Source organism: Zootoca vivipara, chromosome 6 (assembly GCF_963506605.1).
Source record: "Zootoca vivipara chromosome 6, rZooViv1.1, whole genome shotgun sequence".
In the NCBI taxonomy this organism is placed as follows: Eukaryota; Metazoa; Chordata; class Lepidosauria; order Squamata; family Lacertidae; genus Zootoca; species Zootoca vivipara.
This window is the reverse complement of record NC_083281.1, coordinates 10,507,195-10,629,090: the sequence shown is the minus strand read 5'-3', so window position 1 is coordinate 10,629,090 and position 121,896 is coordinate 10,507,195. Positions and strand designations below refer to the sequence as shown.

Sequence of the window (121,896 nt, the reverse complement as noted above, 5' to 3'; positions counted from 1 at the left end):
CAAAGCCTTTTGCTCCTCTGTGTGTTTGTCCGATCCGTTTTTGAAGCTATCCAAGTTGGTGGCCGTCCCTGCCTCCAGTGGGAGGGAGTTCCGCAGAATCTATCAATGTTCAGCTTCACTGCATGGTCTAGTGTTATGAGAGAGAGTGGGTGGGAATCATTTAGGAATGCTGTAATAATTAATAATTATTTGGTTCGCACAGAGAAAGAGAGAGAGAGGAGAGGAGAGGAGAGGAGAGGAGAGAGAGAGAGAGAGAGAGAGAGAGAGAGAGAGAGAGAGAGAGAGAGAGAGAGAGAGAGAGAAACGTGGTCTGCAACACATATTTGTTTACCCTGAGAGGCCAGTACAGCTGCAGATAAGCAGGGTGGAGCCAGTGTGGGTATATGTAGATAAACCAGCCTTGCGATTTGCCCGCTCGCCTCAGGTGAACCGAGGATTCTGCAGGCGAGGGCTGGAGTTCCAAAAACTTTCCTCCAGGGTTTTCCTGCTTGGAGACGCTGGGACCTTTTTGCATGCCAAACAGACACACTCCAGCACTGACCTGCGACTGTCCTCCCCTTAAAGCCAGGTTCTAGTCCTCAACAGTTCAAAATCAAAAGTGGTTTAATAAGAGCAAAGGAAGGGTTGCGGATTCGAGCCCCACGTTGGGCAAAAGAGTGCTGCCTTGCAGGGGGTGGTGGATGAGATGACCCTTGGGGTCCCTTCCAGCTCTACAATTCTAGGATCCTAGGATGCTAGAGAGACACAGACGGCAGATTTCTTTTGCATTCTCTCAAAGGCCAGCCTGGGAACTGCCTGCCTTGCCAGATAGCAAGCGAGGGTCTCTTTCTTTCAGGAGATCTTCCCGCGGTTTTTAAGAAGGTCAGACCCATTCCAGGCCTCCAGAGCTTTCTCGGAAACCTGGGTTGGTCTCCCGGCCTGCGGAGCAGACAGATTCCGGAGGAAAACATGTTTTGCTGGGGCTGGAAAGGGATCGTCCAGTGGGCTGGGAGGGGAGGAAACCAATGAGGGAGAGAGGGAGGGAACCACCGTCAGCTCTTTGCTTGGGCTCATAAACGCTTGGGGTCCCTCCCTTGGAAACTCTCCCCTGGGAGAGGACTTTTGGAGGAGAAACACTGGCCGGGGTGGGGGAGGGGGGAAGGGCAGGTCTCCTCTCCAGTTTTGCATCCTGGTCCGTTTCTGGATATTGCACAACCAGCGCCTTGTGCAACCAGGCCTGCAAGTGTGCGTGGTTGCCAACTGCTTCTCCCTGGCAGGGCTCCTCTGCCTTTAATAGCCCCAGGTGAGACTTTCCCCCAGGCGCCGTTTGCTGCCTCTGGTCCATTCCGTGACCGGCTAGATCCTGAAGCTGTTATGGGTGCAGCAACCATTACATTGGGTGGGTGCAGAATCTGTGCATTCTATTTGCAGGCTCTGCCACCAACCCTTTTTTCCTGGGACAGTCCTGGATTGACAGAAGCCCGGTCCCGGTTTCTGATTTGATCCCAGAATGTTGCACATTTCGTTAGGTAAAGGTAAAGGGACCCCTGACCATTAGGTCCAGTCATGACCGACTCTGGGGTTGCGGCGCTCATCTCACATTATTGGCCGAGGGAGCCGGCGTATAGCTTCCGGTCATGTGGCCAGCATGACAAAGCCGCTTCTGGCAAACCAGAGCAGCACATGGAAACACCGTTTACCTTCCCGCTGTAGCGGTTCCTATTTATCTACTTGCATTTTTGACGTGCTTTCGAACTGCTAGGTTGGCAGGAGCTGGGAGCGAGCAACGGGAGCTCACCCCGTCGCAGGGATTCGAACCGCCGACCTTCTGATCAGCAAGCCCTAGGCTCAGTGGTTTAACCAACAGTGCCACCTGCGTCCATTTCGCCATTTCGTTAGGACGTCCCTATTTCCATCGGAGAAATGTTGGAGGGCATGTGTTTGGAGGCTGAGGCACTCTGCACCTGCGTTGTGATGGGTTTTTGAGCTGGTTCTTTTTAATAATAATAATAATAATAATAATAATAATAATAATAATAATTGATAAGGTCTCACAAGAAGCAGAAAATCTGCAAGTGAAACGGCCTCTCCCCTCTCCCGGGGGTGGAGGCAGAACGCAGGAACGAAGGAGGTTTGCAAGGCAGACCTGGACTGCAGGAAAACAACAGCTGACTGGCCCTTGGGGAGTGACAGAGCCCATTGCAACCAAGAGTGCACCTGCCCATGTGCAGAAAGCTGAGGGCTACACATAGGGGATTCTCTTGGCCCTAACTGGAGATCCTGGGGATTGGCCCTGGAGCCTCCTGCCTCCAAAGCAGCTGCTCTACTGTTGAGTTATATTATCATTTCCCTAAAGGTGACGCAAGGTTGTAGTCCTCACAATTGCGAACAAAGCTCTGATTTCCATAGGAACCTACGAAGCGGAGACCTTTTGTCCATGTGGCTTGGGATTATATGCACCGTCCAGGGCCTTTTGGGAGATGATATATGATGAGATAAAAAAGACGTTTAAGATTACTATACCAAAAAACAACAACCCCTGGAGCTTTTATTTTAGGGGTTATAGGGACAGAAGTTCCCCCAAAAAGTTTACAACTGCAGCTAAGATTCTCACACATAAAAATGGGAAGACGCAGAAAATGCTCACCAAAGAAGAATGGATAAGGAAGGTGATAGATTATGCCAAATGGGCAAAGTTAATAGCTAAAATAAGGTTTTTGTGGAAGAAGGGAAACCCTTTTTGAATTATTTAAAGGAATATTATTACACGACAAACACGGGAGCAGGATTTGAACCAGCAGGAGGGTTTAAAGATTACAGTAGTTTTGTCAAGGTTTGAGAGATAGAAAATAGGGAGCAGCAGAAGGATAGAAACGGGAACATCATGGAAAAGGAGGTGGGAAGTTGGACAAAAGGAGTTTTTATTGTGTATTGAAATGTATTTGTGAAGTTTTGGAAAACTTAATTATTTTATTAAGTTTTATTAAATTTATTTAACTTGGGGTGGGGGGAGGGGAAGGGTTGTCTGCACTGACTGACAAGAGGCTCTCCGGGGATTCCCAACCCTTTCTGGAAATGCCACGAAGGGTGGAAGCTGTCTCCTTCTGCATGCCAAGCACCTGCTCTGCTTATCGGGGTTATTAGGGACTCAGGCGCACCTCGTGTCTGGTAACCTTGCAGTTAGGTAATCCTTGGCAAGAGCTCTGCAATGTTTTTCTGTGCTGATAACGCCCTTCCCCTTCCCTCCGCAGAGTCCAAGGACCTGCCTTACCCTTCGGAGAGCTGGCCCAGGAGGAGGAGCACCCTGCCCTGGCCACAGCAAAGGGGGACTCCTGTTTCTAGTCCTCTCCGTTTCCCGCTTTCTCGCTCGGCTGTCTCTTTAAACTGCAGCTTAATGCGGGAAAGCAGGGTCCCTAATGCACTAGGGAGGGGCTGTGGGGTTAGGGTCCAAGGTTTGGCACCCGGGAAAAGACTCGCTGTCCGAAACCCCACAAAGCTGCTGCCAGTCTGTGCAGGCAAAACTATTACTACTCATATTAGTAGTATGAATGGTCTCCCTCGGGAGGTGGTGTGTTCTCCTTCCTTGGAGGTTTTGAAGCAGAGGTCTGTCACGGATGCTTTAGTTGAAATTCCTGAATTGCAGGGGGTTGGGCTAGATGACCCTCGAGGGTCCCTTCCAACTCTACGATTCTATTATTCCATGAAAAATTATATCTATCTATACGTAATAAAGATAAGGCCTGCAAGAACACCTGGGAATGTTATTTAGGTCACTCTGCCAAGCAGAGGGCAATTTAGGCAGCAATAAAACTCAAGAGAGCTACACGAAGCTCTGCCGCACCTCAGCATGGGCACACCTCCGATCTGGAACCGCACTCCACATTAACAATCACCAAACCTTGGAGCATGAGAAGGAGGCAGGGAGCAGGGAAGCTGATTAAAGAGGAGCTGGGACTGGGATGGCGAAAGAAGCCTCCCGTCGCCGCTTCCCTGCACGATACTCCGTTCTGGGCGCTCAGCGAAATTTTGCTGAAGGAGAGCTTTGCAGGCTCATCTTCTTACTTAAGTTGGCAGCCTCGTCATGGAATGATGCCTGACTCTTTTTATAATTTAAAAATATGGCAAAAATTGGAATGAGTTTCTACAGAATTTAGTAGGTTATCCATAATTACATACATATTAGGGTAATACTGTAATATCAAACTTTTAACACGAATGTAGGGGTTAGGCCTAATGGTGTCTACTGAGTCTTCTACTGTATATGTTTTATGTGTTGGATACATCTCGAGTACCAATGTATTATGGATTATTATTTTTCCCATTTATGATTTCTGTTGTCTAAATAATGCCAATAAAGGCTGAATGAATGAGAGAGAGAGAAAGAAAGAGAGAGAAGGGAAAGAAGGAGGGTGTCGGGAGCGAATCACACTGTGCAATTTGGAGATTGTGTGTGTGTGTGTGTGTGTGTGTGTTTGTGCTTTGTCTCTTTTTTCACGTCTTGTCTTGTGCATGCACACGAAAGCTCATACCAAAATAAAAACTTAGTTGGTCTTTAAGGTGCTACTGAAAGAAATTTTTTATTTTACTTCGACCCAGACCAACACGGCTACCTACCTGTAACCTGTCTACAAATCAGTTAGACCTGATTGTGATACAAGTTGGAGCGAACTATTTATTAGCGAGAACGCGACCTGAAGAGGTTTGGTGGAGCGGCAGGCCTAGTGAGCGGAGCAGCTTGCCTCCGGTAGGTCTTGCCCTGTGGATCAGATGCCGAAATGCGTAGGCAAGGTGAGAACATCGGAAACACCCCCTGCATGGGACATGCCTCTCTCCTCTCCTCCTGCCTCTGTGTTGGGGTTTCAAAATAGTTCAGGGAAGGCCTGGCGTCAAGAGGCAGGGAGTTCCAAAGTACAGATGCTGCTACACTAAAAAGATTTGCCATGCAGAAGAGGCATTGAGCATGACCTGCAACAACAGGTCAAAGAGGCTGAGAAGGCCTAGTAGCGTACGGCAGCCTCACAGGTAAACTTCTTAAGGGCTTCATATACTAATAGGAACACCTCAAACTTGACCCGGTAGCAAATCGGCAACTGGTTACAGCTCCTCAAGGAACAGCACACACAAGGCCAGGGCGCCAGGAATCACCACAACGATAAATTTCCTTACCAAAACCCCACTTTTAACAAAGCTCCCTATCTGCGGAATTAAACAACGATGGTGCCATTCAGAGTCCGTGCTTCTCAACTTTGTGTCGAATTGCAGAGTTGGAATGGACCCCCAGGGGTCATCTAGTCCAACCCCCTGCAAGGCAGGAATCTCAACTAAAGCATCTTGCGACAGATAGCCATCCAACTTCTGCTTAAAAACCTCCCGGGAAGGAGAGTCCACCACCTTCCATCCCACGGTCAAACACTGTCAGAAAGTTTTTCTTGATGTTGAGTCAGAATCTCCTTTCTCGTCATTTTAAGCTGTGGGTTCGAGTCCTACTCTCCAGAGCAGGAGAAAACAAGCTTCTCTTCTCTCTTTACTTTCTTTATCTTTCTCTATCCCTCCCTTTTGTTCTTTTAAAGTCTTTGTTTGATTAAAAACGGGGGAGAAAGATATAAAACTTTGTATTTTTCTCTATAAACCTCAATGAAATTTTTTTTTTTAAAAAAATCAAGCATGTCTCTTTAAGAATCTCTTTGGGGTGAGTAGCGGGGGGGGGGGGTTTAAAAACAGAAACCTCTCTGGTCTTACAAAAACAAGCCCTGCTCTCCCCAGGAAAGGATTTGGAGAGTCACCTGATGGCAGAAGGGAAAGAATGCTGTGGTATATGAGACACGCACGTCCCTGAGTCTGTACGTGATTGAAGAAGCGAATAGGGAGGGAAATTTTACTGGAGGGGAGACAAATTGCTTGCACAATCTTACCAGGCCTTGCAGCAGGTCAGAGCTGCTTGGAACCGCTTCGGATGTCCATGACGTGCTATTTGTCGTTTCCCAAGCTTTTGCTTGTGTGTTGAAACTGGAAGGAGGCGCACAATGAACAGGGACTCGGGCAGGGGGGCAACAGGGAGGCATCTCCCTGGGAATATGGCTAAGCTCGATCTCCCTGTTGGGACTGGCTGACCCAATCCAAGTATGTAGTCTGGTGGTCAAACTAGTGTGTGTGTGTGTGTGTGCGCGCGCTGAACCAAATAATGGTAGAGTTGGAAGGAACCCCCAGGGTCATCCAGTCCAACCCCTTGCAATGCAGGAAGTTGGGGAGGAGTTTAATGAATTTATAAGCCCCACCTCCCAATCCCAGTTACCCCACTCCACCTAGCCTCCGAAAGATGCTTGCTAAAAGAGTTACCCCCAAAATAAGCAAGCCAAGCCCCCTACAGTTTTGGCAAGACCAGAGCAGTGACTCGCGCAGAGAGAGAACGGACCGCCTCATCCGTCCTGCACGTCTCTGCATTTAGAGCAGTTTGGAGCATTCAGTGGTGCCCGGTGCAAAAGCCTGGCAAAACCGGTTCTCCCGCTCCGAGGAATGATTCCAAGGATGCACACAAGTGCATCGTGCAGAAATGCAACAGGCAAACTGACTTCCAGAGACAAATGGGTGCATGTGAAGACGCTTTGCATGTCCCTATAGGGAGAAGAATCAGGCTATGGTTGCACAAGTAGCTTTTGAACTCAGCCCCTCATTATTGACCCTTGGACTGCTAACTTTCATTTCGTCGCCAGCAGTGGGCTTAACCTCTGAGAATACACAAAGCTCAATAACCTCCAACATTTCTCTTAGGATAATAGGGATGTTCTATTCAACAACAACAACAACAACAACAACAACAACAACAATATAGCTCCAGCCACTCTGACAATAAAGATATAACATTATAAAACTTCCCTATGCAGGGCTGCCTTCAGATGTCTTCTAAAGGGTGTACGGTATATTCCTCCAATGAAAATAGGGACATCCTAAGGAAAAGTGGGAAAATCATAAATGGACAGCTTTTGAAAGCCCTGGACTGTCCCTGGAAAACAGGGACACTTGGAGGGTCTGTCAACCCCTTCTTGATAGGTATGGGCCTTTTAAAATGACAGCAACATGAAATTTAAGGAGAAATAGTCTCTGAGCATGCACAAAGTGATGCCCGTTTGCAAAAAGACACTGGTTTTTAGAAGCTGTATTAACCAATCACGTAGGAACAGCTGGTGGGGCTTGACAGAGCCTTTTCTGTGGTGGCTCCCAGATTGCGGATTAACTGGTTCCTCTTCGTTCTCCTTCCAGTGACAGGCTAAGACCTTGCTTGGAGGGGCCTTTGGACAATGGCGATTACTGGGCTGCTTGGCAGGGCAAACGGGATTTTAATTACTGGTTCCAAATGCGCTCCGATGCGCTTTAATTACTGTTTTTCGTTAACTTGCCCTTGTTACTTTGCATTTTCAAACGTTGCTTTTCAAATGCTGCAAGCCTCCTCGAATCCCAACCTGGGAGAGAGAGGGAGGGATTACAGATCCCGGGAAGGGATCCCAAGGGTCATCTAGCCCAACCCCCTGCAATCCAGGAATGCCGATTGTGGTTGCATCTGTCTTTGGCGAATGTGGTAGACGAATTGTGGCGTATTTTGCACCCTCTACACTCCTGGGGTGTTTTAGAGGCTGGATTGCGTAGTCTAGTCCAGCAATAAATTATTGTTATTGTTATTATTATTATTATTATTAACAATGGGCATGTGAAATTGCACATGCAGTATGCATTTGTCTGCATGCACCCCCACTGCCACGCCTGGCAGGGTGGAAAAGTGCAGGAAGCCGGATGGGGTTGGGCAGGGGGACGTATCCTGCAATGTGTCTCCAGGAGGACATCTGCACAGAGGGGAAAAAGCGGGTAGGCTTTGCAGATGTCACCCATAAAAGGAGGAGGTTTGCAGGTTGTGGATTTGTGCATGTTTAGAAATACCACTGAGAAGATGGTAAAAGTTGGGGGAGAAACGCAGTGGGAAGTCGCAGGACTTTCCGAGAGGAGACAGCAGGAGCAGAAAACACTCTGCACATGTGTAGAGGCCCTCTCTGCTTTCTCTTTCCTGCCGCAGAGACACTGCACATACCCAGAGGCACTCCCTTCCTAGAGGATGTGGCTGGAGCAGAAAACACTCTGCACATGCTTTCAGGTACTATTCACTCTCTCCTGCCGCAGAGGAACTCTGCCCATGCCTAGAGGCACCCCTTTCCTAGAGGAGACAGCAGGAGCAGAAAACACTCTACACATGTGTAGAGGCACTCGCTGTCTTCCTGCTCCCCGCTCGTCTCTGCTCGCTGCCCTTCCCTTCCCGACCAGCCGAGGCGGAGGTGGAGCCAGGGGCGGGCCGGTCGGGCTCAGCTGATGCAAGCGGGGGCCGCCGCCTATATAAGGCTCCGCGCGCAGCCTCGTCGGAACCTCCCTTCCCGTGCAGAGCCCGGCTGTGCCTTTTCCATCTACAGTGGCGCCAGCACTGCGGAGCCCGAGCCCGGTAAGGGAGACCGCGGGCCGGGTGGGAGGGCTGCCGAGGGCCGGGGAGCAGCCAGGTCAGACCCCCGCTTCCTGGTCTGGGGCAGATCCCCCGGCCGCTTTTGCAAAGCCGCGTCCATTGCATTCGCTATTGCGTTTGCAAAGCGATTTGCAAAACCAGAGGCAACTGGATCTCCGTAGTTCTGAAATGGAAATGGGGGGGGGGGAGAGAGAGAATGGTTGGGAAGACGACTTAAGATGACGGTGGGGGTGTGTGTGAATGCCCCGCCAGTAAATAAAGGCCCGAAGTATTGCACCCCCCCCTTGTTTGCAAACTCATTGCATGGCGCGCGCAGCTGAATCTCTTATGTGTGTGTTTTTTTAAGGGGGGAGGGGTTTTGCAGTGGGAAAGGAAGGGGGAGGGGCCGGATAGGCAGCCCTTCCTTCACCCCCCAGACCCCGCTATTTCCCCTTTCTCTTTTTTACCTTGTTGTGGTGCCTCCGCTTATTTTTGCAAATAGGGTGTGTGTGAAAATTTATGTTTTTTTTTCCTTTTGCAAACCTGATAGCATTGAAAGGGCTGGATTTTGTTGTTGTAATGCAAGCCTGGGGAGGTGTGTTTGCGGGGGGGGGAAGCTTTGCGGGGGCGTATCCGTTTCACGCCCCCCCCAATGGTGCGTGATTCTTTTCCTCCCCCCCCTTTACCTTCTTCCTGAATGCAATAATAGAAAATGAACTCACGCTAATGATCACGCCCCCTCCCTTCCTGTCCAGGATGTAGGGTTTTTTCCCCCCTGGGGGGCGGCTTAGGAAATAGTCCACCCCTCCTGGAAAAAGGCCTGTGTATTTTTGTTGTGTTATTCTCCCCCCCCACCCCATTGCTGATTTTCAGAATAAAGTCCAGAGACCGTTGGGTTTATTCTTACTTTTACTGCAAATCTGCGAGTTTCCTTCTCTAAAAGTCTCTTCCATCTGCCCACAAGATCAGCTGCAAAATAATTATATTTGGTTTTTGTGGGTCCACTGGGTGGGGTGGGGGGTGGAAATATAAAATTTTGTGTTGTTGATGGGGGGGGAATAGAACATTCCTCTCTTGCCAGTTCTCAGCTGCATCTAACTGCAACCGCTGTTTAAATCTATGGGCACGACCATTGATTTCAGTGGGTCTACTTGTGAGTAGGGCTTGAGTTGGCTGCATCATCCCTCCTTTCCAAAAGGCCTGTGTGTGTGTTGCCCCACCCCCTTCGTACACACCCCCTTCCCCTTCTTTCCCCGGGGCCTGTACAGTACTTCCAACATCTGCCTTTGCTCCAAGAATCTTGTTTTCCCCTTCCTTTGAAAAAAAAACCTCAAGCAAAATCTCTTTGAAATAATAAACAAGGAGTGTTCTTCCTAAGCTTTTCATTGCATCACAAAGGGACCGAAAATCTGGTGCAACACAGAGAGAGGGAGATATTTTTGTAATAAAGGCCTTGTGTTGGAGCTGAATCTTAAATGCACAAAGTATTATTACTGTGATTATGATGATGATGATGATTAAATAAGAGGATTTCTGTGCCTCTGTTGTCAGAGAAAAATACTTGCTCTCTCCCCCCTCCCGAAGCCCCCACTTCTTTGTGTGTGTTTGCAAAAATCCCTGCTTGCCATTTCGGGGTTCACACTGTTCCTGTGTTGTGTGTCATTTGCAAACCGTCCTTCTCATTTCTCTATCCTTTTTCCAGGAGTTGGGTGCTTTGCTTTTAAATTTCCTTTGTCAAAAATTAGATCCCCTCCCCCCCCCAAGAGAAACCCAACAGCAATTTTATGGTTATGCACCCAGTGGTTGAGTCTTGAACTTTTTTAAAAAATAATAAAAAAAATCTTTCTCCTCTTTTCTCCCCTTTTACAGGGCCTCCATCGCCAGACCCGGACTAGCTTCACCCCAATTTTTTTCCTTCGCCTCCCCCCTTTTCTTTTCTTTACTGCCCCTTCTTCATTTGCATCTTCTCCTGCATTTTTTAAACCTCCAAGATGGTGCAAAAGAAAACAGAACTCAAAGGTTTCCACCGTTCCTTTAAGGTAAGATAGGATAAAACTATCATAATTAAGCGGAAGTCGGATTGCGGAGTTAATGCGTCTGGTTTTTTTAATGCCTTTTGAAACTTGCTTCTGTTTCCCCCTTTTTTTAAAAAAAAAGTTGTGTTTTTGCAATGCAACCACAAGCATAAAGAAGCCCCACTGAATTCAATAGGGCTTACTCCCAGGTAAGTGGGCCTAGGCTTGCAATGCCTTTGTTGCTCATTGGTTAAAAAAAAACAAATTGCAGAGAGACTTATGTTGGGAATCAAAATATGTGCTGTGAAACCGTTTCAGTGCTAATATATAAGCACTGAAACTTTTGCAGCACGTATATCCATTATAAAAAGGCTTATTTATTTTTTAAAAAAAGTTGCATGCAAGCTTCTGAGCTACACAGGACTCCTAGTCGGTTAGGGGAGCTGACTAGGGATCCTGTGTGGTATAGGTGGTCTTCCTCAGATTGGTGGAAAATGCTTCCTTAGTAGGTCTAACCCCGAAACTTTTGCTGCTGCAGATACAGTATAATAGTAGCATATAATATATCCCCCCCCTACTTAGAGATGCTGAGGAATAGACCTTCTTCTCACTGCCATCTGCCCCACCAAAAAGCAAGTTTTTGACCTTGTCCATCAAATTATAGAGGAGCATCTGGACTTGAGGGTCTCAGCCCCGAGGAGATTACAATCAAAAGGCAGAAATCGGCATGGGGACGTAGCAGGTGGTTGGGGGCAGAGAGGAACCCGACATAATGATTTAAAAATAAAAGTAATAATAATGATTTGCGACTTCTTGTCTTGGTGGGTGTGCATTGTCAGAAGCAATGCTTTAGCGACAAGTTGTGTTGCAGTTTCAGGCATCTGCATGGAGCGCTGTTGTGCATTTTTACTTTTCTGCGTTGTGTGTGCGAGATTAATTTCTGCTTCCTAAGAGGGACAGGAATTAATTTGCTGCTGGGTCGGCCTCCTAGAGGAGAAGCCTTTGGCGCTTGCAAGCTCTTTTTAAAAAGAGAGAGCTGGGTGCTTGCATTTAATGAAGGCTTGCTTTTAGTTTCGCTGGCGTTCTTGTGTCTCTGTGTGTGTGTGTTTTGCTCAGTGAGCAAAAAGACGGTTGTGTCTGTTCCTTTGGCCGGAACGTGTGTTTAGGGAGACGGCTAGGGCCCATTTCTGTGTTGTGCAAGTGCGTCAGGGGATCCTGTCCTTCCAAACTGGTTGCCTGAAACGTCATCCAAGCCAGTCTGTGGGTAGGCGCTTGTTTGGGGAGTGATGCAAGTCATGTGTCAGGCGCCGCTTCAATTTCTGTGATTTATGAGCCGATGGCAGCTCCCCAGCACCCTTTGACAGGCTGGCTCGGTGGGGAGCTTGTGGCAGCGTGACCTCGCTGCGGCTCTCTGCTCTCCATAGGCAGGTTTCTAGTCCTCATGGAGGAAGAGATATTGTTGCTACACTCGGCAGTGGTTCCCGTTGATCTTCAGGCATGTGTGTTTTTGTGTAGCAATGGTTGCTTGTGTCCACTCTCCCGTCTCCCAGGATGTGTTGCTGAATAAATGAGGCCAAATTGGATAATGCCATACAGTACAAGTGTTTTGTTTTTATAATTTGCACGAAATAAGATTATGGCTGGTGTGAGTCAGGATCCCGCAATGTGGCTGCAATTGTTTGAACTGCTGTGTGGCAGCAGGTGACCTTTAGCTCGTGAGATGACGGATTCCTGCCACTCAAAAGGTTCAACATGGGAGCCTGCGTCGCTCCGTTGGTTAGAGCCTGGCCTTGCCAAGGTTGTGGGTTCAATCCTTATCAGGGACAGCTGCATTGCAGGGGGTTGAGCTAGATGACCCTTTAGGTCCCGTCCAAATTGACAATTCTGATTCTATGGCTTCCCTTTGAGGCGGCGGGGGGGGGCACACACACACATCTGGTTGGCCACTGTGAGGACAGGCTGCTGCAATAGTTGTGCACCCCCCCCCCACCCGGGTTTGACTTTATTCTGCTGCAGAATTTCAAGCAAAACGCCCAGAAAACGCTCCCAATATTTTTGCCTTTCTTGAATGGACAAAAGAAAGGAGGCCAGGCAGGCTTCCACTTCTGTCACTGCTGTCTTGTACCCATTTTACAGGCGGGATAGCAGAGTCCCGGTTGGTCGTCTGGCCCCTGCAGATTTAATTCCTCCCTGCAGGGCTGCCAACCCTGCGCTCAGAGTCATGGGGTTTGTCCCGTGACGCGCAGCCTCCCTCCCTCCCTGTCTGGCTGCATCTTGTTGCCGAGGGCTCTCCCTAATTATGGGATGCCGGCGTCCCGGTTGGCAGAGGCTGGGAGCCACGCACGCGGGAGGGGCTGGTCCTCTGCGGCTCGGAGCCAGACCGGTTGGGCAAGTCAGAACAGAAGCTGGGACTCCCTCCGGGGAATAGAATCATAGAAAGGGGTCCCCGAGGGTCATCCAGTCCAACCCCCTACAATGCAGGAATCTTTTGCCCAACGTGGAGCTCGAACCCACGACCCTGGGGTTTCTTTGCTGAATTTGCCAGAAGAACATTGGAAGAAGACTGCAGGATGAGACGGGTGATGACTCACCTGGCTTGGCAGCATCTGTTCTCACAGTGGCCAAATACCCCCCCCCCAATGAACCGAGGGATCCAGATAGACTGCCTCTGGACTAGGAGGTTCCATAGCTTCTGGTTCCCCATGGGAAACCTAAAAGCAGGATTTGAGCAAAAGAGCAACTCTCTCCTCCTGCAGAACGGTCTCCCTTGGGAGGTTTTAAAGCAGAGGTTGGATGGCCACCTGTCATGGATGCTTCAGCTGAGATTCCTGTATTGCAGGGGGTTGGGCTGGATGACCCCCCGGGGTCCCTTCCAGCTCTACGATTTCATGGTTTCTAGCAACTGGTCTTCAGGAGCATTTTCTAGCCTTCCTGGCTAGTAGCTTTGTCTGTTATGAAGTTGCCTAATCCTGTTTTTAAACATTCTGGGTTGGCGGGCATGAGGGCCTCCTGCAAGAAGGAGTTCCATAGTTTTAACGGTGCACAAGATCCCTCCCGATGGTTCAGCTTTGTTGGGACGTCCACAGGCGTTCGTGAGAGAGGGAGAAAAACTTTTCACTCTTTTCCCATGGCGGACGTAATCTTACAAGGCTCAAAGTTTGCACAATTTTGTGCAGCTGGAATCCTACTAGTCTAACCTGCAACGTTGCAGACAAGGAGCTGTGTGGGTCAAGACAACCCAGCCATGGGGGTTCTCTGGTCATCATTGCTGGGCACCAGCTCCCAGTCGCCACCATAGCCCAATGGTCAGGGTCAGGGATGATGGGATTTGTAGTTCTGCAAAACCCAGCAGTGTTCTTGGCCTAGAGCTGTTTATGCCTTGGGGTGGCGAGGCTCCCTCTTACTTACTGCGTTTGTAGCCCGTCTTCTTTGTCCACGGAGCTCAAGGTGGCGGCGTTCCTGGTTCTGTTCAATTCATCACCCCAACAACCCTGCGAGGTAGGCCAGCCTAGCCAGAGTGGCGATTCTGAGAAGAAAGGTGACCTTCCCAAAGGGTTTTGCTCTGTCCCCTCTCCCGCAAGAGGCCTGCTTCTTCGTAACAAACTTTTGCAGGTAGCAGAGTCGGGAGAGTTGAGCTTGTGGCTCGATGGGGATTCGAACCCAAGTCTCGCCTGCTCCAGCTGTGAGATGCTGGTTTTGAAACGGTGCCCAGACTTCCCGAGTGAATCTGTGTGGCATCAAGGTCGGGCACCGAGGAGCCTGTGACTCCAAACCCTCACTGGACTTGCTGGCTGATATCTGGAATATTTCTCGCTCAGCTTCAGCCTCCCTCGCAAGGTTGTTGTGAAGCTTCCTTGCTGGTCCATGCAACTCAGTATTAACGACAACCAACTGGCAGCGCCTATCCGGGATTTCCTAGTCAGAGATGCTGAGGATTGAACCTAGGCTTTCTGCGTGCAGGGGGTAGGAATAGATGACCCCCTGGTGTCCCTCAAAAATCTACGGTTCTATGATAACTATGGGGTGAGAGAGGGAACCTTTTTGTAGGGTCCATCGGCCTCCTCCATCCATGCCTCCAAATCTCAGATGTTCTTAACTCCATTCCCTGCCCTACAACCAACCTCGTAAGGTTTTCCGTCTGCAGATAACAGCTGCTCTTAGAAATAATCTTATTTTCGTTTCCCTCTCCAGCACATGCTGAGATCCCGTACTCCATTCCTCCTTATGTAATGCAAAATCTTTTCTTTCTTTTTTTGCAACTTAGAATCTGGGTGTTGTGCCTCCTTTCAAATTTTGCACGGGGCTGGACATGACCCCCCCCTTCCCCTGTTGCGTTTCCTGCCAGTATTTTTCCGAGAGATTTCTTTCAAGATGCCTTTCGGGTTGGCAATGGTAGAAGCCTCGTGGCCACCCTGTGACTTTGCTGCCTAATCTCAAATTAATGTCCTTGCGCTTATTTTTAAACATGCCGGCACTAAAAAAAAACACACACACACACAAAAAACGCCTGCACAATAAATTCCCTTGCATTTTTTTGCTTGTCGTGAAAAGGGTGCCTGGGTCCTTAAGTAGACAAGTTTTAAAAGAGAGCAATGAAGGGACTTTGCAGCCTCCGGATCTGGGTTTCTGTGTGCGCACAAGTGTGTTTCAGGGGGTGGAGGAAGGAGGCCACTGAATGGAGGCGCTTGTTGTCATCTTGCGGTGTCGCGACAGGAGGGTTGCCGGCAGTTTCCCCCCTTTTGTGTTTTGCAAAACTCGCTTGCGGCCGGGTGATGTAACTTCGCCGCGGCTGGGAGAGGCCCCATGGAGGGATATTTGGCGCAGCGCGGGATGGGTTATGTAAGCACATCTTGGGCTCTGCAGTCGGTGTGTCGATGTGCAAAGGCGCAAGGGAGTTTGCATACGGGGAATTTCCAGACCCGGGTTTTGCAAAATCCAAAGTGGCAGGAGCAGAGAGGTTGAAGGAGAAAGCAGGAAATGGGGTCTGCTGTGTGTTTTGTTTTGTTTTTTGTTTTTGCATTTTTTGAGGGATGGGGGCTGGGTGGAAATTAAACAGCCGCAAAGGGGATTGGGGGGTTGGCGTAAGTGGAGCGGGAAATAATAAGTAATAATAATAATAATTTATAGCCCGCCCCCCCCTCCAGTCTGGCAAGGTTTCCCCAGACACACTGGGCGGCTCCCAACACATAGAAAAACACAATAAAACGTCAAAACATTAATAGCCGCAATCTGATGTCACAATGTGCCCAGCCTCGTGCATTGAGAATGGATTAAAGGGGTGTGGGAGAAGATTGGCTTTCAAAAGAGGGTCTGGAGGTTGAGGGTGCGGATAGAATCCCAGAATCGTAGAGCTGGAAGGGATCCCCAAGGGTCATCCAGTCCAACCCGCGTGCAATGCAGGGATCTCAAGCCAAGCATCCATGACAGAGGGCCATCCAACCTTTGCTTCAAAAACCTCCAGGAAGGAGAGTCTGCAGCCTGTCGAACGGCTCTTACTGTCAGAAAGTTCTTCCTGAGGTTGAGTTGGAATTTCGTTTCTGGTCACTTGAAGCCATGGGTTCGAGTGTTACCCTCCGGAGCATCATGCTTGTTCTGAGCCCCTGCGAGGGACCAGGGCAACAGAGGGGTGTGTTTGTGTTCAGAGAGCTTTAACAAAATATTTCTCTCTCTCTCTACGTTACTGTGGGAGGCGTCTCCCTCCTCCACCTGAGTAGATTTCATAACAATCGGGAGGACAGCCTGTCTATCCAGGCTGCGGGTTCAGAAGGCGCTGCTTGTTGCAAGGCCAGAGCTCCCTCCCTTTTTTGTCCTGGAATGAGATGGGGATGGATTTGGTTTGCGGTCAGGGGGTGCTAATAAATGGGGTTTACGATGGGAACGGAGGGGCTTAATCCTCAGAGGCTTGTTTCCCCCAGGGGAATACTGTAATAATAATAATAATAATAATAATAATAATAATAATAATAATAATAATAAATATTTATACCCCGCCCATCTGGCTGAGTTTCCCCAACCACTCTGGGCCGTTCCCAACAGAATATTAAAAACATGATAAACACCAGACATTAAAAACTTCCCTAAACAGGATTGCCTTCAGATGTCTTCTGAAAGTCAGATAGTTGTTTATTTCCTTGGCATCTGATGGGAGGGTGTTCCACAGGGTGGGCGCCACCACCGAGAAGGCCCTCTGCCTGGTTCCCTGTAGCTTTGCTTCTCGCAGTGAGGGAAGGCTCTCAGCGCTGGACCTCAGTGTCTGGGCTGAACGATGGGGGTGGAGACGCTCCTTCAGGTATACTGGGCCAAGGAAGAGTTGCTTGAGCATGTGTAGAGAACAACAACAACAACAATTTTATTCTTTATACCCCGCCCACCCGGCAAGGTTCCCCAGCCATTCTGGGCGGCTTACAGAATATATAAAACATACCGGTAATAAAGCATTGAGCATTAAAAACAGAACACTCAAGGAGCAATGCTGGAAGCTCAGATATGGAAGTCAGTCGCTAAATCGCTCCTTAAATCAGGGTTTCCTTTTGGGTAAAAGGAATTCCAGGTTGCCTTGTTGGGGCCAGATGACTTGGCAAATGAGCCTGACTCAGGATTTCAAATGCTGATTTTGCTACTGGCATGGGTCCGGCTGGGCCGACATGGAGATATCTGGGCTCCATTTGAAAACCTCTGCTTTGGTCCAGAGTCAAGGCCGTTTCCATTTCCGCTGTGTGTGTTTCTCCGCCTTGCATATGGGGACGAGTGAATTGTTGTTAAGAGCAAACTACAGTCAAGCAATGTAGCTGAGATCATTGAAATTGTAGCGTTGGAAGGGACCCCGGCGGTCATCTAGTCCAACCCCCCGGCAAATAGACATTCTGTTGCAGTGAAGGTGCCCAGCTTAGATAGCTGAGTTTCTAAGAACCGGGGGGGGGCTCCTACAAAGAGATGCTAAGGATTGAGGGGTGCGTGGACTAGATGACTCTTGGGGTCCCTTCCAGCAGTTCCCCGATTCTGCGAAAGGCCCTGTTCCCTGAGGTGCTCCTCTTCTACATTCAAGGTACTGAATATAGAATGTGGAATTGAGGAGCATGGATGAGAGCTCTGTTGGTTAGAGCGTGGTGCTGATAATAATGCCAAGGTTGCAGGTTTGATCCCCGTATGGGACACCGTTGCATTGCAGGGGGTTGGACTAGATGATCCTCGGGGTGCCTTCCAACACTTAATATTCCCACGATTCTCCTCCTTAATATAAATGCTGGGGGATGTATTCAAAGTCCATTTGCCACCCCCACCCCATCCCTGTGGTGTAGCCCAGAAAGGAATCTGCCACATGCGCAGCTCAGGTTTAGGAGAGGCTTGGTGCGCAACTGAGGTCTAGCAGGCGCCGTTCCCAAGCAAGCAGTCTCCTCCCTGCTCATTATGGGCAGCGTTCCAGCCGGTGGGGCAGCGTTCCGGCCGGGTCTGGTTAGGCTACCCTATCGTTCTCCTCCCTCCTCCCCGTTGGCCTCCTTTTGCTGCCTCCGCTTGGGTCGCACCTGTCCACGGAGACGGCGGCTGTGTACTGGGGAAGAGTCAGCTACAGTAACTGGTTCCGTTCCCTCTGGCTGGGGTGTCGCACGGCAGGGAAGAAACCGGTTTGAGCGCTTTCAAGGGAGCCGTGCCGCTCGGAGTTTGCTCCTGCCAAGCTGCAATTGCAGGTTGCTAGGTTTCTAGTCCACAAGAAAAGTTCAAATTACTTTTTTGTTTGTTTTTTAATCAACCGATTCCATCCGGGTTGAGCTGCCTCTGGAAAAGCAAAGCCCAGCCCCTAAGTGTTTTTAAAAATGTACAAAATGGCCAGCTTGGGTGGCTGGCCAAATTTAATGGGCCTGCCTGCTGCGCCCATTAAATATTGTTCACCTAAAGGGAGCAGGCAGGTGAACATCTTCGAAAGTTTTCTGCGCTTGGGTGGCTGGCCAGAAAACTTTTGGTGGCGATGTGTTTTAAGAAGCTGGTAGCTCAGGTCTAGCAGAGGCCAAATGTGCCACTCGTGTCTAGCAGTGCCTTTTGATGAATGTGTAGCTCTGATCTAGGAGAAATTGAATGTGCAGCTCAGGTCTAGCAAATGCTTTTTACCGAATATGCAGCTCAGGTCTAGGAGAGGCTAAGTATGTTGCTCAGGTCTAGCAGACCCCTAGTATCTCCCCAGAAGCTTCTTACCAGGATTTCCCCACTTTAATTCTGGCTTGGATGTGACCCTTTCTCTCCCTCGCCCCTTTCCTTCTCTTCTCCCAGGGCCAGAACCCGTTTGACATCGAATTCTCCCAGTCCACTCACCTGGAATCTGTCTTCAACTTCGAATGCCCCTCTCGGCCCGGTGAGCATCTCTCTTTTATTCTGTTTTGCTTTCCGAAAGGGGTCAGGCGGAAGAAAAAGACTAGGGGAGAGAGACTAGGGTAGGTCTTGTGTTCCTAGGTTTACGCCTCTTGAGATTCAGAGAATTCGATAGAGGGTATCTGTTCCAGGGATTGTGAACTGCAGGGGAGAGGAATGTGGCCCCCGAGACATCTCCATCTGGCCCTCATAACTCTCCCATTTATTTATTGTATTCAGAGTGCCACCTCGTTCCTCTAAGCTGGCATTCATGGTTCCCCCTGCCCAGGTCACATAGTGAGCTTTGTGAGCAAGTGTGGGGATTTGAACCCTGGTCTTGACCCAGGGTTTCTCAAACTCTGGTCTCCAGCTGTTTTTGGACTACAGCTCCCATCATGCCCAGCTAGCAGGACCCCAGTGGACAGGGGTGATAGGAGTTGTAGTCTCAAAACAGCTGGGGACCCAAGTTTGGGAAACTGCTCTAACCACTGCACTGCACTGCCCTACTGTACAAAAGTGGAGCTTTTATTAATGGCCCCACCCACATTTGCCTGTAGCCCCACCCACAGCTGTCATGTGGAACAGCTTCCCAACACTGGTCTTAATTGCTGTAATGGAGCCTCCGTTTTCAAAGAGAGTCTACCTTGAAATATAAGCCGTTGGCTGTTTCATGCAAAAGGCAAAGTTTTGGGGCGACCTTAGAACCCAGCACACCTCTGGCTTTAGGGATTGTTGTTGCGTGCCTGGTCCTGGGTTCAAATGCTACTTTAACTGTGATTCTCCCCCCCACCCTCAAATCTTGTGGAACAGACATGCCTTCAAGTCAGCCCATTGACATCCCCAACGCGAAGAAACGAAACAAAAAGAAAAAACGCTGTCGGGCCACAGATAGCTTTTCCGGAAGGTTTGAAGGTGAGCCGCTCAAGTTGCTAGTCCTCAGCGTTTATTCTCGAAATCTTCACCTCCCGCCTTCCCTTTGCAGCAAAACGTTTTCCGCTCAGTCCTTGCGGCCTCATGAGAGGGGCTGTGTCCGCAGAAGCCTGCAGCAAGAGGATGCTGTTGCAGGAGAGATGTGTGTTTGTTTGTCCAAATTTGCAAACTTTGAAAAAGAAAATAAATCCCACCCTGCAATCTAAACAGACCAGGAAACGATACAAATGCACAAAATCTGCTCCAAAGGCTAGGAAAGGAATTGGTGCTTATTTAAAGGCTTATTGGAGATGGATTAGACCAGGTTTTCCCAAACTTGGTTCTCAAGCAGTTGTTGGACTACAACTCCCATCTCAAACTAGCAGGACTGGTAGTCAGAGATGATGGGAATTGTAGTCGAAAAACACCTGGAGACCATGTTTGGGAAACCCTGGATTGAACTCTTGCATTTAGGGAAAGGTTGGTGTAGGCTGCACTGAGCTGGATGAGGCCCAAAGGTGTGGCGCTGTTTGAAGGAGAGCTTCCTTTTTTAAACCAGCCTGGTCGCTCAGAATCATGAGGACTAGCACCTTGTTTTATTTTTGGCAGGAATGGTGAGAGGCAATGACGCAATGAGGACTAGAACTTTAAACCGGCAGGGAGTGCAGCTACTGGCTATTTTACTATTAGGCGGTCTGTCAGTATGCTTTGTTTTTTTTGGGGGGGCATTGATGTTGCGGTTCGAATCCCCGCGACGAGGTGAGCTCCTGTTGTTCTGTCCCTGCTCCTGCCAACCTTGCAGTTCGAAAACACAAAGTGCAAGTAGATAAATAGGTACCGCTCCGGCGCGAAGGTAAACAGCATTTCCGTGTGCTGGATCATTTGGAGAAATACGACAGCACGAAGAATCCGTGATCAGGATTCAAACTATGAGCAGCAGAAAGAATGAAAGATTATTGTCTTACGACTGTGTTAAAAAAGAGGGAAGACAGGCAAAGGGAGGGGGAGAAAAGAAAAGGAAAATGAGATGGGAAGCTGACGATATAACAAGAACATTTAAAAAATATATATTGGACTTTTATGTGGAATCTTTGGAATATAAACACAGTTTTTGGAATAAACACACAAAGTTCAGGCAATGACGCAGGGAGTAGCACTTTGATTCCCCCCACTGAATAATTCTCTTTTCCTTGTCTTTCTCTCTCTTCCTGTCCCCCTCAAACCTTCAGACGTTTACCAACTCCAAGAAGAGGTCCTCGGAGAAGGCGCTCATGCAAAAGTCCAGGCCTGTGTTAACCTCATTACCAATAAAGAGTATGCAGTGAAGGTAAGGCAGCTTGGGGACTTTGGAGTTTGAGCCCCGTTTCAGGCAAAAGATTCCTGCATGGCAGGGGGTTGGGCTGGATGACCCTCGGGGGTCCCTCCCAGCTCTACAAATCTGTGATTCTCACGGAGGCCGGCCGGATGCCCCAGTGGGAAGCCTGCAAGCGGGTTTCTCTCCCCTCCCGCAACTGCCATTCAGATGCATTGCGTTCTGGGTGCGACGTGGTTGTGTTGTCCTTTTACTGTAGCCTATTATGGTTGCCCTCTGACCATGGAGGCAGGGCAGAGCCATTGTGGCTGCCGGCCATGGATGGACCCTCTCCTCCAAACCCTCTTTCAAAACTGTCCACGACGGTGGCCCTGGCCGCCTCCTGTGGCAGGGAGTTCCACAGTTCAATCAGGCGCTGTGTGAAGGTCTTCTCTGGGCCAAAATTGGGTGTGTGTGTATGTCAGGAATTTCCAGCATGAAACATCTGTGGTAGTGTTTTCCCAGTTGGTGTGGTTAGCCGGGATTTGGAGGAGAGAGAGAATGAAAGAAACACTTCACAGGTAGGTCTTTGTGCTGGTGGAATAGGAGCAAGGACAACTCTTTGCATTTGGCTTTAAGGAACGTCCACAGATTTGAGTTTCGTGAGAGAGGAAAGAAAGCTTTTCTCTGGCCGCTTGCTCCGTGTTCTGCCACCCTGTGCAACCGCTTCCTTCTTTTCCTCTGCGGACCCCTGCCTCTTTTTTCACCCCCAAGGAGGAAATTCCTCTCTGCAGGCTCCCGAGCAGTCTTGCAGGAGGGGCGAGAGGCTGCTTTTTTCAGCGCATGGGAGATGCAGGGGGAGGGAGGGAGGGAGGGAGGGAGGGCGGTGGCCGCAAAACTGGCGTTTTTTTGTGGAGGCAGAAGCCGGGGAGGGCTAAGGTTGTGACCTCCCAGGGCTGGAGGGGAGGAGAACAGCTGCTGGCATGGCGCTGCCGCCCCCCCTCGCCCCCTTCCCTTTCATGCACAGGAGGGAGAGGAACAAGCGGGCCTTTTCATCGAGGTTTGGCTGCAAAGCGGCATTTTGGGGCGAGGAGAAAAGTTCAGAGCTCCGTAAATAATCCGATTCACGCTCCTTATGGCTCTGGATTTTGGGCTGCAGCAGTGAAGGCACCTCCCGACAGGAACCCCCTCGCCCCTTCCCAGAGCTGGATTTTGGATGTAGATGGTGATAATAGTAATAGTAATAGTAATAATTTTATTACAGTAGTACCTCGTTGTGAGTCCGCCCCGTTTAGCATCCATTTCGTGGAATGTCCGCAGCAAACCCAGAAGTACCGGAATGGATTAATTCTGGGTTTGCCGCACGGGCAGAAGCACTGAATTGCGCTTTGCGCATGCGCAGAAGCACAAAACTGCGCATGCGCGGAGCAGCACTTTGTTGAATGTCCCTTTCGTTGAGTGTCTGGGGCTCCAGAACGGATCCCGGACTCAAAACAAGGCGCCACTGTGTTTATACCCTGCCCATCTGGCTGGGTTTCCCCAGCCACTCTGGGCAGCTTCCAACAAAATATTAAAATACAATAGCCCTTCAGATATCTAAAGGTTCCCTAAACAGGGCTGCCTACAGATGTCTTCTAAAAGTCAGGTAGATGTTTATTGCCTTGACATCTGATGGGAGGGCGTTCCATAGAGAGGGCGCCACCACCGAGAAGGCCCTCTGCCTGGTTCCCCGTAACTTCACTTCTCGCAGGGAGGGAACCGCCAGAAGGCCCTCGGCGCTGGACCTCAGTGTCTGGGCTGAACGATGGGAGTGGAGACGCTCCTTCAGGTATACTGGGCCGAGGCCATTTAAGGCTTTAAAGGTCAGCACCAACACCAATATAAAATGCACATATTCCCTTTCTCATCTTAAGAACTTTGGGTTGAGTGAAAAGTAACATGGGTGTTTTTTATTTTACAATTTTTATTATTATTTTGCGTTGAGGACAGTTGGCCAGCGTTTCCCAAACTTGGCCCTCCAGCTATTTTGGGACTACGATTCCCATCGTCCCTGACTGCTGGTCCTGCTAGCTAGGGCGGGGGGGGGGTGCAGACATGATCTTCAGAAACATTGCACTAGGTTACTTTTTGGGTCCCTTCGAACTCTGATTTTAGAAGGGGAGAGAGAAGCAAATATTTTTTTGGTATGTGCATGGGGGGGGGGAATGCTCCTCTCACAAAAGCAGCCACCCCCCCCAAGCGCATTCATAGAATTGTAGAGTTGGAAGGAACCCTGAGGGTCATCTAGTCCAACCCCTTGCAATGCAGGGATCTCAGTTCAAGAGCTCCTTTCAGATGGCCATCCAACCTCTGCTTAAAAACTTCCAAGAAAGGAGATTACACCTCCTTCCATCCCACGGTCAAGCAGCTCTTACTGTCAGAAAGCTTTCCCGATGTTGAGTCGGAATCTCCTTTCTTGTAGCTTGAAGCCATGGGTTCGAGTCCCACCCTCCGGAGCAGGAGAAAACCAATTGCGTATGTGTGTACGCACACAGATATAGCAATAGACAATACATTTATTTCCTCGCCTTAGGAACATTATCTTTCGTAACAATAGATAAAAATTAAAAGACGGGAAACTAAATGCCCCCCCCCAAAGTCATGTTGAACACGCCCAGAAAGAAAGAAAAAGAAAGAAAGAAAGAAAGAAAGAAAGAAGAATAAAAGTATTTGCATTAAGAGAGAATATTGGTGCTACTGGATTTTCAAGTGCCAGGCTTGTCTCAAAAATGATGGCTTCACTGTACATATGTAATGAAGGAATTTCAAATTATATGTAAAGTGTCTGGAAGTTCTAGTCCTCATTAAAATCTCAAAAGATGCTCAATTTTCTCCATTATCACTGTACTCGGGTTATAGGCGCTTCAGGTTGCATCTTTTCAGCTTGCGTCCCACGCTGAACCCGGAAGTACCCGAATGGGTTACTTCCGGGTTTCGGCGCATGCACAGAAGTGCTTAATCGCACTTTACACATGTGCAGAAGCGCCAAATTGTGACCCACACGTGTGCAGACGCGGGTTGCGAACGTGCCTCCCACACGGATCACGTTTGCAACCCGAGCGTCCACTGTACTCCAGAGTGGTGGGACCAAGTAAGATTTTGGGCTGTTCCCCATTGAGTTGCAATTCCTATTTGAGCTGCTAGGATTTTAAGGGCATTTTCTTGATCTGCGATTGTAGGTGTGAAAAGCAAAATAGGCTTTTGTGAGCCCAATAATGTCTTTGTAAAATGCTTTTTTGAAAAGGAAACAGCTGCAAAGGGAACAGTTGTGTTTTGCAAAATAAAAATAAAAATGAAGGAGGCGGTGATTGGAGGCTGGTGTGTTTATGGTACCTTGTTGTTGTTGTTTAGTCGTTTAGTCGTGTCCGACTCTTCGTGACCCCATGGACCAGAGCACGCCAGGCACTCCTGTCTTGCACTGCCTCCCGCAGTTTGGTCAAACTCATGTTCGTAGCTTCGAGAACACTGTCCAACCATCTTGTCCTCTGTCGTCCCCTTCTCCTAGTGCCCTCAATCTTTCCCAACATCAGGGTCTTTTCCAAGGATTCTTCTCTTCTCATGAGGTGGCCAAAGTATTGGAGCCTCAGCTTCACGATCTGTCCTTCCAGGGAGCACTCAGGGCTGATTTCCTTAAGAATTGATAGGTTTGATCTTCTAGCAGTCCATGGGACTCTCAAGAGTCTCCTCCAGCACCATAATTCAAAAGCATCAATTCTTCGGCGATCAGCCTTCTTTATGGTCCAACTCTCACTTCCATACATCACTACTGGGAAAACCATAGCTTTAACTATACGGACCTTTGTCGGCAAGGTGATGTCTCTGCTTTTTAAGATGCTGTCTAGGTTTGTCATTGCTTTTCTCCCAAGAAGCAGGCGTCTTTTAATTTCGTGACTGCTGTCACCATCTGCAGTGATTATGGTACCTAACAAGGAGCAATTCCTTTGCTCAAGAAAATCTTTTTGTTGCTTCGTGGTATGACCTTAGCTTGAGAGAGGCTGAAGAGACAACTTGCACAGAAATCCCTGCACTTAAAAACAAAGCCTCTCAGGGTCTACATTTCTTCTTGATGTGCTTGCTTTCTAGTTGCGGAGAAACTTGTTTTTTGGGTGGGTGGGGGAGCATTTGTGCGCAAGCAGATGAATCGTGATGCTGTTTTAAAAAAAAGCTGTTCTCCAGCAAGATGCTTAGGGGGAACTTGCGCACAAGAACGGTCTTCTGTGCAAAACGGCACCCTTGCAGCTAGAGAGCTAGCCTTTCAAGGTGGGCGGAGAGTTGCGGCAGGACAAGGGTGGCCATGAATGGTGCTTGCTATGCACACACACCCGCGGAGACAAGAGAACGGCTTGAACTCATGTTAAAAGGGCGCAAAAGTCTTGATTGCACCCAACCCGCCGCTTTCAAATCCCTGGCGCGACGCTGCGCTGATGTTCGCTCCTTTGTGTGTGTTTCTCTTTAAAGATTATTGAGAAGCGTCTCGGACACATCCGGAGCAGGGTCTTCCGGGAAGTAGAGATGCTGTATCAGTGCCAAGGACATAGGTATTTAAAATTTTATTTTTTGGTGGCTAAAGCTGTAGGGTTTTTTTAAGGGGTAACCTGGACTAGCAGTGCCTAAGTTAGTGGCTCAGATAAACCTCAGTTTCCACCAGTACCTGGTTGGCCCCCGTGAAACCTCCATGTTCAAGAGCAGTTTATCTCACAGCCTAGCTTTTGCAGGCTTCCTGGAGGCGCATCCCGTTTGGGGGAAGAAAACGTGGGGAGGGGGGCCTGACCTGGCAAGGCTGTGCAGTTGGGGGGGGGGGGGGAAGACGTCCTCATTCTAGGTGAAAACCATGCAAAGTGGAGATCTCATCTTTCCCCCCGTTTTCCAATGTCCCCCCTGTCTTCTTGCTCACGGCAGGAACATCCTGGAGCTGATTGAGTTCTTTGAGGAGGAAGACCGGTTCTATCTCGTGTTTGAGAAGATGCGAGGAGGCAAGTAGCGACGCTCGTGTCTGGCACGTTGCCGTTCGGGAAGGTTTGGCCTGCCGGCCTCATCTGGCCAACTTGTTTTGGCCCTCCTGGTAGTTTTGGCTGAGCCGCGCCCGCCTGTCCTGGGTGTTGGTCACCCAGGTGGTCAGCTGCAACTGCCTGTCCAAGTCTTTGCCTGCAAGTGGGTGAGGAAAGGGATCTAATTCACAGGCTGGATTAAATTATTGAATTGGACCTGTGAAAAGATTTTATTCTCGGGTAAAGGATGGCTGCTTGTCCTCTGAAAAAGCCTGGTGCCTGCGTTTCTGCAGGAGGTGTCGTTATCATCATCATCATTTGGGGGGGGGGGCTGTAATTGTGTTTTTGTTTTGTTATTATGGGATGGCATTAAATTTCGTTGTACTATGTACAATGACAATTAAGTATCTATCTATCTATCTATCTATCTATCTATCTATCTATCTATCTATCTAATTAAATTGGTATACTGCCCTTCATCCGGAAAATTACGAGATCAAAAATGCAAAACGCAAAACAAAAATAAGAACAAAGGCAAACCCCTCCTGCAAAGGGCATCAGATGTGGAATTAAGAGAGCGAGGGAGAGGGAGAAACACATCCAGTGCCTCTTTTAAAAGGGCATCAAGGCCTGGTTGAAGAGGAATGTTTTTGCCAGGCACCTAAAGGTGTATAATGAAGGAACCAGGCAGGCCTCCCTGGGGAGAGCATTCCACAAACGGGGAGCCACCACAGAAAAGGCCCTGTTCTCGTGTTGCCACCCTCTGGATCTCTTGAGGAGGAGGCACACAAAGAAGGGCCTCAGAGGATGATCTCAGGGTCCGGGCAGGTTCATACGGGGAGAGGAAGTCCTTAAGGCAGGCATCCCCAAACTTCGGCCCTCCAGATGTTTTGGACTTGCAATTCCCATCATCCCTGACCACTGGTCCTGTTAGCTAGGGATCATGGGAGTTGTAGGCCAAAACATCTGGAGGGCCGCAGTTTGGGGATGCCTGCCTTAAGGGATTGCGGTTCTGAGCCGTTTCAAAGGCTTATTGGTCAAGACCAGCAATATCTGCCTCTGGATATTCCCCCTCCCCAGATTGGAAGGGAGAGCTTCTCCAGGACAGCGACTTTTGCGACTTCTTCCCGGAGTTAGCAGCCCTGCGTGGGGAGTGAACTTCCTGCAGATTTACCTGCCGTAATTGTAAAGAATGGAGCTGCTTTTCAGATACTACTCAGCTAAATTAACAGATGGTTAATGCAGCCATTCTACTGCAGACCAACAGCCTTCCTCCTAAAACGCTATGTTTCTAGTCCTCTTGGTTCCAAATTGAGAACTGATTCGAGTCAGACCATCAACTTCGGCATGGTCTGCTCCGCTGATTGTTCCCCAGACCTGCAAACGTTTATTTTTTGCTGCCTGAGATCGCTAACATTGCTCTGTGCCCTCTTTTCTCTCTCTGCTCCGATCTTTTCCAGGTTCCATCCTGACCCACATCCATCGCCGCCGCCATTTCAACGAGCTGGAGGCCAGTATGGTTGTGAACGACATCGCCAGCGCCCTAAATTTCTTGCACAACAAAGGTCAGCAAATCCTTTGCTAGTCTGCAAATACCACGGGGTTGTTGGGTCTTATTACTGTTATTTTGTCTGGCAACCCGGGATGCAAATGAGAGGAGGGAAAGTTCGGAAGAGGGCAATCTGAACTCTCAAGGGGATTCCCCCTAGGAGGGAAGTTTGCAGCGTTTAGAGCAGGCACCCCCAAACTGCGGCCCTCCAGATGTTTTGGCCTACAACTCCCATGATCCCTAGCTAACAGAACCCAGTGGTCGGGGAAGATGGGAATTGTAGTCCCAAATATCTGGAGGGCCAAAGTTTGGGGTGCCTGGTTTAGAGCCCTTCAGTTTTGAGAAAAGGCGAGTGAGCAAAGAGTCGACACGGTAGAAGTTTATGGAGGAAATCATGGAGGAAGTAGAAAGAGGAGTTTTTCCTTCCTCCAGCAACTGGAAATTGTGGAAGTGTGGTGAAGGTAGAAAGGCAGGGCTTCTTCAGTGTTGAAAAGCATGGAACTCCCTCCTGCAGGAGGCCCAGGGATCTTAGAATGTTAGAGTTGGAAGGGACCCTGAGGGTCATCTAGTCCAACCCTCCCCTGCCATGCAACCCGGTGTTAGGAGAGATATAGGCCAGGCACCAGGTGGCTCCTTAAGTCAGGGTTGCAGCTGCCCAAACGGAATGCCTCGTGGCGACACTTCGGTTCTTGAAATTCCTCTGATTGTGCAGATAAAATATAACGAATAGAATTTTGCAGGACTGGGGGATTGCATAGCTGCCAAGTTCCGGCCCTAGAAATAAGGGACTGGATCGGAAGTAGCTGCCGCCATTTTGGAACTGGGCGGAGCATGCTCAGAAGCTACTTTTGATGCTGCTCTGCCCTGTTCCAAAATGGCCGCCGCACCAGAAGTCGCGCTGCAGCCATTTTGGAACTGGGCAAAGCAGCATCAAAAGTCACTTCTGAGCATGCTCCGCCCAGTTCCAAAATGGCTGCCGCGCCAGAATAAAACCGGGGAAAAACAAAAAAATCCATTTTTTCGGCTGGGAACAGCTGGAAAAATGGGGGTTTCCCGGGGAATACGGGAGACTTGGCAGCTATGGGATTGGTGTGTGAAAAAGTCCAGATCTGAGGATCCCCAGGCACGCACCTCCAGATGGTGGGGATGTCAGGCACCATTCTGGCTCCCGGGCATCTTCACTTGGTCGCAAGTAGCCGATAGCCAATTGCAAAATGCCCCTGGCGCATTTTGAACTCTGCATCTGATGGGAGGGTGTTCCACAGGGTGGGAGCTCGTTTTCTTAGGGACTAGTGCCTTTGCTTTCTCCTTCCGTAACATATATTTATACTCCAGCCCAGTTGCTGTTTCTTTGATCTTGCAAGAAGTTTAGACTCTCTGCTTTTGTTTGCTGATGCTCTCTTTACTTTTCCTTTTCAGGAATAGCACATAGAGATTTAAAACCAGAAAATATCCTTTGTGAAAGCTCCAATCAGGTAAGGAGTGGCTTCAAACACATTAACAGGATGTTCCCTCTTGTCTTGTCTAAAGAGACAGTTGCCATTTCGTGTGCGATCTGTGGAACTGCCTTCTGCAGGATGTTGCAATAAAGGGGTTACTAGGAAAAAGAATAACCTGGGATAGCGGTCAGATATTGTAATGAGGAACGTAGGTGTTCTGTTGGTAATGATGGGTGTGTGTGTGTGTGTGTGTGATTCATAGCTTGTTTGCACATCTTGGACCAACAACACAGATAGCTGTCCTTTGCAATAATAATACAGCTGTCCTTTGCAATTTGCTCTTCTCCAGATTTTGCGATGTGTTTCTCCAACGAAACAAAAGACTCTTAATCTCAGGGTTCTGGGTTCGAGCTACACATTGGGCAAAAGATTCCTGCATTGCAGGGGGTTGGACTAGATGACCCCCTGTGGTCCCTTCCAACTCTACCATTCTAGGATATTAGATGCAAAAATGGTTCTGTGAATAATAATTCCAATAATAATGCCTAATACCACATTTTTCTGTGTATTAGACGAGGTTTTTTGACTCAAAAATCATGTCAAAAAACTGGGGTCATCCTATACACGGATAGTGGTGTGGGGGGGAAGCTGCGCACCGCCAGCCAGCTGGTTGGCAGGCGCGCAACTCCCCCCCCAATGCCTCTGCGGGAGGCGTGCGCTCTAGGGAGGTCTTATACATGGAAAAATACAGTAATACTTTGAATTGGAGAAAACCCCTTGCAGAATTGTGCATATTAGTTAAAAGGATGAGTTAAGATAAATGCATGTGAAAACGTGCAGGGATTTTTTATGTGGACTTATTTTCACAGTGATGTGGAAAGCGGAGGTTGGGGTGGGGGTAAATGAACTGAATTTGAGCTGCTTGGGGGGGGATGAAAAACTGAAATTCACAGATTTGTTTAGTTTCTGGAGCTATGGATTTTTAAAATTTTTAAAAAATCAACTGGCAACTTCCTTTTCTCTCCTTCCTGCAACACAGGTTTCTCCCGTGAAAATCTGCGATTTCGATCTAGGAAGCGGGATCAAGCTGAACGGCGATTGCTCACCCATCTCAACTCCAGAGTTGCTCACCCCGGTAAGTCCCCCAAGCGTGGAAAAACCCAATTTATATAAAAAGCTTTAAAAGTGGTGCTTGGAAGAAGAATAGGAACTTGGGCTCAACCAAGAAAAGTGGCAGCTAGACGGCTTTGAATAAGGAGGAAGGCTCTCTCTCTCTCTCTCTTTTTTTTTTTAATCGATGGAATTCAAAGGCAGGAGATGTGCTGAGGTTTAGCAGACTTTAAACATGGGAAATCCTCCAGGAATTTCAGCGACCGTTCACTGTGATGGCTCAGATGGAAGCCTGCATGGTTGGGTGCAGTCTACCTGTCTGCGGACAAACGCCAGCTCCCTCGGCCCGAAAGCGAGATGAGCGGCGCAACCCCATAGTCGCCTTTGACTGGACTTAACCGCCCAGAGAAGCAGACACGGAGCAATGGATTCAAACTACAAGAAAGAAGATTCCACCTAAACGTTAGAAAGAACTTCCTGACAGCAAGAGCTGTTCGGCAGTGGAATTTGCTGCCAAGGAGTGTGGTGGAGTCTCCTTCTTTGGAGGTCTTTAAGCAGAGGCTTGACAGGCATATGTCAAGAATGCTTTGGTGGTGTTTCCTGCTTGGCAGGGGGTTGGACTGGATGGCCCTTGTGGTCTCTTCCAACTCTGATTCTATGATTCTAGGGGTCCTTTACCTAAACCCAGGCATCCCCAAACTGCGGCCCTCCAGATGTTTTGGCCTACAACTCCCATGATCCCTAGCTAACAGGACCAGTGGTCAGGGATGATGGGAATTGTAGTCTAAAACATCTGGAGGGCCGAAGTTTGGGGGTGCCTGACCTAAACCTTTACCTTTTCCTCTGCATAATAGGATTTCAGCAGTGGGGGGACATGGGGAGGGGATGTGCCTTCCTGCATCTCCATCTGGGATTGCCAGAGGGTTCTGGCTATCCACTGTTGGAATCAGAATACTGGGGATTGATGGATATTCCCCCCCCCCCCCCGGATCCATATAGCCTTCTCTGTGTGTTTTGCTGATCTTTTGGCATTGGTGGAAAGAGGTGTTTGGGTTTGTGTGGCTTGTCCGTGTGTATGTTTGGTCATAATTTGCTGCAAGCTGGCCTTCCAAAATCCCTCTCTGCAATTTCTATAATTTTTTTCTTTCAAGCCAGCCTGTAATGTGAGGTTCCTTACCCACATTCAGCCCGGACGAAACGGTGCTTTGGGGTGTTCCTTTAACAGGCTTGTTGTCAAAAACGTGGTGGCTTATGGCGAGTGAAGGTTCCCCCTAGGAGACCAGGAAGGGAGATGTTTGCAAAATGGAAGTGGGGTCTTTCCAACCGGTCCCTGGCCATTGCAGACTGGTCTTGTGTGGTCATGTTTCTCCAAGCTTATGGTGTGCCTTCTTTATTTAGGGTGTTGCCGTAGTCAGATTTCAAAAGACACTTGATTTCTGGCTCAATTTTTATTTATTGTGTTCATTTCCCCCAAGGTTGGCCTACGTCAGGCATCACCAAACTGCGGCCCTCCAGATGTTTTGGCCTACAACTCCCATGATCCCTAGCTAAACAGGACCAGTGGTCAGGGATGATGGGAATTATAGTCCAGAACATCTGGAGGGCCGAGATTTGGGGATGCCTGGCCTATGTGCTTATCCCCTGTGACGTAGATTAGGCTGGCCACCGACATCACCCCCAGTGAGCTTCATGTCCAGGTGGGGCAATTCGAACCTTGGATAGCTTAGTCGGTAGAGCACGAGACTCTTAATCCCAGAGCTGTGGGTTCAAGCAAAAGATTCCTGCATTGCAGGGGCTTAAGACTAGATTGCGTGGCCGACTTTCAAATTTCATGGTCCGTTCCTGGGGCGCCGAGGAGATAATTAACATGTGGCATAGAATTGTGTCATGAATGTGAACCCCGCATCCTGCATCTCGTCTACGCGGGGGCCTCGTGTCACCCGGCTGGTTTGCCTTTCCCGAGAGGCTGTGCAGAATCGAGAAAGGTTGCATTGCGTTGGCTGTGGCTCAGTCTTTTGAATGAAAGAAACAGGCTTGGGGTGTGTTTGGGGGAGGGCACAGCCCTGCTAAATGATAATCTGCGTGTGCCAGTAGAAGGCAGTGGAGGGGCTCCCATTTGCAGTCTGCAAAGTTTTGAAAAAAAATTAAGTATTTTATTATTATTAATAATAATAATATTTTTACTGCAGCTTTACAAAAGTATTTTACAAAATTTTACAAGATTATTAAAACTGCAATAAAATATTATTATTAATAATAACTTTAAGTATTTTGGGGGGAGGAAGTGGACGAAATTGGGGCACATTGCAATGACGCTGTTCCCCCCACCCCAGGTTCCAGGTTCCACAATGCTCTTAATTTATTCCCCTTCCTTTCTAAAGCTTTTTAAAGCTGTGCTGTTTTCCCACCCTACGCAGAGAGGAGCCACCTGCCTCCTCCCAGTCTCTCTTGCTCCCCCCCCCCCAACAAACCGCTGCTGAGATGCTGTAAAATTTGCCCCTAGCAACAGCTTGGCTGATTGGCTGTCAGGTCTGAGGTTTGGGGATTTCCTCTCCTCCCCTCCTTCCATCTGTTTCTCTCTCTCTCTCTCCTCCCCTCCGCTTCTCCCCTCCTTGCTTTGCAGACTCTGCTCTGACCCATTTCTGCACAGGGGGGGTAGGGCAAGGAGAAGGCTGGCTATGGACGGATTTTTATTTTTATTTAAAAAACAAAACAAAACTCCTGGACATAGAATTTTAGGTAAGAGCAAATCCCAGCCATGTGTGTCGAAAGGGTTATAAATACTGCTACAATTAAAAACCGAAAACAAAACGCCCTTTGTTTTTTTTGCAACTTAAAAAAAACCCTTTGCCTTTTTTGCAATTTTTTTAAAAAAAAACCCATTAAAAAGAAATCCGCAACCTTTGCTATTTTTGCAGCAGCAGCAACAAAAAAAAAACCCTAATCTTTGCTCTGCAGCCTGGGGGTGTATTCAGTGTTACTCAAGAGTTAAGACTCATTGGAATTGATGGAAGTGATTCACATTAATGGGCTCTGCTCATTTGATTATTATTATTATTCATTGAATTTGTATGCTGGCCTCCATCTGTAGATCTTGGGGCGCGTCCGCTCTCAGATCATATTCACACCCTAAATTTAAAGCTCTGTGACGCCGCTTTGAACGGTCATGGCTTTGTCCCTTACAAAGGACCCAGGGAAGTGCGGTTTGATCAGGGTGCTGGACGTTGTTTGGAGAATCCCTGCGCTACAGTTCCCAGAGTGGTTTATCGCTCCGTCCCTCTTCCCAGGGAATTATAGCTCTGGGAAAAAGGGGGAACAGAACTCTCAGCACCTTTAGAGCTCCCAGAATTCTCTGGAGGGAGCGCTGACTGTTTTAGTGTGTATAATCCTAGTGCTTTGAACTCGGAACCGGTTCTCGTTCTCTGTGCTTTCAGACAAGCAGTCTTTTCCCCACCCTTACCTGGAGATGCACCCGAGGCCTTCTGAATGCCAAGCAGGTGCCCTGCCAATGAACTCTCCCGAAAGCCATTGAAACCTGTTCCTGCATTAGTTGGGGTTCTTGTGTCGCAGGGGGTTGGCCTGGATGACCTTGTGGGTTCCCTCAGCGTCATACATCCTTCCGCCGCCCTCTTTATGTGCCCCCCGAGGCAGATCGGCTCCAGAGCAGCTCTTCCCTCCTCCCTTTTTGTAAGCCAGCCGGTTGGGCGAGTTACCCGGACTCTGTGCCCTGCCCCTGTTCTGGAGGATTTGCCCGAGTCCGGATAATGTGGATTTGCGTATGTATTAATTCGAGGAAGGGCAGAGTTAGGGCAGCTGACGCGGCGCCAGGTGGATTGTGCCTCGGCTGGTTTGATCTGGTCTCGTTCGGGGAAGGGAGGATGCGGTGAAAAAAAGAGTGAACTCGGTTGCCTCGGTTGGCTGGCGTCAGGGAAGGGTCTTGGTGCTGTGCAAGTTTGCAGCTGCAAAGTCAAGGGTTCCTCTGAGCTTGTGCAGAGTGCCCTTTCCATCACAGAACCCTTTCCTCCTCTTCCTTCCTTTGCTACGTATTTGGGATTAAGGGACAGGGTTTAGGAGGCCGGTGAGCAGGGGTTCTCTGCTCCTCTCATTGTTTTTTTTAATATTTCTGTATGGATACAGAAGGGTTTAGGCAGGTACATTCTGTTTAAACCAGTTTCACTTTCCACTTCTGTCCCCCCCCCCTTCTTTTTAAATCTGCAAACGACAGATTGGTAATCCCGAAGCGTATAAACTGATCATCGTTTTGGAACTAAAATTAATTCAGCGTGGAATAACTTCAAGATCGAGTTTTTGCCTCTCTTGATAATGTACCTGGTTTGTTTTTTTTAAGAGCCAGGAGAAGGGTGTCTTAAGTTTGCTGAGGATACTAAAATAGAAACACAAAAAACGGGTGCAGTTGATGTCGCCAACTGGCCTGCTGTCAGAGCCACCGGTATTTTTAATCTGTCCCTCCCCATGTGTTTTATTGTATTTTGACTTATTACTTTTAGCTGATTTGTTTCAATTAATTGGCATTTTAAAATGGATGTTTTTTTAAAAAAAGCTGCAAGCTGCCAACTTGGGAGAAGTGGCTGGGGCAATGCAGTCAGGTGGGTGGGGGTACAAATAATAAATATTGACGATTACTATAAATACATCAAATGAATGTCAGCCTGGATAGCTCTATTGGTTAGATCAGGCATGGCCAAACTTGGCCCTCCAGCTGTTTTGGGACGACAGTTTCCATCATCCCTGACCACTGGTCCTGTTAGCTAGGGATGATGGGATTTGTAGTCCCGAAACAGCTGGAGGGCCAAGTTTGGCCATGCCTGGGTTAGATCATGGTGCTGATAATGCCAAGGTTGCAAGTTCAGGACAGCCTCATATTCCTGCATTGCAGGGGGGTTGGACTGGATGACCCTCATGGTCTGTTCCAACTCTACGGTTCTGTGGTGTTTTTTTATGAATGAACTTCGAGGTTCCGATTTCCAAACCTGCCCCCAGTATTTTTGTTTTCTCCAGGCACTACTAACTAGATGGATTTATTTTCTTCTTCCATGCAAGAACTGTGCCAGTGGATTGTTTCAAAGGTCTGGTGGGGGGGGAGGGTTGCCCCCAAATTACAGCCCTCTTCCCAAGCCCTTAACTGAAACCGCAATCTTATTCCAGGAAAACACAGGCTCAACTCTTGTGGGGGATAAATTCTGGGGATAGAGCATAAAGCCAAAATTGTGTAGAGTCAAAACACGTTGGGTAAGATTCCCACTGGATGTCTTCCCCCATTTTTGGCACGCTTCTTAATTATTATTACTTACTTGCCAAGTATATATTAAGCTGAAATGTGCACAAGTTAAATGCACAAAAGTTCCTCTTTAACCAGGCTTTGGGCTGATTGACACCCGCCACCCTTTTAAAATGTGTGTCGTGTGTGTTGTTGGGTTGTTTTTGTTTTTATTGTGTGTTTTGAGGAGTTTTAAATTGTAATTTTATCTTACGAAGCGCCCTGAGACCTGTGGGCATAGGGCAGTGTACAAATACAATAAATAAAAAATAATACTGTAATGATATCTGTACCGGTATCCAAAGTCTGGGAAACACCAGCTTTGGGGCAATGTGTTCTCCCCAACAACCTGAGGTCTAGCAGCTTGGTTTGCACTTTTCAAAACAATGAATTCATTTTTTTCAAACCCTTGAGCCTTTTTGTCGTGAGTTATTTCTGTGCTCCAGTACAGTTTTTTTGTTTTGCTTTATATTTTAGCTAGTGTGAGAAAATGCATTTGCTCACAAAGGACTTTGGATCAAATATTTGCAAATATCTTAAGCCCTTGCACCAAGTTCCTTTGCAAGTGCAATTGGACTTTCTTTCTTTTTTTCTTTTTTAAGGGGTGGGGAGCAGAACATAATTCCAGGCAGTATTTGTGTTCAGGGATATCCCAACTCTTGCATGTGCAAACCCCTTCCCTTCTTCATTTGACAGGTTTATCCTGGCAGGTTTATAGCGGAGCTCTGAACATTGCAAGTCCTTTTTCCAGGAAACGCTGCCTGGCTTTTTATAGACCTTGGATGGTCTCCCTTCTCCTGGCCGTGAGGGCTTCTAGGAAAGAATGTCCCGGGTGGGGGGGGGGCTTTATTTATGACGGGTGAAATGTGGGACGGGGGCATGTTGATCATGCGCCCCCCAGCTGAAGCAAAACTCGGCTGGTGCTGTCCACAGAGCATGGCTACTTGGTGAAAGAGAAAATGCTTCCCGGTCTGGATTATGGAATTGGACCCCCAGGGGCCATCTAGCCCAATCCCCTGCAATGCAGGCGTCTCAACTGAAGCATCCAGGACAGATCACATTCCAACCTACTGTACTGTCGCGGTACTGAGTTTCTCAAGTAAACTGCACATCATGTGAATGTCTCCTTGCCAGTGCGCTCTCTCTCTCTCTATATATATATATCTATACAGTGGCACCTTGGTTTACGAATTTAAACCGTTCCGGAAGTCTGTTCTTAAACCAAAGCGTTCTTAAACCAAGACGTGCTTTCCCATAGCAGCAGGGGAATCAATTTACAAATGGCACACACTCAACATGTTCTGCTTCCAAGGCAAAGTTCACAAACCAAAACACCTATTTCCAGGTTTGCAGCGTTCCTAATCCAAGTTTTTCATAATCTAAACTGGTCTTAAACCAAGGTACCACTGTATCTATCTATAACATTTTATCCTTTATTCCATATAGAATGTTACATTTGTTACTCAACAATCATATTCCAATTTGACCAAGCTACGATTGCGTTTTAAGGTTCCAGTCCTCAGTGTCTTATCTAATTTCATCCTTTCTAACATGTTTCGTAATATGTTCTGCTGTTTTTATTACACTTCAAACCCCACTGGGGTCTTCGCGTATGGGAAAAAAAAAACTTTTTATAGACAGACTAAGAATGGGTCCCAGCCTTCTTTAAAAGACTCTGAATTTGTCTCTCTTATCAGTGCTATCAGTTTTACCACCTCTGAATATTCAAGGATTTCCATCTGCCATTCTTCCTTGGAGGCTGTTCTCTCCTCCTTCCATTTCTGAGCATAAAGAACCCTTGCCGCTGGAGTCACATCCGTAGAGACGGTTGAGGCTTTCCCCCTGCCTTGCCAATCCAGATCTCTTGCTAAATAATTTCATTGTGGGAGCCAGAGATCTGAGACAGTAAAACAACTTTCCATTCGTGTAAAATGTGCGTGTTTCTGAAAGAGCAAACTGGAGTTTCTTTCCTGCCTGTTAGCAAAGTTAGTGGTTTCGAATCACATGCATTTCTTCTGCATGTGAAATCCGGAACCTTTTTGTTTGTGGTGGTGGGGGAATTTTGAAAAGCAAAAGTGTGACTCTGCGGCTTTTAACCCTTTCTCCGCCTGATTCCAGTGCGGCTCGGCTGAATACATGGCCCCGGAGGTTGTGGAAGCGTTCAACGAGGAAGCCTCGATCTACGACAAGCGATGCGACTTGTGGAGTTTGGGGGTCATCCTCTACATCATGCTGAGCGGCTACCCGCCTTTTGTGGGCCACTGCGGGACCGACTGCGGCTGGGACCGCGGCGAAGCCTGTCCCGCTTGCCAGGTGAGCAGGCCTCTGTTGCCTTCCTCTTTTTTTCGTTCCTTGCAATGGGGACAAATGTCAGGTTCTGCACTTGGGCAAGGAGAACCAGCTGCACCAATTTAAGATTTTTTTGGGGGGGCGGCACAAACAGAACATGTGGAAAGGATTTAGGGGTCTTAGCACATGAGTGAACACTGTAATGCAGCAGTAAAACAGAAAAGGTGATTTTGTATGATTCTGTGACCCTTCCTTCCTTCCTTCCTTCCAGAACATGTTATTTGAAAGCATCCAGGAGGGGAAGTACGAATTCCCCGACAAGGATTGGGCTCACATCTCTTTCGGAGCCAAAGACCTCATTTCCAAGCTGCTCGTCAGGGATGCCAAGAAGCGCCTCAGCGCAGGCGAAGTTCTCAAGCACTCGTGGGTGCAAGGGGTGAGCACAGTGGGAAGAAAAAGGCGGGGGGGGTCATTGGTTTGGGCTTAGGGTGTTTTTCTGTTTTTTTGCAGCCCCCAATAAACCTGTCTCGTTTTCTCTCTGCATGAAATGAGACAAGCCTTTGGTTCATCTAGTTCAGTATTGTGTACACTGACTGGCAGCATCTCTACAGAGATTCAGGCAGGCCCCCTCTGGAGAGGGACTTAACCCAGGATTTTCCCTTGTAAAGATTCCCTTGGCTACTACTAAGCAAGCCTGCCCTTAACCAAGATTGCAGTTGGGGCAGAGGTCCTTTGACTTCTCTGTGGGCAATTGGGAACTATACTTATTCTTAACAGTTCTGCGTTTAACAAGTTAGCCTCTGTGAGAAAGCCATCACAATGAGAATGTGTATTCAGAAGCAAAACAGAGGATACCTGTCTGATCAGGATTCACAGTGTGGGTCTGGAATCCCTGGTGCTCTAGGTGGCGCTGCAGAGCTATCCTCTGAAGGTTCCTCAAACCCTGCCTTTCGTTTTTTTGTTTAAATAAATAATTATTAATTTTCCATTTACCGTAAACATATATAATCACATCATTTTTATCCACTTTACCTCTTTGGCTCTTTAGAGCCTATCGACTTCCTTCCCTCCCACATCTTGGCTTTCAAAGTTAAACCTTTATATCAGAGCATTTTATATATTTTCCGATTCTAATAAGACTAATCACAAAACACCTCAAAGTTTAAATAAATATAGAAAGGTAAAAAAAAATTCTCAGTACAAATCTTCAGATAACCCCGACTAGTGTTGTTAATTGCTTACAATGATCTTTCAAATGTTGTATACCAGTAAATTGACTCCAGTCTTCTTGGAATACTTGATTGTGCTGGTTTCGGATTTCCCCCGTCAGTTTTGCCAGTTCTGCAAAATCCATCATTTTCATCTGCCATTCTTCGTTAGTTGGTACTTCCTGTCTCCATTTTTGGCCTAAAAGGGTTCTTGCCGCTGTTGTTGCATACATGAACAGTCTCTTATCTTTTCTTGGTATCTCTTCACTTACTATAACCGGTAAAAAGGCTTCTGCAAAAGACTACAAAAGACTTTGGATATAATATTCTGTTAGAGTCTTGGGACAGGCTGTGGAATGAAGGTATTAACTTTACTGCATGTAGTGCACTTAAAGAAAATGTGATAACAATGATGTGTAGATAGTATTTAACACAATCAAAACTTGCTAAAATGTATAGGACAAGATCTAACGAGTAATGTAAAGAGAAGGAAGGTATCTTTCACCATATGTGGTGGACTTGTAAAGAGGTAAAGGCTTTCTGGGAAATGATATATAATGAGTTAAATAAAATGTTTAAAAACCCTGCCTTTCAGATAAAATTTAGGAGTGTGAGAAAGTTGTGCCTTAGTAAATTTGTGTTTTTCCCCTCCCTGCTTTTGGGTGTGGGAAGTCGTAGACCAGAGTTCCCCAAACTTGGGTCTCTAGCTGCTATTGCACTACAACTCCCATGATCCCTAGCTACCAGGAAGAGCGGTCAGGGATGATGGGAATTGTAGTCTGAAAACAGCTGGAGACCCAAGTGTGCGAAACCCTGTTGTAGGACAGAAAATCTTGCCTTGGTATAATATTAGCTCTCACTCTCTCTCTCATTCCTTTTTTTTTCTTTTCAGTGTGCTCCAGATAACACTCTCCCAACCCCAATCATTCTTCAAAGGTAAGAGAAAACCCCTGAACCTCCACCCCATAATTTTGAGCCACTGTGGGGAAAATTAAGGGATCCTCGGGGCCCCTTCCAACTCTATAATACCATGACTGTTCTGCCTCCACAATAGGGATGGGCAACACCTGGTTTTCAACGTCGCGATATATCGCCAGCTAAATGTCACGATATACCAATATATCACAATGTCTGAAATCTGAAATTAGGATGGAGCTATGTAGAAGCCTTGGCTGGTTTCAGTTTCCCCCATGTTGTGATTTTTGCATAGCACACACACATGTCCCCCATAATACAGTAATACATTGCCAGGTCAAAAATTATGAAACCAATATCACGATATGTGCTTGAAACTGGTTTTGGATGATTATATTGCCCAACCCTACTCCACAGTTGGAGGCAGAATTGCTTCTGAAACCCAGTTGCCGGAAGCCACGGGAGGGGGGAGAGAGCTGCTCTGGCGTTCAAATTCTGCTTGCGGGCTTTGCATCTGGCCGGGCCCATGAGAAGATGATGCTAGGCTTTGCGGGGGCTGCTGGCCCGATCCGGCAAGGCCCTTCTTCTTCTTTCCTAAACACGCCACCCCCACCCCCTGCTCTCTGCAGGAACAGCTGTGCCAAAGAGCTGACGTCCTTTGCGGCCGAAGCCATCGCCGTCAACCGCCAGCTGATGCGGGACGAGGAGGACGAGGCTGCCGTGGAGTCGCACTCCCCCATCATCATTAAAGCTACCTCACGCTCCATGCAGCTCTCCCCGCCATCCGAGTCAAAGCTGGCCAAGCGGCGGCAGAAGACGAGCATGGCAAAATTGGACGCCAACCAGCATCTGGTTACGCCGTTGGTCCTGGTGGGAGACCACATGTGAACGCACCTCCCTCCTCCCGGCTGCGTGTACATCCCCGTCCCCCCCCCTCCCATTTTCGGACAATATATCTCTATATATGTATACTGTTTTTGATAGGGGGGTGGGAAGAAAAACAAGATCAGGCCCCCTCTTTCAAGTTGGCTGGATTCCAAGGATCTATTCTCTTCTTTTTTCTTTTTGTTTTGTATTGTTTCCTGGTCTTGTTTGAACACTGGCTCCTCTCGACTCCCCCCCCCAACTCCCCTCCTTTTCCCTTTATAAATCTCTCTTAAAGGAAAAAGAAAAACCAACCTCCGTATTAACCCACAGGTTTTTTTTTATTAATTCCGCCCCAAAAGGTTGCATTTTGACACACATGTAATATAATTTTGTTTTGTTTTTTTAAAAAATTAATTGCTTTCTCTGCCCCCACTTCCCTCCTGCTTCTTTGGAAACACCAGGTTGACACCCCCCCCCCGGGGAAAAGCTTAAAAAAAACTGGCTACTGTTACTCTATTTTCTGTTGCCTCTTTTTATACTGTGAAAATATTGGGGGGGGGGCACACCCTTAAAAGTCCTCAACTTTTTAAAGGTAGCATTTTAAGTATTTGGGTGTATTATTCCTTTTTTTCATTTCCTTTTTTATGTGGCTTTGCTGTTTCTCTTCCTATTTCTAAAAAATGTTTTGTTTCGTTTTCAACCTAACGGAATTCTAGAACTGAAAAGAACGCTGCGGTTTGAGGGGGGGGTGCGGTGTGTGGATTTAGGTTTTGCCCCAGAAGGCATTGTGGGCGTTTATGGGTGGGTGGGTGGGTGGGTGTCGGGTTTGTAAAGATCCATTTGATTGGGGTGGTGATAGTGGGCAGAGTCCCCCCCCCATACACACACCCGAGAGCTGCCGATTCTGTAAGCTTTGGGGTGGGAGTGTTTGGGGCTTTCTGGTGGTGGTTCTGAGAGCGCCGGCCCAGAGTATCAATGGGGTCGTTCTTGTCCACCCCCCACCCCTGCCCCCCAAAATAACGCATGCGATGTGCACTGCCCATTTTGATTCAAACCCAGCTTTCCCCCTATTTCTGCGGGGGGGAAAGATTGGCCCAATCAAGATGGGTTTGTCGCTGCCACACCCCCCACCCCAAAATGGGATTGTTTTGTTTAATGCAAAAGTCACTGCAAGGCAATCTTTGTTTGCTGCTTTAAAAAAAAAGACGCCCAGAAATTTACACAAGTGCTTGCACCCACCCCAGGCATTGCTTGGGTCTAGCTCCTGTCTGTGCTATGCCAGCTCAGCTGACGGTCAGGAGGAGGATGGGGGGTTGTGTGTCTGGAGCAACAACTTCTAGAGCGGGCATCCCCAAACTGCCGCCCTCCAGATGTTTTGGCCTACAACTCCCATGATCCCTAGCTAACAGGACCAGTGGTCGAGGAAGATGGGAATTGTAGTCCAAAACATCTGGGGATGCCTGTTCTAGAGCCTTGTTTCCCAAACCCCAGCAGTTCTTGGACCACAACTCCCATGATCCCTATCTAGCAGGACCAGTGGTCATGGATGATGGGAACTGCTGTAGTCCCCAAAACAGCCAGAGACCCAGGTTTGGGACACGCTGTTCTAGAGGGTCTCCCAGTCCTCTTTCGGGAGGTTCTGGTTGGCTGTTGTCTCTCTCGCTGCAGCTGTTTCCCATCCATTTTGCGGCTGTCCCTCTCCGAGCGAAAAGCTCGGTCTGGTTCAGAGGGAGTCTCTGCTGGGACAGCGTTGTTTGCAAGGTCATGGCATAACTGTGCCCAAACTCCAGGCCCTTTAAATGGGGCTGGGGGGGGGTGCTACCCTCTTCCCTCCTTGCTGGGTGGGTGAGAGGTGATGGGACTCTCTGCGTTGCCCTCTTTGCATTGTGCAAAGCAACGTACCTCTGCTGCGATGGGATAAGGCAAAGCTCCATCTCGAGGACCCTTTTCGCTAGTTTTCAAACCATTTCTAGAACCCTTTGGAGGTTGTAGCCACGGACAAGCGGTTTCAAATAAAATTTAAAGAATTGCCCAGTGTGCCCAGTAATGACAAACCAGCACTGGCGGATTCTCCCTAGTTTTGTTGTTGTTTTAAGTTCACTTTATTTCAGTGTGGCAGCTTTCCCCCTGGCTGTTAAACTTGCTTAAAACTCCTGTCCGGATGTGCATATCTGGAATTTTGATAGGATTGTTTTTTCAGAGTGATAACTTCTTCTCTTAATTTCCCCCCCCCTCTCTCTCCCCCCCCCGCCCAAAACTTAAGAAATACTATGCAATAGTTGTCTAGGTAGAGATAGATGATAGAATTTTTTTTTTATTCTTCAGGTTACCCTAACTCCCAGCTGTGGGTGAGAGGCATAATTGGGTTGTGGAACAGTTTGGCTTGATTTGTCTACTCCTTCCCTCCCACTTTGGATCCCCACCCCAAAGAAAACCATAATCAGTGAATATGGTATCTAGGATTGGGTCCAGAGTCATTCATACTTACAGTTAGACCAATTGGCATTGATTGACCTATGTAAGTCCTGTCCATCAATTTCAGTGGTTCAGCTCAGAGTATGATTCCATTACACACACACCCCGGGCTGTGAAATTTATTGTCGCTTTCTTTTCACGAACATTCAGCATCTAGCAAATGTCCTTTCAAGGGGGTGGGGTGGGGGTCAGATTGGGCTGTGAGGTTCACCGTCTTCTCACTGTAAAGTTAGTGAGAGTTTTTCTTTTTTAAGGGGTGGGGAATCCCTTTATCTTTCTTTTTAAACTTTGTTTTACAACGCATTTTGTTATTTGGTTGTAGAGCTTCATCTAAGGGTAAGAAATACTTGAACAATGGACGGCTGTGCACCCAATGCCTTCTTTTTGGGTCAGAAAAGCTGTCTCAAGGCTGCGGGTGATGGCTGTGAACTTGTCTTGGGATGGTGTGTTCCACCCATCCAGGGCAAGAAGTGAAGGCAACTCTTTGTATCTGGGACCGAGAGTGGCGGTTTCTACGCTGCTTTTGCTTGCAAGTGCATTTGCAAAAGATGTTGCAAGGTTATCTTCAGTTCCTTTGGTGGAAAGATGGGAGATTCTCTCCCCCTTTCTCGGCTGTTATCTAAGCAGCAGATTTTCAGATCTGTTTGGGAACCCTTTCCTCTTTGGGTTTATTTTGCCTACCCTAAAGAATTCTGGGAATTGCCGACTTCTGAGGGCATAGAGTTCTCTTGAATGTCCCCAAGTTCCTGTACAGTTACCAGCACTGGGAGCCACAGTAGATGTACAGTTCCCAGGATGCCCAGCATTGGGACCCTTGGTAGATGCACAGTTCCCAGTGTCCGCAGTACTGGGAGCTACAGTGGTTTAAACAGGTTCAGAAACAGGTTTTAACGTTTGCAGGGGCAACGTTAAAATGATAGCCGATTTCTCCCTGAGGTGGGTTGTTGTTTTTTTGCAGCGGGAGCAGGGTGCCGGGCGTACCTTTGAAAAAACAGCATACCCTTGTTTTTAAAAGCAGATCTTTTGAGCACAGGAACACTACCTGTGACGTTTTTTGGGTTTTGTCTAAGCCCACTTATTCAGTACTACACCAGTACTACGCATGTAATATCTCAGAAACACATAGTGGTTTCTACAGTAGAAGTTGCAGATAGGCAAGTTGGTCTGCAGCCACGTCGGCTCCTCCAGAAACAATGTGGTCCTCGTATTCCGCTCACCCTGTTCAGGCGGTGGCGACTGTAAGGTCCACGAGTGATCCTATTTGCCTCTGAGAGGGCCAGATAAATTTGTATGGGATCATGTTCTTCTTCTGCATTAGTTGATCCTGTTTTGGGGAAGGTGGGGGGGACGAGTGCCCCCCCACCCCACCCGGTTCATTACTGAAGGGCCAAAATTCAGGAGTGCTGGAAACTCCCCCAACAACAAGCCCATGTTGAGTTGTTGACTCGCAGGGTTGTGGTTAAGCTTGTGTGGTTTGGCTTTTGAACCAAAGTTCTTTGGCAAGAACCACTCCCTTCTCTTCCTCTCTTCAAATAAAGGGGACTTCTCAGGATAATTTCAGCGTGTGAAGGACTGCTCAAAGGTTTCCTTTCCCAACTTCGGTCTTTTTGACTTTTGCCCGACGTTTAATGAAAACGAAATGCCATACACTGCATGGAGTGTGCATCATTGCGCACTGTTGCAAAATATGATGATTTGGAGCGCTTTAATATGGCTGTTGCAGTTCTTCTCCCCCCCCCCCCCAATGTGCTTATATATCTTCATATGCATACTCTCTCTGGGCAAGGCCGTGCATTATTTTGTGTGTGCAAGCGGGCAATGTGCTAGGATCACACCACGACGAAGTACCTGGATTTGGTAGCAAACCAGCATTAGAAATCATTCAGCGTAATGGAAGCAAATCCCATAATGGAAGTTTAATCAAGTCCACCTCTTCTCTCCTGAGTGGTGAATGACTTGCATCTTTGTGCGTGGAATTGGGTTTGAGCGTCACTGAAAGTCTGCTCTTCCCACTCCAATTTCTGATCGGATGATTGTTTTGTGGCTTGAAAATGCCAGGCGATGGTGATGTTCGGCATGTGGTCGTTTTTGTTGCTTTAAAGAACTGCTGTTGCGAAGACACAATCCTGCCTTCCCATTCTTGCGTTGCCAAGTCAGATCACCCCTTGCTTGGTTGGGGTTGGCTTTTGCCAACATAGTGATCCCCCCCCCCCGGCTTGCTTAAACTGGGGAGGAAAGAAGTCCGCTTGAGTTCTAGGGGGGGGGGAGACACAACACTGGCTCATAAATTGCATTGAAAACAACAGTTACGGCTAACTTGTCTAGTTTCCATTTCAATGGGGGATAAGTCATGATTAGCCAATGAGCTGGATTTTCTCCCCATGCACCCCCCCCCAAATATATTTAGGCTTTTTGGGTGTGTGGTGAAATTTTGTTTCTGCTTAATGTTTATTCTCAGGACGTGAGCAAAATTCTGATCCTTCTCCGTACTCCCGCGATCGTGCACCTTTTCGTGTGTGTGACCAAAACTGGTGGTGCTTTGATTTCTTTTTTCCACCGCTCAATTCAAAGATAAAACATGTGTTTTCTTCCTCCTCTTTTTAAGGCTCCCCTCCCTTAACTACTTTACTGGGAAATAAGTCTTCCTACCACGTCTAACACTGCAATACAAACCAAAGCTCGATCTTTTAGCATGCAAGGGATTCTGGGCTTTGGAAACGGGGTCAGGTGAACCTGTATCCTTCCACTTGCTGGGACTCCCAATCGGTCCTGAGTCTCGCCAGCAGCTGGATGACCACAGGTTCCCTTCATCCTTGGCTTTAAGAATACCCTTTATTGGATCGCCATGAAGTAGTCGGCCACAATTCCCCTAGTTTGGAAGCTGGAAGTTTAAACTGAGTTCAAAGTTACTTGTCCCCCCATAGAGATATGGGAAACCTCTTGTCTCCATGATGGGGACTTAATCCAGTGTACCCTTTTGACATCCTCTTAACCAGCCTTCTCAAGGTAGCTTTCCAGGTATATTATCTTTGGTTTGTGTCCCCCCCCCAAAGTCTTTAAACTGTGCATGGATTATTAACCCTTATATTGCCAAAGTTCTTAGTTTAAACATCTCTTTCTTCCACCAACCCAACAAATGTTTTTCCTTTGTGAAATTCTTTTATTGGAAAGCATCTTTTTTTCCTGTACCTCTTATTATGAGTTGTATTAACTGCAAATTTGAGGTGGTGGTGGGAATGTCATCGCTTTAAACGACGTCTCCTTCCTCTAGATTTTTCATTTCCTTAGATGTTGGTTAGCAACATTTTACTGTGAAAATCTGTTTCTTTTCACATGCTGCTTTTTTTTTGCGGGGGTGAGATTCAGTCCTGGAGAAATATTTTCCTCTGGTTATCAGAAAGACTGCCAAAGGTTTTGTGGAGCTTTTAAATTTAAGTTTATTTCATTTTTTTGGGACATGCAGTCACCTTAATCTACCGTTGGAGACTCTATGAGCAGCAAGTCCTTCAGAAAGGGACTGGTTCAAAAAAAAAAAATTTAAAAAAGAATAAAAAAGAGGAAAAAAAACATAAAAATATATAAAAAACAAAAACTTATAAGACAACAGCAACCAAGCACTTTATTAACTGATACAGCTTGATGGAATTTTTTCCTTCGTAACACCTTGTTGATGCCAGAATTTTTTGTATTCTGTTTTGTAAGAATTTAATAAATGCATTGAAACACATAAACGAATTGAATGTTTTTGGAGTTGGGGTGTGTTTGTTTTTCAAAATAAATTTTTTTAAAATGCTACTTAAGGTCCCCCACACTTCCCAAGGTCCTCTTAGAAATGGCGGAACAACAAGTGGCATATCACAATGTCTGAAATAAGGATGGAGCTATACAAAGGCATTGGCTGGCTTCACGGTCTTCCCCACATCATGATTTTTGCAAAGCACACACAGACACATCATGATTAGCAATATATTGCCAGGTGAAAAAAATTATGAAACCGATACCACAATATAGATTGGGATGCAGGTGGCGCTGTGGTCTAAACCACAGAGCCCAGGCTTGCCGATCAGAAGGTCGGTGGTTCGAATCCCCGTGATGGGGTAAGCTCCTGTTGCTTGGTCCCAGCTCCTGCCAACCTAGCAGTTTGAAAGCATGTCAAAGTGCAAGTAGATAAATAGGTACTGCTCCGTCGGGAAGGTAAACGCCGTTTCCGTGTGCTGCTCTGGTTCGCCAGAGCAGCTTAGTCATGCTGGTCACATGACCCGGAAGCTGTACGCCAGCTCCCTTAGCCAGTAAAGTGAAATGAGCGCCGCAACCCCAGAGTTGTTCGCGACTGGACGGTCAGGGGTCCCTTTACCTTTTATCACAATATAGACTTCAAACAGGTTTTGGACGGTATATCACCCACCCACTGGGCAACCAGTGTAGCTTTAAAATGAAAATTGGAGCTGATATAGAAATGGAACCCCAGCCAGTAATCTGGCTGTTGCATTTTGGACCAAAGTGAAGTTTCTGAGTTGCCTCCAAGGGCACCTCCATGGACAGTGTGTTGCAGTAGTCCAAAGGAAGTTGTCATGGAGTGCCGTCACCAAGTCATCTTTCTAGCAACCAGTTCACCATCATTAAAGAGAAGGGTCAGCCTGGGACTGGAAGCCCTGTTCAGAGAAGTTTTTAACGTCTGACCTGACATTATTTTTAATAGTTTGCTGAGAGCCACCCAGAGTGGCTGGGGAAACCCAGCCAGATGGGCGGGGTATAAACCATAAAATGATGGTGGTGATGACCATATGAGTCGAGAGTGGATGCAACTGCGCACCACGGGTGTGGTGGCGTGGTCATTACACAGATCCTGCCCTATGTGGTGATAGGCTAAATCATTGCTTTGCCTCAGGTAGCGTGGCAAAAGCAGGGCCAGAGAGAGGAGCAGTGTGGCTGCAGTCTTTTCCCCAAGGGCTATCTGTAGTTCTTGCAAAGCCCAGTGGGTGGGGAACTTCAAGCCTTGGGGTGGGATGCAGCTCTGGGGGTGAAAAACCGCTGCGTTCGCCAGCACTGAATTTTATATGCCGCCCATCTTCGCTGGGTTGCCCCTGCCACTCTGGGCGGCCTCATTCCCGGGATTGTGGCCACTGTCGCCTGCTGGCAGCTTCTAGGAGTCACAGGTGAGAGCTGAATGCTGGTGGGGACCAAAGGTGGACAAACTGCCCCAGAAGGAGAAGGACGTATCTTCCCCCACCAGAGGTACTTGCATTCCATGTTGTTTAGTTGTGTACGCCACTTTGTGACCCCATGGACCAGAGCACGCCAGGCACTCCTGTCTTCCACTGCCTCCCACAACTTGGTCAAACTCATGTTGGTAGCTTCGAGAACACTGTCCAGCCATCTTGCCCTCTGTCGTCCCCTTCTCCTTGTGCCCTCAATCTTTCCCAACATCAGGGTCTTTCCCAGGGAGTCTTCTCATGAGGTAGCCAAAGTATTGGAGGCTCAGCTTCAGGATCTGTCCTTCCAGTGAGCACTCAGGGCTGATATCCTTCAGAATGGATAGGTTTGATCTTCTTGCAGTCCATGGGACTCTCAAGAGTCTCCTCCAGCACCATAATTCAAAAGCATCAATTTTTCGGCAATCAGGCTTCTTTATGGTCCAGCTCTCACTTCCATACATCACTCCATACACTCTGGTTAAATCATCTCAGGGCCATGAATGAATGTCAAGGTAACCTTAGGACAGTTGCTACTTCCTGGTGCAATCTACCCCATAGGGTTGTTGTAGGGGGTAAAATGAATTGTGTTGGTGGTGGCAGGTACACAGCTTTGTAGAGCTCGCTGGATAAAGGGTGGTGCATGTAAAAATGTCAGACGAACCCTGTAGCGGGATCAGACCAGAGACTCATTTGCTCCAACATCTTGGATACAGCAGTTGTCTAGATGCTTCTGGGAAACTCACCAGCGGAGCATGATCACCTTGGCAATCTCCCTGTTCCTCCTCCCCAGCGACTGTGATTCTCAAGAGTAGCAGCCTTGGATGTCAAAGCTTCCATACAGGTGAGCAAGAGGCCCAGGTTATAAATAAGGCGAACACAGCTATTTCAAGCACATTTCGAAAAGAGTTTTTGCTTTCTGGTTTTTTCTCTGTGACTCACCTCTTTAAGTCTGATCTTTTGATGCTTGAGCTATAAGTATCTTTTAGGACCCACCCTATTCTTGTGACTAGTATTTTTTTATACATGTATTTAATTGTTGAATATATGCAGGCAACCCTGGGATGTTAAGAGTGAACGGTGGGTAAGAAACCAAATAAAACAATTCTGTGCAATATTAACTCCCCCAATGTTTTCACAATGACCTTCAAATCAGATAATTACATTGGTTCACGAGTTGACATTCCACCCTCATCTGTAGAGTGTTTTTACTCAAACCTACTGCATTATATCTTTATCTATTGCAAAGAAATCCTCCATTTTGCCATTTTTCTTCCATTGCTTTTCTCGAATCCTGCCCACAGTTTCATTGTGTCTGTAATGCTTTTCCAAACAGTCCATGAAAGGCCTGTATTCTTCTATGAAAAGTTCATCGTTTTGATATCGTAATTTCGCTGTCAGCTTTCTGCTTAGTAATAAAACCTTATTTTTCTCTCTGCCTTCAAGAGAGACGGGTGTGTGTGTCTTTAGTACATTTGGAGAGTTTTTTGTTTGTTTGTTACCAGCAAACTTGTGCTTACCAGAGGGTTCACCCGTGAATCACAAAGTTTAAAAAGAAACTGTCCAAAGGCAGGCTGAGTTGGGCAGAAAGATTAGATGTCACGATGGGTGTCTTGCACCTCTCCAAACGGCAAGGAGAGCCTCTGGGCACATGGAAGGACTGTTGACAAGTCCGCTGAAAATAACCCTCTGTAATCACATAGAAATCTGCATCTTTGTAGGGTTGGCTGCCTTCCTTAACCCTTAAGTCTGATCTATTCATTCGGGTGCTGGCTTGTTCTATCCCTGGGATCAGGAGAGGAACACTGCAGAACTTGGAGAAGATTCCCAGCGTTATATTGGAATGATTCACTGTTCCTAAGTCTTGCCACTTCTTCCACTGTGCCTCCAATGGAAGGGGGCACTTCTTTAAAATGCCCCTTTGCTCCTAGGGTGGCAACAACTCTGGAGGTGGTAGTTCCAGAGCCGACACAGGAGGACAGGTAATCTTGCGGTATTTATTTCATACTGCTTGGAAAGCGCTCTCGGTGATGCACACAAACAAAACCGGGGACAAAGCACCTCCCTTTCGGAGGAGGAAGAAAAATGGATGTCAAAATAAGGGGGAGCAGCTACGCAAAAACACTGCACGCTGGTCTAAAATGGCATGAGAAGGTTTGCTGAATTGTAGCTGTGAGATTTTGTACATCAAGTGATAGGGAAGTTAACAAGGTTTGCTTCCAAGTGAAATGTATGCATAGGGATTGCAACGTAATAGTCCCTGTGTGTGTGTTTGTGTGTGTACCACCTGGCAGCTCCAGATTTATTTTTACGATGTTTTTAATCTGCAGGCAGAAGCTAGCTCTCCTTTACCACGTCTGTTCATCCTGCGGTCTGCAGCAACCTCTAGTGTTCAGTTGGTGTGTTTCTTTAATGAAGGAAGGATGGTGCTCCCATTACATTTCCTTTCCACTGTGGCTTCATATGCACTATGCATTGAAAGGTGTATCAAACTATTTAAAGCAGTTATGGCTTTCAAGAATTCTGGTAACTGTAGTTTTGATGGTGGAACTGCCTCCCTTGCATGGTGGAGGACTCTCCTTTAATGGAAGTTATTAAGCAGAGGTTGGACGGCCACCAGTCAGCATAGGAGCCAACTCCTAGGGATTGGGGTCCCTTTGCGCGCCCCCCAAATAAAATATTTGAGGGATCTGCTCCCCAAAAAAAGTTGAGCTGAGTTTCCATTCAAGTGTGTGTGTGTGTGTGTGTGTGTGTGATGTTATGTTATGTAATTATGCAGGGTGGAGCTCATCTCAACCCCCCCCCCCGACAATATTTTATTCAAGTTGGTACCCCTGCCTACCGGTATCAGAGACTCTTTAGCTGAGATCCCAGCTTTGCAAGGGGTTGGACTAGATGATGCTTGGGTGTCCCTTCCAACTCTAAAGATCAGGAAGAGCTGTTCAACAGTGGATTGTTCCCCCTTGGGAGGTGGTGGACTCTCCTTCCTTTAAGCTAACAGATTGAGGTTGAATCCTGACAAGTGCTGTTTTGGGCGAACAAGGGGTTTACTTCCTGGTCCTTCATGGGGTACCTGTGACCCTAAAGGACCAGGTATGCAGCCTGGGGGTCATTTTGGACTCACAGTTGTCCATGGAGGCCCAGGTCAGTTCTGCATCCAGGGCGGCTGTCTGCCAGCTCCATCTGAAACCCTCCTGGCCTGCTCTGTGTCTCACCAGAGTGGTCCATGCTCTGTTTTTCTCCCACTTAGACTACTGCCATGCGCTCTCTGTGGGGCTACCCTTGAAGGTGGCTCAGAAATGACAACCAATCCAGAATGCAGCAGCTAGACTGGTGACTACGAGAGGCCGGGACCATATACCGTATTGGCCTGAGTATAAGCCTCACTTTTTTCACAAATTCTGACTGTGAAAAGTTAAAGTGTGGCTTATATTCACGAGTCATGAGCAGCGAGGAAAGGAGCGGCTTATATTTAGGTTCCCCCCCTTTTCTCCTCCCCCACTCCTATTTTATAGGTGCGCCTTATATTCGGGGCAATATGGTACCACGGGTCCTAAATGATCTTCATTGGCTCCCAGTACGTTCCATATGTGACCTTTAGAGCCCTAAATAGCCTCGGTCCTCTATGCCCAAAGGAGCAGCTCCAGCTCCAGCTCCAAGGGCCTTCTGGTGGTTCCCTTCCTGCAAGAAGTGAGGTTACAGGGAACCAGGCAGAGGGCCTTCTCGGTGGTGGCACCTGCCCTGCGGAACGCCCTATATGTCAAGGAGATAAATAACTATCTCAGAAGATATCTGAAGACAGCCCTGTATAGGGAAGCTTTTTAATGTTTGACGTTTTACTGTGTTGGAAGCAGCCCAGAATGGCTGAAACAACCTAGCCAGATGGGCGAGGTATAAAGAATAAAGTTGTGATCGTTATCACCATCACCATCCTCCTTCCCTGGCGGTTTGTAAGCAGAGGTCGGATGGCCATCTGTCAGGGATGCTTCAGCTGCATTGCGGGGAGGGTGGGTCAGACTGGATGACCCTGGGAGTTCCCCTCATTCGACGATTCAACTCATTCGACGATTCATGGGTAGGGAGGTGGCCTTTACTCCGTGTGCATTTCGCCGGCGGGGTCAGACTGGATGGCCTTCGGGGGGTAACCCCCTCCCCGCGCGCGCGTGTCTTTGGCGACCCTCCCGGCGTCGCGTCTGAACGTTCCCCGAGGCGCCCGTGAACTTCCCCGCCTCCCTCCTCCTCTTTCCCCGCCTCCCTCCTCCTCCGCCGGCCCCTTCGCCCTTCTTCCCTCCTCCTCCTCAGCCGGCCGCCGCCCCTCGCAAAATGGCGGCCGGCGCCGGGCCCGTGGCGGGCGGAGGCCTCCCGCCGTCTTTTACCTCAGCCGCGGCGTCGCCTCAGCAGCAGCAGCAGCAGCAGCAACAGCACCAACCGCCGCCTCCTCCGCCTCAGGGCGGCCCGCCGGCGGCCTCTTCTCCCCTCACGCACAACCACCGCGGAGGAGGCGTCGGGAACCCTCTGCCGGCCTCGTCGTCGTCGTGTCCGGCGGCCCCGGCGGCTGCTTCCCCTCCTTCGCCGTCTTCTCCTCCTTCCCCTTCCCCTCCTCCTCCTCCTCCTCCGCCGTCTTCTTCGCTGGGCCCCCGCGAGCCGGCCTACAACTGGCAGGCGACGAAGCCGACGGTGCAGGAGCGCTTCGCCTTCCTCTTCAACAACGAGGTGCTCAGCGACGTCCACTTCTTGGTGGGGAAAGGCCGAGCGGGGGCCCAGCGCCTCCCCGCCCACAGGTAAGAAGGGGGCGCGGAAACCCCAGCAATAGCCTTGACCCCCCCCACCCCCCAAGTCGATGGGGGGGGGAATCGCCCTTCAAACGCTGTTAGGGGGAGGGAAGAAAGGGGGCTCTCTACCCCCCCTCCACTTAAAATGTTTGAGGGCCGCCGCCCCCCCCCCCACCTCAAAACAAAAAGGTAACGGGCCATTCGAATGCACGGCGTCTGGGGAGGGTCGGTCCCCCTGGATTTTATTCACGTCGATCATGCAGGCGAGCCCCCCCCCCATAGATTTTATTTACGTCGGAGCCCCCCCCCAATTGGGGGCGGAGGAGCATGGGCGTAGCCAAGTTTCCCCCCCCCCCCCGCAAAATCAATAGAAATCGATAGAAATGCATAGCAGGGGGAGGTGGGTTGTCGGGTGGTTGTTGTTGTTGTTTATGTATTTGGGGGCAACCCTGTCAGATGGGTGGGGCACAAATAAATTACGTATTACAGTATTAGCGTTTTTATATTGTGTTTTTGTGTTGCAACCGCCCTGAGAGCTGCGGGAGTAGGTGGTCCGCAAATTTAATGAATGAATGAATGAATGAATAATATATTTGAGGGGGGGGGTCACCCACCCACCCACACCCAAGTCAATGATAGTGTGAGTGCACTATGTCTTGTGACCAATTATACAGGGCAGGGCTTATCTTCCTCCCCCCCCCCCATTTTTATTCAAGATGGCACCCCTGGTTGGGGGGCAAGAGGGGAGGGACACCCCCCCCCCCGCTGACCTACTTAAAGGGGCGGGAAAGGGGGAATGGCCATGGGGAGTAGTGGCCTGTTACAGAGTCATGGGTCTTTTTCAAGGGGGAGGCCGAGAACAGTTAAATTAGGAGGGCTCTTAAGGGCAAGTTTTTATTGGGGGGGGGGAGATTCAGTGGGGTTTTGAGTATGGCTGTGGGGTGGAGAGAACTGTGCTGTGCACACACACACACCCCTCCCGTAGGCCGTCATGCTTTGGATGTGATGTGATGGACTTGGCTGTTCTTTATACTGGTAGTTGTTGTTTGTTATGAAAATATGGATAAAGTTATGGGACAGAAAGCTAGGGAGAGGGGGCAGTTGTGGGTCAGAGAGAGAGAGGGTGTGGGGGGGGGGGCGGCTGCTGCAGGCTTTTTCTGCTGAGAAGGGCTGTGGGGTGGAAGAGGGCTCCATAGGGACAAATGGCTGTGAAACCCACAAGGGAGCATCTGTGGGGTGGGGTTTGAAGGGGGATGCTGAAGGTCCCGAGTTCAATCCCTGGCATCTCCAGGTAGGGCTGTGAATGGTCCCTGCTTGGAATCCTAGAGAGCCGCTGCAAGCCAGTGTAGGCCCTACATAAGGCTGAGTCTTAGGTTCCCAAGAGTTCGCAAATGCATCCTCGCTGGACTGTGTTGTTGTCTTATGCTATTGGTTTTTTAAAATGAATTATGGATCTCACTAGGATTTATCCGATTGCACTGTGCTGTGGGATTGTATTGAATGGGAAGCAGACTAGAAATGAAATGAGTGAGCCCACACAGTTTGCTTATTTGCAGCTGGCTTTCCTGTTGCACCTGCAGGCAGAGCTGTAAGCTAGCAAGGAGTGAGCCCCAATTCTGGCATGTTAGAGGTTCCGAGTTGTGGCTGGTTACCCACTTATTACCCAAAACTAGGGGGAAACGCCCTAGAAATATGCCACCATAATTCTAAATTACCTAGGTCCACTGATAGCTTTATAGGAGGGGCACCATAGTGTTCACTTCACATACAGAAAGGCCCCAGGAAGGATGCAGCCAGTCTGTGTTCGGCTTGCTTGCTTTTGTTACAGAACTCTTTGCTATTGGCAGATAAATTTGTCGATTTTGAACCACAAGGATGTTCATTCTGAGTGTCTGGTTGTTCCTTGCTTTCTGGCAAGAAAAATGATCCAGTCTTCGGCTGGAATGGATTAATTTCTACAAGTGTTTTACGCCATGCGTTTTCTGAGCAACCTTGTCTGCTAATTGGTTGCTGTGGCAGTTAAAAGCGTATCTGTTTGCAGATAAATAGAGCTTTTGTAGTTCCCAGGAGCGCAATCAAAAAACCCATCTGATCGTGCAAGCTCCTGTGCCCTTTTACACTATGGAACTGATATCTGCTTAGTGTCAGGGCAGAAATTGTGGTCTGAAAGTTTCTGCGTGGTTCTCTCTCCCTCGCCCTCCACGTGTTAAGGACACTAAGCAAGATCATTGCTTTGAAGGTGGAGGGTCCAGAACTTTACAGAAGCAAAGGCTGGTAGTTGCACATGGCAGGTGGATGTTTCTCCGTGGTTTAGATGAAGTAAAAGCCTGTTGGGTTTTACTTAAGTTCTTAATGTAGTCTAAATATTCATAACTTGCACTGTAAAAACAAACATGCAATTTTTTACAATGCCTGAATTTGGAAGTCATGTTTTTATTCATGCTTCGTTCTTTTATGTTGAAAAACACCTTTGGGCAGCCTGTTTGAAGGGCTGAAGAGGGTAGTTTTCAATACATTTGTGTAACATCCAGGTATCATTTTATACCACATGGTTGATAGGGTGCCTGATATGTTGATAGCAACCACAATGTAAAGAAACCTGATCTAAGTCTGTTCCCTTTTTTTAAACATTGTTTTTATTGCTCTGTTGTGTGAGCTGTGCCCCAGAGGTTCTGAGGAGGAAGAGCACACTGTGCAATACGGTTATAGCAAAATCTTAATTTGTGGTTCTTCTTGTGGGGAATGGACAAGGTTCAGAGTACAATCCAGTCAACGCCGGAACCTTCTTGTTTGTTCTTTCCAAATGTCAGGTTTGTGCTGGCTGTGGGCAGCGCGGTCTTTGATGCCATGTTCAATGGCGGGATGGCTACAACGTCCTCCGAGATAGAACTACCCGACGTGGAACCGGCTGCTTTCCTTGCTTTGCTGAAGTAAGCCCCCGCTTCCTCAGAAGGAACACAATTCTCCAAAGAAACACCAGCCAATCGCTCTCCAGGGGCTGGATTCTAACAGCGGAGCGCTTGCTTCCCTTCTGCTTTTTAAAATTTTATTTTTTAAAAGGCATTAGCTTTCATGGTTATATAGAAATTTTGGGGGAGGATTCTCAAGACGCCAAACCTTCAGATTCTGTGCAACACCTTAAACTGGCCTCCTGTCCCACAGCCGGCCTTTGCTTTTCTGTTGAAGTTCTCTTTTCCATCTCCCTCCTTCCTGTAAGTCCTTGAGCAGTCCTTTTCTCTTACGAGGTAGCAGGGCTGTTCTTCTGAGACCTGGGCAGCCTTAAGAGACTGAGAGATTTGTCTTTAAGGTTGTCCCTTTACCACTGGGCCTGCCTTCGCCAACATGGTGCCATTCCAGGCATTGGTGGGGCTGATGGGAGTTGTAGGGATCCCCAAGGGCCTTCCAGTCTGACCCCCTGCAGTGCAGGAATTTCAACTAAAGCATCCAGGACAGATGACCATCCAGCCTCTGCTTAAAAATCTCCCAAGGAAGGAGAGTGGGAATGTGGGAGACCATTTCACTGTGGAGCAGCTCTTAACATCAGAAAGTTTCTCCTGATTTTGAGTCTGAATCTCCTTTCTTGCTTCTTTGGTTTGGAGAAAACAAACTTGCTCCCTCCTTCATGTGACAGCCCTGAGATATTGGAAGATGGCTCTCGTGTCTCCTCTTTTCCCAACTCCCTCAACCATTCCTCATAAGAGAAGCTCCCTGATTCATCCCATGGCATCTGCAGCAAGGGGGTGAGGAAAAGACCCTGAGTCTGAAACCCTGGAGAGCTGCTGCCAGTCAGTGTGTACAGTACTAAGTTAGACAGAACCAGTCTCCTGACTTGGTATGAGGCAGCTTCCTGCTTTACTAGAACCGGGATTTTGGTGTGTGAGACGAGTTTCAATGAACATTTCAGCTCCAATGTTTTTTGGCTGCAATCCACAAGGAGTTTGTTTTATTTCATTTATTGTTTATTTATGCAGTTTGTCGATCCTCCTTTGTCATGTCGACCTGACCCCCTAGGGCAGTTTCCAACAGTTCACTGAGTACAATAAACACCTAAAAATGTAACAGTTGTTAAAAGCAATCCAACTAATAAAACAACTAATAAAACAAGCATAGCCATACAGCATAAAAGCAAATAAGAGTAAGTTACTCCCAGGTACCTGGGGTGGATGGTGGATTTGTGTGTGTGTGTGTGTGTGTGTGTGTGTGTGTGTGTGTGTGTGTAGCTCGTGGAAACCGAGCTTTTAAATAACCCATGGAAAGCCAGACTGAATCAAGTGAATATTCTTTTTAAAAACAAACAAAAATTGAAGATCCAGGTTTGTTTGAGAGGCAGTGTGGTGTAGTGGTTAGAGTGCCAGACTAGGACTGAAGAGAGCCAGCTTCAAATTGCATCCCACCCTCAGTCACAAAGCTTGCCAGGTGCAGTTTGAGCAAGTCACTACCTCTCAGGCTAACATTATCCTCACACTCAACCTTGAGAGTTGAAATGGAGGAGTATTGTGCTCTTAGGAAGCAGCTATTATTATTATTATTATTATTATTATTATTATTATTATTATTATTTTATTATTATTACCCCGCCCCTATGGCTGGGTCTCCCCAACCACTCTAGGCAGCTTCTAGCACATACAAAAACAAGCTATAAATGTTATTTAGCAAGTACAGTGGTACCTCTGGTTAAGAACTTAATTCGTTCTGGAGGTCTGTTCTTCACCTGAAACTGTTCTTAACCTGAAGCACCACTTTAGCTAATGGGGCCTCCTGCTGCCGCCGGGCTGCCAGAGTAACCTGAGGTACTATTTCTGGGTTAGCGGAGTCTGTAACCTGAAGCGTTTGTAACCCGAGGTACCACTGTACGCATCCCAGCATACCTGCTCTGCTCAGCCTAGCATGCTCTCCACTCAAAGATGTCCATCTTTAATTTTTTAAAAAGAGCTTTCTAGTCCTCCTTGTGCCTGAAAATTATAAGAAAGAGGAGGCAGACACCTTCAGGCTTCTGATGGTGTGCTGTGACTGGGCTGCTGCTGAGTCAGGTGCAAAATGGAGACCCCCCCCCACCTCCCATTTATGGGCACGGAGAACCCTTCATACATAACAGCTAACCTATTCCATGCTAGTGCTGTATCTTAAGTCAGAATCCTTGTTTTTAATTGCAGCAGTGCTTTCTTCCTGCCCTCCCTGCTCTCGCTCCCAGGTTCCTCTATTCTGATGAGGTTCAGATAGGGCCAGAGACCGTGATGACGACCCTTTACACCGCTAAGAAATACGCCGTCCCCGCGCTCGAAGCCCACTGTGTGGAGTTCCTCAAGAAGAACCTCAGGGCAGATAACGCCTTCATGCTCTTAACGCAGGTATGCTTGCACAGGAGGTTCTGTGCCAGCGGAGGCTGTCGCGAGTGGTAGTCCCAACTGATCTGGAGGGCGGCAGGTTGGGAAAGGTGCTGTAGGCCGTGCTGGCCGACCTCAGCTGCCCCCCAGTTCTTTGCTGAGACAGTGCCTTTCAAACTCTATGGGGAAAGGTTGCATCATCGAGAACTTCTTAGTTCAGAGACGATAATATCTATTATTATTATTATTATTATTATTATTATTATTATTATTATTATTATTATTTATACCCTGCTCATCCGGCTGGGTTACCCCAGCCACTCTGGGCGGCTTCAAACACATATGAAAACATAGTAAAACGTCACACATTAAAAACTTCCCAATACAGTTGTCTTTTAAAAGTTGTGTAGTTCTTTATCTCCTTGACATCTGATGGGAGGGGCCGTTCCACAGGGTGGGTGCCACCACTGAGAAGACCCTCTGCCTGGGTTTCCTGTAACTTCACTTCTCGCAGTGAGAGAACCCCCAGAAGACCCTCAGAGGAGGACCTCAGTGTCTGGGCTGAGTGATGGGGGTGGAAACTCTCCTTCAGGTATACTGGGCCGAGGCTGTTTTGGGCTTTAAAGGTCAGCACCAACACTTTTAATTGTGCTTGGAAACGGACTAGGAGGCATTGAAGATCCTTTAGGACCAGAGTTATATGGTCCCGGTGGCCGCTCCCAGTCTCCAGTCTAGCTGCCGCATTCTGGCTGCTGCCCTCCATAGAGTTACCTTCTCCCTCCCCCTCCCCAATTTTAATTAACCTTGTATATTTTTATTTCACTTGCTGGCTGATGGCTGTCTTTCAGGCCAGACTCTTTGATGAGCCCCAGCTGGCAAGCCTTTGCCTGGAAAACATAGATAAGAACACATCTGACGCCATCAACGCAGAAGGCTTCACAGATATTGACCTTGGTGAGTTGTCCATGTTGCAGGCTCAGTGGGGATCGTAGCATCGGTCGGTCGCTTGGATAATTCTCTGTACTGCTTGGGTTCTGGCTTCCTAAAGGGCTGGAATTGAGCCTGTGTGAATAAAGGAAAAGGCAGAGGACACTGTCCTATTCACAGAATCCTCCCTGAGCATTTTCAAATTCATGATGTGCATATATACCACACCAACCTCCAAGTTGCTAGTCCCCATGGCTGCAAAGTATGCTGCCAAACAGTTCATGCAACAGCCAGCAGGGAGAAGTAGCAGAATAAGACTTCCAGCAAAGGGGAGGGAGTTCCTGCTGTGCCCCTGGGCAGATGTGCATAATTGCAAATCTGATTCCTGCAGATTGGCACAGGAGTTCATGGTTGTTGTGTTGTGTGCTGGTGTGTGTGCATTTGTTGTTTTGGATACAAGCCTTTGGGGGTCCCAAGTTGATCCCAGAAACAACCGATTGAGGCTGTGCCAATTTGTGTCTGCGCTGAAGCCCCTTTGGGCTGCCGGTGGGGAAACTCAGCAGGATTGAATGCTCCACCATACAATATCTTGTTTTAAGAAATTCCTGCACATAGAAAGCTTGTGCGTCAAGGGTTTTGGCCTTGCCCTATCCCTACATCCTACTTTTCTATGTGCATTGTGTGTCTTGTTTGTTTATTTTAAATGTATGCAGGAGCATTTAAGCATGCAAGTTTGAAGCAAAATGACACGTAAGCCAGGAGACAAGCCTCATTGGTCAGTATTTTGTGTCCCAGCTAAGTCAGTCCCTGCGTCAGGCTTCAGGGAGGACATTCTGTCCTTCCGTCTTCCACCACCCGAATGCCACAATGCCCATTGTCTGGCGCACACAGGACGCTTGCCAACAGAGGTCTCGTTTGTGCTGCTACATTCCTCCCAAGCCTTGCTGGATGAAAAGGGCGAGTGGGAACAGGGCAGGGCAGCCAACAGTAGCAGTGGTGGCTGGCTTGCCCCATGTGCGGCCTTCCTCCTTCCGTCACGGCGTACCTCTGCATACGTGCAGAGACTGATCAGTGCAGATTTGAGCCCTGGTTCTTCTTCTGTGGCAGCGATCGTCAGGCTGCTTTGGGGGAAAAGTTCTGGTCTTCTTGGCGAGGAGATCAGATTGAGAGAGTGAAGCTGCCTGCTAAAACAGCCAGCCTTTGCTGTGTCAGGAGTGTTGCTGTTGCAACTCTGTGAGCTTCCTGTCCCACTGACCTGGTGATACTTCAGCTTCACCCAGCAAGGCACTTTATGTGTTAGTTTGGGTGTCCCTGGGCGTTGCTGAACTACAACTCCCATCGTCCATAGCCAGCTCAGGGATGGCAGGATTTTTAGCCCTAGTGGGTTTGGGGGGACTCGTCTGGAGAGTACGCGCTCAGGTCTGAGCACTGAGGTTGGCAGGACCTGGCCTTTGCCCTCACATGAGAGCTGCATTTGCCCCAGAATTCTCTGCGATTCAGAGCAGTTGGTTCAGTTTGCAAAACTTTTCTCAAAGCTGTCTTTCAAAAACCAGTGAACCTCCCAGGTTCCTTCCTTTTCTGGATGAAAGAACAAATGGCAATAAAAACAGCTCCACGCTATCTCTGTTTGCCCTAATGTGTGGATAGGGGAGCCTGTGACCCTTCAGGGGGCAGGGGGCACCAGCTCCCAGAAGCCCCAGCATCGTCAGTGGTTGGGATGATGGGAGTTGGAGTCCCGTCAGCATCTTAGATCCTGCAAGAAAGAAGTCGCATTTCCTGCTGTGCGCAAGAAATGGAAGCATGCCTCTTCTCAGATCAGGGATGGGGAACGACCGTGAGCAGGCAGCCGGTGTGGCTGATGGAAAGAGCTGCTCAGCAACATTGTGGAGGGCTGTGGCTGCCCTCAAGCCTTATTTGGCCGGGGCCTGCAGCTGACGCCCCACTCTCCTTGCCCGACAGATACCCTGGTGGCTGTCCTGGAGAGGGACACCCTTGGCATCCGCGAGGTGCGCCTCTTCAACGCGGTGGTCCGGTGGTCAGAGGCCGAGTGCCAGCGGCAGCAGCTGCAGGTGGTCCCAGAAAACAAGCGGAAAACCCTAGGCAAAGCCCTCTCCCTCATCCGCTTCCCCTTGATGACCATTGAGGAGTTCGCAGCGGGTAAGCGGGGAGCCCTCCTTTTAAACCCAAGGGGTCTGGCGACTTAACGGTTGAATGTCACAGGATCCTGTGCGGCTGCCTTATCCCAGGTCCGGGGTGTCAGCCCTGGAGCCCTTTCAAGCCCTGCCCAGAGATGCTCGGGATTGAACCCCAGACTTTCTGTTACTGAAATGCAGAGTCCCCTTTTGGGCTACTCGAAGGGAGTACCGTAGCTGAATGAAGTCGCAAGCAGGATTCAAAATTTAAGCAGCGTAAGGGAAAGATTGCAAGAGAGGAAATAAGTATGGGATGTAAATATGTCACATAATGCAGCAGAAGAAAAGGGTGGGAACAAAAACATCATGGAGTTAAGCGTTAAGGAAAATAAGTATTAAAGTTGAAGTTTTTTTAAAAAAATAATCTGAAATTTAATAAAAAATTAATATAGAAAAGAGCCTGGGACCTTCTGGGAAGCAGGTGCTCTACTGCCAAACTCTAGGGTCCTCCCCTTAAATGTAAATTAAGGTTCTAGTCCTCATGGTCACCCATAAAAGGCCAACTTAAACAGGAACAGAGGTAGCTGCCTTACGCCGAATCAGACCTTTGGCCCATCTAGCTCAATATTGTCCACACTGACTGGCAGTGGCTCTCTAGGGATTTGGGAAGGAAGTCCTTCTCAGACCTACCTGGAGGTGCCTTCGGGGATTGAACCGGGGACCTTCTGCACGCAAACAGGGTGCTTGCTCCCTTTCACAGAGCAACAGCTAGTCCTGAATTGCCCTGTGGATTATTTCACTGGAAGCCGTTTCGGCCCGCTCCCTTTCTCCCCAAGGCTGCTTGAGGATAAATAAAAGCCATTAAAATAAATGTGCAGAGTTACATGTGCTGCCAGCTCGCGCAGCCCCACAATTGCCTCCTGGAAACAAAGAGGCACTTTTGCTGCTTGCTGTGGATGGCAGATATCAGGGGGGAAGCCAGGCAGTGATGCGGAGCAGAAAATATTCCTCTGCTTGCTGCCGCCGTTTTTTTCCCATGGGAAAATTCAGTTTCTAAAAAACGGATTAGTAACACAATGGAAACTACAGTAGTCAAACTGGTTAGTTTCCATGTTATAATGAACGGCATCTTTTAAAGATCTCTTGCAGGCTTCTCATGAACACCTGGTTGGCCCAGCGTGAGGGCAGGATGCTAAATCAGGTCCCAGCTGATTTTGAGGCAGCATTGGGAAATTTTCCAATTTATTCCCCCCCCTCCTGAAAACCCACATCAGTGGGGCTCTGGAGGGCAACTGCTGTGACAGAAGGGCTGGGGATACTTGCAAGAACCAGGGGGTTCAGCGGATAGGGTGTAGCACCCCCTTCTCTCTCTCTCTCTCTCTCTCTCTCTCTCTCTCTCTCTCTCTCTCTCCCCTTCCCCCCTCCCAATATCTCTGGTGTTGATACAAGTTCATTGACTGGTTCATCAGCAAAAGCGACGGGGTTTGTGACTGGAACATGTAGGAATGTGTAGGACATTTGGTTGGAGCCTGTTTGATAACTCCCAACGCTGCAGGTTTGATCCCCATACAGGACAGCTGCCTGTCCCTGCCTTACAGGGGGTTGGACTAGATGGTCCTCAGGGTCCCTTCCAGCTCTGTGATTCTATTGTTCTATTTATATCCCACATTTTCTCCCAAGAAGCTCAAGGTGATGCCCATGCTTCCTCCTCCTCATTTAATCCCCACAGGGGATTAACTGCAAGGGAGGTTAGGCTGAGAAGCAGTTACTGGCCGCAAGGTCGCTCTGTGAGCTTGATGGCCAAGCGGGAATTCGAACACTGATCTCCCAGATCTTATACAACACTCCAGCTACTAGACCACAGTGGCTGCTGCGAGGAAACTATTAGCAAACCACAGTTCCCAGTATTACTTGGGGGAAATTGTGATGGTTAAAAGTGGTATAAGAGTGCTGTGAATGTATATTGTGGATGCAGCTCCCGCTGGCTTGGCTCTGACCAGGTATTTTTCCAGCACGCGATGAGATGTTCCTCGCTCGGCAGCCATCCTCCAGCCAAACATTCACACACACTACTTGGGGTGGAGAATCCGGCCTCTGCAGTCATGATCTTTCTGAACAGACTAGCAGCTGTGCTGCTGCCATACCTTTCCCTCCAAAGCAAATATTTGCTGAAGGGTTTTTGCTGCCAGGAACTGTTGGCAGCACACAAAAGCTGTGAAGCAACTGCCCCCTCCCCCTGGATTTTGGATAAAGTGTGAGTGTGTGTGATATGGGCAGGAGGACACTGTCCATCATAGAATCACAGAATGGTAGAGCTGGAAGGGAGCCCCCCCCCAAGGGTCATCCAGCCCAGCCCCCTGCAATGCAGGAGTCTCAGCTAAAGCATCTGGGACAGAGGGCCATTCCACCTCTGCGTTAGAAAGGGAGATCGTTGAGGGGAAGGGCCATTGCTCCGTGGCAAAGCATCTCCAGGTAGGATGGGAATGCCCTCTGTTTGAAACAAAGTTGGAAGGACATCTGATTCAGGGATGGATAAGGCCAAGGGCCTCACAACCTTCTGAGGCACAGGACAGTGGTGGGCGGGGCCAGAGCCTAGTGCCTGTGCATACTACTACTACTATTACTAATAATAATAAGTTGAAGTTTATATGCCACCCATCTGACTGGGTTACCCCAGCCATTCTGGGTAGTTTCCAGCAAATTATAACACAGTGAAACATCACACATTTAAAACTTTTCCAATATAGAGCTGCCTTCAGATGTCTTCTAAAAGTCAGATACTGTAGTAGTTTATTTCTTTGACATCTGCTGAGAGGGCATTCCACAGAAGGTGCCACCACTGAGAAGGCCCTCTGCTTGGTTCCCTGTAATCTCACTTCTCACAGTGAGGGAACTGCCAGAAGACATTCAAGGCGGACTTCAGTGTCTGGGCTGGACGATGGGGGTGGAGATGCTCCTTCAGTGATACAGGGCCGTTTAGGGCTTTAAAGCTCAACACCCAACACTTTCAGTTTCATTAGATGAACCCGATTTCTAGCATTGCGGGGAAAAGAGAGGGTCATTTCTCCTGTCCTTATTTTCTTTATGTTGTGTGTCAGCTTTGTAAGCTCTTTCCTAGAAACATGGTAGCAGTGAATTGTAGTTTTGGAGTGGAGAGATACTATTAGTAGTAGTAGTATATCGCCGTATGCCTGCAGGTCTCAGGGCAGTTAGGACTAAACTTGGCTTTAGCTCCCCATAGCAATCTGCTCCATGACGCCCAGGCGTGTTCTCCCTCTTTCTCTCTCGGGTAAGAGCATCCTAAAGAGTCCTGCAGCTGGATCAGGGCAACAAGGGGCCCACCTAGTCCAGCCTCCTGTTCCCACATTGGCCAACCAGGTGCCTCAAAGGGAGCCCTCAAGCAGGACCCTGGTGCAAGAGCAACTCTCCTCTCTTGTGATTCTCAAACCCTGGTATTCGGAGGCATTTACTTCCTCCGACAGTTGGGAAGAGAGTATAGATGTAGGAGCTCATAGCCATGAATCACCTTCTCCTCAGTGAATATGTCTAATCCTCATTTGAAGTCACCCAGGTTGGTGACCATCCCAGCGCCTGGCAGGAGCAAATCCCATAGTTTTAACTGCACAGGTAGCACAATTAAACTACGAAATTCCCTTGGCCAGATGTGACTTGGTTGTGACAATTCAATATTTTTACCGGTTGTTTTTTTTAATGTAGTGATTTATGTCTTGCGACTTGCTGTCATCGTAATCGATTATAGTCTAGTAATGATTTGTTGTAATCATTGAAGGTGATTATTTGGTGATAGTTTGAGAGTTATTTTTGCTGTGTGATATTATATTCCAAATGGATTATTGAGCATTACATTATTCAATAGAAGCTGTTTATTTTTCATTACGACTTGCTTGCATCGGACGGGGTTGCTATAAGCCGCGTGAGCTTCGTTGTACGTTTTGTTGGTTCTTCAGCTTGTAAACGGCCTCGTGCAATATGGAAAGGCAGCCTACAAATTAAAAGCGAAATGAAATTAAAAGACCAAGGATAGGTGGCCAGGGAGGGACCAAGTAAAAAAATCAGTAAACATGGAATTGAAGCTCCCGCTGTCCTTGTTGAAGAGCCGTGGCTGACGTTTCCTGCTGCCTTTCCCCAGGGCCAGCTCAGTCGGGCATCCTGACCGACCGCGAAGTGGTCAGCCTGTTCCTGCACTTCACGGTCAACCCCAAGCCGCGGGTGGAGTTCATTGACCGCCCCCGCTGCTGCCTGCGTGGGAAGGAGTGCAGCATCAACCGCTTCCAGCAGGTGGAGAGCCGCTGGGGGTACAGTGGGACCAGCGACCGGATCAGGTGGGACCTTGGGCCCTGATGCCACTCACCTGCTCCCTGGCAGAGAGCCTTCTCCCGTGGCTTGTCCAGCTGGGTTAGGAGGGAGGCTTCTGCAACACTCGGAGCAGGCACTGGGGGGGTTCCCCAGATCCTGGCGCCTTCCAGGCATTGCCAGACTACGACTCCCAGCAGTCAAGGGTGATGGGTGGCAGGAGTCCAGCGCCTTGAGCGTCAAGAGGTTCTCCATCCCGGATTTAAAAGGCAGCATTTCCCTATTGCAGGCAAGAGATGAAAGAGCGCCTCTCCTGAGAACAAGGGAATGCATCTTCTTAGACCAGGGGAGGGGAAACCTGTCAAGCCTCAAGGCAGTGCTCGAAATTCGTGAGGTTCCCGGCACACTTTGCACCTGGATACCGGCCATTTGTGACCAAGTGAAGATGCCTGGGTGCTAGGATGGCTCCTGACATCTCCACCATCCAGGGATCCTTGGATCTGGACCAGGCATCCCCAAACTTTGGCCCTCCAGATGTTTTGGACTACAATTCCCATCATCCCTGACCACTGGTCCTGTTAGCTAGGGATCATGAGAATTGTAGGCCAAAACATCTGGAGGGGCCGCAGTTTGGGAATGCCTGATCTGGACTGTTTTCACGCACTAATACCCCATCCTGTAGAATTCTATCAGTTATATTTTATATTTTATCCGCCCAATCGGAATGAATTTCAGCAACCAAAATGCTTTTTTCTGCGCATCCTGAGCAGGAGCAGGGAACGACGTTATAGCAATTTGTTGTTGCTTGTCTTTGCTTCCCGGCCCCCGGCCCTGCTCACAGTTGTGAATAATATCCCTAAGTTATGAATGGTCTGTGTCACCATTAAGAAAAAGAGGTCGGAATAGGCCAGTATATATGTGGACTGTCCCTGGGTCAAGGGACTTTTCTTCTTTCAGTTCTCAAAAGTTTTTAAGCTAGCTCAAGGCATCTGAACTAGCCAGATGTTTAACTGAGAATCCACAGTCAGTCCCTCATTTAAAAAATAAGACGTTAGAGCTGTCTTGCTCTCAAATGGCAACTAGACATTCCATTTTGGCGACTGTAACTTTGGTTTAAAGAGCCATTTGGCACCTAGCTTATTGAGTTTCTAACACTGCCTCCATGAGTTGCTGGATTCCTCCTTGTGTTGTCCCCCCGGCCACCTTGGCCGCTGTGTCAGGGATGCTGAGAGCAGGAGCCCGGCATCATCTGCGATACCCCCAAGCCCCCCCAGAGCAACCTTTCCTTCCCTGCATCCAGCAGGATTCTTCTATGCTTGATGCTAACTTTCCCTCTCCAACCCTCCAGGTTCTCTGTCAACAAAAGGATATTTATCGTCGGATTCGGGTTGTACGGATCCATCCACGGCCCAACAGATTATCAAGTAAATATACAGGTAGAGAACTCTCTAGGTTTTGACTTGGGGGGGGGCAGGGACGAAGATCCACAAGAGGGGCCAGGCAGGTGAACAGATAAAAGGGGGATCTGAGAGAGAGAGAGAGGAAGGGAGAGGGGCATAACTGACTCCCATCTACTTTTCCGTCCGCCCACCAAATGATGGTTGTTGAGGAGGTGTGGCACCCAGGGACAGGAGGCAGCGGAGGGAAGTTTTTCTGCCAATACTTTTTAGATGCTTGTTTTTGAAGAAAAGTGGGGCGCCCAGTGTCTTGAGCGTACCTTGGAAGATTCCTGTGTTAACCCCCGCCCCGTTTCAGCTGAAAATGGACTTTGGCCCTGTGAGGGAAGGGGGAAAGCCTCCTCTCCAAGCCTGAGACTGTGGAGCAGTAGTCGGGGGGGGGGTGGACCACAGAGAGCTCAGCAGACCCCACAGCACGGCTGCGGCCCGAAGGCAGCTGCACCTGGAGCCTCCATAGCAAAGGGGAAACCCCGGATAATCCAGGGTGGGTTGACTTTTATTTTTTAAAGTATTTCACGTTGTTAAAAACAACTGTGTGTGTATGTGAACGCATACTGCAGAGCAGACAGCATTGGCGAGATCTGTTTCCAAAACATGGGTCTCCAGCTGCTTTTGGACTAAAACTCCCATCCTCCCTAGCTAGCAGGATCCGTGGTCAGGGATGATGGGAATCGTAGTCCCAAAACAGCTAGAGGGCCAAGTTTGGGCAAGGTGGACTCGGAATTCTGGTTCTTTAGGCCAGGGAGAGGAGTTTACATCTTCATTTGTAGAGATGTCATGAGTTTAAAAGGTTTCCCCTTTCTTTCTTTCTTTCTTTCTTTCTTTCTTTCTTTCTTTCTTTCTTTCTTTCTTTCTTTCTTTCTTTCTCTCTCTCTCTCTTTCTCTCTTCTCTCTCTTTCTCTCTTTCTCTCTTTCTCTCTTTCTCTCTTTCTCTCTTTCTCTCCCTCTCTCCCTCTCACCCTTTCTCTCTTTTTCTCTCTCTCTCTCTTTCTTTCTCTCTCTTTCTCTCTCTTTCTCTCTCTCTCTGCCCGCCCCCAGATTATTCACACCGACAGCAACACAATCCTGGGCCAGAATGACACCGGGTTCAGCTGCGATGGGTCTTCCAACACTTTCCGGGTCATGTTTAAAGAGCCCGTTGAGATCTTGCCCACTGTCAGCTACACAGCCTGTGCCACGTTGAAGGTAACTCTGCACGGGGGCTGATGGGGGGGGGAGCTTTTTCTGCCCTTCGGGAGAGTGTGCAAACATTCCAGGTTCTTTTATATTTGGTTTTGAAGACGTGCTTTGTCCTGGCTTGGGAAGGTGAGGAGGAGGGGGACCGCCACAGCCTACCAAGGCTGGTCTTGTGGTTGCTAGCTGCCTGTTCCTTTTATTATTTTATTTTAAAAGTTTATTATTCCATTTATATCCACATATTTTGCAAGTCATACCTCGGGTTATGGCCGCTTCAGGTTGCGTGTTTTCGGGTTGTGCACCGCGCCGAACCTGGAAGTCCCGAAATGGGTTACTTCCGGGTTTCGGCACTCGTGCATGCGCAAAAGCTCTAAATCTCACTTTGTGCATGTGCAGAAGCACCAAATCACGACCCGCGCTTGCGCAGATGCCGCGCTGTGGGTTGCGAACATGCCTCCCGCACATATCATGCGCCTAACCCGAGCATCCACTGTACATGCTTCTTGCTCCTCTCCATTTTATCCTCACAACAAACCTGCCTGGTAGGTTTGGCTGAGAGATGGTGACTAGCCCCAAATCACCCATTTCTGTGGTTTTGTTCTTGTTTTCGTAGTCTTGGGCGAGTAGAATAGCAAGTGGGCTCCTAACGGTGTTAGAAACTCGAATATATAAGCCAATCGCCAAAAGGTACCTTAAACAGAGGTATGTCTATGTGCCTTCCCCCCCCCCCCATGGTGTTTGTATAGCGGTAATAGTTGTTTTCATTTCATTTCTATACCGCTTTATATTGTAAAGTAAAAATCCCAAAGCGGTTGACAACACATTAAAACATCAAATAAAACATTCCAGAATAAAACAAATTCAAATTTCAAGGAAAATATTTCAGATCCTTCTCTCAGGGACATTTGGCTTTCCCCCTATTTATTTATTAACCTACTTAATGTATAGAGCTTCCCCCCCAGCAGAAGGGCTCTAGGAAGACAGGCTGGTGTAGCAGTTAGAGCAGGCATCCCCAAACTGCGGCCCTCCAGATGTTTTGGCCTACAACTCCCATGATCCCTAGCTAACAGGACCAGTGGTCAGGGATGATGGGAATTGTAGTCCAAAACATCTGGAGGGCCAAAGTTTGGGGATGCCCGAGTTAGTGTCAGACCTGGGAGATCAGGGTTCAAATCCCCACTCAGTCATGAAGCTCACTGGGTGACCCTGGAGTCAGCCCCAGCCTCTTAGCCCACCTCACAGGGTCGTTGTAGGGATTAACTGAGGAGGGGGGGGGGGTTGAAGCATGCAATCCTTGGAGAAAAAGGGGGGAGATCATTGCAATCAATAAACTCTTCTGCTGACAAGCTTAAGGAAGTTGGAGGGGGCAGCCAAGTGGAGATGTCAGTAGCTCACATCTCCATAGGGTCGCAATTGTGCCTGGCGCCTGGGTAATTTCTAACAGTGGTTCCTAAATGCCCCCCCCCCCTCCAACATGGACCACCCTTTACGGCTAGTGAACTGTTCAGCCCCAATATCAGACGCAGGTCTCTCGTGTGTGGAGTCGCCAGCCTTGTTATTGCTCAGGTCCAAATCGCAGCTGTGGAGCTCACTAACCTCCGCTTAGGCAGCTTTGAAAAGAGGATCGGACATATTTGTGGCAAAGAAATCTATTGATGGCCTTGGAAAATGCCTCCGAAAACCCCAGGAGGGGATTGTTGCTGTGTGAGGGTTTACCCCTGGGGCCTTTGGTCGGCCACTGAGAGCAGGATGCTGGCCTAGGTGGGCGTCCTTGGGGGCCTGACTCCAGGTCTGTTTACATGCTCTCTCCCTTCTCTCGCCCAGGGCCCCGATTCCCACTACGGCACCAAAGGGCTCCGCAAAGTGATCCACGAGTCGCCGACGACGGGCGCCAAGACCTGCTTCACCTTCTGCTATGCCGCCGGCAACAACAATGGCACGTCCGTGGAGGACGGACAGATTCCAGAGATCATCTTCTACACATAGGGGCCATCGCGGGGGGATAGCTTGCTGCCGGGCGGACAGGCACGTGCCGCCTCCCCTCCTCCCGCCTCATCTCTCCCCCTCCATGCACACCCCTTGCGTGTCCTTCCCAGCTGAAACCGCAGGCCGTCCTCTGCCATGCTGGCAGGAGGGCTGCTAGCCAAGGCTGGGGGCCCAGTGGGGCCGACACCAGGAGCCCACGGATGGGACGCGTTTGCTGGCCTGGGTCGGGCCGGGACGGTGGCTAGCAGTTCCTTCTGCTCATGCCGGCAGCTCGGCTCTACCATTGCATCGTGAACGTAGCCGCTTCTACATCCAGCTGTTGCAGTGGGGAGAGGTGGGGGCAAACTCGCTCTTGCGGTTGGACAGTCCCTGCCAAAGGAAGCCCCCCTCTATGCCAGGATCAGGCTGGACAGGGCGATGCGGCAGGGCAAGGAGGAAATGTGTTTCTGATGGCTGTCGCCTGGCAAGGCTTGACCCAGGACGCACTTTCTACAGGACCCTGGCCAGCCCTTGCCGGACAACTATCTTATCGTGTCAAGGGACAGATTTAATTATGATTATTGGATCGTTTTGGGAGGGACTCGTCCCTGACCGCAAGGCGGTGAGGGTGATTCGCAGCCACAAAAAACTTGCCTTGTTTGAAGAGGAACGGGAGTGGCTGAAGTCCTTGGACTCTGATCATCAATATGTTGCTTGCTGCTGCTGCTGCTAATAATAATAATATAGTGCAACTCAACAATGCATTTTACTCTTCTACGATCTTCTTTTGAGTCTGGTTCCCATTCACAAGCTGGTGCTGTGACTGCCGATTTGCTCGTTTGGGGGTTGGTTTTCAAGCTGGGAGCCGTCTCGCTAGGACTTCGATGAGCTGCGTTTCCTGAAAACCCAGCAGCCAAACAGGGGTATAAGAATCCCCACCCCTAGAAAATCCTGGGGATCTTGATGACCTGACAGAAATGCATCAAACCTAGAAGGCTTTTGTGCTATAGGTAGGATCCCCACCAGCACTGATGGGACAGTTCGTTTGCCCATTCACCGCCCCCCCCCCCAACTGTGAAATCTCCTGCCTGTGGAAACCAGTAAGCAATTTGCCTTGGGTACAGAGTTGTCATCACATGGTCGCCTGAACCCTAGCTGTGCTTGAAACCTGGCGCCGCTGGGCTTTTTTTTTTAAATGCAAAAAGTTTCTTTGTGGTAGAGCACCCAGTGCAAGTCCCTATGTTTGCCACCTGCACTTGTGAGCCTCAATATGGCCAGTATGGATAATGGAGCCGTTCCTCAGCTACCAGCTTCTCATCGGGTGCAAAAGCCTTTGTGTGTCTCCGGCTTCTCCCAAAGAGAGCGCTTGTGCATGTTGCTACAGAAGTGGCCCATCAATTTTGGAGGGGCTTTCAACTGCCTCTCCTCTTCATTTGCTCTCCACGTGCCCCCCCTGAGTTGTGTACATAGCCCCCCCCCCTGGTCTGTATATAGAGATCACTGAATAGGCTCCAAACCTTTTGGGTGGCTGGGTAGCTTAAATTTAACTGCTGTTGCAGGCCACCCTCCACCCCACCCCGTTGGACTCTCATTAGTGTGCCCTTGGTTATAGGATGTGCTTGGGATGGTGTTCGTTAACAAGGCTCAAAGGCAGAATCCTGCCCAGTTGGTGGTTCTTGGGCCCTGGTGCGAATCCTGCCGTTCACAAACTCGCTTGCCCGCCATGCCTAGCCCCCAACCTCTTGAAGGTCCGACGCGCCTGGAAATTTGCTCATGTTAATTATGACAGAAATATAATGAATGTATCAGATGTGCTATATATACATAATATACAGTGTTCACCCTGGTTTCTTTCTCTTTGCTTTCCGATTTGTAAATAGGAAATCCAATAAAAGGCAGGTTGTCTTTCAGAAAGGGATTCTTTGTGATTTGAAAGGAGAAGGTAAAGGTAATAAAAGCACACACACACTGCAAAAGCGGGGAAATTTTAAAAACGGCAGAGGGAGATTCCTTCGCAGACCAGGCCTGGCCCTTTGCGCATCAATAGGGAGAGGGAAACTTGGTGCTGAATAGTTTGCCGCCTCCGCCTGCCACATATTTTGGAATACCAATGTCAGCACCCAGCACGACTTAATAACTTCCTCTCCAGTACTTGGGGTTTCCCCAGTAAGACTTTAAAGGTAGGTCGGTTGCATTTCCTGGCAAGCGAAAGAAGACGTGTCCATTTCTTTTTTTAAAAAAAGGAAACCACAGCCTCCAGAACTCTTAAGCCTGATGGGCAGGGTATAAATAATAAAATGATTTTAAAAGTATTGTTTTGCTGCATGTTTTTGCTTTGTCGTGGGAAGCTTCGGAAGCGCGACCCAGGATTTTGCTCACCTGCGCACAGGCACTCCTACTCTTGCCACCCTGGAAGCAAAGATAATGGTGCCTTCACATCTTTGTTGGCGGGGAGGGGGGAGCTGTATGGGGGTGCAGTGCTCCCCGTCTCGATAGCCCTTAAAAAATTGTAGGCCTTTCTTGGACCATCTCAAAAGTATTATAGCAATATGAAATGAGGATTCGAGGGGTGTGGGTTAGGGGGGTTAGTTAGAAAAATGTAAGTGAATATATATTGTATGTGAAGTAAATTTGCTACAACCCTTGAAAAACCATAATAAAAATATATTTTAAGAAGCCATGGGACTGCACCAGTTGAGTGGATCAGCTGGGGCATAGGTGGGAGAGGAGAAATGTTCCTTCTGGCAAAAAATGGGGGTGAGGGGGGAACGAGTTCCACAGCAGCAGCTCACTTTCAGCATGGACCTCAAGGGAAACCCCACTTTGCTGGGTGTAAATGTCTAAATGTTCACGCTTGCAGGACCTGATCTTTCATTTTTTAAAAAATCAAAACACAGGTCTAGCATCCGGCTTTTATGAACGTACAACGCACACCAGGATCAATGGCCTCTCAGGTCCTTTTTTTTTAACAGCCAAGGAGCATTTCAGCCTTCACAAAAGTACTTCGGTCCCAGATTTTTCCTCCGCCTGAAAACGTGTGTTGGAAACCCTGGTGGAATAATTCCCCTCTTTCTGCAATTGGAGCTCTCTTGGATGTTACTGGACTCCCAACTTCCTGGCCAACGGGAAGCAGTGATGGCAGCGTGAGGCCAACCATTCCTTTTGCAAGCAGCTCAGACGTTATGTGCTTTGCTGGCACAAGTCTACTTTGGGTTGCCACCAAGTGCAGAGGGGGAAGACTGGTTCATGCACAGTGCTTGTGGGGAGGGGGGTTGTAGTTCAGTCCTTAAGAGCATCTGCTTTGCAAAAGCAAGATTCCAGCTTCAGTTTCCAGGTACGGCTCGGAGAGACTTGAAACCTTGCAGACCTGCTGCCGTCCGTGTAGACAATACTGAACTAGCGACTCTTGGTTCCTGCTAAATCAGCCCTGTACTGTATTTAGAATCATGAGGACTAGTATGGCCAGGAATGTCTGCTGCCTGAAACCCCAAATAGTGTGGTCTTCTAGGTCCTAGTATGACAGACTTTGGTCTCTCGCAGCTTTTGGACTACAATTCCCATTATCCCTGACTTGCTAGTTATGGATGATGGGAGTTGTAGTCTTAACAACAGCTGGAGGCCCAGGTCTGGGAAAGTGCTCTAACCCAGTGTTCCCCAAACTTGGGCCTCTAGCTGTTTTTGGACTACAATTCCCATCATCTCTGACCACTGGTCCTGTTAGCTAGGGATGATGGGAGTTGTAGTCCAAAAACAGCTAGAGACCCAAGTTTGGGGAACACTGCTCTAACCTACGCTACACCCTGGGTTATAGGAACTTCCGGAAACAAAGCATTAGAGTACCACACCCATTTCAGCCAAAAACCCAAAGAAACATCTTCGCATAATTTATTTTTCAAAGTTTTAATTTTTTTTGTTTTTCGGGTTTTTTTCTCTCGTTTTTTGAATTTTTTAATTAAAAAAAAAGCCCCTAAACCTCTATGGCTTTCAAAGAAGCTTCAGATAAAACTTTTATATGTCATTTACCTGTGTACATTTTTGTTTTGTTGTGCTTAAAGCAGTTAACTAAAAACTGACAACACAAGAGTGTCTCTCGCTGCCTTGCATTTTTGGAATCACGACGGCAACTCAAATCGATCACCTCCCCCATCCCCACCCCGTTTTGTTAAGCAAAAAAAGCCATTTTATTTTCTAAAACAAAACCAAACAAACCACCATTGCTGGGTCTGCAAGATTCATTTTGATGCAAGCTTCTGACAATCGGGGCCCAAACGGCAAAAACCACACCTTGATGTCGACCTCTGTTCTGTCAACGTAAATCTTTTCAAAGTCTGCCCCTATTAAAACCAGAATAGTCCACATTGCAACTGGCAATCCAAGCACACTCACATGCACTCTTTTTACATAAACATTTTAATTTTAATTTCTCTTTTACACCCTCCAGGGACTGGAACTACATTACCACCACCACCACCCCAGCATATCATTTAAGGCTGATTTTTTTAAAATTCCCTCCCTCCCCCCTCTTTTGCAGTGTTTGGGGAACAAGCTCAAACATTACACGTATCTAAGTAACCCTATTTTTAGTGAAAGTCACCAGAATCGAGGATTATAATTTTTTCTGCCCTTTACCTTAACGCCTCCTCCCATCTTTCCATTCCAATGCCCCCTTCCCCCCCAAGAAACCACACCTCCCTCTTTTGAGGCACTGAGTTTATAAACCTAAGACTGGTACAGCAAGACGATAATTTGAATTTTTGTTTTTTAGTTCTTTCCTCCCTACACCCTGCCTTTTCTTCCAAGTAGCCGTAAAAGAAACATGGAGTCATTTTAAAAAAAAAGGAGGCACACACCCCAAGAAACCCATCTTTAAAAGCACACACAATTGAAAACTTAATTTCGGCTTTTTGCAAGGGGTTCCGATGTAGAGAGAGAGGCAGGGTGGGGGGGGGGGTCGGGGTGGGCCTTGCATTCTGGCACTAACTCCCAACGCAACTTGGGGTGGGTGGGTGGGTCTGCTGTCCGGCCACAAAGGAACGAGGAGGACTAGAAACCTAGATCCCACTGTTAACCAATTTGACTCTAGCACAATCAAGTGAACAAGACAAGGGCAAGCATGCACAGCTTGGTGGGTAATTTTTTTCCGTGGGGGGGGGGGGGGGAAATCGACGCAACGGGGGGTATTACTAATGGTGAGGAGGTACGGCAGTTTTAAGACATGTAGAACTTGGGCTTGTCGCAAGCGACGTGGGTGCCATTTAGTGCAAGAGACCAAGGGACCCCCCCCAAAAAAAACTTCCCTGCTCGTCTAATCACAGGAGCCCCCCCCCCTCACCCAACCATAGCCTGACATTAACAAGTGTCATGATTACATCATTTGTAGGCGAGGGGCGGGGGACGGGACAGGCTTTTATATTATTATTAAAGGAAACAGAACATGCTACTCTGGAATAGGTGCAGGGAAAGGCAATGCCTTCCCCCTCTTCTCTGTATAAAAATATATTTGTCTATAAAGAAGCAGTGAGGCTTCTCAGTCCTTGTTTGGAAGCAACGGGGACACCCCCTCCCCAGCGTGCCCAGAAACTTTGCAGGACCAAGAAGGGTGGTGTTTGGGGGGGTCATCCGGTTGGCTGGAAGAGAGGGGGGGCACAAACATGCCTTCGCCAAGGTGTTGTCCTAACTGGGCGCAGCCTGGGTGGGATTTAAAGGTGGGCAAGAAACCTAGAAGGAAAAAGGGGGGCACGCTCCCCACCACCCCAAAACAACCACCAAGGAGGCAATCTCCTTCTATGCATTTCCTGGCTACCTGCAGCAAAATGCACAAGATTTAAAACTGCGACGGAGAGCCTGACTTCTCGGACAACATCCCGTAGCTGAGCAGTTTAGCAGAAACTGGAATTCGCCAGTGTGAGTGTCTGATCTGTATTTGGGGGGGGGGGGACACGAAAACAAGAGGGTGGGTTGTCCTCTCATGAATTTGTTCAGCCAAGGCTTCCTTCTCACCCCCTCCCCAAGGAGCTCTTGCTACAGATCTGTTCCGGTTGGAAGTTTTAGGGGCTAGGCTCGTCCCCCCCCCCCCCGCAGAGTGGCAGATCCTTTTGGATCCTAGCAAGGACATAGCAGCACGGATAATTCAGGTTTAGATTTTTGGCTCTGGCCACCCCCAACCCTCTCCTTTCTGAACTCCCCCCCCCCCAAAAAAATAAATTCTCATAGCAATGGAAGTCATTTTGGGGGTTCATCTTGGCTGGCAGCTGTTCCTGAGATCCAAGGCCCCCCCCACCCCCAGCGAGTCTTTTTTTTTTAATTAAAAAAGTATTTAGCTTTTCTCAAAACAAACCCCAAAGAATTCTCTAAAGCCTGGTTAATTTCAAGACGCAGGTGCTCCTTGTATTGCTACCCCAAAAAAGTGCATTGAAAAATGAAAGTGTAAACGAGCCGCTTTCCTCCCCAGACACAAAACCCCACTTTGCCCCCCTCCCCCCGCTGTGCTGGAGACGGAGGGGACACCCCATTCCCCAGGGACTTCCCTCCGTCTCCCCAAAAGGACCTTGGCCACAACTAAATCGGCAGGGGGTGGGGGAGAAACTTAAGAGAGTTGGGAAGGGGGGGCACAAATCTAAAACAAGATACTTTATGAAATTAAAAAAAACACATGATGCAAAAAAAGTTTGCATCGCTACAAAAACAGAGGGAAGGAGGGGGAGAAAGAAAATAAGGAGACTGTCCCACAAACACAATGACTAAGATGCAATTTTTAAATTAAGTTAAAGAGACAAAGAAACAGCAAAGGGTGGGGGGGGGAGGAGGGGAGGGAATATTAGCTGCAGCTGACATTCCCAGCATCGTCCCAGCAAATCTTCTGCAAAGAACTTATTCCCGGGTTCTTTTTTTTTGCTTCCAAAAAAAATAATTCCATGAAACCAAGGTGAGGAAGGGGGGAGAGAAGAGCCCAGACAAGTGTGGGGTTTTTTTTCCTTGGAGGGGGCTGCTGCTGCTGCATAAATAGTTAATGCTTTTTTTTCTCTTTGCAAAACCAAGGAGAGGCGTGGGCACTTCCAAAGAAAGTTCAGCGACGTGCTTTTTTCTTCCTCCTCCTGCCGGTTCCGCTTCCCTCTGTTGCTGTGTCTCTTGGAGGAAGGGAAAATAAAATAAAAGAAATATATATATATATATATATATTCAGGCTGAGAGTGGGGGAGAGGCTTCCCTTCCTCTCCCCGGACAAGCCTGCGAGTGGAGTCAAAAGCAGGTTGTACGCCACACGGACCCCTTGCAAATCTGGAGCAGGCGGAGGGGAGAAGGCCTGTCCTCTCCCCTCCGACCAAAGGATCAAGATCCATTATCCACAGACAGGAAGTGAAAAGGAAGAGGGGCGGAGGGTGGAAACGTAGTCCCGAGTGGATGCTGGCTTCGGCCAAACCGGGGAAGGGGAGCACGTCACTTGTGGCGCTGAATGGTTTTCCTCTTCCTCCTCTTGAAGAAACAGCAGCACCTGGGAATCAAGGAGAGGGGGCGTTAAGAGCCTTCCAGGGGGATCAGGCCCAAGCTGGGACCGAGCACAAGAGCAAAACTCTCCTCCTGCCGCTTCCAGAAACAGGCACCCAAGCTCTACAAGGAGGCAAAAGCACTCGTGGAATCACAGAACGGTAGAATCCGAGGGTGTCCCTCTGACCAGGGTCATCTAGTCCAACCCACTGCAATGCAGGGGTGCAAAGCAGGGCCAGGACTTGGGGGAAGAGTTCAGAGGGTCTTGGGGCTGGATTTTTGCACCGGACCCTCAGGCCAACCGAGTCTCTGGGTGCCCCCCCCCCCCCGTGCAAGAAGACTTGGCTTACTCACTTTGTGTCATCCGCCACCTCGACTTCAGCAGGGGCGGTGATGGGAGCATTTGAGTGGCCGGCAGTGGGGTCATCTGTGTTCAGCTCCCCGTTGGTTGAACTCATGACCTGAGGAGGAAGGAACAGGAGGCAGGTGAGGTGGGGGGGGGGAGGGACAGGGGTGCGCCGTGCTTGCACCCCTTTGCCCCTGGGGTTTTGCACAGAAAGGCCTTCCCCCAAAAGCAGTGAGCCTGGCATTTGGAGCCAAATCTGTTCCGCAAAGTGGGGGAAAGCGAAGAATTCAAGGGCCCTCTTTGGTTCGGAGATTAACAGCGACCAGATTTGGGTAGAAACATGGGGTGCAGAGTCAAAAAGTCCAAAGACATTTTCCACCGCCTCTATAGCAATTGCACAAGGTTTCAAAAACGCTCCATGGGGAACCGCTGGTACTGCAAGCCGCGGTTTGGCTACTCCCTGCAAACTGTGGATCGGGGAAGAAATCGGGAGTTGAGTACTCTTCCTTCAGGGGCAAATGTGCACCTGAGGCTTCGCTTTGATGCCTGCTGTGCGAGGAGAGCAACCTCGCTGCCCCTCCAATCCATCGTTTGCAAGCCAAGCCATGGTTTCTGATTGCTGGGTGAGCGGCCGCTCTGCACAGACCCAGCCTGGTTGGTGTTGAGGCAGGCTGCACTCTGCAAAATGCACCAGCAGCCCAGATCTGAACCTGAGGGAGGAGAGGGTGGGATTTGGGGTGGGGGTGCATTACTGTAAGAGGCCAGCTCATTTTGAAACCATTATTCTTAGTTCCACATAGGGGTTCGTCAAAGACCATATTCAATCACAGGACAGCTGCAACCAACCAGGTTTATATTCCACTTTTTACAGAGAACTGTGGGTGGTTCAAATCCCTCTCAAGGCTGGGCAATTAACCAGCAACACCACCTTGCTATTTAGCTTTATCCAGAAAACATTTTTGTGGCTCTCGCTGCACTGAATTACATCGTTCTGTCTTTTAAAGGACGTCGGAAGATGAACTGAAAACCAAACAGAACCCCAAGTTTTCAGTCCTCATGGAGAGGGAAACTCTTAACGTTAGAAATTCTGAATTTCATGTGCAAACTTGTAAGGATTAAGAAACCACTGCCAGAAACCAAGTTTAGCACTTTTTGGGGTGTTCAATGTGTCTCCTATGCCCATCCTATCGCTGGGTGCCCTCCCACCAAATAATATTCCATTACATGCCCCAACTTCTCTTCTCTAGCCCCTCGTCTGAGAACAGCTTCCTTCAATCTCTAAAATTCCTTTGTGGACACAAACAATTAATATCCCAAAACATTGCAACAGGACAAAGCTTGTGCAGTTTTAGTTTCCCATTTGCAGAATTCCAGAGCTCTCGCCTCTTACATAAAAGGCCATACCAACAGTGGAATATTGCAGGGTACAGGGATATTATTATTGTGGCTGTTAAATATTATTATTATTATTATTATTATTATTATTATTATTATTATTAACAACAGTGTTATCGTTAATACTACAGTGGTACCTAGACAACTGAACGAGTCGACTTCTGAAGGTTTCAACTTCTGAAGTCGACAACCCCGGAAGTCTTTTTGCCGAGTGCGTGTTCTGCATCTGCGCAGAAGCACGAAATTGCGCTTCGCGCATGCGCAGAACGGGCGCTTCAACAACCGAAGACTCCGACTTATGAAGACGGCCGCGGAACGGACCGTCTTCGTAAGTCGAGGTACCACTGTATTATTAAATAATGTATTATTATTATTATTATTCCTTGTGTGGTAAGAAAATGAAATCTTATTTGTATGTATTTGGCAATAAATGGCAAAAGCTGGAAGGATATCTCACTGAACTCTTGAAACCACGATCCTGGAAGAAAATCAACCCTGTTGATAGTGAAACTTTAACCCTCATTCTGGGTTTGCAGATAGAAAATAGTGGGTTTTTTCCCCCCTGAATCATGCCTCTCAGGGGACAAGTTGCTGTCACAGGAAACCCACCTTTAAAAACCCTGCTGCGGATTTGTGATGACAGAGAGAGAATCCCTGAATTCTTGTGTGTGTGTGTGTGTGTGTGTGTGTGTGTGTGTGTGTGTGTGTGTGTAATTTTATTTTATTCTGTTTCTACACAGCTTTGTAAAGTTTTTTTTTAAAAAATTATCAAATGGTATGTAGGTTTTATGAAATAAGTAAAACAGACAAGAGGGTGACCAAGGTTTTCTTTAAAAATTAAAAATACCCAGACCCCCCCCCTGTCTTCACCAAAGAAGCTTGCCATGGGGGGGGGGGCGGGGAGGAAAACAGACGCTGGGCTGCATCCAACCTTAGTCCTACTCAGAGTAGACACACTGGAGTCAACAGGCACGAGTCCTAGTAATTTCTGCAGGAGTACTCCAAGTAGGATTTATCGGTGTAATGCGCAACCCCCCCCCCCCCCCGGGAAGGCTTGCAATATTTCCACTAGAGCTCCAAAGACATTTCGCGCTAGCCCCCTTCCCAGAAAAACGGGGGTGGGGGGAGCCACATCATGCGCGGACACAGGCAGACAGAGGGGCGACTCAGCAGCACACATGGGCGGACCCAATCCACCATCACGGGATCTCCAAGCAACACTGGGGGTGGGGTGGGGCACAGGCGAGAGAAAGCAGGACGACCTAAAGAGAGGGTTGTAGCCCACGCAAGTCCAACTCAAGAGTAGACCCACGGTTAGCCAGAGAGCAATCTGGGACGGTGGCAATGTTTGCAGGCGCCGCTGGGGCTTGGACAGCGGTTTGCAGGTCATTGACCCCCCCACCAGCCCCCTCCCCACCCCATACGCCCGTCTAGTGTACCTGCACGGACCCCCCAAGCCTGCTGGCCGCAAGGTGGGTTCCCAGAGCTTCCTCCGCAGGCTGCTGGCCAGCCTGAGGGTCCCACATTTCTGTCCCCTCGGGGGACTGCTAGCGACGGAGGGAGGAGACGAAAGGGGGGGTGACGAAGGCGAGAGAAGGTTCAGAAAAAGATGAGAGGGTTTGTGGGGGGGGGAGGCGACAAAGGGGGAGTAGGAAAAGAAAAGAGAAAGAAAAAAAACAAAACAAAAAGCATGCAAAACGAAAGAATATAAAACAGGCCTGGACGCAATTCCCCCCAAAGAGGGGGCAGGGGGCGTCTGGGGCGCCAGGTGTGGCTGAACTACAACTCCCACCCTCCACCGCCCACTGGGCTCAACTGCACCTGGAGGTCTTCCACCCTCCTCCATCCCTGAACTGAAAAGAGGCATTCCCCACTTTCTCGGAAAGGAAGGAATCTCCGGAGGGATAAAGATTCTGCTCCCCTGCTGCCCCAAACCGGGAACGAGGCCTCTGCTGCTCTCCAGAGGGAATGCCCCCTCTTGCCTTGCAGGGGGGTTTCCCAGCATGGCTGGGCTCCAGCTCCCAGAGGACTGCCAGTTGCTGGCACCCTGACATCTGCAACGCCACAGGTACCCCAACCCTGAAAGTGACCGGCGCCATCTAGAAGGGTCAGCAATCAGAGCACCCGTGACCGAACCCCATTGAATTCACTAAGCACACGCAGGGCAGGTGTGCCTCCAAATCCAGGGATTCCCAAACGTGGGTATCTGGCTGTTTTGGGGGACTACGAATCCCAGAATGCCTTGCTGGCAGGACCAGTGGTCAGGGATGATGGGAATCGTAGTCCCAGAACAGCCGGAGACCCAAGTTTGGGAAACTGACAAATGGCACGGCCATTTGAATTCCTGCATTGCAAGGGGTTGGGCTAGATGACCCTTGGGGGTCCCTTCCAACTCTATGATTCAATGAAATGGCACAAAGATCCCCAAAGGATAGGCTCCTGTGGATTTAGAGCACCATTTCCCAAATTTGGGTCTCCAGCTGTTTTTGGACTACATTTCCCATCATCCCACCATTGCCTAGCTAGGGATGGTGGGAGTTGTAGTCCAAAAACAGCTGGAAACCCAAGTTTGGGAAACCTTGATCTAGACCAGGCATGACCAAACTCGAGCCCTCAAGATGTTTTGGCTCTGCAACTCCCATCATCCCTGACCACTGGGTCCTGTTTGCTAGGGATGGTGGGAGTTGTAGTCCCAAAACATCTGGAGGGCCAAGTTTGGCCATGCCTGATTTAGACAAAACCAAGGGCTGACTCAGAATAAGGCTATGTCCCTAGCAAATCAACTCAGGGGTCAGAGCACCTGCTCAGCATGCAGAAGGTCCCAGGTTCAAATCCCGGTATCCCCAGGTAAGGCTGCCCCTGGTCTGAAGCCCCCGAAACTTTGCTCCGCACCTTCCCGTTAAATCAGCCCATCGCTCAACACCATGAGGACTAGAATCTGCCTTTGTTTTAATGGAAGGAGCCACCAGCTCACCTGGCTTGGCATGCAGAAGGACACGGAATCAATCCTTTGCATATCCGTTAAAAGCAAGCAATTAATTCAGGTTGTTGAAAGGGAAACAGCCCTCTCTACCTGCAGAGCTGCTGCCAGTCAGTGTAGACAGAACTAAGATATATGGACCAATGCTTTTCCACCGTACCCAAGGAACCATTCCTCCATCGTGCTCACTCCAATTCAGAAATGACTTTTCCTGGGCCACCAAGGCACCTCTGTCTCTTTCCACCAGGTGGCGCCAAGCCTCTATTCCCGCCTCCGCAAGGAGCTGGCCCTCATGGCTCACCATGCTCCATGCAGGCTTCGGCAGCCTTACCCCTCTGTGATCCCCATTCATTCTAGTGGGGGATCTAAGAAGAGATTTACCGCTGCCTGTTTTGGCAGAAGTGGAGGAACTTTGCAGGCTTGCCCACAACTCACTTTGGCTCTGACTGGCCTCTTCTCCCACCCCCTCGCCACCCCTCTAACTGCCCCACACCCCATATGAACCCCTGGGGCATGGAGGGGGGGAGAACCCCACTTACCTGCTGTTTGATGTACTGCTGAGTTTTTTCCCTGTTTGGAGCTTGGACTTGTAAATCGCTCTGAATTGTGCCAATGGGGGTCGGCTGCAAAGGGAGGAGGAAAAGGAGACGGGAGCTTGAGATCGTGAATGCCGACGGTACCGCGCTCCTTTGCAAATCGCAGGCTTGGAAGGGACCCTGAGGGTCATCTAGCCCAACCCCTTGCAATGCAGAAATCTTTCGCGCAACGTGCGGCTCGAACCCACGACTCCGAGATTAAGAGTCTGATGGTCTAACCCAGGCATCCCCAAACTGTGGCCCTCCAGATGTTTTGGCCTACAACTCCCATGATCCCTAGCTAACAGGTCCAGTGGTCGGGGAAGATAGGAATTGTAGTCCAAAAGATCTGGAGGGCCAAATTTGGGGATGCCTGGTCTAACCAATGGAGCTACGTCCAAAATGTTTTATTCTGTATCAGAGTGTGAGGGGCATTCCCAGCTGTACTTGGGAGAAATCAGGGGTTGGGGCCTTCTGCATTCCAAGCAGCTGCTCTGTCACAGAGCCACAGCCCCTCCCAAACAAGTGGAGAAATTTGGGGGAAATGTGAATAAGGGGGGAGAGGATAGAAATGTGAGAGGGGTGTTAAGAGGTGATGGGCTCTCTTTCCTTGGACATTTTCAAGCAAAGGTCCACTCGGAATTCAATAACTGCTGTATTGGGCTAGTGGATCCTTGGGGGGTCCCTTCCAACTCAACAATTATCTAAAAAGAGAGATATTTCTTTTCCCTCTCTCTACCCACCCACTTGAGATTTCTAAGAAACCAAACCACCTGCGCAGCTTCAAATCACCACCGTTTCAAAAGGTTCCAGCACATAGAGGCAAACTCCTGCTCTTCGGTCTCACGAACCACTGTGCAAAAGCTGGTGGACAGAATCTAAAGGCCCGCAAAGGGAGCCTAGATTCAACATGGCATCCAACTGTGTCCAGCAAAATTTGGTGGCGATATATCCAGAGGTGTTCAAACGCAGAATGAACAACCAACTTTTCGAAATATATAGCTGATTTTTTTTAAAAAAAAATCTACCTGTGGTTTTTAAGGGTCAAGAGCTGCATCTGCCTGCATTTGCTCCGGTCCTTGAAAGGGCTGCCTATGAGCAAATGCGGCCCCTCAGTTCTCCAACCCAAAGCCACCCCCCCCCCAAAAAAACTCACTAAAGGCTTCCCTGCCCAGTCGTATTCGTAATCAAAGACGTAGCCGTTCCGGTCAAAGAGGTCTGTGAAGAGTTTCCTCAAGTAGTCGTAGTCCGGCTTCTCGAAGAAGTCCAGGCGGCGGACATATCGGAGGTACGTGGCCATCTCCTCTGCAGAAGGGGAGGGGAGGAAGGCGGAAGAGGCAGCGGTTGCCCAATGGTCAGAGCACACGCAATCTCACCAAGGGAAACAAATCTAAAGGGCCCAAACTGGATCAGCAGGGCAAAATTGGAGGGCAGGGTTTCCCAAACTTGGTTCTCCAGCCGCTTCGGTGCTACGATTCACATCATTCCTGACCTGCAAGCTAGTCCCAAGTTTGGGGAAACCCTGTTGCAGGGAGAGGGGAAGCGGGAGATCTGTGTGCCGGGTGGCCTTTAAATCAGATTTTCGCCAGACTTTTCCCAACATCCCTTGCTGTCAGCCATGCAGGGACTGCTGGGAGCTTGGCGTCCGGCAACACACCTGGAGGGGCATCATGGCATCTTGTGGCTACCTGGATGTACCTGAGGAAGCCTTTCAGAGGGAGCCAAAGGCAACACCCAACACATGCCATCCTGAGGAAACAGGGATTTGGTGGTAGAGTGCTCCTGAACATGGAGGTTCTATTCAGTGGCCGGTTTTTGTCTCCTCCCACTCCCTCCATGAAGTTACTCCGGTCCCCTTTCTAAGAAAGGTTGCAGAATTGTAGGGCTGTAGACTCAGAAAGGGACGGACGGACGGACACACACACACACCCCGAGGGCCATCTAGTCTGACCCCCTTCAACACGGGAATCGCAGCCAGGCCAGCTCTCATTCCTTCCTCCACCCAGTCCTTACCAGGGAAGTTTTCGCACAACACTTCAACCGGGGTGGCTCTTTTGGTATCGCCAATCTTCTGATATCGCTCCTTCAGCGTGTCCGCCTGCAATGAGAATTTGGGGTGGGAGAGAGGGTGAAAGGAACACATCTGTGAGGTCCCCCAGATCACGTCGCGTGGGAATGTGACAGCCGAGGGATGGGTAATTGCCCCCAGCTACAAAGATCTACCTGCCTGCTTGGCCGTTCCCCCCTCTTCAGGCATTGGCTGAGTTTCTGTGACCTCACAGAACGTTCACCCAATGCTCTGATTGCTGAAGGGATAGAACCAGCAGTCCTCTAATCTTTAGGGCTTTGGGCACGTGACCTTCGGAACTCCCTGCCCCTTGATGTCACTGTACACTTTTCAGCTCCTTGTCCTGTTTAGGGAAGCCTACCTGGATGTTTAGAAAGCTGTTGGCTAGTTTTTATCTGTTTTCAGTCTATCGTTATTTTAACTTTCTGAAGGGTTTAAGTTATTGTTGTCAATTTTTCTTGTTGATGATCTTGTTTTATCTTTTACTGTAAACTGTTTGTGTAGGGTTGTGGGTTTTTTTTTTTTAAAGGGGGCATATGTTAAAACATTTTGAATAACAGTTGTTACAGATAATGGTCAGCTAGGAAGGCTTCTTATCCTTTTATCTGTTTTTCTATTCTTTCACTTATTTTTTCCTCTCTTCCTCTTTCTCTTTTTTATATAACTGTGTTTTGGAAGGATCATGAGTACCGGTATTCTGTTTTATATTTTCTCTCTCTTTCTTCTTCTCTCTTTTTTGGATATGCTTTTTATTGCCCTTTTATACAAATGTGTTTGGATTTTAGTGCTTCAATAAGCACTAAACCTTCAATAATTTACTTATTTATTTGAGTGGGTGAGTTGCAAAGGGATAAGTGAAGGCAGAATCGGCCGGGAAAGGGGGGGGGGGTTTAAAAGATAAAGTTAAAGGACCCCTGGACGGTTAAGTCCAGCCAAAGGTGACTCTGGGGTTGCGGCGCTCATCTCGCTTTCAGGCTGAGGGAGCCAGCGTTTGTCCACAGACAGCTTTCCGAGTCATGTGGCCAGCAGGACTAAACCGCTTCTGGCACAATGGGACACCGTGACAGAAACCAGAGCACACAGAAACGCTGTTTACCTTCCACTGGTGTGCTTTCGAATTGTTAGGTTGGCAGGAGCTGGGACAGAGCGACGGGAGCTCACTCCATTGTGGGGACTTGAACCGCCGACCTTCCGATCGGCAACCCCAAGAGGCTCAGTGGCGGCTGAGAAAAAGCTTTTCCATTTTCACAGCGAAACTCACCTTCAGGCCCTGCCAGGGCAGGCTCCCCCGGAGGAAGTACATGAACATGTGACCTAACGCCTCCAAGTCGTCCCTGCGACTTTGTTCTGTGCAAGAGACAACAGCGGACATCTTCAGTTGCTGCTTTTATCATCATTTCAACAACTTTTTTTCTTTTTAAAACCCAAAAAACAATATCTTTCCACTGGCTGCCTGGGCTTCCCTCCACCCCTCTTTAAAATAACAGTTTGAGGCTTGACAGGCATATGTCAAGAATGCTTTGATGGTGTTTCCTGCTTGGCAGGGGGTTGGACTGGATGGCCCTTGTGGTCTCTTCCAACTCTATGATTCTATGATTCTAGTTTCTGTGTCCGGCACGGATGAAGCGATTCAGAGAGGGCTGCACAATTTATAGTGTTATGCTCTCTTCTCTCTCTGCAACATTTTTTCTCTCTTTCTTTCTGTCTCTGCTACACATACCCAATCTCCTTTTCCTTGCCCCCCCAGCCTCCCTCCCCCTTTCAAGGGGCTGCCTCCTTCTGCTCACCTTTCCCCAGGTGCGTGTTGATGCTCATGTACCGCGCCGTGCCGGTCAGGCTCTTGTGCTCTCGGTACGGGATGTGCTTTTTGGTCTCAGGGTCGATGAACTCTTTGGCCAGGCCGAAGTCAATGATGTGGATGACGTGTTGGCGCTTGCTCCCGGGGCGTCCCACCAGGAAGTTCTCCGGCTTGACGTCTCTGTAGATCAGGCTTTTGGTGTGGACGTACTCCATGCGGGTGATCTGCAGGAAAAAAAAAGACAGAGCCTCTGTGCCATGTGCAAAGTAGCACTTGAGATTCTGTGTCCAGGAAAACTGGGGCTTCTTGTAGGTTTATGCATTTTCCCCCCAGTTATATTTTATTAAATGTTCAAAAGTTTCACTCAGATACGTAGGTTTTTCTGCACTTTGAGGTGCTTTCAAACTACTAGGTTGGCAGGAGCAGGGACCGAGCAACGGGAGTTCACCCCGTCACGGGGATTCGAACCGCCGACCTTCTTCTGATCAGCAAGCCCTAGGCTCTGTGGTTTAACCCACAACGCCACCCGTGTCCCGTTCTTCCACATAGGCGTATGTATTTTCATGGGATGGGGAATCTGTTGTTTTTTAGACTGGGCAACATCCCAGGGGTCGCATGTCTGCAATGGCTCCCCGTTTGCAGAATCCTCTGCATGGGGTCCAAAGGGTGGAAACAGGAAAACGGGGCCTTATCTGAAGTGGCTCCCCATTTGTGGAATGCTCTCCCCAGGGAGGCTCACCTGGCGCCTTCATTAGACACCTTTAGGCGCCAGGCAAAAATATTCCTCTTTAATGAGGCCTTTGGCTGGCTGACATCCTATACCATGGGTAGGCAAACTAAGACCCAGGGGCCGGATCCAGCTCAATCACCTTCTAAATCCGGCCCGCAGACAGTCCGGGAATCAGCGTGTTTTTGCATGAGTAGAATGTGTCCTTTTATTTAAAATGCAACTCTGGGTTATTTGTGGGGCACAGGAATTCGTTCACCCCCCCTAAAAAAAATATAGTCCGCCCCCCCTCAAGGTCTGACAGTGGACCAGCCCCCTGCTGAAAAGGTTTGCTGACCCCTGTCCTATACCCATTCAAATGTTTATTGCGGGAGGGGGTGGAGGGTTATTGTTTTGTTTTGTTCTTGTTATGTATATTGTGTTTTTATCTTGTATTTTTACATAGGGAACTGCCCTGAGATCTATGGATGAAGGGTGGTATACAAACTCAACCAATAAATAACATCAGGAGCCAGCCAGCAGTAGATCACACTGAGCACATTAACTATTATAATAAAGCTAACTCTTTATTAGAGGGGGAAAAACCCTAGGATCTGCAAAGGAGAGGCAGGCCTAACGAGCACAGCAACTCTTACTCCATGAAAATCACTTGCTAAGACTCAAGGTCCCCGCCTCCCCCCCCCAGTCGTCTAAGTTCCTTCCTTCTCAGGGTTTTCCCCAAGCAATCGGAGACTGGGCCTGCATGAAGCTGACTTCTCCGTTCTTTTCATACCTCTTCTGGTTCTGGGAGAACCAAAGGCACAGGAGTAGGAGACACTTGTGACTCTTTGCCACCTCTGCCTCTTGGCCCCCCCCCTCTCCTGCCTCTGATTCTGGACTGCTCTCCTCCAAAAACTCTCCCCGCTCACTAAGTCCTGTTGCTTCTTCAGCTTGCAACACCTCCTCCTCCCAGTCTTCCCCCTCTGACCACTCATCATCGTCCCACCACCCCTCCTCGGGCTCTGAGCCTTCTTCCTTTGGTGGCTCCCCAACCGGTTCCTTCTGCCACTCCTCTGCATCCAACCAATCCAAATAATAAAATGAAATGAAAGGTCATGTGTTGGACTGGCTGCCAAAGCAGGCAGAGGAGGGGTGGGCAGAATAACCCAGGCAGGTGCACAAGGCACCGCCAGGAGTTTGGGGCTGCTGGCGACCGAGGTGCTTTGCTGCCTGCCAGCAGAGAGCACATCCTGCTTCCTCTACACAGTTGGCAAAGGCATCGGGGTGTGTTGCACAGGTCCTTCCCCAAAAAGGGGGGAGGTCGTGTTGTCTGCTCACCAGTTGGATGGCGATCATAAGGACCGTCTTGAGGGTGAAGGTCCGGTCACAGAGGTCAAAGAGGTCCTCCAGGCTGGGTCCCAGCAGCTCCAAGACCATCGCATTGTATTTCCCGCAGGGCCCAAAGTAATAGACCTGAGGTATCCCTTCTGTGGAGAAGAGGGGGAGGCAGTGAAGAGGAGAGCTCTAGAGCTTCTCGGTTGAATACCGCGAAGTGGGGTCAGGGACAATTTCGGTTCAGTGCAAGATCAGTTGAATTTCCAGGGTGTTCCTTATGGCTGAGAACTTTTTTTCCGGGTTGGGTGTTTTTTTAAAAAGCAATCACTATGATGCATGCTTCCTCGGGAGCAGCGTTTAATGAGATTCACATTTTGCGTCTGGCTATCGGCCACCAAGTGAAGATGCCTGGGTGCCAGGATAGGGACCCTGCAGAATTCTCTCCAATATATTTTATCTGCACGGTCGGAATGAATTTCAGCAACCAAAATGCTTTTTCTGTGCAGCCTGAGCAGGAGCAGTGAACAGCGTTATAGTGAACTGTTGTCACTTGCTTCAGTCCCCCGTCCCCCCCCCCCTTTGCCCTGCTCACAGTTGGGAAGAATATTTCTACATCATGAATGGTCTGAGTCACGATTACGAAAAAGAGGTCGGAATAGGCCAATAGATAGGTGGACTGTCTTTGGATCAAGTGACTTTTCTTCTTTTAAGTTCTCAAAGTTATTAACCTGGCTCAAGGTTGTCCTCTGAACCACCAGATGTTTAACTGAGAATCCATCACAGTCACTCCATCATTTGGAAAACAAGACTTTAGCGCCGTCTTGCCCAAAAGTGGCAACTAGGCATTCCGTTTTGGTGACTGTAAGCCTGGTTCAAGGAGACATTTGGCACCTAGCTTATTATATATCTGAGTTTATAACACTGCCTAGATTCAGCCCCCAAGACCATGATGTATTTTTTTTAAAAAAGGCTTTTAAGTCCCATTTTAAAAGTTAAATAGTAATCTCACTAACAATTGAGTCCCATTATTTCAGCGTCTTCCCCAAGTGCTGTTGTGAAAAGGTTAAGGGCTATCAACACACAGTTTCATTTTTATTTACTTCGTTTATCTGTATTGACTTCTTTCATTTTTACTTACTTCTTTTACCTAACAGAATTCACCCACTGCTGGCTGTAACGAAAGCTGAGCAGTTTCGTAAGGAGCATTAAAATTATCGACAAAAAGAAGGAGTTAAAAGTAGGCTTTAAGCTTCAAGAGATCGTTAAAATTAGCAGCAGAATTAACAAGAGATTGAAACATGTCAATGTCTGGGTTGACTTGCCTAAGCAAACGTATTTTCGGGAGGCACTGAATTCAGGGAACGTCCCTGCCTGGCTTTGACGGGAAGCAGAACAGCAGCAGAGAGACTGTCAATATTATTAATACTTAACAAACGCCTTGGAAGGTAGGCCAGCACGATTGTCGCCCGTCCTGCGGACAGGGAAAGCGAAGGCTGAGAAAAAGAGCGAGGCAGCAGCACAGTTTACGGCGAAAAATCAACACTGGGGGCAAAGCAGCCCCATCGTCTTTTAGTTACCATCTTCTCCAGGGGCATCCTGAAAACACCAGTCTCAAACCTATACAGCTGCTCCAGAGGCTGTGTTGCAAAACAGCCCTTCCAAGCCACTCCTCGGACCGTCATGAGGACCAGCACCCGTTTTGAAACCATTTCGTCCGAAGCCCCTCTGGGGAGTGCATTATTGCACACAAGACCGGCCAGCCTGCTACCCACCTGCATTTCCCAGCTGTTTGTAGAACCGGTATTCCAGGTGGAGCTGAGGAGCCCTGGACTTGATGGGTTCCTGGAGATAGGGAGAGGGAGAGAGAATGGAGAGTTGCAAAATTCCCTTTATTTTTCGTTGCAACATCAGAGCCTGCTCAATCAGGCCAGTGGGCTCATTTACTTCAGCTTCCTGGTCTCACAGTGGCCAATCAGATAATAAATACCAGTAATGAATAATAATAATAATAATAATAATAATAATAATAATAATAGCAATACAAATAGTATTTTGGGGGGGAAATGGTCCCTACCTAAAGATGAGGATGGGGAGAAAAAGAGACAGACCCGTTTAAAAACAGACAAACCCCGAGAATCAACCTATTATCAGAAGATCACTTACCAACTTGATCGCTACATATTCGTTCGTATAGAGGTTCTTCCCTATAAGGTTTTTTTAAAAAACAAAACAAAACAGAAGAATTTAGTCAAAAAAGAGACAATTACTTACACACACACACTCCTAATTTAGGATCTCCACACTAGAAAATTCCATGACAGTTAATCCCAGGGTCGTGGGTTTGAGCCCCACATTGGGTGAAAAAATTCCGGCATTGCAGAGAGTTTGGCTACATGACTCTGGAGGCCGACTCTATGATTCTGTGTGAGAGACCTATGTCTGCAAAAGATGGTATAAGCCCACTTACGATTGCTTTTTTTTTAAAGGGAATTTACAATTTAAGAATCACTGTCTGTTGTGATTATAATATTCTGCCCACAAATACCATGCTCCCCCCACCCGCTTTTTTAACATCCCATAAATAAAAAGCGTCCTCTTCCAAACCATGTTAATAAGGTACTAACCACTCCCCAGAACCACTGCATCTCTTTAAAAAAAAGAATGAAAAGCCTATTGCACGATAAGGGTGTTGTTAAGTACGGACTTCCGGAACCAATTACACTCATACCTCAGGTTAAGTACGCTTCAGGTTGAGTACTTAACTCCGCAGACCCGTCTGGAACAGATTCATCCACTTTCCAGTATAGTGGTACCTTGGTTTACAAACACAATTGGTTCCGGAAGCCTGTACTTAACCTGAAGCGTACTTAACCTGAAGCGAACTTTCCCATTGAAAGTAATGGAAAGTGGATTAATCCGTTCCAGACAGGTCCGCGGAGTACTTAAACTGAAAGTACTCAAACCAAGGCGTACTGAAACCGAGGTATGACTGTACTTTCAATGGGAAAGTTCGCTTCAGTTTAAGTACTCCACGGACCATCTGGAATGAATTAATCCACTTTCCATTGCTTTCAATGGGAAAGTTCGCTTCAGGTTAAGTACGCTTCAGGTTAAGTACAGGCTTCCGGAACCAATTGTGTTTGTAAACCGAGCTACCACTGTAACCAGGAACAGTTATAATTTGTCACTGAATCACAGAATTGTAGAACTGGAAAGGGACCCCAGAGTCATCTAGTCCAACCCCCTGAAATGCAGCAATCACATCTAATCACAGAAGGTGGTGGTTGTTCTCAAATGCATTTGAAAATAAGCTAAGAAGGAAGATTTTCGAAGGCAGATCCTAAAGGCAGTTGAAAAATTAGCCCATCATCTACACAGAGGCATCTTTTTAAAAAATATGCAAATTTAATTGAATCGATTCTTAAATATACGACATATGAATAGGTAAAACATACCATGATAGGGTTGTGCCCAACTAAATCCTGCCCAGGGCAGATCCATTGAAACTGGGTGGGTGTGACTCAACTCTGGTCCAATGGGTCTACTTAGAGCAGGACAACCCATAATTTGCAGCATCACACAAAAAAACCTCATGGAAGTTTATGGGAAAAGATCTTTCATCATATTGTTTATCCACACTTAACAACCATTCCATATCCACACTTAACAACCATTCCAAAATTTATATAGATGGTTGAAAATTAAGTGCTTTTCAGGACTCAGCTGAACCCTCGTAGCCCAAGCTTGATCGCAAAGATTACCCACAGAAGTGTCGTTGGATCATTCCCAGGGTTGTTGAGGTTCATTTGACAACAAGGAACCGGAGCCTTTAGTGTTATCATCCCAGCCCTACGGACCTCTCTGCCACTTGACATTCAGCGGGTGTGCTCTGTGCCAACTTTTAAACAGCTGCTGAAAACTTGTCTATTCTGCCAGGCCTATGTAGGCAGTTAAGAAGACATTTTTCCCACAATGGTTAAATGGTGTCTAGGTGGAACTGATGCATATTTTAACCATTTTTTGTATGCTTTTACTGTATTTTTGTTGTAAACTGCTTTTTTATGGGGGAAAAAAGCAGAGACATCACCTTGCCTACAAAGGTCCGTATAGTTAAAGCTATGGTTTTCCCTGTAGTGATGTATGGAAGTGAGAGCTGGACCATAAAGAAGGCCGATCGCCGAAGAATTGATGCTTTTGAATTATGGTGCTGGAGGAGACTGTTGAGAGTCCCATGGACTGCGAGAAGATCAAACCTATCCATTCTTAAGGAAATCAGCCCTGAGTGCTCCCTGGAAGGACAAATCGTGAAGCTGAGGCTCCAATACTTTGGCCACCTCATGAGAAGAGAAGAATCCTTGGAAAAGACCCTGATGTTGGGAAAGATTGAGGGCACTAGGAGGAGGGGACGACAGAGGACGAGATGGTTGGACAGTGTTCTCGAAGCTACGAACATGAGTTTGACCAAACTGCGGGAGGCAGTGCAAGACAGGAGTGCCTGGCGTGCTCTGGTCCATGGGGTCACGAAGAGTCGGACACGACTAAACGACTAAACAACAACAACAACAACAACATTTTCATATAAATAATCTTTTCAAGATCATAAAGAGTGCGACACGTTCTCCTGATATTCCAACCCAATTCTTTTTTTAAAAAAGGTTTCCAGTTACTAAATCCAGGTGACATATTTATTCACATTCTGCACCAAGAATACGTTGGCGTAATCATATTCAATTGCCTTCATAATTTCCTGATTATATCCAGGTTTTTCTTTTCTTGTTCTTCCGCACCTCAGATTACATAATCCTTGCAAGAGGTAAAGGGTGTGAGACCTCTAGTTTCATTTGGCCTGTGGCATAATTTGTTGGAGGCCGTTTTTCTTCTGGTGGCAGACGACAGAACCACGCGACCCGGTGTAAAACACTCAAACAAAGGTTTTATTACGAAAACAACAAACACAAAGCATGTGGGTATTCTCTCTCTGCAGCCAAAATTCAAACTGCGACTTATTTTCTTTTATACACATCACCAGCTGTGTCTAATCCGTCTAGAAAACCACACCCAGAACTCACGGAAAAGGTCCTTAAAAGTTACAATCCTCTTTTCTGTTTCTTTGCAGAATCTCCTAACATAATTGCCTTAAAAGTAACTCGTCAGACGCATTGAGTGTTCTGCCTGAAAAAAATCCTTGACATCATGGAGTATTTTAAAATATTTGGTTGTCATCAAACAAAACAGGCAGCTAAGGAAATGCTGTGCCAACACTGGAACCCATAATTGCCTTTCCCCAAACCAAAATTCTTCTCCTTCGTCCAATGTGCACCCGATTCAGTTATTTAAATAGTTGGCTCCCAAAGTAGATTACAGACCACTTAAAAGAGGAGAGAAACAAATCCTGCCTTTTAGGCTTGCAATCTAAAAGTACACAACATGAAAGGAAAGTGGATTCGGCAGGAGGAGGAAAGAAGCAAACTCGGGATTAAGTTACAGTATTTGGCAATTTTACACGGGCCATGAGCAGCAGCGAGCAACTGTTTTGCAGCATCTTACTTTGCTGGGGGAAGCTGGGCGTCCATGAATAGCACAGCCTTGAAATCCCTTAAACAGAGCCAAGCACAGCACAGCAACCCCAGAGGTAGGCACACACTTAGAAAAAAGTAGCGTGGGAATTTGAAAACATTCTGGTTTAACCCAGGCATTTGGTGGCGGAAGAAAGCCTGTTCCTGGAACCACCACCACCCCACCCCGAGATCATTCGAGGGGAAAATGCTTTGAACTGCAACCTGCTTTTGGAATGTTTCCAGGTGGCAAATGGCTTTTGCAATGTTTTGAGCGTTTTTCGCATTTATACGGTGTGTCCGCTTGCCCCTGTTGGGCTCCTTGAGGAGGAAGAGCACAATATAAATCCCATCAACAATAATAATGTGTCCTCCTTCCCCAAGAGGTTCAGAGGGTGGCAACACGAAACCGGGGCCTTTTTGGTGGTGGCTCCCTGTCTGTGGGATGCTCTCCCCTGAGAGGCTTGCCTGGAGCCCTCATTACATGTGTTCAGGTGTCAAGCAAAAGCATTCCCCTTTGGCCATCTAATCTATGGCCTGTTAAAGCTAGGGGTGGGGGGAGGGTGGTGGTAGGGCTGGGTGATACCTGCTTTTCAACATTGCGATATATCACCAGCTAAACATCGCGATAGACGGATATACTGATATATCACAATGTCTGAAATAAGGGTGGAGCTATGTAGAGGCACTGGCTGGCTTCAGAGTTTTTTCCACATTGTGATTTTTACATAGCACACACACACACACTGATTCCATCATATGTGTTTTTAATGTACACCGTCCTGGGATTTTTTATATATATAAAGGGTGATATATAAATCAAATAAATTATAATAATTTATTCAAGGAGATAAGTAACTATATAACCTTTAGACATCTGAAAGCAGACCTGTAAAGGGACGTTTTGCAATGTTTTGTTATGTTTTTATATATGTTGGAAGCTGCCCAGAGTGGCTGGGGCAACACAGTCAGATGGGAGGGGTAAAAATATCATCATCATCATCATCATCACCACCATCTATTTATTATTATCATCATCATCATCATTATACCACCCTTCATAAAAAGATCTCAGGGTGGTGTACAACATCAAAACCACATTTTACTGGGCATAATAATCAAAACATGAAACGAAGCATAGGAATAGACAGCATGACACATTTTAAAAATTTTAAAAAGATAATGTGTGCACAGTGCAACAAAAAGGAGTCTCCAAGCAGTTTACGCCACTTAAAAAATAAAAGTAAAATTAAGAAAATACTTATTAGGCAATTTATATACCATGCAATAAATAAGTATCCAAGTCGTTTTTCAGGGTTGCGAAAATAACTGCATGAATACATTTTTTAAAAAATAGTTCACATTTTAAAGCAGGGAAATTAATTAATTAATTAATTAAAGGAGCAACAGCTCAGGAACAGCGACTCGCACAGAGACGCTCCGCTTAGCATCCTCTGCTAGAGAGTGGAGGGCTTCGCAAGATCAACAGATGCTTCTCAATGTGTTATTAAGGGGTGGGGGGACATATTTCCAATTCTTCGATGGGCCCCCGTGGAAAGCTGGCATCCTGTCTCTTCCCGAGCGGAGGGCAAGGAATGCTATGAGGTCACGGTTAAAAAGCCAAAACGTTCCTTCGCTGTCCCCCTCAAAACAATTTGTCCTTGTGGCTCTCGTACGTGCAAAGCTCTCTCTCTCCCCCCCTTCTTGCACCTGCTCCCAGGCATCAGGGCTTGGCTTCCCTCCTGACCTTTCCTGTTCCAGAGGCGTTCCAAGCATTTAATTCAAAAAATAAAAATGAAGGAAATAAACGAATACGGACCTCAAGGGTTCTACTTCAAGGGCATCCAACAGAGGGAAGCTTTTGCACTAGGGCTCATCGCTGCCGCCAAGCAGAAATATGAGGTACGCCCCCCGCCTTCCCTGGAAAGAAATTCCCACACGGCAAAATACCTTTGCCGTGTTCGCTTGCCTGCTCGGGAGAGTGCCCATAACCTCTCTGTGTTGCAAAGGATTCTGGGGTGCCAGCCAGTTCTGCCCCTTCCTGGGGGAAAATGGATTTTGGGCACTCGGCATGGAGGTTTTTTGGGGGGAGGGGGGACTACAACTCCCATTGTCCTTGGGTATTTCCTATGCTGACCGCTGGGAGTTGTAGTCCAGCAGCGCTGGGAGGGTGCCATTTTGTTTGCCGCCTGGCCGCTTCCAAGCTGGACTGCTGCAATGCTCTGCCCGTGGGGCCGCCCTTGGAGACAGCCTGGAAACATCCACCGGAGGAAGAGAAAGCAGCTTTCCCAAAAAATGTGTGTGTGTGTGTGTGTGTCTGTTTATAAATAAATAGGACAAAAATATGATGCCCACACTGTTACAAACTCAAATCTATAGGCCGGGCAATATAGAAAAGAGGTAAGCAAATTAAAAGGGAAATGGAATTAAAAGCACAGGGGTCATGACCTGTATTTGCAATGCATGACGCCGTCCATTTGCATAAAGTTTGTTTTGCACAGGGAAAGAAACCATGCTTTCTTTTTTAAAAAAATCTATTTTTTATTCTTTTATATTGGGATTCCTTTTATTTTGAATTATGGAGGACACACACACAGGAAGGGGGCAGCTGGAGGTGGGAGGGGCCTGCAAGAGAGGCAGGAGAGGGTGCTTCTCTCGGGTGGGTGCAGAGCGGGTACTGGACTCAGAGAATGTAGAGTGGGAAGGGACCCCGAGGATCATCTAGCCCAACCCCTTGCGATGCAGGAATCTTTCACCCAACGTGGGGCTCGAACCCACAACTTGAGATTAAGAGTCTCACACTCTCTTTCCTTATTCTTCTTCTGTTTGGATGTATTGCTTTTCATTATTTTTATAAATGTGTTAGGATCTTAGTGCTCAGTATGTTAAAAACTTTCAAAAAATTGTTAAAAGTAAATAAATATTATTATCAACGACAACAACTCCTCTGCTCAGTCCTGTGATATTTTGCTGGGTCTCGTGGCCTTTCGTCTTAAGGTCTAAAAATTTAATTTAAGTAACGGTAATTTAATTTATGCAGAGACAGCCACGCTCCTTGCAAACAAGAGACATGCCACTCGCCTTCCTGAAAAATCCTACACAATTCCACAGCGGCTGCTACTTCACTGTGTGGAATGCGTTTAGTCTAAAAGCTCCAGAAACATTTGATTCTATATAAATTTAATTTGCATATGTTCACCGACACTTCCTGACACACACACACGGACAGAACTCATTTTCTGTAAAATTCAGCTCAATTCGCGGTGGGCTGCCTTTACTCTTTTAAGGTCTACAAACTTTTGGGGTTTGCAGAAATTTAATTTGCACAGAGAATAATAATGCTCTTTGCTCAGGCACACCTGATTTTTTGAAAAAATCCTGCTCAATTCCATGGCCACAGATATCTCTCCCTGCGACCCTCTGTCACGGATGCTTGAGCTCTCGATTGGACTGGATGGCCTGGATGTTGGACTGGGTGGCCCTCAGGCGTCCCTTCCACTTCTACGATTCTAGGATTGCTCTCAAGTCTAGAAGCTGGGATTTTTGCGGGGTTGGGGAACGGACGAGTGCGACATTCAAAATACCACGACTTTGAGGAACACGACCCGGAAAAGGAAATCTGATCTGGGCTTGGGTGGTGTGAATGCAGGAGTAAAAAAATAAAATAAAAATGAGAGGGCGGAAGCTCCAGCCGAGGGGTATCTGGCTGTCTGTCTAGCAGCGGGTGGCCGGAACGAGAGGCTGGGCCTGCGGGGCGGCAGAGGATAAAGGAGGAGAGATAATCCCTGGCATTTGGGAGGATGTAGCGGAAAATATAGCCTTAGCAGCGAGCGATGGAGAGGGGCTACTCTCCAGCTGGCACCCGGGAGAAATCCTCCCAGGAAAACAGAATGGTGCTGCCAGGGATTGCAAACATTGCTGATGCTCAGCTAGGCGGCAGGATCACAGCGTTAGAAATTCAGGTACATAAGCTAAATCACCAAATGCCACCTGAAACCTCGGCTGCAGTTGCCGCAACAGAATGATCTGGGCAGTTTGACTAGTAATTGCAACTCAATGGGGAAACAGCCCAAAATCTTGGCATCGCTCACTGTCGAATGTGTGAGTGTCTGGAGGCAGTTGGAGGATGGATGGCGGCTAACGGATTGGAGTGTTGTTTCACGGGGGAAGGTAGGTGTGGGGGACTCCCTGGTCCTAAAAGTGGTAACTGTGCCCCTGAAGGACCAGGTACGCAGCTTGGGGGTCATTCTGGACTCACAGCTGTCCATGGAGGCGCAGGTCAGTTCTGCACTCCTGGCCTGCTATGTGTCTCACCAGAGTGGACCATGTTCTGGTTTTCTCCCTCTTGAGCTACTGCAATGCGCTCTCCGTGGGGCTACCTTGGAAGGTGACTCGGAAACTACATATAATCCAGAATGCGGCAGCTAGACTGGGGACTGGGACCATATAACACCAGACCTAAAGGATCTACATTGGCTCCCGGTACGTTTCAGAGAACAATTCAAAGTGTTGGTGCTGACCTTGAAAGCCCTAAACGGCCTCGGCCCAGTATCCCTGAAGGAGCGTCTCCACCCCAATCAAGAAGTGAGGTTACAGGGAACCAGGCAGAGGGCCTTCTTGGTGGTGGCGCCCACCCTGCGGAACGCCCTCCCATAGGATGTCAAGGAGATAAAAAAGATCTGACTTTTAGAAGACACCAGAAGGCAGGCCTGTATAGGGAACTTTTTGATGCTTGGTGTTTTGTTGTGTTTTTAATACTTTGTAGAGTGGCTGGGGCAACCCAGTAGATGGGCAGCATATAAATAATAAAAATATTATTATTATTAATGTAGCCATAATGGAGAAAATAGGGGACCCAGGTGGCGCTGTGGGCTAAACCACTAAGCCTAGGGCTTGCTGTTCAGAAGGTCGGTGGTTCGAATCCCTGTGATGGGGTGAGCTCCCGTTGCTTGGTCCCAGCTCCTGCCAACCTAGCAGTTCGAAAGCACATCAAAATGCAAGTAGATAATTAGGAACCGCTATAGCGGGGAAGGTAAACGGCGTTTCCATGTGCTGCTCTGGTTTGCTAGAAGCGGCTTTGTCATGCTGGCCACATGACCTGGAAGCTGTACGCCGGCTCCCTCGGCCAATAATGCGAGATGAGCGTGCAACCCCAGAGTCGGTCACGACTGGACCTAATGGTCAGGGGTCCCTTTACCTTTACCTTTTAATGGAGAAAATCATGTGCAATTTAAGATTTCAACTTTTTAAGATTTTATATGATTTGGCATTCACTGTGGAACCCTAATTTCCAAGAGAACCCTCATCGTAAATTTGTCAGATCTGGATTTATACTTGACCATCGCATTACGCCGAGATTCTTTACTGTGCTATTTCAACCCATGTGCGACTGCACTCATTCTGCATTCCTTGCTTCACAGTTTTGCCTCCCGCCTTTTCATTTTCACCTGTCGTTCTAATCATCCTCCCCATTTTATACACGCACAGCTCCCGCTAGCAGGAAAGGCCCGTTACCCAAAATCTCAGTTAAGTAATCATACCCAAACCTTGATACATGAGTGGCTGATTCAGGTATCCGAACCGCCGGAGTGTGCCCACTTCCACACCTGCTTGTGGTTCGCTGGTCAGCGGAAGCCATTTTCGGGCAGAAACCACAGAGGGAGAGAGGGAGGGAGATGGAACAAACCAGGTAACAGGCGAAATGAGACAGATCAGGTCCCTCCCCTGTTTGTTTGACTTTTGCTGGGGGGTCTGCTTTGGGACAGAAAGCATGCATCAAATGAATTACAGATCAGAAATGTCCCCATAAATAATGGGACTCGTCAGCCAGCTCGTTGAGCAAACCATTTCCTGGGAATGCATTGTGTTCAGAAAGCAGGGCATTAGTATAAATTTAACACACACATGGACCTCATTACAAATCAACAAAATAAAACCAGGCGGAATTTGAAAACAGGCCACGGATGGGAAGGTGTAGAAACTCACCTAGTCGAAGCTCCCCAAAGTTCCCGCACCCAATCTTTTTCCCGACGCGGAAGTTCGGGCCGACCATTAAGACTCCAGAGTTGGTCCCTGACGTCCGGCTCCCGTGCGTGTTGCGGCTGCCCCCCGTCTTAGACATCCTTCGCCCTTCCTCTGCCTCCCCTTTGCCTCCTCTCTTATCAAAATCCATAAGTTTGTGGTACCCTGGCCTCTCCACGGTTACGCTGCTGCCATGCAAATCCGAGGGCCGAAACGTTGCAGGGGTGGTGGCTGGGGGGGTCAGGGCGGGGAGAGGGCGGGGGGGTCAGGGGGAAGGGGAGCACGAAAGCGAGAGAAGAAGAAAAGGAGGTCGAAAATGCCGGTTCTCTCTTCTTGGTCAGTAAACCATCCCGGGTAGAGGAGGAGGAGGAAGAGGAGGAGGAGGGGAGGGTGCCAGGGGGTGGACCGTCACCCGCATGTGCTGCGCTAGTGGGCCGGGGGTCCTCTCCTCGAAGGGGCCGTGGGGATTCCTTCCGGCGCCTGCCGCGGGCTGCTCTCCGAAGACGGCGACATGGCGGCAAGGGGGAGAATGAGAGGGGCTGTCCTGAGGCAACGCTTCACGTCCTAGCTGGAAGGGGAAACAGAGAGTGCAGGTTACCGTAGGAAACAAACATCCGCAGGTACAAGCTGATTCGTCATGAGAGCCATTAATTCTATTGCAGGCATGTAGATTGTGATCTACTGGTAGATCGTGGGGTGTTCCTGGTAGATCCTGGTTGACCTCTGGCCCCTCAGCGATCTCCTTACAAAAAAGCAGAAAAAGCAAAGCAAAGCAAAACAAAACAAAACCACTCAACTTTGGCTTCCTAAAAAAAAGTTCAAGCTCCAAAACTTTGGCTTCCTAAAGAAAGCTCCACAACTTTGGGTAGATCGCTGCCCGTTTTTTAATACTGTGAGCAGATCGCAGTCTATTTGGAGTCGGACGTCCCTGTTCTATTGCATTCCTACTGTGGCGTGTACATGGGCCCCCCCCCTCCGTGTTCAATCTCCCACGACAGCCCTGCGAGGTGAGCTTAACGGCCGAGTCATTATCTGAGCAGAGTTAGCAGCTCAGATATAGAAGCTCATTGCCAAATGGCCCCTGAAACCTCGGTTGCAGGGTCCAAAATGGACCTGGGTGCAAGAGCTCCCTTCCCTCCCACAGCAACTGGTATTCAGAAGCATTTATTCCCCCAACCCTGGAGGCAGAGCAGAGGCCTTGTGGCTAGTAGCCACCGACAGCCCTCTCCTCCTCCACAGATTTGTCCTACCCTCTTGCAAAGCCATCCAAGGTTGGTGTCCACTGCTGACCTCCTGCAGCAGAGAGTTCCACAGGTTAGCTGTGTGCTAAGTGTCTCACAGCGCCATCGCTTTCTCAAGAAACCCCTCGGAATGCAACTGCGCTCAAGATCCCAGGAAAATATGGTCCAGAATTGCAGTTTTTATTTTCTCCCTTAGGGAAGCATTTCACAATTAATAATAATAATAAAAAGTGAAGAGGGTTGTGGTTGGTGGAAGGGGAAAGGGGGAACTTCCCCCCCAAAGAACCAAACTACCGGTTTTTTAAATTAAAAAAAAAGGTGCTCTGTTAATCTGGATTAGGAGAGGCCTCTCCTGAAGAGGGGAGAAATGGCAGTAAACTCCCAAGGGATTGCCAGCGAGGTGTAGGAAGGCGGGATCATCCTCCCTAATTAAAGAGGGAGCTAAAGAGGGTTATTTTTGTTCTTAAATAAAGTTCTGACTTCTTCTCGCCAGTGGAAAGCTGGCATGTCAAGGAGAGAGGGCTGCTGAAAGACTAGCTTTCTACATGCATGGAAATAAAAATGAGGTGAAGCACAGGAATAAAATAATGTTCTCGCCAGGGGAAAGCTAGCATGACAAAGGGACGGGAATGGTGATGGGCTAGCTTTCCAAGTTTTTGTTGCGGAGGGAAGTTTTTCAGATCCAGTGAACAAACACTGTTGCCACCCAATAGCCTCGCATGTCCAAAGTTCTCCCCAAGATTCAAGATACGAGGAAATTACCAAAGTTTTTGAGCTCGGTAAACACACACAGAACCGGGGGGGGGGGGGGTCACCTCCTACACACCAAGAGGAAGCAGAGAACAGGCGAAAGGGCTGGGGGTCTCGGCCGGGGGTCACCCCTGCGAGCATCCCCCAAGGCACCCGGGTGACCCATTGGAAGCAGGATTCTTCCAGGTCCAAACCGGCACCGGAAGTGCAACTTGTTCCCACGGTGTGTTTAACACATTTCCCAGCTTCCTTACCCTCCTGGCTCTTCCTTCCTTGTCTCCAGAGGGGTGGTGGCTGCAATTTCGCCAAATATATCTCTCTATCTCCCGATTTGCACAAGCGTGGTTTTTCTTAGGAAGGCACACCTTGGCGGGAGGGGTTTTTTCCGTGGAACAGCCTAGAGAAAAGCTTCTGTGTGTGTCTCCAACCCAGCAAACGGAGACGCTTTTTCTATTTCCTGGTTTGACTGCTGAAAGCAGGCGGGGAGAGGAGAGGGAGGAAGCGCCAAGCAAGTTCTCGGAGACCTAGCAAGCAGAGCATCGGCAGACTCTACGTCAAAGAGGAGGAGGAGGAGGAGGCCGGCCTCTGGGGGGAAAGGAAGCCACATCATAAACAGTGTGGAACCACGGTGCCGGCAGGACCACGGCAGCACTGAGGGCGAAGATTTGGCGAAGAGAGGGGCTGCCCAGAAGGGAATGCTACTCCCTCCACAAATCCATGCACACAGGGGCTTTGGCTAATATGTGCCACGTTCTGTTCCATGTTAGAAACTCAAAATATATCAAGCTGTCCCCAAGAGCTTGTAGGGAGCTGCGACTTTTGCAAAGTCTTCGTCCAGTTTCAGACATACAGTACTTTCTCCCCTCCACCAGCAAAAAAACAGCAACCCATTTTCTTTTGGTTTTTCCTGTTAATATCAACACAAAAAGTATAGCTGTCATGGAGCCAGGTTTGCGTATTTTTATGCTGCAAACCGCCCCGAGATCTGCCGATGTAAGGCGGTACTCAAATGTTACTAGTAATCGTATCAGCCGTCCGGTGTAAGGAACACTGATATACGAGTTAATTGTCTGAGAATTGTAGCTCTGTGGGTGTTAGGAGACGCTCTATCCTCCTCCCAGAGCTACAGTTCCCAGAGTGGTTTGATAATCGTCCCCTCTTCGCTGGGAACTCTGGAGGTTGTAGTTCATGGAGGGGAATATGGGGTCTCCCAACAACTCTCTGCTTCTCTTAGCAAACTACAGCTCCCAGAATGCTTTGCAGGAAGCTGCAACTGTTTAACGAGGCATGATCCCACTTTAAATGCATAGTGCAGATCATAGAATCGTAGCGTAGGAAGGGGCTACGAGGGTCTTCTAGTCCAGCTCCCTGCAATGAAGGAATCTTCTGCCCAACGTGGGACTCAAACCTAGAACCCTGAAATTGAGAATCTCATGCTCTACCGACTGAGCTGGTGTTCAGCAGCCATTCCAGTTTATTCCAAATCACTACTGAGTTCACATTGCGCTGCAATTAATTGCTTGAAATTAGCAGGGCACATTTTGCACCTAAAGATTCTCCATTTGCAAGCACCTCCAAAAGTCTGGGTGCCATTTTTTGTGTCTGGCTGACACTCAACGATTACTAAAATGTATGTGCTTTGAAGCCTCGAAGCATATGTTAAAAATAGACAATATGTTAAGGAATTTAACAATAAAGAGTGTTTTGAAAACAGAAGTATGGTACCAATATTTTCACTATAAACACCAAATTAAACATGCATTAACCACCTCCGCTAAAAATGTGATATTAACAATGTGTCATTTATGTGAATTGCATATTAGTTCATGCTTATCAAAATAATAAAGTGTTGTCACACACACACACACACCCCGGGCAACTAGACATTCTGTTTGGCGCCTGCAAACCAGGTTCCAGGAGCCATTTGGCTCCTAGCTTTTCTACCCCAGTTTTTAACACTCCTTTGATGGATTTCTGCCTTATTTATGGGCTATGCATTTTTTATCTGTTTTACCTGGCTTCCAACATCTGACAATTTTTCACACTGTCTGTCCTTACAGCCAGCTGTTTTGTTTTCAGTGTTGCGGCTGCAAAAGTAGGGTGCAAACAGCACACCAAAACCAAAGGCCGCAGCCCGGGTTCGAATCCCTGCCCGACATCTGAAGACTGCTGGGAGACCTCGGGGGACGGACGGCCTCCCTCTCTCCCACTTGGTCCCACCTCGCAAGGTGGTTGCTAACGATTTAAAAATATATAAGCAGAGGAAATGACCATATATAGTCTTTAAATAAAACTCTGGCTAAAAAGAAGCTATATATAAAATGAACAGAGGAATAAAATTGTGCCAAAAATTTTGTTTTTGTGTGTGTGTGTTCATGCACTCTTGAAATTGTGCATTTCAGCTGGTGGGGAGGTTCTGGAGCTGTCTTTAGCACAGTTGATCTTTTTCCAGGACTAATTCAAATGTTTGTGTGTTGACTGGAATAATTTCCTGCCTGCAGCCTGTTGTGTCTATAAAGCAAGCATTGCCAGGACCACCCCCCCCCCTCCCGGCCACCTCACCACCCAGCCAATAAATATTAAAATTCCCTTCTCCAAAAGCCAGAATTTTGGCAGCAGGCCAGCAGATAACCCTCCTTCCCTAATTCCCCAGCCACCTAAAAACACAGAAACGTTTATCCAGCGTTTCTGGGTTAAACTGATCATCCACCGCCCAGAGCGGGTGGGGCAATCCTGTGAGATGTGTGGGGTATTAATATTATTATTATTATCATTATTATTATTGGAGCTTTATTCAGAGGAGGACAAGTACTTCTGTACCCACTTGCGCCTTCCACCACCAGTGACCCTAACCTCCGCTGTCTATGCTCTGGTAACCTTTTGGCTAGATTACTGCAGATCACTATCTGTGGGGCTGCCCTTGGAGATAACCTGATTGCGCAGAATTCAGCCACCAGGATTAACAAGTAGGATCAGAAGGTCTGGGTGTATTGCACCAGTTCTTGCCTGAACTGCGCTGACTACCCAATTAGGTTTCTGGTTGGTTTCAACCTCTAAAATCCCTAGATGGCTCAGGACCCCTTATCCCTCAGGCTGGTCCACCCATGGACCAGCCTGGAATCCGGCTCTAACCTGTTCAGAATTAGCCCAGTGCCAGGCACATTTTGCACCTGGCTATCAGCCACCTGCGACCAAGTGAAGATGTCTGGGAGCCAGGGTGGCACCTGACATCTCCACCATCTGGGGATCCTTGAATCTGGACTGTTCTCACACACTAATACCCCATCCTGTAAAAGTCTGTCCGTTATCTATTATCTGCACGATCGGAATGAATTTCTGGAGCCAAAATGCTTTTTCTGTTCATCCTGAGCAGGAGCAGGGAATAGCGTTATTGTGAATTGTTGTCGCTTTTCTTCGCTTCCCCCAACTCCCTGCGCTGCTCACGGTTGGGAAGGATATTCCCACGTTATGAATGGTCCGTGTCACCATTAAGAAAAAGTGGTTGGAATAGGCCAATAGATATGCAGACTATCACTGGATCAAGTTGACTTTTCCTCTCTTAAGTTCTCAAAGCTATTAAGCGAGCTCAAGGTTGGCCTCTGAACTAGCCAGATGTTTAACTGATGCCCATCATTTGGAAAATAAAGACATTAGACCCGTCTTGCCCCAGAATGGCAACTAGACATTCTGTTTTGGCCACTGCAACCTTGGCCTTAAGGAGTCATTTGCATCCTAGCTTATATATCTGAGTTTCTAACCCTGCACTCACCAGTAAGCATGTGGACCCCAGAATATTTTTGCAGTGGGGAACGTGGTCCTCCTGCCAGAACAATACAGTCATACCTCGGCTCCTTGGGAGTCGAACATTCCGGCTCCCAAACGATCAAAAACCGGAAGTGATTGTTCCGGTTTTCAAATGTCCTTTCGGAAGCTGAACATCCGACGGGGCTTCCGATTGGCTGCAGGAGCTTCCTGCAGCCAATCGGAAGCAGCGCTTTGGAAGTCGAATGTTTCAGAAGTCGAATGGACTTCCAGAACGGATTCTGTTCCGACCTCCGAGGTATGACTGACAGAATCATAGAATTCCAGAGCTGGAAGAGAACTCGGGGATCATCTACTTCTAGTCCAAGGGTCAGCAAACTTTTTCAGCAGGGGGCCAGTCCACTGTCCCTCAGACCTTGTGGGGGGCCAGACTATTTGGGGGGGGGGGATGAACGAATTCCTATGCCCCACAAATAACCCAGAGATGCATTTTAAATAAAAAGACACGTTCTACACTGATTCCCAGACCGTCTGTGGGCCAGATTTAGAAGGCGATTGGCCTGCATCCGGCCCCCGGGCCTTAGTTTGCCTACCCATGATCTAGTCCAGTGTTTATCAACCTTTTTTCGGCAAAGGCACACTTGTTTCATGAAAAAAATCACGAGGCACACCACCATTAGAAAATGTTAAAAAAATTAACTCTGTGCCTATATTGACTATATATAAAGTAATTCTCCCACGGCACAACAGGCAACATCTCGCGGCACACTAGTGTGCCGCGGAACAGTGGTTGAGAAACACTGATCTAGTTGAACCCACTGAAACACAACTGCTTCTGTATTTTGCGCTGTACTCAAATATTCTGCTACTTTTCCCAAAGGAACATCCCTGACACCCCCAAACCCTGCAAAAGCAGGACGACACAGAAACTCTCAACAACCACAAGAGGGGAGGGAGAGGCATGAATGCCGCCTGTGTTTCTTCCAGATGCTAAAAATCAGGCCAGCTCTAACTCCCCGCCTACCATGATTCCTGGGTTCCTCCCTTTCCAGACAAGCCAGCACACCTGGTTGGAATATACAGATATTTACAGTATATGTTATGCAGTGCAATACCAAAGGGAGAGACGAGATGTCACAATGGGAAAAAAAAAGCACACAGATCTTTAAGAAGCGCCATGCGGGAATCGCAAAGAAAACAGGAAAGCACTAAAAATAACGAGCGCACACAGATTTTTGCAGCACTGGATAAGCCAGGGGTCTAAATAAAACATTTCCCCGCCCATGCTGGAAAAATAAAGGAAGAGGAGGGTTTGGGGGGAAGGTGTGGTGAGTAAAAGGATGCCGTCCCAGGAGGGTTTCAGGTTCTCCCACCCCAGGAGAGAAGTCGGCAAGTCTTTTAAACAAGGCTCGGCAAATCTCCACTCCCCGATCTCCCGGGACAAGCAATCAGAGGTTCTCTCCTCCATGAGATCAAGCGGAGGAGCAAAACAAGCTGCCCCAGGATTTTGGGTCGCAGGTGGCGCGAGAAACACACTCCCCTGCAAAGAACGGCAGCGGCTTTTAAGTTTCCTCCAAACATAAAGGTGACACGGTACCCGAGTTCATAAAATTATGCATGGCGTGCAGAAAGCGTGAAGAGAAAGGCTTTCCTCCATCTCTCCCAACGCTGGAACCCTGGGCGTCCGACGGAGCTGAATGTTAAGCTGTGGAACTCACTGGCAAAGGAGGCAGCCACCGGTCGGGATGGCTTTGAAAGAGGGTTACTACTAGACACAATGGCTATGCTCGGCCTCGACTTTCAGACAGCAAATGCTTCTTAACTGCAGTTGCTGGAAACTGCAATTGGGGAAAGGGTTTCTGGTGCTCAGATTCTGGTTTCTGGTGCTCAGATCCTTCTTGTGGAACCTCCACAGCCAGAGACAGTCTATCTGGATTCTTAGCTTCTCATGGGTATTTTGCCACTGGCGGACTAGACAGACCACTGGTCTGATTCGGCAGCCTCTTATGACGCTCTTATGAGCAACTAGGCATGACATTACATAAGGGATGCCCTGCCACCTTGAAACTGGCAAAACCAGGGTTGCTTCCCCTGTGTCAAATTCCAAAGTATCTCCTTTTTTCCTGAACAAATAATGTGTCTGTTTTGCTTAAGCATTTGAGCAATACTCTTCAACCAATTATTTCTTCCCTCCGTTATTTCCCCCCCCCTTTCCCTTGTGGCCCTTTGAATACTGAACCACCTGTATTTGAGCTCTACACACAGGAAGGTAGAGAACAGAGGAATCACAGAATGGTGGGTTTGGAAGGAACCCCAAGGATCATCTAGTCTAGCCCAACCCGCTGCAAGCGTTAGGAGAAAAGTTAGTTTTTAAGAAAGGCGTAAAAAATGCAATGGCTGAGGTCTGTTTTCCAGCAACCCAATATATCACCAACTAAACATTGCAATATACCAATATCTGAATATAGCGCAATGTCTGAAATAAGGATGGAGTTGGCTGGCTTCATGGCTTCTCCCGCATTTTTTGCATAGCACACAGAAACACACACATCACAATTCGTGATATATTGCCAGGTCAAATCAAAAACTACGAAATGAATATCACTATATGGACTTCAAGCCAGTTTTGTGCATCTAGTCTAGCTGTTGCAAACCTGCCAGTGGAGGTGTTTAAAAGGGGGGGGGGAGGGCATTTTTTTGGGAGAGCTTGGCCTTCCCCTCCGCACCACAAAGCCTTTGCTCCGCCATCAGAAAAGAGGACCAACTGAGAGTCGCCCCACCATGTTGCCCCTTCGCAGCCCTCATTCCCCAGCTGCTTTTTCAGGAGCGCTTGCAGCCGCCCGCCCACTGGCCCTGTATAAATGTGATGCCTGAGATCTGGCTCAGGGCGGGTGGCTCAGGGCGGCTGTGAATGAGGTGTTTCATGCATGCTGTCCGTGCAGGAGAGCAGCCGACAGACATGCCTGTGTGCTCGGGCTCCTGAAAGAAAAACAACTATTTGCAGGACACACAGATATGCTACTGGTCTCTCCAAACAGGCTCCTGGCCAATCGGGAAGTCTAAGAAACCAGAGAAAGGAAAAAAAGGAAACCCAGTGCCATTCTCAAAACTGGCAGCGCCGCTTTCGAAGGAGCAAACTCTGCCATCCTGGTTCAGCCTGGCGCCCAGCAACATCTGAACGTCTCCGTGCCCTTCAGGGCAGTGCTAGAAATCCCCCAGGCGCCTGGCGTGTTTGCAATTGCAAACAGGTGGAGACCTCCAGGTGTTTCCTGTGAATGTCTTACCTGCCCTCCGCACCCCCCAAAAAAACCCCTGCACACATTCCACTTCTCTTTTCTCTCTTTCTGCACTAAGTTTTCCTAGACCAGGTTTATAACCAGACAGAGGGCCTTCTCGGTAGTGGCACCCGCCCTGTGGAATGCTCTCCCAGCAGATGTCAAGGCAATAAGTAACTATTTTACTTTTAGAAGACAACTGAAGGCGGCCCTGTTTAGGGAAGTTTTTAATGTTTAATGCTGTACTGTTTTAATATTCGGTTGGAAGCCGCCCAGAGGGGCTGGGGAAACCCAGCCAGATGGGCGGGGTATAAATAATAAATTATTATTATTATTATTATTATTATTATTATTATTAACTGTCTGCCTTGCGGCATGTCAGGTCTACCTCTAGGCAACCTTGAAGTTGGAAGAAGAGTGGCACTCCCATTTCTTTTCTAAGCTCTTGACGCGGCATAAAACATTTTAGGTTTGTGCGGGCGAGGAGGTTGCTCGGTTGCTCCCACCCTGTCCCTAAAAGAATCTTTTTTTAAAAAAAAAATCAGCCCAAGAAATACTTCTGCCATTCTTTGTCAAGCTTGATCACTGCACTGTGTGGGGCAGCCCTTGGAGAGTGTCTGCAAATTCCAGATGGTTCAGTTTAAGAAGGATGTTGACAAGCTGGAAGGTGTGCAGACCAAGATGCTCAAGGGTCTGGAAACCAGGCCTGATGAGGAACGGTTGAAGGAGCTGGGGATGATTAGCCTGCAAAAGAGGAGACTGAGAGGAGATAGGAGAGCCAGCTGCTGCATGGAAGATGGAGCCAGCTTGTTTTCTCCTGCTCTGGAAGGTAGGACCCAAACCAACGGCTTCGATTTACAAGAAAGGAGATTCTGACTAAATATCAGGGAGAACTTTCTGAGAGTACCAGCTGTTTGACAGTGGAACGGGTTCCCTTGGCAGGTGGTGGGCTCTCCTTCCTTGGAGGTTTCAAAGCAGAGGTTAGATGGCCATCTGCCGTGGATGCTTTAGTTGAGATTCCAGCATTGCAAGGAGTTGGACTGGATGACCCTCGGGGTCCCTTCCAACTCTATGATTCTAAGACAAGGGCTCTGAACACAGGAACTTGGCCATGACGACTGGGTTTCCCCTCCTTTCCTGGCTTGATTTCAGGTACAACTGCAAAAGTATTTGAAGGAACAGATTCACCAAGAACCACTAAGCAAGCCACCAATGGAGAGGAGTGGAGAAAGGCTTTTGGAAGCTTTTTGGAAAAGCCTTTCAGTTGCTATTTGTTGACAACATAAATTCATCTTCTAGTGTGGTGCCTTCCCCACTTTTGGAACTCCCTGCCTATTGACGCCTTCACTTGCTAAAACAGTTTTGTTTAGGCAACGCTGACATGTGCTTTAACCTGGTTTTTCAGCTTTTCGGTGATTGTAATTTTTAAAAATTCATCTGGGCCACTTCATTTATTAAACTTTGAATTATAGGGAAAGAACTGCCAAAGAAAGATGTTACTTTTTTTCTGTATGCCACAGCAGCAGCTCGAATTGTACTAGCGAGGAACTGGAAAACTGAAGATTTGCCGACGGTGGACGACTGGCAGATGAAGCTGATAGAATTCGTGGAACTGTCTGAACTGACTGGGAGAATCCGTGACAGGAGAAAGGAGGCGGAGGAGGAAGACTGGAAGAAGTTTAAGACTTATTTGGAAAAGAATTATAAAATTAAAAATAGACAATAAGGGAAGTGGAAGTACAAAGAGGCTGAAGAAGCAATAAGATATAATAAGAAGGGAACAAGTTTAATTGTAAAATGAGCAACAAGATTTTTAGAATATGATGAAATATTGAATATTAGGAATAAGTGATTAACAGTGACAATGTGTATTTTAGAAAAAGAGATGATTTAAGAAGTAGAGAGTGCTGTACTAGTCAAGAATAGAAACGTGGAAGGGGGGGAAGGAGGAAGTCAACAGATTAAGATTTATAATGGATATTGTTAAAGAAATGTTTTTTGTTTTTTGTTTTTTTTGTTTTTTATATTTTATATCTTTTTTTTCTTTTCTGTATAAAATCTAATAAAAATATTTTTTTAAAAAAAATAAACAAACTTCGCCAAGACGGCTTTACGAAACTCGGCGTGTGCGGGGCAGCTGGCTGGAGGCGTGGAGAGGCTTTCAAACTTTCTGCCAAGGAGTCTCTGCTGCAAAGCCACCTGCTCCCAGGAAGCTGCCTTATAAAACAGAGTCAGACCCTCTGTACTGTCTGCACTGACTGAGTCTGAGTAGGCATCGGACATAGCCCTGTATCAGGAAGCTCGGGTTCCAAAGAAGGGTCTGACTCTGTTTTATAAGGCCTTCTATCACTGTGCCATACAGAGCATGCTCACGAATGGTTTATGTGTGTGGTATGGAAGCATACCTGCCAAGTTCCTTCTTGAAAAATAAGGGACCGGACCGGAAGTAGAGGACCGGAAGTAGCGCTGCCGCCATTTTGGAACTGGGCGGAACATGCCCAGAAGTGACTTTTGATGCTGCTTTGCCCAGTTCCAAAATGGCCGCCGCACCAGAAGTCGCGCTGCAGCCATTTTGGAACTGGGCAGAGCAGCATCAAAAGTCACTTCTGAGCATGCTCCGCCCAGTTCCAAAATGGCCACCGCGCCAGAATAAACCATGGGAAAACAAACAAAAAAACAGTTTTTTCGGCTGGGGACAGCTGGAAAAATGGGGGTTTCCCGGGGAATACAGGAGACTTGGCACCTATGTACGGAAGCTGTACTTCTCAGGATAGAGCAGAGCTGTGCAGAATTATTAAAACAGCAGAGAGCATTATTGGCTGCTCACTCTCCACCTTAGAACAAATCTACACCACCAGGTGCCGTAGAAAAGCTCTAGACATATCAAGAGATCCAACGCACCCTGGTCACCATTTCTTTGAGCTCCTGCCATCGAGACGGAGATATAGAACTATGCAGGCAGGAACGAGCCGTCTCAGGAACAGTTTCTTCTCTAGAGCGATTTTGGCCCTAAATGGAAAGCCTGGACTTTGAAGTCATCTTATTTTATTTGTTATTTGTATTATATTTACTGTTTTTAATTAGGTTTTGTAATTTTGGATTATGCGGAATGCTTTATCTGAGTGGATGTAGCAATCGAGTAATTTCATTGCTCCCGCAAGGGGACATGACAATAAAGATATCTTATCAAAGAATGTTCGGAAACCGGAACACTCACTTTTGTGGTGTTTGGGAGCCAAAACGTTCGACTTGCAAGTTGTTTTGGCTCCCAAACACCGCAAACCCAGAAGTCCCTGTTTGTGAACATTCTTTGGAACCCGAACGCCTGACGCAGCTTCCGATTGGCTGCAGGAGCTTCCTGCAGCCAATCAGAAGCCGCACTTTGGTTTCCAAACATTTTTGAAGTCGAACTGACTTCTGGAATGGATTCCATTCAACTTCCAATGTACGACTGTATTATTCTCACCAACGGCACTGTAAGGATCCAGGCCTGGCAGTTCTAACAAACCAGGAGAAAACCATCTAATTCAATATTGTCAACACTGACCGGCAGCAGCTCTCTCTAGAGTTTTAGGCAGGGGACCTTCCAGCGCTACCTGGGGAGATAAATGGGACCTTCTGGACAGGGTTAGAAACTCAGATATATAAGCTAACCACCAAATGGCACCTCAAATCTAGGCTAAAGTCGCCACACTGAACTGGCTAGGCATCATTCTCCCCCCAATGAATTAATACTAATCAGTGCTCTTTTTTTTCTAAAAAAAATGTTTAGGGGAACTCTCATTTTCCTACTCATATTGAAATACTGTCCCTCAATGTGGCCAAACTTAAGATTCACAAAATGTTTAGGGGTATGCGTACCCCTCTGTCCTCCCCAGAAAAAAAGCACTGATACTACTACTACTACAACTACAGTTGTACCTTGGATCCCGAACGCCTTGCGAGTCGAACGTTTTGGCTCCCGAACACCACAAACCCGGAAGCGAGTGTTGCAGTTTGAGAACATTCTTTGGAACCTGAACGTCCAACGTGGCTTCCGCAGCTTCTGATTGGCTGCAGGAGCTTCCTGCAGCCAATCAGAAGCCGCGTTTTGGTTTCCAAACGTTTTGGAAGTCGAACGAGCTTCCGGAACGGATTCCGTTTGACTTCCAAGGTACCACTGCAATAATAAAATTCCATTTCTATACTGCTTTCATTGAAATTTGTATACAGTGGTACCTCGGGTTACAGGCACTTCAGATTATGTGTTTTTAGGTTGCGCCCTGCGCCAATCCGGGAAGTACCGGAACGGGTTATTTTTGGGTTTCGGCGCTCGTGCATGCGCAAAGGCACTAAATGGTGCTTTGCGCATGCGCAGAAGCGCGACCCACGCATGCACAGAAGCGGCTCTACAGCTTGTGAACGCTGTGGGTTGTGAACGTGCCTCCCGCACGGATCACGTTCGCAACCCGAGGTTCCACTGTACCTCCTTTCTATATTACTATACAGAAAGTGGTTTGTGAGCTGAAGAAACCACAGAACAGGCAGCAATGATCACACACCTAATAAGCACCTGATCCGAGACAAAATCACAGCAACTTTACAGAATAAGCAACTTATAGAAAACAAAGCAATGTCAAATAAAGCAATATTCAGCAACCCATTATAATATAATAGTGAACCGTAAAACACTTTTTATATTAAAGGGGGGAAATCCCAAAGCGGTTGACAACACATTAATTAAAACGTCAAATCAAACAAACCCAGAATAAAACAAATCCAAACTTCCAGGAAAATATTTCAGATCCTTCTCTCAGGGACATTTGGTTCCCCCCCCCAATTGATTTACATACTTAATTTATAGAACTGCCCCATAGCAGGAGGACTCTAGGAAGGCAGGGTGGTGTAGTGGTTAGAGTGTCAGACGAGGACCTGGGAGATCAGAGTTTGAGTCCCCACTCAGTCATGAAGCTCACTGGGCAACCTTGGAGTCGGTCACAGTCTCTTGGCCCACCTCACAGGGTCAGTGTAGGGATTAACTGAGGGAGGGGGTGGAGAAAAATGTGGGAGATAAGGGCAACCAATAAGCACTTCAGCTGACCTGTTTAAGAAAGCTGGGGGGGGGCAGCCAGAGGGAGATGTCAGTCGCCGGCCTGGCGCCCCGAAAGATCTCCATGCGGTTTAATGTTTTAATGTGTTGTCAACCACACAGATTTTTCTTTTTACAATATAAAGCGGTATAGAAATGAAACTAGAATCATAGAGTTGGCAGTCCAACCCCCTGCCAAGCAGGAAACACCATCAAAGCATTATTGACATATGCCTGTCAAGCCTCTGCTTAAAGACCTCCAAAGAAGGAGACTCCACCACACTCCTTGGCAGCAAATTCCACTGTCAAACAGCTCTTACTGTCAGGAAGTTCTTCCTAATGTTTAGGTGGAATCTTCTTTCTTGTAGTTTGAATCCATTGTTCCGTGTCCACTTCTCTGGAGCAGCAGAAAACAACCTTTCTCCCTCCTCTATATGACATCCTTTTATATATTTGAACATGGCTATCATATCACCCCTTAACCTTCTCTTCTCCAGGCTAAACATGCCCAGCTCCCTAAGCCGTTCCTCATAAGGCATAGTTTCCAGGCCTTTGGCCATTTTGGTTGCCCTCTTCTGGACACGTTCCAGCTTGTCAGGATCCTTCTTGAACTGCGGTGCCCAGAACTAGACACAGTACTCCAGGTGAGGTCTGACCAGAGCAGAATACAGTGGTACTATTACTTCCCTAGATCTAGATGCTATACTCCTATTGATGCAGCCCAGAATTGCATTGGCTTTTTTAGCTGCTGCAAAAAAAGATTGCAAAAAAAGAGATGGTGCCTGGACATTCTGTCGTGGCGACCACAAGCTAAGTTTAAGGTGCCATTTTGGGATAAGCTAATACTGTATATTGCGTTTCCAACCCTGTATCAGCTGATACCACAGCACTAGAACCAAGTCACTGTTTCCCACGTGCAAGTGCTTTTAAGCTCTAACCGCTGTGGAGCAGGAGATTCAAATGCGCCTCTCCAACAGAGCCTACCTCGCAGGCTTATCAGGAGATTTAAGAACTACGGCGAAACATAAGCAGTGGGGAGAGGCTTTGCTGATGGGAAAGGCTGTAACTCTGTGACAGGGTGGCAAGTTCAGCCCCCACCTTCCTGCTTAAAACCTCAAAAACCCTGAGGACTAGAGTCTTAAACTTATTTTCAAAGGAAGTGGTGTACCTCAGGGGTAGAGCACTTGCTTTGCATGTAAAAGGGCATTTCCAGGCACAGCGGGCAGAGGTCCCTTGCCTAAAACCCCAGAGGGCGGCTGCCAGTCAGTGCAGCAGGTGAATGGTTCGACTCTGTCCAAGGCAGATTTCTATTCTTCTGTGTAATGCAAATGTTGAAGCTCAGGATTGTGGGTTCGAGTCCCACATTGGGCAAAAAGATTCCCGCATTGCCGAGGGTTGGACTACTAGAGGACCCTCGTGGTCCCTTCCAACTCTATGATACTATAAACAATTTCCCTTAGTCTGCATGGGAAGAAAACAAAACCTTTCCAGTGTCTTGTCAAGCTGTTCAGGGGAAAAAAAAAATCCTAACTGAGCACAACTGGCCTCATAAGCCAACCCCTTGTTTCAGAAGTTCCTAAACCCCACATTTTATTTTTGAAGCTGTTTCTCAGCATTTCACTTGCTAGGAGGAGGAGGAGGAGGAGGAGGGGAATCTGATGTATTTCCTGGTCAAATGTTCTATTGCCAGACGGATTCGCACGCTTTAGTTTATCTGTTCCAGAAAGGCCTCGCCAGAATATAACAAGACCCAAGATAGTGACTTTGCAAACACAGTTCCGGGCAAATAAATCAGGGTTTTTATATACAGCCTGCCTAACAGATTGCTTTATAAACCTGCCACGAATACACTTTGCACGCACACACAGAAGCAGAAACATAACAGGTTAGTGCTCGGAAAATAAAATTATAGAGAGCGCAAGAATCCCTCCAAATGGGTGGTCCCCTTCGCTCGGAGCGCCACAGGCCTGCCACCAGAAGGAATTCTTCCCTATTCCCCCATCTCCAAAACCCATGAGACATTTTCATTTTTGTCTGTCTGGGGGCAATTTAGGACGACAAGCAGAGAAAGAGAGAGAAAGAAGAAATGTCCCCTGCATAAAAAACCCCAAGGATTCCAAATCACTTTATGTGTTCCACATCAAAACACTTTGGGGGGGGGGGTTCTTTTTGGGAGGTTGGGAAGTGGCAAGATGAAGGAAAGATACCAATAAAGAAGCATTTCTTTGCTTTGATAACAAAACAAAAGACTTGCTACAGATAACAGAAGGTTCGGGGGAGGAAAACAAACCAGTTACTGCAACAGTTAGATTTTCACTTTTTCTTTATGCAAGGAGGGGGGGTTGCTTTGCTACTAAGGAGGGATGAAAGAGAAACTATAAATGAGGACGGAGGAAGAGAAAAGACAAGGCCTGGTCTGAGATGAGTGGAAAGGAAAATGAGGTGGATTCCCCAACCTGGGGGGGGGGTTTCAAAGGCACTCAGCTACAGCTGCACTGACCCTCATCCCCCACCCCCCAAAAAAACTACATTTTTTGTTAAAGGTTCCTTTCATTTCCTCCTTTTGTCTCCTCTCCCCCTCACCTCTCTTTTTCCCTTCCTTTTCCATGAACACACCCAAGCTATGGATGTTGCTAACCTACTGTTTTGGAAAAAGGGAAAAGGGGGGGGGTGTTGAGAAAGAGGCCCAGTTCCCAACGGAGGAAAGGGGGAAAATGATAAAACCAGAATCCCAGAATAACAACTGTTTACGTGGAATTCTTTCCTTTCAGTTGCAATCATCATCATCATCGTATCATTGCTGTTTCAAAAGATAACCCTCCAAGTTAGAAACCACCACAGTTCAGGAGCCACTTTCGTCTGCTCTTCAAATTGGAGAAGAAAATTTTAAAAGTTTTTTTGGGGGGGGCGGGGTCTCTGCACTGAAAATATAAAACAGCTCTTTGTTTCGTTTTGCAAAACAAAAGAAAGAAGACAAGGAAAGTTAAGAGCAAAACAAATAAGTAGGCCCAGGTCACAGTTACTTCTTTTGGGGGGTAAAAAACGAAGAACAAGCCTCTTCCAATTCACACAAACACATGTCTCTGTCTCACACAACCAAAATCCACTTTTTAAAAAACCGGTCCCCCCCCCTTTAAAGTTGGAAAGGCTTGTGGAAAGGAGGTGGGTATTTTATGAAATTCCCTCCAACCTAAATGAAAATCCACCCTACAAAAAAAGGAATGCTGCTATGGTGCTTTATTTATTCCTAGGGTGGAAGAGAGAAATTGGTGTGTGTGGAGGAGAGAACAGCAACAGGGCCGGCAGGCCTCTCTCTCTCCCCGTTTTCAAGTTTAACTCACACCCAGCTAAGCCTCCTTCTTTCTCCCCCCTCCCGCCAGCAGCCCCCCACCAACAAATTTCTAATAAAATGTCTATAAATGTGAGGCAAAGTGTTGCAGTAGGGCTAGTTCAATGTGCAAAAAGATTAAGACCCCCTTGGTCCAAAATGCACCTTTCTCTTTCCTACCCCCTCAAAAGAGCCTTGCATTGCTGGCTCTTTTTCTGTCGTTGTCGCGCGCCCCCCCAATTTGCACCTATATAAAGCAATGCAAATGGGGGGGATTGGGCAGAAGCCCCCCCTCCAAAGCAACAATTAAGCCCTTCCAAAATTAACCCCCCTCCAAATTAAAAGACTCACCTGGCTTTCTTCCCCCTCCCCCTGGCTCTTCAGGGGTGGGGGCCCACGGGCCTGCCCCCCTCCAGGCGCCCCATTTTCTGCTCTGGTCTCTTTAAACCTCTTTCGCCTTCTGAGCAAGAAAAGCAGGGAAGGGACGCCCGGGGCGCCAGCGGCGTAAGGCCTCGCGGCGCTCTATGGCGCTGACGTCACGCCGCCGGCGCAACCCGCCTTGGTGAATACGGGGCTCCGCTCTGGAGCTGGCTTAGGCGACTCTCGCTCGCTCTCTCCCTGGCCCTCAAGGGGGGCCCTCCCGTAAGGGTGTTACGCGCAGGCGCAGAAAGGAGCGGGCGGGAGGCAGGGCACGGGGCGGGATGGGAAGAGGAAGAGGCCGGCGAGCAAAGAGGGTGGGTGAGAGATCGGTGGTTCTCTGAGAGACACTTCCGGATTCCCGATGGACGGTGAAGGGGGGAATCGTCCATGTGCGGGGCAAAATCTGTACCATCGAGTAATATTCGGCCTTTGGAATAATTCCATGACCAGAACTTAACCCATATGAAACTCTGCTTATTTTACGCGCCTAATCTTATGGGTTTTGAAATGTTAAAATGACTGTAAAATTATTGAAATGTATAAACCTGAAAATAAATAAATAAGTGTCTCTTGTTATTTATAAAATAAAAAAATTAGTTCCAGTAGCACTTTAGAGACCAACTAAGTTTGTAATTGGTATGTGTGCATGCACACTTCTTCAGTTATTTATAGTTATCTCTCTCCCCCACCTCTCTCTCTATGTAGTTTTATATATATGTTTTCTCATGTTACATATAGTTGTTTTATATAAGCGATAAAATGTCTCACATCAAACGTAACTGATCTGTATAAAAGACCCTGCGACCTGAAAAAAATGACAAAGCGCGTACTTTTGTAACCTAAGAAAAAAAATTTTTAATAACCGATAAAATGAAATTAAAAAGCATTTACCAAAAAAGAAAAAAAAGCCATGGGTGTAAGAATAAATAAAAATGATCACTCCGCCAAGGAATAGTAATAAATTCTAAACCTTTTGTAAAGCCATCTAAGTTGGTGGTCACCACTGCCTCCTATGGAAGGGAGTTCTGCAGATTAACTCTGCGCCGCGTGAATAAGCTGTTTCTTTTTCTCTGTTCTGTGTCTCCCAACATGCAGCTTCCTTGGGTGTCTACGAGTTCCGGTGTTAGGTATTATATGTAAAACTGGGGTTGGCTTTTACAGCACAACCCTTCACCAAGGGATTCAGCATCCCCTGAAATCCATTATCGGTCAGAGAAGAATGGATGGAGGCAGGAAACAGTCGAAGCAAGGCAGATCTTTTTCTCCAGTTGCAACAGAGTCCCCCCACCTTTGCTAGGAAGTGAGAAGGGACACCCCCCCCCCAAAAACAAAGGTGTGTAGCAGATTTTACAGACTTTAGAAATTGCCAAGCTCCTTAGCCAAAGACCACCCAAAAGCATCATACAAGCGTCACATCAAGAGGTAAAGGTACCCCTGACCATTAGGTCCAGTCGTGACCGACTCTGGGGTTGCGGCGCTCATCTCACGTTATTGGCCGAGGGAGCCAGCATACAGCTTCCAGGTCATGTGGCCAGAATGACAAAGCCGCTTCTGGCAAACCAGAGCAGCACATGGAAACGCCGTTTACCTTCCCGATGTAGCGGTACCTATTTATCTGCTTGCACTTTGATGTGCTTTCGAACTGCTAGTTTGGCAGGAACATCAAGAGTAGACTACCTACAGCAAAAATTTGAGTGTGTGGCTTGTCTCCGGTTCGTCAAGATACCTGATAACTCTTGTTGATAGAATTATCTTGCCCAGTCTGGGCCATCTTTTGAAATGGTGAAGAAGAAGAAGAAGAAGAAGAAGAAGAAGAAGAAGAAGAAGAAGAAGAAGAAGAAGAAGAAGAAGAAGAAGAAGAAGAAGAAGATGTTGATGATGAAGAAGACCCTCCAATACTTATCTGATGAAAATAGGGGCATCCTATTCCATATCAACAACGAACTATGAGCGGCTTCCAACACATATGAAAACATAATAAAGCATTAAACTTTTTTTTTTTAACTTCCCTATCCAGGGCTGCCTTCAAATGTCATCTAATGGTTGTCTAGTTACTTATCTCCTTGGTTCAGGGGTCAATTAACTCCATACCCTCCAACATTTATCCAATGAAAATAGGGACATCCTAAGGAAAAGTGAGATTTTCCAGGATCAAATCAGAAACCAGGATGGCTTCTGCAAATCTGTCCCTGGAAAATAAGGACACCTGGTGGGTCTGAGTGGATTATGTACTTATATGTATACTTTGTGCACTTATGAACATTCATTTTATTTAGAACACCTTAGAATCCTTCTAACATAAGAGGGAGGAAAACTTCACTGGACCCACTTTCTTCTCCACTCTGTGCATAGTTTTGTAAAGCTATATCATACAGAGTTGGTCCCCTTTGGCTCAGTATTGTCTAGAATGGACTGCCAGGGTTCCGGACCCTGGGGTCTCTCGCAGCCATATCTAGAGATTGGGGACGTTCAGTCTAGGATATTCTGCCTGCAAAACACGTGCTCTGCAGCACTGAACTGTGGTCATGTCACTTAAAGATAAAGACTCTTAAGATCTGGGACATAATACGTATATGTCAGGGTTGAGACAGATGAGGGGGAAGAGTGGTGGCACAGCCCCCCTGCCGAAGGGGCACCCACAGAGGAATGTGAGGAATTCATGCCGGGGGAAGACTGGTTGGAGGCACTCCTCAGAGGAAGAGGAAGAGGGAGAAGTTGAGTCAGAAGCAGGCCCCAGTCAGGGAGGGGGCCGCCCAGCCCCCTCACCCCCCCCATTCACAGCTCTACAACGCCGGGCGGAAAAACGAAAGAGGGAATTAGAAACAGTTGCCGCCCTGCCAAAAAAGCTAGACGGTGTGTTTCGGTTTAATGTCTGCAACAAAAAGTTATTCTGCCTGCTAGGCAAAATTTTGCATTCTCCACTCTCGTATGGGAGGCGTCCCATCGAATCCCGGTGTAATGGCTGCTTGGAAATTCTCGCTTCTTCTTTATCTCTTTCTTTTTGAGGAATGGGCGGAAGAGACGACGTAAAGTGGGAGGCGCTGGGAAGGAAATAAGGTTTTTGCGGCAACAAAGCGTGGGAGGGTGGTTGCGACAGTGTCGGGACTTACGGCAGCTCGTTAACACTTTCCTTTCCAGTTGATTTTACCAGCTACTTCCTACAGCAGTTTGTTATTCTATTGATTTAGGAATCCTCTAGGTTAGATTACTGCAACACGCTATACGTGGGGCTGCCTCTGAATTACAGAATCACAGAGTTGGAAGGGACCCCTAGGGTCATCTAGTCCAACCCCCCCCCCCGCAACGCAGGAATTTTTAGCCCAAGCTGGGGCTCGAACCCACGACCCTGAGATTAGATCTCA

General features: G+C 48.0%; 3 protein-coding genes and 1 long non-coding RNA gene across 8 annotated transcripts; 2 read left to right on the top strand and 2 right to left on the bottom strand.

Annotated features, from left to right (window-relative positions):
* The first annotated feature begins 8,374 nt into the window (after nt 1–8,374).
* On the top strand, nt 8,375–46,778 carry MKNK2 (MAPK interacting serine/threonine kinase 2). The gene is made up of 14 exons (XM_035119469.2): nt 8,375–8,458; nt 10,325–10,494; nt 18,733–18,814; nt 19,621–19,722; nt 20,949–21,046; nt 25,508–25,587; nt 25,949–26,022; nt 27,498–27,602; nt 29,006–29,061; nt 30,065–30,160; nt 37,532–37,726; nt 37,974–38,138; nt 39,803–39,846; nt 40,455–46,778. The coding sequence occupies exons 2-14, from the start codon at nt 10,447–10,449 to the stop codon at nt 40,711–40,713; spliced, it is 1,404 nt and encodes a 467-aa protein (XP_034975360.1). The 5' UTR covers nt 8,375–8,458; nt 10,325–10,446; the 3' UTR covers nt 40,714–46,778.
* Nucleotides 24,302–25,079, bottom strand: LOC132592271 (uncharacterized). Its single transcript, XR_009557718.1, has 2 exons — nt 24,972–25,079; nt 24,302–24,382 (listed from the first exon to the last, which is right to left on the bottom strand). It is a non-coding gene; the product is annotated as an uncharacterized LOC132592271 (long non-coding RNA).
* Nucleotides 46,779–52,642: 5,864 nt separating the features above from the next.
* Nucleotides 52,643–71,875, top strand: BTBD2 (BTB domain containing 2). Of its 4 annotated transcripts, XM_060275403.1 has the most exons (10): nt 52,643–53,140; nt 55,942–56,061; nt 58,323–58,479; nt 59,304–59,409; nt 61,342–61,539; nt 65,665–65,857; nt 67,177–67,264; nt 68,324–68,470; nt 69,075–69,163; nt 70,286–71,875. In XM_060275403.1, the coding sequence occupies exons 1-10, from the start codon at nt 52,683–52,685 to the stop codon at nt 70,326–70,328; spliced, it is 1,599 nt and encodes a 532-aa protein (XP_060131386.1). In that variant the 5' UTR covers nt 52,643–52,682; the 3' UTR covers nt 70,329–71,875. The 4 variants fall into 4 exon arrangements, with proteins under 4 accessions (XP_060131386.1, XP_060131387.1, XP_060131385.1 ...); XM_060275402.1 differs by lacking the exon at nt 69,075–69,163 and having other exon boundaries at nt 52,644–53,140; nt 67,177–67,252; XM_060275401.1 differs by lacking the exon at nt 69,075–69,163 and having other exon boundaries at nt 52,644–53,140.
* Nucleotides 71,876–74,640: 2,765 nt separating this feature from the next.
* Nucleotides 74,641–118,752, bottom strand: CSNK1G2 (casein kinase 1 gamma 2). 2 transcript variants are annotated; one of them, XM_035119450.2, is made up of 12 exons: nt 118,466–118,752; nt 100,655–101,258; nt 91,278–91,318; nt 90,887–90,956; nt 89,118–89,266; nt 87,063–87,297; nt 86,537–86,622; nt 85,221–85,305; nt 84,364–84,512; nt 83,172–83,255; nt 78,266–78,372; nt 74,641–77,918 (listed from the first exon to the last, which is right to left on the bottom strand). In XM_035119450.2, the coding sequence occupies exons 2-12, from the start codon at nt 100,839–100,841 to the stop codon at nt 77,864–77,866; spliced, it is 1,248 nt and encodes a 415-aa protein (XP_034975341.1). In that variant the 5' UTR covers nt 100,842–101,258; nt 118,466–118,752; the 3' UTR covers nt 74,641–77,863. The 2 variants fall into 2 exon arrangements, with proteins under 2 accessions (XP_034975341.1, XP_034975342.1); XM_035119451.2 differs by lacking the exon at nt 118,466–118,752 and adding an exon at nt 102,936–105,213.
* Between the last annotated feature and the right edge of the window lie 3,144 nt (nt 118,753–121,896).

Excerpts from the sequence above, each read along its gene's own strand:
- MKNK2 (XM_035119469.2), top strand. The coding sequence starts at position 10,447 with ATGGTGCAAAAGAAAACAGAACTCAAAGGTTTCCACCGTTCCTTTAAG. Across the intron at positions 27,603-29,005 it reads AAATTTCTTGCACAACAAAG|GAATAGCACATAGAGATTTA; the intron begins GTCAGCAAATCC and ends TTTCCTTTTCAG. Across the intron at positions 30,161-37,531 it reads CTCCAGAGTTGCTCACCCCG|TGCGGCTCGGCTGAATACAT; the intron begins GTAAGTCCCCCA and ends GCCTGATTCCAG.
- CSNK1G2 (XM_035119450.2), bottom strand. The coding sequence starts at position 100,841 with ATGGATTTTGATAAGAGAGGAGGCAAAGGGGAGGCAGAGGAAGGGCGA. Across the intron at positions 85,306-86,536 it reads TGCCCTGGCAGGGCCTGAAG|GCGGACACGCTGAAGGAGCG; the intron begins GTGAGTTTCGCT and ends TTCTCATTGCAG. Across the intron at positions 83,256-84,363 it reads ACTGGGCAGGGAAGCCTTTA|CCGACCCCCATTGGCACAAT; the intron begins GTGAGTTTTTTT and ends CTCCCTTTGCAG.
- BTBD2 (XM_060275401.1), top strand. The coding sequence starts at position 52,683 with ATGGCGGCCGGCGCCGGGCCCGTGGCGGGCGGAGGCCTCCCGCCGTCT. Across the intron at positions 59,410-61,341 it reads CTTCACAGATATTGACCTTG|ATACCCTGGTGGCTGTCCTG; the intron begins GTGAGTTGTCCA and ends CTTGCCCGACAG. Across the intron at positions 65,858-67,176 it reads GGGACCAGCGACCGGATCAG|GTTCTCTGTCAACAAAAGGA; the intron begins GTGGGACCTTGG and ends CCAACCCTCCAG.